General features: G+C 37.4%; 6 protein-coding genes across 8 annotated transcripts; 3 read left to right on the forward strand and 3 right to left on the reverse strand.

The window, feature by feature from the left end:
* The first annotated feature begins 1,433 nt into the window (after positions 1-1,433).
* Positions 1,434-21,709, forward strand: LOC121731621 (carboxypeptidase A1-like). Of its 2 annotated transcripts, none has more exons than XM_042121140.1 (9): positions 1,434-2,224; positions 6,290-6,472; positions 9,305-9,564; positions 9,878-10,087; positions 11,569-11,752; positions 13,313-13,463; positions 14,843-15,032; positions 20,661-20,807; positions 21,133-21,709. In XM_042121140.1, exons 1-9 carry the CDS (start codon positions 1,456-1,458, stop codon positions 21,337-21,339), a joined length of 2,301 nt encoding a protein of 766 aa, XP_041977074.1. In that variant the 5' UTR covers positions 1,434-1,455; the 3' UTR covers positions 21,340-21,709. The 2 variants fall into 2 exon arrangements, with proteins under 2 accessions (XP_041977074.1, XP_041977075.1); XM_042121141.1 differs by having other exon boundaries at positions 1,434-2,212.
* On the forward strand, positions 4,519-25,391 carry LOC121731623. The gene is made up of 6 exons (XM_042121143.1): positions 4,519-4,529; positions 11,987-11,993; positions 23,071-23,194; positions 23,272-23,412; positions 23,488-23,728; positions 24,973-25,391. The coding sequence occupies exons 3-6, from the start codon at positions 23,073-23,075 to the stop codon at positions 25,087-25,089; spliced, it is 621 nt and encodes a 206-aa protein (XP_041977077.1). The 5' UTR covers positions 4,519-4,529; positions 11,987-11,993; positions 23,071-23,072; the 3' UTR covers positions 25,090-25,391.
* Positions 25,392-25,570: 179 nt separating this feature from the next.
* LOC121731619 (nephrin-like) lies at positions 25,571-60,945 on the forward strand. 2 transcript variants are annotated; one of them, XM_042121138.1, is made up of 15 exons: positions 25,571-26,002; positions 36,830-36,947; positions 38,982-39,175; positions 40,823-40,960; positions 41,831-42,034; positions 44,395-44,576; positions 48,058-48,208; positions 52,072-52,217; positions 52,662-52,821; positions 55,012-55,230; positions 56,201-56,379; positions 57,240-57,429; positions 58,314-58,487; positions 59,504-59,808; positions 60,150-60,945. In XM_042121138.1, the coding sequence occupies exons 1-15, from the start codon at positions 25,933-25,935 to the stop codon at positions 60,504-60,506; spliced, it is 2,787 nt and encodes a 928-aa protein (XP_041977072.1). In that variant the 5' UTR covers positions 25,571-25,932; the 3' UTR covers positions 60,507-60,945. The 2 variants fall into 2 exon arrangements, with proteins under 2 accessions (XP_041977072.1, XP_041977073.1); XM_042121139.1 differs by having other exon boundaries at positions 38,985-39,175.
* A 2,467-nt stretch (positions 60,946-63,412) lies between these two features.
* On the reverse strand, positions 63,413-76,517 carry LOC121731618 (nuclear pore complex protein Nup154). Its single transcript, XM_042121137.1, has 25 exons — positions 76,382-76,517; positions 76,081-76,215; positions 75,855-76,011; positions 75,264-75,497; positions 75,000-75,181; positions 74,220-74,491; positions 73,249-73,380; positions 72,988-73,115; positions 72,521-72,712; positions 70,274-70,416; positions 69,873-70,041; positions 69,300-69,655; positions 68,986-69,124; positions 68,495-68,609; positions 68,247-68,403; positions 68,045-68,131; positions 67,786-67,973; positions 67,529-67,676; positions 67,338-67,431; positions 66,948-67,131; positions 66,479-66,704; positions 65,993-66,227; positions 64,988-65,108; positions 64,184-64,364; positions 63,413-63,854 (listed from the first exon to the last, which is right to left on the reverse strand). Exons 2-25 carry the CDS (start codon positions 76,213-76,215, stop codon positions 63,783-63,785), a joined length of 4,047 nt encoding a protein of 1,348 aa, XP_041977071.1. The 5' UTR covers positions 76,382-76,517; the 3' UTR covers positions 63,413-63,782.
* A 2,662-nt stretch (positions 76,518-79,179) lies between these two features.
* On the reverse strand, positions 79,180-87,335 carry LOC121731622 (allantoinase-like). The gene is made up of 11 exons (XM_042121142.1): positions 87,254-87,335; positions 86,875-87,062; positions 85,767-85,918; positions 84,708-84,822; positions 82,815-82,961; positions 82,372-82,420; positions 81,935-82,028; positions 81,306-81,519; positions 80,133-80,262; positions 79,730-79,935; positions 79,180-79,416 (listed from the first exon to the last, which is right to left on the reverse strand). The coding sequence occupies exons 1-11, from the start codon at positions 87,291-87,293 to the stop codon at positions 79,273-79,275; spliced, it is 1,479 nt and encodes a 492-aa protein (XP_041977076.1). The 5' UTR covers positions 87,294-87,335; the 3' UTR covers positions 79,180-79,272.
* A 9,817-nt stretch (positions 87,336-97,152) lies between these two features.
* Positions 97,153-103,887, reverse strand: LOC121731646 (allantoinase-like). The gene is made up of 10 exons (XM_042121192.1): positions 103,714-103,887; positions 102,303-102,454; positions 101,636-101,750; positions 100,807-100,953; positions 100,232-100,292; positions 100,031-100,124; positions 99,000-99,210; positions 98,237-98,366; positions 97,768-97,973; positions 97,153-97,291 (listed from the first exon to the last, which is right to left on the reverse strand). The coding sequence occupies exons 1-10, from the start codon at positions 103,855-103,857 to the stop codon at positions 97,163-97,165; spliced, it is 1,389 nt and encodes a 462-aa protein (XP_041977126.1). The 5' UTR covers positions 103,858-103,887; the 3' UTR covers positions 97,153-97,162.
* Positions 103,888-108,555: the final 4,668 nt, after the last annotated feature.

Consider the following 108,555-nt stretch of genomic DNA (forward strand, 5'->3'; position numbering starts at 1 on the left):
TTTAATTGAATAAGGATTATTGCCGTATTGGTTAAAATCGATTCGAAAATTAGCCATTATTTGAAGTTAAAAGTAGGTAAATGACAAAAAAATGTTATTGTGGGATATTCATAAGAGATAGATACCATCGCGGAGTTTTCTGTAGACCTTTCATAGGTACTTAGTTTTACATTATTTTGATAAATCTCGTAGGGTTCAGCCTGCATTTGCAATGTAAGCGGCAAAAAAAATGTAATTATTTACGACATCACATTAGAAACCCCAAAATTAACAGTATTTTTCCACTATTTAATGAATATTATTAAACTTATAAACCTTCCTCTTTAATCACCTCTATTATAGAATATCAATTAAAGAAAACCGCATAAAAATCCGTTACGTAGTTTTAAAGATTAAAGGGAACAAAAGGACAAGAGGAAAAAAGCGACTTTGTTTTATAATATGTAGTGATGTTTCGTGACTAGGTTTAGACCTAGGTTCATTGATTGCCTAGAACCTAGATTCTAGAATAAATACGAATCTTAATATGCATTTAGTGTGTTCACTGCAAAACTTAACATACCAAAATTCCAAAAAAATTAACACACCAAAAAATATGAACAATTACAATTTAGTATGTAAATATAATGTAATCGTTCATATTTTTGGTATGTAAATATTTTGCAGTGAATCTTTGTACAGGAACCTAGGTAATTACTAATTACTATCTTAAGCTGAATAATAACTCAAATAAGGTAAATATTCTCGTATGGGAAATGATCTTGGTATTATGTTTGTATGAGAATTTCGATGGCACCCGGAATCAGGGTGAAGCCAACGAGCGTAATTTTGTGTCGCAGAATTTCTGCCGCGTAAATATCTTTTCATACAAATCATGACTCACAAAATTACGCTCATGTGAATCAAACAGGACTTTTGTATGAAACTGAATGCAGCAGAATTTCTGCCAGCCGAATTTCTGCGACTCACAACTCACAAATTAGGCTCGTTTGGCTTCACCCTTAATGCGGCGTGTTTTATACGCGCTGTTATAACAAAATATGATTATTATCGAGTATGAAGACGATTAATTCATTTCAAAGCTAAAGATCGGGATAAGCTATTATATAGATATTGAATTAAAGCTGCCTTCGTAGTTACGTACATTTTAGACTCCATAAGGATAATATGCTGTTATGGTTTAACGACGTGTGCTATAACTGGGGGAGTGTGCAAACATTATGAGCAAAAAGGCAATAAAATTATCGGTTTAGTGTGAAAGGGGACACTAATAAGACGTATTGAATATGATCGTTAGATGGAGAGCTGGACTCGGCCGAGCGGTGTGACCTACTGGGGCGGTCGCGTTGAAAGCGACATCGCGTAATGATAGTGGCAGGGAAGGTGGTTGCCGTCTCGCGGCCGGCTGCGTGAGTACAGTGCGCGCGCACCTCGCCATGCGAACACGCTCGCCACATGGCGCGTCGCCTGGCGCTGCTCGCGCTCCTCGTCTGCGCCGCGGCGGCCCTCCGACCGCTGGCCTCCGTCGACTCCGCCGACTCCGACTCCATGGACCCCTTCACGCTGTGGGAGGAGTTCGACGACACCGTCGACTCGGGCCCGCTGTCCCGCCGCGCGCCGGCCAAGCATAAGACCAAAGTGATCCTCAAACCGCCCCCGAAATCGACCTCCACCAGGAGACCTGCGACGGCTCCGCCCAAAGTGAACGCGACGACCGAGCGAGGATCGGTTCGGCGGACGAACTCGACCGGTGACAGTGATAAAAAACGACGAAAGGTAGTGAAGACGACCATCAATATCGCGAGCCACACGAACTTCATAGTGACGGACCGCGTGCCGATCATGTTCCCCGTGTACCACAACTACTCGAGCCCGACGCTCCCGCTAGGTGTGATAAAAATCGAGGACCAAAGTTTGTGGGTGAACAACGTGCTGCAGGGGCCGATGCCGACGGAGTACCTGCAGCAGAGCGACAAGCTGGCGCAGTCGCAGGCGCCGGCCCAGCAGCTGGCGCCGACTACCGCGCGACCGCGGGCGAGCACCAGGCCGCGGCCGGCGACCACGCGCCGAACGACCACGCGCCGGACGACCGCCCGCCCCACGCAGAAAGCTAACAAAAAGAGGAGGCCCTGCACGCAATCGCCAGGATTCCTTGATGATTATTTTAGGGAAAATCGGATACAGAAGGCGCCGAAGAAGGAGGAGAAATCAGGTTGGTTCGTAGGTAGGTTCTTGTGGTTAGGTGTAATTACAAAGACCCCCGCTTCTATTATAAGATTAAGTGAAATATTATGTCTCAGCCCCGTGGTTATAATTTTACGGTGCTCGTAGTGCAAAACAGAAATTATGTTATATTGCGGTTATTACTTACTGGCCGTGTCCGATCAACAACTTTGTAAGCTTTCCCATGTGAAAAATATAGAGGCTTAAGATATGACGTAGTTCTTTGATGTTTTTTTTATTTTATTATAAAATTGGGGCCGTCTATGGACTGTTCGTCCATATCCTTTTTTTGTTATTTTATTATTTAGATTTTTCGCACCAAGGATAATTGAAATAATATAGTTCTTTGATGTTGATGTAGTGGTTGGTCGCTGTTAACATTTGTGTACAAACCCACAAAAATTGTTGAATTATGAATGTAGTCGACTTGTTCTAAAATTTAGAGCAAGACTGCATTATTTAATGATCTAAAGAACATGATCTAAAGAGCATTCATAACTCAATACGTATTTTTTGTGAGGGATGATAACCCAAATGCTTTTAACAGCGTTCGCCGTCCAGTTATAAGTTTGAATAATAATTCGTGAGCACTGCACACTGCACATGCATACCATTTCATAATATTTATTCATATAGAGAGCCTGTAAGCGTAGCTAAGAAGCAGATTAATTAGTCGTTACATTTTAGCAAGTTGCATATTATGTTTATCAATTATCAGTTATCACCTACGTATCTTACACTTAACATCTTTATATCACTAGTAAAACTGAAACATTTCAGACGAATCTTACTTAAAATCTCACCCTGTCTTTTAATCTATATATATAATATGTATGTCATAGGATTATTTGATAAATCGAATTATCTCGAAAATTCTAGGGATTTCGCGAAAACACGGATAATTAGATAATGCTATTTATATTTTTCAATTTTTCTAAAAAAAGTTAGGTTTTTTGGGAAAATGCGAGTTGCCTTAGTAACATTGCACATTCTTAACGCTGATTGGCTTGATTTTTGCTTACTGGACAACTTTTATTCTGATTGGTTACTATATTTTCCTATGTATCTTTGAGGTATTACATCATAGAATTATAAAGGGTAGGAAATGACAATGCCTCTTCATAGGATCTCTACTTTTTATTTAACCTTTTTCTCATCTCAACCATAATCTCAGAATTAGATTCTTTTGAACTTTCAGTACTAATTTCACTTGTATCAGTCATTTTGTATTTACAGACACACTTATCGATAACTTTTCACACTATTTTTCAAGTCTAACTGCAATTTTAAACACATTAAAATATATCAAAAACTGCTAGCTGGTTACAAAAACAACCACAAACAAAACACGCGTGACAATGAATTGACATTTAAAACGTCAAGTCTTCAACCAATCAGAAAAGATGTTGTTGTGGGGCGCATAAACCGACCAATCAGTGATAATTCGATTTATCAAATAATCCTACGACATATATAAAAATGGTTTTTTCAATTGTGTTAGTAACGCTAAAACTCGAAAACAGCTGAACGGATTGGGCTAATTTTAGTCTTAAAATATTCGTAGAAGTCCAGGGAAGATTTTAAAGTGACACGAAGTTCACCGGAACAGCTAGTTAAACATATTAAAATAGTGCAAAATGTCTTATACTTACTCTGAAAATCGAGTACCATAATATAATTCAACTACGTCTTTTTCGTTCAATCTTTCTTTTTTTATTTAATTTTTAAAGTGTTCAAAATTCCACTACAGTTGGTTACGCTCTAAAGAAAAGACTGCATGTAACTTATCGTGGTGTAACAATGATTTGCTACCATTTCGTCTAGGAAGATAATAATCATTGTTTTCCAAACGACGCTTTCTTTGCATGTCCAAGGGTAATTTAAGGAGTCACTTACAACCTAATTACTTCTAACAACTAATGTATTTCTAATTCTGTATCACAGAGCCTCAGAGTATCAGGTATTCCTAAAAGGATATAAATGTCACTGTTACATGAACTGCAAGCACCCATTATTGCTAATATTATTTGGCCTTTTCTGTAGCTATTATTTTGGTCCCTTTAGAAGCATCCGCTAGCAGGGTTGCGGTTGTGTATTCCGCGTATCCCGTGGTTCTGCTTTAAGCAGAAAAGCAGGAACACCGTTGGGGTTTTAGTGGGTATTCCCGGGCGCGGCCCTCCGCCCCTAGGGAGTCTTCACAATGCAAAAAAAGAAAAAAAAAGTTTTACACGGAGTTGAACAAGTTTTTTAAATAAAGGTTTAAAGCAAAATCCTCAATTATAAATAGTAGATCCTCTTTATAAATAGTAGGTCTAGATTTGAAATACAAAGTTTTTTTGTAAAACTTAATTTAAAAAATTGTAAAAATACAAAATAATTAACAAAAATCCCAAAGTGCTAATTCTGAAGATGCTGGTTACTGCTTAAGTATCAAAATCAATGTTGTTACACTTGCTTAGTTGTTAATTATTGCTAGAATATTTGAAGACGTGAGTGGAAGAATCGAACAAGTAACATTTCGTAACATACGGACAATAACTCATTTTTCCCTAATTATTTTTAAAAAATTTGTAACTTATCTACTTCATAACCTAGCTAATATATCTGGCTACGCATGTAATCCATAGTTTTTCTATTTCAAATAATTTTTCCGGTCCTAAAGCCTCCATTAAAACAAAAAAACGTGATTTTTTTTCATGTTACATACCCTATAATTCATCCACTCACGTCTTGATTTATTTTTGAGATAGTGATGTACGCTATAAGTATTAGTAGTAGATCATAGTTTAAATGAAAATGTAAGGTACGTCTTGATGATAATATTGTAATGTGAACTGAAACAGTGTTTTTAGTTCTTGAAAAAATGAATGTCCCTAGCCGAGAATAGAGCCTTTTTTGGGGAAACGCCTTATGCGCTCCTGGAAAATTGGCCACATCGACGGTTTGTTCTCACAAGTGTTGCTTCTCTCCCTGCTTAAGGCAAAGTTGCGGGAGCGATATAACCCACAGCATGACAGCACCAGCCGGGAATCGAACCTATTCAAATCTATTTAATAAACCGTATCTCATCGGCCAAGTGCGAGTCGGACTCGCGCACAAAGGGTTCCGTGTCGTTATAGAGCAAAAGTAGACCAAAAATTGTGTGTTTTAGGGGAGCCCCCCTAAGTTTTTATTTTATTTTAATTTTGTGAAAATTGTAAATATGTACTTACACTTTGCTATTATTGATATACGAGCAAAAAGGCCATAAAAATCACGTCTGTGGTATGGGATAGTACTTGTTGTTATAATATACAAATACTGTCCGTACTTATTTGTTGTTATAGCGACAACAGAATATACATAATCAGTGAACATTTCAGAAGTCTAGCTATGGTGGTTCTTGAGTAATTGTGGATACTGGATTTTAACACGGTAAAGGCTATTTTTATACTGGAAACGTACAGTATTCGCTGATTTCCCTTGGGATGCTTCAATGACCAGATGAGCCGCGGTAGCCATTTCACAGCCACATATACTTTGTATGAAATCGTACTTCGTAGCTACGCAACACGAAACATTTGTATAAAGCTGATCGTAGATTTGTCAGCAACACGACGTACGCGCCGTACGCGTCGAACGCAGTGCCGTAAATAGGGCGGTGTCACCGGTGCCCAGGCAGTAGGCACAGGGCGTAGACTCTGGGGGGCGCAAGAATGGCCAGACCAGGCAGACTTTTATTCTTTCGAATTGCTCCCGATAAGTACTTCCCGCTACGCCCCAGAGATGTTTTTCAATGTAGTAAAAAAATCTCCATACGAACACAATACATAACCTTCTCCTTTTTGGAAGCCAGTTGAAAAACAAGGGTGCAGTTATAAGCTCGCACAGGGCGCAAAAAAGGGTATTTACGGCACTGGTCGAACGCACCGCATCGTAGACGAAACTTGATTATGGTAAGGGTGAATGTGCGAGGTTTAAAATGCGGCTCGTACGGCGCGTACGTTGCTGACAAATCTGCGATCATCTTTAAAGGAACGTAAAGTGTGGCTTCGCTACAAACGTGGTTAAAATACCGAAATTTCAGGATTCCTGTCTGGAATAATCTCGTGGATATCGCCGTGGTTCAGTGGGGGGTGGTTTAGCGACTCCCTGGAGCAGAAGTCCACCTCCACCACCACGACGCCCTACCCCCCCTCCACGTCCACAGAGGGCTGGTTCCAGAATCTCCTCAACTCCGAGGAGAACGAGGAACCCAATAGCGACTCACGTGAGTATTGACCCACAAAATAAATAAATAGACTCAGGGCCAGTATCACCACTTCCTGATAAGAGACGGATAGGCTATCTACAACTTATCTGACGGATAGAGTATGGAATATCTGTCAGATAAGTTGTGAACAACTTATCCGGCAGACCCTAAAGCCTTATAATTAATGGCCTTGATTTTGTCTACGTCTTGTGACTTTCATGTAGTCTGTTAGAAATTTAGGAAACGACAGTCTTTTAACTTTTGCTGTACTTATAAATTAAGAATATAATATATATACTTTGCAGAAATAATCTGTCTTAAGTCTGTTGTCTCAAGTGAGCGAAAACCATTAGCTGTATACTGCATTTAGCCAAGAGGCATTCGTTTTTACGATGATGAAGTTCAAAATCTATGAAAGCGAATTGACAGTCGTCTCGTATTACCGTTCGTTTTAATTAAATCTGGCCATTTAGCCAAGACTATTTCGTTATCGCTTCGTTATAGAATGATCAAAATATATGGAATTGACATAAGCGTTCCTTTATTATGACGTTGACATTCAACTCGTCTTATGTCAATTCCATACATTTTCATTGGCGATTCTATAAAGAAGCAATTAATAAAGAAAAGATCTTGACTCACCCCCCTGATCTGATAGTAAACTACACTGCTGCAAATTTAAGTAATGCTCCCACACCGGTTTCGGTGACGGTGGCCGGTTTAACCAGGCCAGCTACGCAGGAGTACTTTTATAGTGCCCAAGTGTGTGCGCAGTACACAAGAGCACTCTCTATTCAACCCAGTGGGACGGAAGACCGACACGACCGGCGAGAGATCAGGCGCAGGACCGACTTTTTACATGCCCATCCGACGCATGGATCATCTTACTTGTCAGACAATCAGGTGATCAGCCTGCATTGTCCTAACCAAACTTGGAAATAACATGTTTCCAACGCGGGAATCGAACCCACGACCAAGTCCACAACCACAACGAGTCAAGAGCCGCGCAGCCGCGCAACATTTAAGTAATATGCACTCATTAACTATGGAATTGACATATTAAGTCATTTCAACGAAGCATAATATTACGTAGTAAAAATATCTCATTTGCATAACACTTCGTCATCGAAATTAGCGACGGCAACATGGCTAAGTACAAAGAACCTCAATTTAAATAGAAGTCTTTGGCTAAGTAGCCAAAGTTCTGGTTTGCTCAATTAATAAAATTGAGGTCTTTATGCTGTGAGTAGTAAAAATTTATCATAACTTAAATATATCTAATAGTTGTAACTTGTGGTTCTCGTCTATCAACCTATGTATTTTCACGTCATGTCGTAGACGGACCGGAATTTCTAAAACCGCATAAACCTACTTTATCGATGTTTCAAACTAGCGATGAATTATACACCTATACTTTAATTGCATGTATGTCAGTATCGTTTTATTGTTTAGTCGTTAAAACCTACAGGTCAAAATTATGAACTTCTCAAAGGAATTGTTAATGGCTTTCACTGGAATACCGTTATTAGCGCGATATTACATACTAAAATTATAAATTCTGAAGTCTACATCTATCTGCATCTATGTCTATTACCTGCTCTTTTAAATAACAAGGGGTAAATCCCGTAAATGTTTACAAAGTGCAGCAAAAAAAAGACATCAACGCGCACTAGTGTTACCTTTTACTAAACGTCTTATAAGACTATACTAGAGATCGCCCAATGGTCGAAATTCGACCTTACTTGCAACGACATTAGGATTACTACCTATATTTTGTAAAAAATATTTCAATTCTTGTCTCTGAGACTCAGCTGATCTCAGACTGGCCGTTTAACGGCCGTTCCCAATATTTGATCTATCTCTGGTTTTGCCCTACTAGAGATAGGAATAGCTCACATTAGACATTAGAGACATAATATATTTTATGTCAATTGTGAGCTATTCCTATCTCTAGTAGGGCAAAACCAGAGATAGATCAAATATTGGGAATGGCCGTAAGCAGTGTCTAATCTAAAATTAAATTTAAAAAAAACAATAATCCATTTTTAATTTGTCAACTTGTTGTCAACAGACTTCAACCATAAATAAAAGAGTATAATTCGTATGTATAGGCTTGTCACTCAAAAATCTGTCATTTTTCCTAGTAGTAGTGTCGTAGTGTGTGTAACGTTTTATTTGTTAAAAATATATATGATAAAAGCATAATTTTAAAATAATATTAGTTCGATGCACTCCTTCACCATATAAATTACTATAACTGTGCGAAATTTCATGCACCTACGTTTCCCCCTTTTTCGTAAAAAGGGTTACAAAGTTTTTCTCTCACGTATTAATATATAGAAGATAGTAAATAGTTTCTCGATTCTATAATCATAATAAGATAAGATAAGATAAGGTAAATATTTATTTCTCATTACAATACAATATAGAGCTGTTTAACAGTAGATACATTCTTGTCCTTAGTAATTAAGTAAGTACATTCTTATTCCCAAATATTATATTGTACGAGTCTGGTGCCCAAGCTAGGCTGGGCCTGTGTTTCAGGTCACCAGGCTCCTCATCCTCAATTTTTATTACTTATCTGATAACATATACTTTAAATATTATGCAACAATACTAAAACTTTAAATCTTGTTCAGTTCAGCTAGTTTTCTATTAATACAGTATTCTATTTTTACAAATTGGCAAACGATCGTATCTCTCATGCGCGATATGCGTTATAAATTTTTGCAGTACAAAGGTCACGCTCACGCAGACAAATTCAAACAAGACGCGAAGTTGCGTTAATGTTTTTTTAAAATATTAGAATCGAGAAACTCGTATATAATTACAAATTGGAATTTTTTTTAGCAAAGAAACCTAGGAAAAAGTCCCTAAAGAAGAATTACAAAGGTTATCAGCTCTTGCGGACGTATGCTGATGCGCAATGGAAGGTGCGGGCATTACTCGATCTGCAGGAGGATGCGGAGGGATCCGGCGTCATGTGGTGGACTCCGCCCTCCCTCGGCAGTTCCACCGACCTCCTCGTACCTCCTGATCTCCTGGTAGATGTTAAAGAGCAGCTAAAATCTTCGAGTATAGAGTACGACGTCGTCATTTGGGATTTGCAAGTGAGTTACGCCATAATTTAATTAATCAGAATATTATACGCATATATCATAAACTGCCATAATTACTCCTTCGGATTTCACCATAGTTGGTTAATGATTCGAATTAATATCATCTAATAATGACTCAGTGCAGCCTTCTGCAGCGCTAAACGTAATTAAATCAAATCAAGATAATATTGTATGTTTCAAACTAGACAACGAAAGTTGAGGATACTTTTACGTTTTGATTCTTATTGGCTTCTGCAGTTGGCTGTTTTTCATCTAAAAAAACACACACATAAGAAAATAGCATCAAGCAGTCGTTACTCCACAGAAAGCTATAATGTACGAGAACCCCAAGTTGTCGAAGAAGCAGCGTCTCGAGTTAGAGCACGTGCGAGGTCACCCCATGACGTGGCGGCGCTACCACCGTTACGCCGACATTCTGCGGTACCTGGAGTATCTGCAGCACTCTCATACAGACCTCGTCGAGCTCGTGCCATTGGGAAGGTCGTCTGAAGGCCTACCTCTCATCGCTGTCAAGGTATTATTTACTTACGACGACGTAGCTACGTAACCTGGAATACCTGCAGCACCCGCATACAGACCTCGTCGTCGAGGTCGTGCCATTAGGAAGGTCGTTTGAAGGGCTACCACTGGTCGCTATCAAGGTATTATTTACTTACGACGATGTAGAAACGGTACCTGGAGTACCTGCAGCACTCACGCCGACCTCGTGGAGCTGGTGCCATTGGGGAGGTCGTTTGAAGGGCTACCTCTTATCGCTGTCAAGGTATTATTTACTTACCACGACGTAACAACGTTACCAACTCTACGCCGACATCCTCCAGTACCTGGAGTACCTGTAGAGTACGACGTCGTCAGCCTCGGTACCGGACTTGCAGCACTCGCACGTGGACCTCGGCAATCTCGTGCCATTGGGGAGGTCGTCTGAAGGCCTACCTCTGTAGGTAATGTATATTTAACGTTCATTTAAACGTACACTCAATCATCTCTAACAAGAACTTAGAAGGATCGTCGAGAACTCTATATGCCATTGGGAATTATTGTTTGTGAAGTATTAGAGTACCTACATTATGTGTAAGTACTTAATAATATAATAATAATATCTATGGACGCTTCATACTATGTCAGTCTGGCCCTGTGCTAAGTACCTGAAGGACTTGTGTTACAGGTACCAGACAACGGAAATACATTTAATACTTTTATACTATACATATATTTAAGATTTTTATTATATCATACACATATTTAATACGCATCCATGACCCAGGAATATTGAAAAACTTTTTGTTCCGTCGGCGGGATTCGAACCCGCGACCCCTGGCTTGAGTTGCCCCACACTCTAACCATTGAGCCACGGAGGTCGTCAAATGCAGGCACGTATACAACAATAAAATCCTTCTTGACTTGCATACGAGTAGTATCAAATCATAGCATTATTATACTATTTGACCGAGCTTAGCTCGGTATTCGATAAAACACGAATAAAATTACATTTTCTAAAAATGATTCCTAGCTAGATCGATTTATCGCCCCCGAACTACTATATACCCCGTATATACTAAATTTCATGAAAATCGTTGGCGCCGACTCCGAGATTCCAATTATGTACATATATTATATACAAGTATTGCTCGTTTATAGATATAAGATATATAATATAGATGTATTATAATCTTTATCAAGTGAACGAAATTTAACATAATTTGACTAAATCAGCAGCAAATAAATGGATTAAAAACATTTTCATATCGCTTATCGTTAAAATTTCATGCATAATTTATATCGAGAAATAGGTAGTCTATAGTTTTTATACGTCTCTCCAAATTCTAGACTCTTGAAAGTGGAAAATAACAGTAACATTATTGTTATGCCGTATTCTAAACATTCACTTAAATTAAAATTGGCTTATCTTTATGTTCTTTGTGAAATATGTAAGTTATAAAGACTTTAGCAAATTAATGTTAATAAAACTTACAGTTAATAAATAATTCTTTGTAGGTGTCCAAAGGGGTAAATGAAACGAGAAAGAACGGTACCGCTAATCACAAGAAGAAGTACAAGTTGCGGTCGAATATGAAGCCGGCGGTGTGGATAGACGGCGGGACACACGCCTGCGAGTGGATAGCCCCCGCCGTCGCCACCTGGATACTGCACCACCTGGTGGAGGGAGACAAGAGTACTGGTGAGTTCTAGATACTGCCTACATACCTTTTAATGCAGGAGACTGTATCATCATGAGTAAATGTAGGGCAGATAGAGCAGATAATGTATAGAGATAATCGAGCAAATTGACATATAGTGCCACGTTTTTTCTCAGACTAGGTAGGTACTATCAGAGAAGTTGATTCATGGGCAGATGGCAGACCTACGTAGTTCGGTCGAGTAATGTTAAACCCAGCCGACAGACCTCGAATAGCATTGAATTGACATAATCTGACCAAATAACTTAAGTCTGTCTTTGTCAAACGATTATAGTGATTCAAGTCAACCGAGTTTTGTTGATAACAGAAGCCTAAAACGGAACCCTAACCAGCAGATTTTTTGTATATTGGTAGATTAATAGTTATATAATTTTGGAGTAACAGCTTGTCCTACAAATAAAACAATCCATATTTTAGGACCATCAAGTCAAAGTATGAAATCCTTTCTATTTCTCTTAGCTACCACTTTCGAGATTTTTCGAAAATAAAAATGTTGTTCGTCTTATCAAAATGTACACTCACAAAAAATTTAGCTTTTTTTTATTGATTCACTAAACTAGATAATACACATTTACAACTTATTTCTAAATACAAGTTTGAAGTTAGTAAGTATCATTACGTAGTGTACATCTTTTTTGAAGTGAATAAATACTACATGCAAAAGCTTGTCAGTAATCACAAAAAAAATTGTTCTAGGGCTCCCTTATTTATTTAGTGGAAGACAGAAAAATGTCTGACGTTGTCTACACACACTTTATCTAACCACCAGACAACTTTTTATAAATTTTCTGAAAAAGTGAGGCCAAAAGAACTGAGGCTCATTAAATTATTTAACAACCGTAACGAATATAACATGTTTAATATAATATTTTACTACCTACATAATTTTCAAGAGCCAAAATTCAGATACTTATCTTGGCACAGATGCACAAAGATATGTAAATTACTTTCTACCGCGACACACTATATACAATTACAGTTTTGTTTGAAATAAAAATTCTCGAAACGAAGGTTGAAATTAGATTCAACGTCTTTTATCATTAGAAGATTATTTCTGAGCTATTAATATTCATAATTTTTTTAAGAAGATTTGTTAATATCCATGAGATTCTTTACTATGCAACAGATGATACTTTTTTATCTAAAAGAGTTGCTGCTACAGAAGAACTTGCTTACATTCAGAAGCGTTACAATACTGCAAAGTCTCCTAATGCAATAAAATATATTCACCCATGGGCGTATATAAGGGGGGTGTCCTGGGGGTCCGGACCCCCCCCCCATTCATTAGTATGAGTATCCATCTTACTTGTCCAATTTCGACAATAATATATGTACTTCGCCGATTAAAATCGGTGCGGTAAGTACATGTATAAAAAAATATATTTGATTTCCTAAACACGTTGCCTATTTGCTGCTGCGGATCCCTTCATGAGGGACACCCCCCCTTATCAAAGCTATATATATATGCCCGTGTTTATTCACCCATACTTTCTGGACTTTCGCGAGATCGGGCAGTATTATGCAACATATTTTTATTCCAGGTAACGACCAGGATATCCTGAAATTGGCAGACTTCTACATCCTGCCGGTCTTGAATCCCGACGGCTACGAGCACACGCACACACACGACCGCCTCTGGAAGAAGACGCGCTCTCAGAACGGAGACAGATCCGACGATTACTATATTAGTTGGTCAGTGAGCTTGTTAATGGACGCACGTGACACGAAACCACGCCGCGGAACGATGTATCAATTAACGACTTAAGACCCGACTATACGTATCCGATTCATAACGAGCAATTATTACTATGAGCAAAATTGTGGGAGAGTCATGCTTCGGCACGAATGGGCCGGCTCGACCGGATAAATACCACGTTCTCACAGAAAACCGGCGTGAAACAGCGCTTGCGCTGTGTTTCGCCGAGTGAGTGAGTTTACCGGAGGCCCAATCCCCTAACCCCTACCCTATTCCCTTACCTACCCTCAACTATTCCCTTCCCTTCCCTACCCTCCCCTATTACCCTATTCCCTCTTAAAAGGCCGGCAACGCACTTGCAGCTCTTCTGATGCTGCGACTGTTCATGGGCGACGGAAGTTGCTTTCCATCAGGTGACCCGTTTGCTCGTTTGCCCCCTTATTTCATTAAAAAAAAAAAAAAAACTGTCAAGTATGGAGGTATTAGTTAGCGGTACTTAGTTGAGAGTTTAATTAAAATCGTATGAGTGTGTTTTACTCTTTAAAAGTAAAGTTTTAAACATAAACTTCGAGATCATCAAGAAATGTAAGAATTTGACAAACTATGCAAAATAATTGCCGTAGCAACAGAGTATAAAATATTGAAGCTAACTTTTGTAACGCAAAGGGTTAACACGCTCAGTTAAACTACCTTTTTTACGAAACAATACAATAGTTTCTACTGTGAAAGCAAAATATTAGTTCCGATTGTGGTTCGCTAAAGTTACAATAACCTTAATGATTACACTAACCATACAAGAAAATAAATCTGAGTACGTAGAATTCGAAAACATCTTAAAAACTCTTTAGAATGAATCTAGAGCTTAGAATAACTATAATTTAGTCACTGTCTTTGCAAATAAGATAAATACATCCGTGAAAGTACTTATCAGTATGCCCACTTGCCCACTTAGAGCTATCTGACTCTGCAAATATGTAACTCTTCTTTTCCTGTAAGTCACTTTACGAGTAGGTATGTTTAGCACACCCATCAGTTTTAACTAAATATGGCGGGCTTTGACGCTTTATTACAACGGGATTACGTCTTCACATTACAAACATTGATGTTTTGTCTCTTCATTATGAATAATTGCTGCTACGACATTATATAAAACACAAAGTCTATCCTGTGTTCATATTTACCGGTTATAGTAAGCCATTCAAGAAAACCTAGTAAGAATGTCTGCAGACTACTGAGTCTGTCAGCCAACTGTGGCATGACAACGGCAGACGCTGTAATGACATCATCCATTCCGGTCTACAGATATTTTGCCTGGTTTCTACAGACGCATCGTTGTTTCTTTGACAATAGCGGTGAAGATAATAATTCTTCACAGGTTCCCATGGAACTGGGGCCGGACGGAGTGCGTGGGGGTAGACGCCGACAGGAACTGGGACTTCCACTGGGGGGAGAAGGACTCCTCCAGGGACCAGTGCGCGGACAACTACGCGGGACAGCAGCCTTTCAGCGAGCCCGAGACGAGGGCCGTCTCCGAGTTCCTCGCAGATCGGAGAGGGCAAATAAAGGTAGGTATAATATAGATACCGCATAAGTTCTAAAATTTAAAGTTCAATCTTGTTTCTATTGTGGCGGTACCCACAAGCGCCACATTTTTGCATCGCGCTATCGAAGTTTTCTTAGAGCATAATTATTATCACCTCGCTCGGTCGGAAGATCTTCCTTTGCGGCCTCCACGCATGTTCCCACACTAAGTGGGAACGGTTTATACGTGGGAGAGCCATGCTTCGGCACGAATGGGCCGGCTCGACCGGAGAAATACTACGTTCTCACAGAAAACCGGCGTGAAACAGCGCTTGCGCTGTGTTTCGCCGAGTGAGTGAGTTTACCGGAGGCCCAATTCCCTTCCCTATCCTCCCCTATTCCCTTCCCTTCCCATCCCTACCCTCCCCTATTACCCTATTCCCTCTCTCCTCCCTCTCTAAAAGGCCGGCAACGCACCTGCAGCTCTTCTGATGCTGCGAGTGTCCATGGGCGACGGAAGTTGCTTTCCATGAGGTGACCCGTTTGCTCGTTTGCATTTTCTTTCATTAAAAAAAAAATAAGTTTGTGTATTTTTTGATATAAATATTGGTGCTGTTTAAGTCATCTCAATATTTTTTCACGCGCGTACGCTACGCGTAATTTAATATTAAATACCATATAAATACATTATAATGATGAGCATTTGTATTCGACAGCATTCTCATCATTATTATTATTTAATGATAATAACTATTATTGTAAGTTTGTACTTACCAGTTTATGTAATTTATGTAAGTTAAATGTAACAATTAAAACTTGAGTGTTAATTAAACAACAAAAATAGAAGCGATGTTTGAAGACTGAATTAGGTAATTTATAATTATTTAGAAAAACATGTTATAACATTACAACAATTATTCTAGATTAAGGTGATAGCAAACAACTAACTACTACAATACATTACATGATATGAAATAATTACTATACTATTCATCGTCGCGTCGCGTACCGTTACGTCGTGTTTCGGTGGGACCTGACCCTTATTATTATAAATGTAGGCCGCTTCGCATCTGACAGTTCATTAGCAGCAGTGCGCTATGTAATTTACTCGCTTTATGGTGTTGCTGTTTACGATACGCCAGTCTAGAACATAAATTCAACAATCAACATACTACCGAGGGCGACTAACCCCAAAAATTAAACATCGTCCTTCTCTCTTCACACTCACGCCCGTCTTTCATATGCCAGGTGAAAAAGAACGACGCGGATTCATCGCCAAATTAGTTTTTTCTCAATAACTCGATAAATATACAACATTTTAAAAATCCGCTAGGTCGATCTCTCAATGATAGAATTTGTACAATGTGTTAAAATATTAACTTAGTTCAATGCACGGCTATGGCAATAAATGAAAAATTCGTGAAAATGAGATGCATATTTATGTTTTTTTTCTATCGAGAAAATTTTAAGATATCGTGTTTTTGCTACGATCGAATTCTCGGAAATATAATGTAGTATCTAATTTTAGAAAATGAAACAATTCGGGGCTTATTTTCAAGTATAAAAATTAATTATAAAATCGACACTTTAGGGTAAGTCGCCCCCTTAATAATGTCAGTTAAAAAAATCTATACTTAACTAATATTATAAATGCAAAAGTGTGTCCGTCTGCCTTTCCGTCTATCTATATGTCTGTTACCTTTTCACGCTTAAACCGCTAAACCGATTTTGCTGAAATTTAGTATTGAGATACTTTGACTCACGGGAAAGGACATAGAATACTTTTTATCTTTAATAAAAGTACGGTTCCCTAATTTTAATACACTAAACGAGATAGATATAAACTAATTTTGGTGCAACGGAGTTACGGGCATCGTCTAGTACATAATAGTATAATTCCTTGTAGGAAGTACAAAATATGACTCTAGAATCTTAATCCTGACTTAGCTAGAAGATGACGCATGCTAAATTTAAACATATTCAGAGGTTTTTAACCAACATTCAAAATGGTTGAGGCAGTGCCGTAAATAGCCTTTTTTGCGCCGTGTGCGAGCTTATATAACTGCACCCTTGTTTTTTAACTGACTTCCAAAAAGGAGAAGGTTATGAATTATAATATGTTCGGCTGTGGATATTTTTTTTACTACATTGGAAAACATCTTTGGGGCGCAGCGGGAAGTAGGTACTTATCGGGAGCAATTCGAAAAAACAAGAGTCTACCTGGCCATTCTTGCGCCAAGAGTCTACGCCCTGTGCCTGGGCATCGGTGGCACCGCCCTATTTACGGCACTGGGTTGAGGTTATTAAGCGTGTATTCGAAGCCTTACCAACGAGATCTATGGCAAAAGCTACGTATCTACTCGTACGTAGAGTAAGAATGTAGACTAATTGTTTTTGTGTGTCGTTTGTTTTGAGTATGTACGCCGTTTATAGCGTGCACTGCGTATAACCATTAAATTTCACTTAGACTCGTATGTCAACTTCACAAAAAGTTGTTTCATAATAGTTATGAATGCACCACGAAACTCATCTGGAATTTTCGAAAGTAATGAAGTAAAAGGCTATTTTAATAGTAAAAGTACTGACTTAACATAAATTATGATTAAGTATGACAGTTAGTGATAAGCAAAGCAACACCAAGACCAAGACTCGTACAGTCTTGGTCTTGCTTTTTTTGCATGACCATGGTCCATGACCAAGACTGCAAGACCAAGACCAATTTTGCTCATCACTAGGTACAGTGAACAGTCACTAACTACGAATAATAAAAACTAAGGAAACGTAACTCCCATACTTCAATCGTTTTGATTTTGGTTCTGAAGGTTCTTTTCGCACACTAAAATAATATGGCAATAGCTACGATAAACACTACACTAGCTGTTTGACCGAGCTTTGCTCGGTATTCAATAAAACATGAATAAAATGACATTTTCTAAAAAAAAATCCTAGCTAGATCGATTTATCGCCCCGAAACCCCCTATATACTCATGAAAATCGTTGGAGCCGATTCCGAGATTCCAATTATATATAATATATAATATTATACAAGAATTGCTCGTCTAAAGATATAAGATTCAAATTAACAAAATAACTTTGACTTTTTAGCGTGGGAGAGCCATGCTTCGGCACGAATGGGCCGGCTCGACCGGAGAAATACCACGTTCTCACAGAAAACCGGCGTGAAACAGCGCTTGCGCTGTGTTTCGCCGAGTGAGTGAGTTTACCGGAGGCCCAATCCCCTACCCTATTTCCTTCCCTACCCTCCCCTATTCCCTCCCCTTCCCATCCCTACCCTCCCCTATTCCCTCTTAAAAGGCCGGCAACGCACCCGCAGCTCTTCTGATGCTGCGAGTGTCCATGGGCGACGGAAGTTGCTTTCCATCAGGTGACCCGTTTGCTCATTTGCCCCCTTATTTCATAAAAAAAAAAAAAAAGCCGTTGACAATAATTGTCACTTCTATAGTTACACAAAATTCTTGCAGTATTCGGGTCTCTTTTTGCATAAAGTATGTAGGTACATATGTATGTACTATGAACATATGTATTCGGGTCACATTTAGTACAATCGGAACAAATTTTTTGGCACATATACTTTCTTAGTTTTTATTATTCGTAGGTCACTTATCTATTCCTTGTTGCTTGAGGGCTCAAATGAAGATTAGGATCGTTTACAAAACAACTGCCCAATAAATCACCTGCAGAGAAAAACAAGCTCAGAAACGAAAGTGAATGTGTTTTTGTTTGTGGGTGTCACCAAATGAGCGATCGCTCATCACCATTAATAAACACTTAAGACGCACTCGGTAATTGAACTTACCGGAAGTGTATGACTTTGTTTTTTAAGATACTAATAAACATCACAATGAACAACCTATACAATTTTATTTCGTCCTAACACGTTAGAAAATAATTGTGTCTTGATAAACGATAAAGCATTGGATATCTTATTCATTGTGGAACTATTTCTATTGGTAAAAAATAGATCAACGTTGCAGGGAAAACAGAATATTATTATGTTACTACTTACTAGTATGACCACAGTATGACCGTAGCAGTGCTACAGGACGCGTAGAGGTGCTACGCCGTTTATTAAGACAAACAACAATCGATATTAGCTAAGTGTGAAACTGTGACTGCCTCTCTGTCTGTCTGTCAGTCTGTCTCTTTGTCTATTATCTATTGAGGAAAGACCACGAAGAAATCTCTGGTCAATGGTAATGGATGATCACATTTGTTCCATTCAACACAAACCGTTTCTCAAAAAAAAGTATAGATATTATGTAGATTCATACTGTAGGTATAGATATATAGATTGTGATGGAATATAAACTCAAATAAGAATATAAATCTACACAAAGGCAACAGAGGCACATCAAGAGACCTGGTCGTGATGGGAAGAGCCAATTGTTACATCCCAGCATTTAGTTGTGTGGTAAACCGCATCGCGAGAAATTGTGAGCAATATGACGCTTTCGAAAATCACCGTGCTAACATAATTTATACATTCTAATTTTCCAAGCGCTTTAACTTGCGTCGCACGTCCTTCTTTACGATTGTTTGCTTAATTATGAATTTATCTCTTTCAAGAGTGGCATATATATTTTATTTCTACACTACATTACTCTACTAGATGTTGTAGACGAACTACCCTATGTCCGTTCTGACTCAGTAAAAGACAGACATACGATATCGATAAGTTAATCTGTCTCCTAGATTTTTTCCGTCGAGTGACGTTTTGCTACTTAAAATAAAAACGCTCAATGATAAGCCTTAATGTATTCCATAATGTACGATAATATAATGAGGGTTAGGCGTGATCTGGAGTAGACAGTCAATAGGCTACTTGACCTATATTCAATTTCATTGAAAAAAATGCATATTTCTAGTAGAACTTGGCCTAGGAAACATATTATTAACTTTATTTAACTTATCATCAAATAAAAGCTTATATGATATATTGATAAATAAAGTCGATTTGAAAATACGATTTTATATTTTTTTTAATTTGTAATGACGAAAACGCTTTTGCGGTAATTTAATTTCTTTTATTTAACGCGCTCGTTCTGTATAAGTTTATCTGTACATAAACAGTAAGAACAAGCCTAGAAAGATTAGTAAAATATAATATTTTATTTAATAACTGAAATAAAACATCAGTTTTGTTTATTATTAATTTTCCATTTACTGTTGTTGGGAAATGAAATGGCCAAAACTTTTCTCCAAAAGTTTTGAACATTACAAATAATTTCTCGTTTCTTATTTAATTCTTTTCTAATTTTTTGGCACTTTTAGACTCGTACGTTTAGCACATAAAATAAATTTAATAAAGAAAGTATAAAATACAAAAAATATGACGTGACACTATGGCGGACAGTGTTTTCGGTGCCATTTAAAAGGCATAAGTATTTTCAATCACCATTTTTTTTTGGTGAAAATGAATGATTAAGAAGCGATTAACATGAAGAAAAAAAGTAGGTCAAGAGCCTATTTATCCTTCACATGACACAATGAAAAACATTTATAAATTTTCTTTTTTCGCGAAAAACTTTGGAAGCGTATTCTATTACCATGGGCTACTTTTATTCTGAAAAAGTACAGACTCCTTACGGTACTTACTTACGTAGGCTAAACTCGCACTCAAAAACCAGTCTACAAAATGTCTTTTGTTCCAGGTTTTTATATCGCTGCATGCTTACTCCCAATCGTGGCTGCTACCGAGCACCCACGCCAACACACCCTTCTCCGACGACGGCACCATGATGGAGATGGGCAAACTCGCCACCGCCGCACTCGCTGATATGTATGGAACTAAGTACAAGGTAATAAAATCCTAAGAAATTTGTTTGTTCACAGGTTCTAGGACTGACATTTTAGGGTATTTTGGCGCGCGGTCACCTTTGGAAGTAACATCGCCAACTTTTAGTGTCACTTTATAAACATTTTACACATTCATGATGTTGAATACAAAGTTGAGATATTCACGGCTCCATGACAATATCATCAATGTGCCACCAGATTTTTGTAAGACTCTACCACGCTAACTATCTTGTTTATGATGCGTCTTTACAAAATAACTATCTCTATTATTAAGAAAACTTTGAGGAATCAATATTCTTATTAAGGTCCTATAACTTTTTTCCCTAGGTTGGAACCGTCGATGAGCTTCAGCAGCCTGCGTCAGGCATGTCCCACGACTGGGCGAAGGCCAGAGCAGGAATCAAATACTCGTACCACGTTGACCTTCGGGACTCCTTCGGGCCCTACGGCTTTCTCCTACCGGGCTCCCAAATCGTCTCCACCGCGAAAGAAACCTGGCAAGCCGTCAAAACTATAGTAGAAAATTTAGAATAATAATTATTATTACAAAGAATTTAGATGAAAATGCAATTGTAAGTTTCGACAACGAAGTAAGTATTCAAAATGTAGGGAGTTCATAAATCGAATCGCTAGAAAAATGGCACTTGCGAATTGCGATGCATTATGCCAAATCACATCTTTGACTTCTCTATTTCGTTGGCGGAATTATCGAATGCTAGTAGTCTTAAGTACCCTGTACCTATCATGGAAACATTTGGCTCAGTAAATTTGCTCAATACACTTGCTCAATTAGTCTGTAAGTATTTATTTTTAGATTTAAGTAGACAAATGTTAACACACCAAACTTTTTGCTTGATTCCTATGAATTACCTAGATCTTTTAAATATTAATTTATGTCGCGATGTGATTGCCAGTGACTAATATTGCCAAATAGTAGTAATTAGGCAGTGGTAGAATTATCTGTAACATAAATCATAATATTTTGTACTGCAAAAATAATATGTTTTTAAATTATTGCAGTTTATTCAATTTTAATATTGGGAATAAGTACTGATAGACTGCAGGTTGCAGCACTTGGGATTTAAGGGTTTTAGAGGCCATAGTACATTTTTAGGGCTTGGTGAATAAAGCTAATTCATTAATATTATAGTACACTTGCGGCAATGTGTAGTACAAGTGTATATCTACACTTTAGCTCACCTGCAGACTGCAGTTATAGGTAAAGTTTCTAGGGTCTTGGTACTATTGACAAAGTTGCCGCTCGACCAGGCTTGAGTTTGAGAATCAATTACTTACTTAAGAGAATACACCAGGGGCTAGAGAAATGAAAAAAAAGTACGTGTAATATCTATAGCTGTCTCCCTTACCTCAAGCCTATACCGCAGAACGCGGCCATTTTTTTGGGTTTTTGAACGTTCATATCTTATATAATAATTAAATTATGAAAAAAAAAAGAAAACATAGGGACATTGTATTAGTTGCCGTAGATATTCAGGAAAAAAATTATAACTCTACTAGCATTATCCAGGGAGGAAACAGGGGACAACGTTTGTATGGAAAAAAGGGCGGTGTGGACTCCTCTTAATGCAACTTTGTCGATATTACACGCACATTTAGACTTTTCAAATCTGGTGTTTTTATTAAATAATAGACTAGGGCTGCTTTAGGCCTTATGGTGTTATTAATTATTAAAACTTATTCTAACATATTTTAAAACATTGTAATATTATCTGGTAATATTATGTAGCCAAAAGCTACGTGAAATATATTTTGTAAAGAAATTGTAAAATATAAATTAATTTATACCTATTATTTTTTTATTTTATTTACACCACCGCATGCCCCTTACCTAATAATAATATTATTAATATCAAAATATAATTTGCACAAACAAAAAGCTAAGCTAAACAAAAAGTCTACGCCTCAAAGCTTTTGCGTAATCAAAAAAAAAAGCTGTCCCTGATGTCAATTGTGACATTGACATTTGACCATTGATTTTGCAAAACAAACTTCCGAAATCCGAATCTTCAGTCTTGAATTTTTAAAACAAAACAAAAGTACATACATTAATTGGTTGATATATTGTAATAATTTAAAATTAAAATTAGTTTAAGTTACATACATACAAGTCTTCGCTAAAAGCATGTTATAAAGTAGCATTTTTCTACCTCAGATCATTTCAACTTCGAAGCAATATTTGGAGGAGGGAATATTTTATAATTTACTACGACTTTATTTCAACATCCTATTGAAATAAATATTTGGACATGGATGAAAAAGGAAACGCTACTTTTTCTGTAGGTGGTACGATAAATCCCAATGAATTCGATGTTTCCGTCAGTGCATTACTTATTGGGCTAGGTGGAGAAAAATACATTGATATTTTTAGGTAAAAATTAAGAAATTTTTATATTGTTCTTTTTTTTAATTGGTGATCCGAGTATTTACATATTTTTCAAATTCTAGGAAAAATAACATTGGACAGAGTACTCTAATAGAACTTACAAATGAAGATTTGATAAAGTTGGGTATAGATGATGCCGGTATAAGAAAAAAGCTACTAGATGAAGTAAAAAATTTGCCTGTTTATACTGAGATTATAGAGAAGTATGTGACCATCATTATCTGTTAATAATTTACTATGCCTTTAGATAAATTTATTGAAATAATTATAACTTTTAGTATACCTTCTAAGCCAAACTTGGATCTCAAGGAAGTGATCAATGTGCTTGAAGAAAGTTCTCAGCACTTGTACAGAATATATTTAAGCATGATGACCAACACATTAGCACTGAAAAACTCAAAGGCGGTAGATTGTCTAATCGATGATGAACTGTTTGCTTCAAAAGTTGCGCTGTCTTCACTCAGGCAGATGACTGAAACCTTAAATGTCATGGACATAGCCCTACATACACAATTTAAGGTAAATAAAAAAGTTTATTAATTATAATAAAATAAAGTCAAAGGTATAAAATCTTATAAGTAAAAAACTTAAATTGTTACACCTCTAGTCCACCGACGCTGAGAACTCCGAAACAGCGGTGAACCGATTTACTGTCTCATCCCCCGCACGACAATGCATTATATTGCATCTCGCCAGCCCCGGATCTTCAATTTTTTTTAGGCGGGGCAAAAACTGAAAAATGCCGCCCCACGTACCTACTTATGTTTATTTTCACCTTTATCATCCATATAATTTCAGCTATCAATAATATGTATATTTAACAGGGTAGGCAGCGGCGGATTTACCAATAGGCTAAGTAGGCTGGAGCCTATAATAGGGCGGCAGATTTAGAGGGGCGGCAAATTTAGCCCCATTTTTTTATCTTACAGAAATAAAAAATCCCACCAAAAACATTTCTTGTAAAATATTGCCAAGACAACCACATAAGGTTTACCCTGTGAAAAAGATATGAGATCTCATGTAGAGCCAATTAGCTTCTGAATCTACACGGCCTAACTCTACTGACCCTAACTTAAACAAATTCTACATACCAATAAATATGTAAGGTTTCGCCGTTTCGCTACCGCACAGGGTGAAACCTTGTGTGGTCGTCTCAGCAAACATTTTCAAAAAATGTTTTTGGTGGCTGGTGGGATATGATTTTATTGAATTTTAAAGGTCAGTAGAATTTCAAAGGGGCGGCAAAAATTGAATAGCCTACATGCGGCAAATCTGTAAATCCGCCACTGAGGGTAGGGTTTAAAAGCGAGCGAGAGTCGGGCGCGTATTTTGAACTATGCCTACGCGCCTCGCGAATAATAAAGGTGCGTGCAGCACGTCTCACTCCGCGCTCAGGGTATTGGTCAAGTTGATATGGCCATGAATTGCTGTACTTGTGCTATTATTTATTTCGTGGTCAAATTTAAATAAATGATGAGTTGTCCATTGGTCCGTGAAGTGTGGATTTGGCCGCCCCCTGAATTTGCCGCCCGGGGCATAGGCCCCGGCTTGCCCCCCCCTAGATCCGGGGCTGCATCTCGCTCTATTCCTGTTTTGCATTGGCTTCGCAGATATTTCGTAGTTTGCAGCGTCGGTGGACTAGAGACTTTATTTTAGTAGAAATGTTTTAATATAAGTAACATTATTATGATTCCCAATTTGATTTAACTTGATAAGTATGTGAATATTTTCACAAATTTAAAAAAATTAAAATTTTGTTTTAGGCTGCGTCTAAAGAATCAAAACACCGAAGAAGAAAAAAGGTTGTAGTGGGCACTTTAGGTGGTGTTATTATAGCTGTCCTTGGGGTTTGTTTTGTCCGCTCACTCAAAAATCTTTAATTAGATAAAGACGATTGAATTTGATTATCATAACACAAAAACTTCATGAATACTATTCTGCACAAAAGAGTACATTTAAAAAATTACAATCTGTGGCAAAGGTTTTAAGAAGCCAAGTGGGGTATTACAGGTGTGGGAACATGTTATTAGTTTTATGACTACATATCTGTATTTGGGATTCTGAAAGTCTGTTAAACATTATTTTGACTGATTTCTAAATAATGGTGAAACTCAGCAATTCCTCTTACAGTTGTTGATTTGTCCTTTGTATACTACTTAATAATTGTTAATTAACATGAAAAAGTCTAAGATTTATATTTTTATGTTAGAACACTGTTTAATATTTTTTACCAGTATTTTATAACATATTACATACTGCATACTTCCAATATTCTTCTTAGTATGAGTGTTGTATATTACAATAAAAAAAGTTGTTGAAAAAGGGTGTCACTTATTTAGCACCACATCAGATTACCAAACAATAAAATTTATTGGATAATTTTGGTGATATCGCAATTGATGACTGAGTCAACAGGATGCGAGCTCAATAAACAGATCGAATAAAGTAAATCGGTATCAAAACGACCTAATTGTTTCGACCTCACCAATTAAAAAGTGTAAGGTAGGCGCGCGGCGGCGGGCGCCGTGACGTCACGGGCGGGCTCCGGAAGCGGCCGGCAGTGGAGTCCCGGGCTCCCGGCGCGGCGACACCGTTTATCGCGAGTATACGTCAATTGAACAGCGTGTCCGCTGCTCGCTCGCTCGGTGATGCTCGCGCCGGATTATCACATTTTTGCCACTTAATGTGCGCAATTTGTTATACCGAAAAACCATAGTTTTAAAATGATCATCTCTAGTCTTGTAGTTCTAACGGTGTTGTTTAAGTGCTGCGTGGCCGACGATACTGTGATGGGTAAATATAAAAGTTCCTGTTTTGAGCATGAATTATAGGTACAGCAGCTTCAGGTCTTTCCAAATGGAATGTTGGAAACGACCATAGAATGTGAAACGAACGAGGACTTTGAAAGTGTGATAGATATCGGTTATTTAAGGCAAAGAATGGGGAAAGTGAAACATGTCAACGGGCAAATCAGTAGACTTGACCTTCGACCCTTAGGTTAAGACCTACCTAGAGTTTACTCTGAGTAAACTCTAAATTATTCTGATGGTAGTGCGATAGGTAATGAAGCCTGGTATGAAATACAAAGGAATCATCTGACAAATTAGAAAAACAAGTGATCTTGAAAAAAAGTTGGCTCGTGAGTCGTGAGCGTGACCGAAAAGTTCTAACTACTAGCTAGAGTCTAGACTCTAGACGTTACAACTTACACTTAATATGAGACAGTTCTACTAATACACACTGTATCGCCTCGAACGAACTTGAGAACTTGGGAAAGAGCAAAATAGAAATGAGGAAAATGTACAAGTAAAATTAGTATCTTTTATTAGATTAGACGTACCTACTATCTAGCATCTTTTTTCAGTACCTATCTATATATATAAAAGTCAAAGGTGACTGACTGACTGATTGACATAGTGATCTATCAACGCACAGCCCAAACCATTGGACGGATCGGGCTGAAATTTGGCATGCAGGTAGATGTTATGACGTAGGCATCCGCTAAGAAAGAATTTTGAAAAATTCCAACCAGAAGGGGTTCAAATAGGGGATGAAAGTTTGTATATAATAAGTAATACTTCTTAACGCGAGCGAAGCCGCGGGCAAAAGCTCGTTAACATAATAATTAATATCTACCTAAACCTTAAATAGGTAGGTTTACTTGAAAGTATTGCTTAACGATAGCTAAACCTACCAAATGCCATCAAAATCGTTCAGTAGGTACCTATACATTTTAAGTAGAAGAACAAAAAAGGCAAGGGAATGAAGATAATTCCTAATAAAACTAAACTCCTAAAAAGAACGGGAAAGAGGAAAAGTTTGAACCTGCGTAGATAAAAAACAGTCTTAAAGGTGTGATAGTTGAGTTTCTTTAAAAATCGTGCATCGAATAGGCAAAGTTAAAATTGATAATGACGCTTGGCATATTATCGAGATCACAGGTAATAGCTTAAACGTACCGAATTCTAAACATCTAATAATGTAAACGTCCACTTGACATCTCTAATGTAGCGGACTTGCTAAGACGTATAGGCCGGTAGAAATCGACACTAAAAAACCCTAAATTCGCAAAGCATGATGTAGTGCTGCATTTTTGGTATGTTGTTTGGATCAGTTAGGGTGATGTAAATCCCAATTTGCAACTTCGAAAAAGTTGTTCTCGCTGCGCACCACGTGATAAACTGCGAAAAATTTCGACTTTCTTCATTTTTTGCTCTAAAAGTCATAAACTATGCGTTTCCGACAAGTAACATTCACTACATAAATGAAGCTAATTAAATTGCCAACAATTTAAGCCTAACCGCAGCTCTCTAAACCTTATAACAACTAAGCTTTGCAAAAGAAATTTTTAGTTTTGCAAATATTGGCAAAACCGCTCGTTCTATGAGAAGGTCGTAAAATACAGTTGTAGTACATTTAATTTTCTTTCATTAGAGCACAAAACAAAGTCTGTGAGACAAATAATTCACTCACGATCACGCTCACGATATCTGAAAAACAAAAAGAGGGTAGAAATAGCTTTTGAAAGAATTGAAAGAGAAGGCATGAAAAAGTATTATCCTTTTTATGATTTTATAAAAAGGATAATACTTTTTCATTTGCAGGCTAGGTAAATCAACAAAAGTACAAAATTTGGGAAAGTAAAATAAAATTTTATACGCAAATTTAATGTTTAAGAAGCAGTCACTCGGCGTTTTTTTTTTTTGGTTGAGGTTCAATTTCTCCTTCCTCCTCAGGTTTGTCATGTTCCTCTGGTTCGTTAAGCTCGTCACTTTCCTGTTCTTCCTCAGCTTCCTCGGAATCATTATCATCTTCATCTATCAAAATCAAGGCGACGTTATCGCATGACTTTCCTGAGCAGTTTAAGCATAAAGCCAAGCATTTGAGCCCAGCTTTCAGGCAAGTGCATGCCCCCCTGTATCCCTTTTTACATTTGCAGGCTATGATTTTGAGAAGCTGTGGTGGAGCTGGCTCTTTGTGGGTTGTTATTGGAATAAGGCAGCAAGAGCTCATTTCCCAACCCCATTTGATGGGGTCCATCTCTACTCCCAGCCACTTTTGCACTTGGTGGTAGGTGCGGAACGCATGAAAAGAAGAAGCCTCGGTGGTTGGGGGCAGACGTGCAAGATATACTTTTGCAATTGCCGCTGTCTTCACGAACAGCTTGAACCTCAGGTCGTGCAGTCTCTGAGTATCCGGAACACGCTCCACACTCGAGTTAATTAGAGTTTGGATGCCACGTTTTTTTACAATTACCACTGTACTGTCACCTTCCTTGAGTGCCAGCCGACACACAAAGCAGACTCCCTGTGGAACGTGACTTCGTTCGCGTTAATAAGATAATATTTTTTTTGGCTGCTCCCCTGCGTTACCGGATAGGCTACTTCTAAGTACTAATCTTGTGCGAAAATTAAAACCAAAAAATAAGCCCAAAGGCATTTGTTTAGTTAATGGGAGTTTTAGCCAGTTTACACTGTTACCGCCTTCACCGCGTGGAGGTAGGTACTCCCAGCTTATGTTTTGATATATGCAGATTGTGAGTGATTGTGTTGTGCTCTAATAAAAGAAAATTAAATGTACTACAACTTTATTTTACGAAATTCTCATAGAACGAGCGGTTTTGCCAATATTTTGATTCAAACGGGAGCAAAACTAAAAATTTCAAATTTTCGGGAAAAACGGACCATCTTTGAAGGGCCACAGCTTAGTTGTTATAAGGTTTAGAGAGCTGCGGTTAGGCTTAAATTGTTGCCAATTTAATTAGCTTCATTTATGTACTGACTGTTACTTGTCGGAAACGCATAGTTTATGACTTTTATAGCAAAAAGTGAAAAAAGTCGAAAATTTTCGCAGTTTATCACGTGGTGCGCAGCGAGCACAACTTTTTCGAAGTTGCAAATTGAGATTTACATCACCCTAACTGATCCAAACAACATACCAAAAATGCAGCACTACATCATGCTTTGCGAATTTAATGTTAATTTCCACCGGCCAAGTATAGCATAGTCGCTTAATAAGTTTGTGCTTATGTTTTGTCAGTCTATAACCAACCCAAATTATATTTCTCATCTTCACGTGACTCGTTCAAAACAAAAATCGCGTGAATAACTTTAGGCGCCGTGCCGTCATTTATTACAATCAAAATCGTCTATTGTTGTTACTTAGTTTAGTTAAAAAAATCTCAATTACCGACGCTTTAATTGACCACTATGAAGCAAAACATATTTTTTCATAAAACTCAAATATCATTGACACTGTTTTATAATATTAATTTGGCTTTAATTTTATGTCAGCTAGCCGGGCTTTTAATAACGAGAAGGAAAGCTATTAAGTCTATCTCGTCGGCATCATTAATAATTTAGTGTTAGTTAAAAATTTAATGTTACTTAAAAAGTTTATTTACTTATTTATTTATTTATTTATTCACCAACAGAATCACATATAACAAAATACAAAATACAGCACAGTTTTTTATGGATGAAATGTGTTCCAATGAAAGGTGAAATACAACATGCTTTGCGACAATGGGATGAAATGAAATGAAATATTGTGAATGAAATGAGTATTATTAATTAACAATATTATGTTTAAAATATATAGTAGGAGACAAGGAAAAATAAAATTGAAAAAAGAAACAATAACTTCTTATAAACTAAATAAAAACATAGTTTTAACGCTTATTGGAAAATTTTACAATACATAACGTTAATAATATTATTGTGATCGGGGAAACAATATTTGCGGAATTAATTAATCGCATTCACTGTATTACTGTTATCATCAAAATGTTGTTTTAATTTACATTTGAATGCACTTAGTTTGTCGGAAAATATACAAATGTTGGGGCAGTTGGATAAAGCGTTGTAGGATCTACACAATCTTCTGAGTGGTGCGTAATGGCCCAGGTTGGTTCTTGCAAATTTAACATTAAAGGTTTTATAATGGTTTTTTCTGGGTAATCTTGTAGGAACGTTTATACAAATTTTACTTAGTAGTCTATTGTTATCAGTAGCACCATTCAGAAGCTTGTGTAGAAAAACTAATTCAAGATATTTTCGACGCACAAGCAGTGAATCGAGATGGAAATGTTTGAGCCTATTCACGTAGTGAGGTAGTTTGTTAATTAAACGATGCTTGTAGGTTAGGTACCAAAGGAATCGTTTTTGGACAGCTTCGAGGCGGTTCGAGTATATCGCGTAATGTGGATTCCATACAGCGCTACAGTACTCGAGCTTGCTGCGTACTAGGGCGTTGTAGAGTATTATGGAGGTGTGTGGATTCCTAAAGTTAGTGCAGTTCCTTTTAATAAAGCCTAGCATTTTTAATCCGTGAGATACTGTGAGATGATGTGGTCTATATGTTTATTCATTTGTAATTTTGAGTCCAGTATTATTCCAAGGTCTCTGATCTCCTGCACTTGAGATAATTGGTTTTTGTTGATGAAATATGTGGCTGAAGAACATTTAAGTTTCCAGGAGAAGCGCATATAGAAGCATTTATTAACATTTAAAGTCATTTGGTTGTCGTCACACCAGACAGATAATCTATTGAGGTCGTCTTGGAGTTCTAAATGTCCCTTTTTACTGTTTATTAATTTCACTATTTTAAGGTCATCTGCGAATAAATAGAAGTCAGAATATAGAAAACAAGCAGTTACATCGTTAATAAAGATTATAAAGAATAGAGGACCAAACCTAGAACCTTGCGGGACCCCAGATAATGCAGGAAATGGAAGAGAAGAGAAACCATTGACAACAACTTTTGATAATCTATCGGTTAGATAGGACTTTATCCAGGCTAGTAATTAACCTGTAAATCCGAAGGATTCCAGCTTGCTTATAAGTCTAATGTGTGAAACTTTGTCAAAAGCTTTGCTAAAATCGGTGTAGATAACATCCACGGAGTTTTGGTTATCAATTGAATCCATAAGCTCATCTACGAAGGTAATCATGTTGGTAGTAGTAGATCTGGTGTTGACGAATCCGTGTTGATTAACAGATATAAAGGGTTTTATATGCCAGAGTAAAACCGGATAAACTAATTTCTCAAAGATCATAGCAAAGGTGGGTAAAATGGAAATTGGTCTATAATTTTTTATTTTGTGTCTTTCACCGGATTTGTGTAAAGGTATAACTAAAGCTTCCTTCCATACTTTAGGAAAAGAACTAGTGGACAAGGAAGCATTGTAAATGTGATAAAGAGGTAAAGTAAGATTTTTGTAACAAGATTTGATAAACATGGGAGGTATACCGTCGCTTCCTGCGCCTTTGGTAGTGTCCAGGTGTTTTAATTCTGTATAAATTTTTGAATATGATATGCTCACTGAAGTTAAAGAGGTAGAGATGACATTGGAAGGGGTTTTTGGATTGTCCGCAGTGAACGTATTGGCGCAACTGTAAGCATCTGAAAAATTTTTGGCGAAAAGATTACATATGTCAGACCCCAATGAAGCTGTTATATTGTCGAGGCTCATTGATGATGGGATTCCTATAGATGAGTGCTTTTTTGATTTAACATACGACCAGAAGTTTTTTGGATTAAATTGTATATTACTTTCTATTCTGTTTAGATACTTGTTATATTGGGATACTTGTAACTTTTTACAGCTATCTCGAAGAGTTTGGAAGGAAATGTGGTCTAATGGGTTGCCGTACTTTTTGTAGCGAACTCTGTACCTACTTATTTTTTTCTCTTAGAAGTCTAATGAGATCGCGGCCGAACTAATTGGGGTAATTACTACTCGTGCGTTTAGTGTTATTTTTTGGTACGTGAATAGCAATAACTTCTTTCAACTTTTTGTAGAATTCGTCTGTCATGAAATCCCAGTCCACCATGGCAAGCTTATTATTTATTTCTTGATAGTCTGCTTTAAAATAGTTGTATTTGGGTATGTTATTAAAATTTAGATTATTATTAATTTGTATTGATGCAGTAAATTCTAACGGTGGATGAGCTGGATCAATATTAACAAGACTGTTATTGCATTCATTTAAATGTGTGATTGATTTGTTACTGAAAATGAGATCCAAGACGTTTCCTCTATAGTTTAAAATATTATTAAATTGCCTTAGATCATTAAAATTCGCGAAGTCAACTAGATCGTTAGCAAGAGGGTTTCCATTTGTATTAGGGTTCAAGTGTGATGCTTCGTCGTCAAAAGACCACGACACCTTAGGCAGATTAAAGTCACCTACAATTAACGCTTTAACATCATCCTCCAACGCTTTATTTGTATTATTAATGAAATAATCGAGAATGTGAGTAGTTAGAGGTGGAGGTAGGTAAGCAGCACAAAGTAAGAGCCGTGATTTAGAATTATTATTGTTACACCCTATACTTATCCATATATCCTCGCAATCGCTTTCATAATTATATAATCTTACAGAAAATATTTCTTTCTTTACAGCTACAAGAACGCCTCCACCGGATTTACTTTTATTAAATTCTGAGGAACACCGGTCACGTCTATAAACAACATAACGATTATCGAAGAGTTCACTATCGAATACATTTGCATTAAGCCAAGGCTCAGTAATAATAATAACATCGTAATTTTGTAAGGTAACATTATGAAGAAACTCTATTGTTTTAGTGTTAAGGCCACGTACATTTTGGTAAAATATGTTTAGGGCTGATAATGTAAAATATTAAAAAATTTTGATACATGTGTTATTGTAATGGACATGTTGTAGTTTTAATTAATTATTATTGTTATTAACAATATTACTTTTATTACCCGTAGTTAATCTATTTAGTGTTTCCAAATTCTTTACATATACATATTCCGATGTTTCAGTTCTCCTCATAAAGACTTTTCCATTCCGTGTCCAGACAAATCTAAATTTTAATTCCTTCGCCTTGATTCTTGCCGCCGCATACAGTGACTTCAATTCAGGCGTCAAATGTTCTGTTACAAATATTGGTGTTTTCTTGGAACCGCCGTAGCCCAATAGCCCTGAGTGTAGTTTCTCATCAGTGTTATTTCTATTGTATTGAATACAAGCTGTGAGCAAGTTGTCTTTTAAGCGAGGGCTGCTTAGTTTGACAACAATTGAGCGGGGTCTATTACTCTCAGCATTAAATTTGGCAGTTCGCGTATAGAGTAGAATATTGTCTTCCTTTAGAGGGCACTTAACAACGTTACCTAGTTGCTTCACGACAGTTAACAAATTTTCAGATTTTGATTCGGGGAGGCACTGCACTTCGATATTACTGGATCGTGACTGTTGTTCGATTAAGCCAACACGTTGCGTTAAATCGTTGATTTAAAGTTAGTGATGAAGACAGTATATTATGCTCAAAGTTTTTCTTTGCTTTTAAATTAAAGCGGCAAATAAACTCATAGATCACCTATTGGTAAGTAATTGCCCGATAATTGGAATTAACTAAGTAACAATCGCGTTGAGTGCAAAAAACTTAATTCTGAACATTATCTGAAACTCGAAAACGTATTTGAGGTAGGTACCTACTAACCTTCTTAATTGCTTCAAAGAAGTCAAAACCTTTTTAGGGTTCCGTAGTCAACAAGGAAGTCTTATAGTTTCGGTCTGTCCGTCTGTCTGTCCGTCTGTCTGTACGTCAGTCTGCCCGTCTATCTGTCCGTCTGTCTGTCTTTCTGTCCGTCTGTCTGTCCGCGGTTTTGCTCAGAGACTTTACAAAGCTGTAATTCGGCATGAATGCACATAATATATTAATGATGCCGACAACATTATAGCCGACATTCTTAAAAATATGTATATAATTTTTTATGGTACCTCTCCTACACATCAAGCGAGGATTATTTTTTTCGCGTCTACCCCGTGGGCGATGCCGCGCTGCCCGCCCGCCTAGTTAAAATCGTGTCTATATCGTGGAAACGTGTAAATTTTCTGAATAATTACTAAAGCGATGTCATAGACGTGCCATTAAATAATATTTTTCTTTGTAAACCTGACGCGTATAACATTTAAAAATGTAATGGCAATAAATCATAATCACTATAATAATTTTGTGATCATTTGACGTGCTCAAAATTTCATGTCGCGTGCCTTTGGTTCGCCATCCTTGGCATAGGCGGATAATTTGTTGAAAAGCACAACGACTGTTACTTAAAATAATAGCAAGTTTCATTGTCGATAGCAACTGGACTTCACTTGATATGTGGATATGATGGATATGATGGATATGGCACTCTTTGTCGCTTAGTAATCCCTGGCCGTCCAAGTGTCGAAGAAGCTGGCTTTTGATATTAATGGATTCCATTAGTAAGAAAATCTTTCAAAGGTCAATGTATACGTCTATACAATAAAATCCCAGACGACGTCCAAAATCTTTCAATTAATAAATTTAAAAAAGTTGTTAAAGATCGTTTGTGTGCTAAGGCTTATTATAAGGTAACTGATTTTCTCAATGATAGCACACCTTGGGAAATATAAGCTGACTGACCATAGGTCGCTTCTATATTATTAACTAGATGTCCCGCGCGGCTTTGCCCGCGTAAATTAGGAATTTACAGAAACCGTACATTTTCCCATAAAAATATTTCCCCCGTTTTTCCCACATTTTTCTGAGTTTCTTCGGTCGTATTAGTCTTAGCGTGATAATATAATATAGCCTATAGTCTTACTCGATAGATGATCTATCTAACACTTAGATAAGTTTTTAAATCGTACCTGTAGTTCCTGAGATTGACGCGTTCAAGCAAACATACTCTTCAGGTTTATAAAATTAGGTAGGTATAGATTTTTTTAATTATCGCTTGACAAACTCGAGACTCGATCTAAAAGACTATAAAATGATATAATATGATAGTGATGATGATGATGATGATGAATGTAATTTGCATAGTAGCATATGCTTTCTGTTCTTAAAACAACGCCGAAACTCCCAAACTTGTATCTATAAAGAATCAGGAGTTCTCTCAGCACCTTCCGCACCACGGTATACCAGGTATATCTCGGTGCAAAATCTTACTTGTTGGTAGCATATGCTTAGAATACTTCTCACGAAACCAACGTCACCACATGTTTCCCCATAAATTTTGAGGAGTTCCCTCGATTACTTATGGATCCTTCATCAGATCACCACTTTTGTGAATATAATACCAAATTGGGATGATAATATATACTAAATATACTTAAAGAAAAATTTTGAAAATCGGTTAACAAACGGCGGAGTAATCGTTGAACATAAGAAAACGAACATAACACCTCCCCCATTTTGAAAGTCGGTTAAAATTGTAGCCTATGTGTTATTCTGATGTATAAGCTATATTATTGTAAAGTTTCATTAAAATCCGTTTAGTATATTTTGCGTGTTAGAGTAACAAACATCCATACATCCACACATCCATACATCCATACATCCATACATCCAAACAAACTTTCGCCTTTATAATATTAGTAGGATTACTATCCTACTAATATTATGAAAAACTTTACAATAATTTCTACTTCTTACTAATATCCTACTGGATATTAGTAAGAAGTAGAAATTATTGTAAAGTTTCATTAAAATCCGTTCAGTAGTTTTTGCGTGAAAGAGTAACAAACATCCACACATCCATACATCTATAGGTACATCCAAACAAACTTTCGCCTTTATAATATTAGTAGGATGTACCATATTTTTACTTACTTTACTTACATACCTACTTAGCGTAAATTAGTTTAAACTATCATTGTTATTTTCCACCTTTTTGGTAAAAGGTGGCCCCGTGCGAGTTTCTTACGCCGGTTCTTCTCGGCGGGGTAGTTCCCGAACCGGTGGTAGGCCTCATGTAGACACGACGTTCTAAAACTGTTAGCTTTATTAACCTATTTGGAAATAAATATTTTTGATTTTGATTTGATTTTTATCTTCGAGAAGAGAGAGGTTATAGTGATTGGTCTGTATTTAGAAGGATTTGAGCGATCACCTTTTTTGGGGATCGGGTGTCTGTCCGTCTGTCTGTCTGTCTGTCCGCGGTTTTGCTCAGAGACTATAGAACATACAAATCTGTAATTTGGTATGAATGCACATATATATTAATGATGCCGACAAAATTGTACTTACATAAAATCTTTAATTTTTTTTATGGTACCTTCCCTACACATCAAGCGGGAATGAATTTTTTTTTCGCGTCCACACCATCGTTGGATAGGTTTTTTAAAAATATTATGAGTATTCATAGATCATTTTCCGATTTAGGGATACGTTTGTGAAATATTAAGTTTTAACGTGTAAAAATCGTTTAGAGTCTAGTGTCCCCCCCTTCTAACAGCTAAACGGTTGCTTCTGGAAATGTGACAAAAAATCACGGGAGTAAGAGGAAAACTATCACGGCTAAAAAGACTTCATAAGTAATACTCTACGTTACTCAATAGTAATAGTCGATCTACTAATAAAAGTGTATTCGGCGAAGTATAAAGGAACTTTTCGTTCAAATTCCTTTGAAAGTAACTGAGATGATGTTGTTACTTGTTAGTAGCGTAAAACACGTTATAAAATATGTACCTACATTCATTGACCATACAAGAATTAAAAAAAAAACAGCGGTACTACGGAACCCTATATTGCGCGTGGCCCGACACGCACTTGGCCGGTTTTTAATGAAGTCATTAGTTCTAGTAACTAGTACGTCAAAAACTATGTTTTTTCTAGTTGACGCGGTGCTGGGAGAGACTGCCGAGCTACCTTGTAATGTGACGACGGACGTGGAAGATGACAAGCTCACCGTGCTGGCCTGGTACAGGAATAGCTCGGCGACGGCGTTCTATAGGTGATCATTACATACTTTAATTAGCCATCGATTTTTGTTCTCGAATAATGCACTAAATTGATATCCATAGACCATAACTCATAAGTAGCTATAGTAAGTACTTATTACTACCTAACTTATAAATCCATAAGTAGCTGTAGTAGTAAAGTATTATAGATACTGCCTTGCCATTCATTCTTATGCATAATATTGTCTGACAAGTAAGATGATCCACGCGTCGGATCGGCATGTAAAAAGTCGGTCCTGCGCCTGATCTCTCGCCAGTCGTGTCGGTCTTCCATCCCTGCACTAGGTTATGAGAGTAAAGGAATAGAGAGTGCTCTTGTGTACTGCGCACACACTTGGGCACTATAAAAAACTCGAGTACTTATCGACCTCGATCCTCAAAAATTAAAACTTATCTTTCCCAAATGACATAATTTTTGAGGATTGAGGTTCAGTCGAGTGGAGGAAACCTTGAGAAAAGCACTAGGTACGGGTGTTAGTGTTCTCGGAAGTCAGGAGTCTGTAATGAAGTATTTCCAAAACTAATGTCATCTAAATATAATTAACATAAATTAAGTCTGTCTGTGTGTCTGTGTGACTTACAAGACGCACTTTTTCATTTATGACAACACTATACTTAAATAATATCTTCACATTTTAATATGCAGACTCAGACGATGTTAAACAATTGCAAATCGTAGCTATTTATAATTTAGTTAACCAACATTGCTAATTGAAAAATTATTGACCTTAAACGTACCGCGCGGACCCTACCTCTACCTACAAACCCACTGACATTATAATCGCAATGTTCGTCAGTCAATTTATAAGTCTAGCTAGTTAGCTACTCTTCATACTGTCTAACACAGCTAGATTTTGGCGGTATCTATATATATAAAACTCAAAGGTGACTGACTGATTGACATAGTGATCTATCAACGCACAGCCCAAATTATTGGACGGATCGGGCTTAAATTTGGCATGCAGGTAGATGTTATGACGTAGGCATCCGCTAAGAAAGGATTTTGATGAATTCCAACCCCAAGGGGTTCAAATAGGGGTTCAAATAGGGAATGAAAGTTTGTATAAGCTCGTTTTATATAAAATGCTTGTAAAAATGTTAAAAAAACGTTTCATCTACTCATATTAAACTAATAATGTCTGAAAAGCTATAGATACAATATATACATAATATAGTATAGGTAGTTACTAGTTACCAATTTATTATACAACCTAAAGGTACTGAGCTATTAGGTAGGTGTGCTGTAAAATAAATGAGCACTAATTGTACTTATCTATGGTGGCCGGTGGGCTGTGCTAGAGTTACAAGATGTAGCATCGCGTAGTACACAAGGGCTACGAACATTAATAACAAGTAATTAATTATTATTATCCGTGAATGTTTAAATCGGTCCATCTTGATAACTTATTATCCGAAGTCCATCAATGATGGACAAATAGTGAAGGAAAAACATAAATCTCTTCCCAATTTCCTCTACTATTTAGTTTTCTAGTTGCAAGACTCTAAAGCCCCTAAGTTTTATATCTGCGGGACCCTAAAAGACGTGTCTAGGCATAATCATCACTAATCATAGAATATCCGTAACGGGCCAGTCGTTCAACTTTGCCACCTTATTCGCGGCGCATCCGTTTCAATGCCATCATGTCATTAGTCTTCAATTACTTATTTGCCACTTGCATATTATTATATTCGTATTTGTCGGTACATTCACCGGATGACTCATAACCATCATAACTTTATTTGTATAGAAGCTCCAATTTTACCTTATTTAAACTACTATACTTACTTAAAATTATTTCTTTTATATTTGAACTAAAATTTATACTGAAACCGTGAATTTTTCAGTTATCTTATATGGCCTATCCCGTCTCTAAAAGTATCTCCATATCAAAATTTTATCTAAATCGGTTCTGTTGTGTGAAGGGGTAACAAAAAGTCACCTGATGGCAAGCAAGTTCCGTGGCCCATGGACAAAAATCTAGAAAGTACTTGTCTACATTTAAGAGCTAATGTAACTTTTGTACCAGCAGCCACGACTTACGGGGTGGTCACAACGTGATGTCGCCGAGCGGCCGGTACAACTTGGTCTCCTCCGAGGACGAGGGTCTGGAGACGCTCCAGATCTCCAACGTGGCTGCTTCCGATGGTGGACTCTACACGTGCGTGGCGCACTTCGCCACCAGCCGCTCACACAAGACTTTTGTGCAGTTAATGGTTATAGGTAAGGAAGACAGAGCTGCTTACATTTTATAACAGATTATCATATTATCATCGTAAGAAGTATTGTGCCTTAACCTATCAAGCCCCTTAAGGACACCGGTGACCGCGACAAACATAGAATAACAATAGATTTCCAAGAATCCGCGATCGAAGGATTCATTCGCCGTTTAGACTTTAGTTAATTCAGCAGTTTGTTAATAATTCTAATAACCCGATTATTACTTTACCTCAACTGTTAATAAACCTGCCCTGGATACAGCTTTACGCTTATTAGGCACACAGCCAGCAAGGTTCGCGAGGGATCTCGTTTTTGTCTGTTTCTGTTGTCCGTTCAATGGCAAACGTTTACCTTTCTGGTGGAATAGCGCTGGCGCAGATTAATTGGTCCGCTCTTAATGAGGAAACTGACAACGGAACAATTCACTCCATTTAACTTAACGTAAATAGTGCGTCACCGAAAACAGAAATAGTGTGCACTGTTCATGTAGATACTCTAGAGTCTAAATTATTGTTTTGTTTTTGTTAAAACAATATAACATGGAGCTGACATTTTATACGTGGGAGAGCCATGCTTCGGCACGAATGGGCCGGCTTGACCGGGGAAATACCACGTTCTCACAGAAAACCGGCGTGAAACAGCGCTTGCGCTGTGTTTCGCCGAGTGAGTGAGTTTACCGGAGGCCCAATTCCCTTCCCTATCCTCCCCTATTACCTTATTCCCTCTTAAAAGGCCGGCAACGCACCTGCAGCTTTTCTGATGCTGCGAGTGTCCATGGGCGACGGAAGTTGCTTTCCATCAGGTGACCCGTTTGCTCGTTTGCCCCCTTATCACATAAAAAAGAGTTGCTTTCCATCAGGTGACCCGTTTGCTCGTTTGCCCCCTTATTTCATAAAAAAAAACGTTATATAAAACTCATAGCATGTTGTTTATATAATTTTTATGAGTGGCGGTGGTTTGTGAATGAAACCCACGAGATAAAGATTTTTTCTTGTGGGTTTCATCCACACACCAAGAACCTTTGTCTTGTGGGTAACATAATTTTTTTTAAACTTATTGACACCCGCAACTCCGTTGCGCCCAAATTAGTTTATCACGCGAGAGCTGCGTATTTTCTAAGGACGATGAAAACTAACCTAATATGTTGTTTCCCATCTCTCAAAGTATTTCCATACCCATCTAAATCAGTTCAGCTGTTATGCGTGAAGAGGTAACAGACAGACAGGACACTTTCGCACTTGAGGACTAAGGATACGTTACATGAATATTATGAGTCTATCTGATTGTCCCGTACGGAATTAGCATTAAATATCCGGTAATACCAAATCGGGATGTGTACCTACACTGTACAATTATTATAAGGACGTGCGCATACATTTTCATAATGTATTCGACTCTACTTTAATTATCCGGCATCAATGCAGCTTCGATGTGGTTTTAATGATATCTCGATATAATAAAACTACAAAATTCAAACGTTTGATTGCAAATCAGTGATTTCTGGTCACCTCCAACAATCGATAAGTTTTCGTGATGTATTCTCGATTTGAGTATCAAGTACAATTTTACTCGTTGATATGATCCCTAGGGACCAAAGCTGTATTTAAGTTGGATAACATTAGCAGACTATACAGTAGTCTAACCCCACAGAGCCCCCTCAGCGGCTATGGGTGATCTACGAGAACGGTTCCCGGGTGGTGACGGCCAGCGCCGGCTCCAACAACAGCCGTAACATCGGCCCCTACTACATCGCCGACACCGTCAACCTATTCTGTGTGGCTTTTGGAGGTAGGAGTATTAACTATATGACTACGGTTACACGGTGAGTCTGGCATCAGTTCGGTCCATCATTGTGATGACTGAAGCCAGAATTATGGCTGAAAATATGTACTTATATAAAAAAGGGTTCAGTACGTCAATCAACTGGTTAACTGTTAGACGATTATTCTCCCGTCATTTTGACGAAACTAGTAGACTAAACTTATGCTTGACTAGCTGTGTAACCGACTAACCGTAGTCTAATAGGTAAGTAACTGCTACTCTACATACAAGTCTAAGTATATGGGCCGCGCTACACCGGAATGGCAGCGGCGGTCGCGATTTCTCAAGCAATACTATGTATTATAATAATGAAGATAAAGTTTAAAATCACATGACACTGAAAGTGCTCGCCTCGCCGCCGCCATTCCGGTGTGGCGCGGCCCTAATCCTCTAATTACAAGTAGGAAAAAAAACATCGCAAAAATATAGTCACATGAATGAATTAATGTGCCTTTTGCATCTCACTTTATAACAATTTTTGGGATAAACAGTATTGGTGTGCTACTTTATGGCGCAGCGCAGACGACAGACTATCTGTGACGCACTTTTTAGTCCGTGGAAATAGAACCCTATGCAATTATATGCAGTAACGCACACGACGCTCAGCGCAGACGTGTGAAGAAAACTTGTATCGTCACTCCCCAGTCCCCAGTCATGGTGACTCTGCAGAAGTAATCACAAAAAATGTTTGATGTAGCTGTACATGTCATTCACATTTATTTTACCTTCGCCAGGACTCTTATTTCGACGACATAAGGGTCCTGTAAATTTGTATGTGCATGACGCACATAGAAATTTCGATTCAAAAAATTAATTGCCAGTACATTTTTTCCTAAGGTAAGCCTCAGTCGTCTTTAACATGGTGGACGAACCAGCAGCTTTTGAAGAACGCGACCACTCCCCTCTCGGAGCAGAGGATCCGGAGCGACCTGTCCTATGGTCCTCTGACGAGGGAGGACCACGGGAAGGTCCTCACCTGCTTCGCCAGGAACAACGAGAGGACTCCGCCGCTCTCCATCGACGTCACCATAGACATGTACTGTACGTTCTGTGTTTTTTATTAACCGACTTCCAAAAAGGAGGAGGTTATACGTTCGGCTTTTTTTTACTTTAAGTTTACATTATGTTTCAAATCTGATCACCATTATCACGTATCTTGCAAAAGCAAAGCCATAACAATAATTGCGCGATATTTGCTCCAAAACCTAATTTCGGATTAGATTAAGTACCTAGTGAAAAGAGCTATAGAATAATCAATATTAGATCCTTAGTCTTATGAACCCTTTAAAGCAAGCTTGGACCAAAACATTTAAAACCATCCTAAGGTATTCCTAGAGTCAATTCACATGCAACGTGACAATGCACATAGTATGGGCATACATCAATGATATTCTACTTATACAGGTATGTTACGTCCATACTATTTTCCGGCTTAAATCTCTTCCGAACAATTTTCAAATTCAAAATTGCAAACATTGACAAATTTGACAGATAAGTGAAACAAAAGATACGAAAAACCAAGGAAAAACCATAGACTTAATATATATTGTCGTAGGTTTATGCGAAAAACCATGTACATAAAACAGACAGTTCTATTTTTAAACGTCGAATCGTATTGCTGTCTCTTTCTTCGCCTGAGCTATGACGAAAATTCGATTTTTCCAGATTGTTCGAAAAAATAATTGAAAATGTAAATAATCGAGGTATTTATTGCATACAAGACATGTGGTAAGAGATTCCATATTGTGTTTTGTTTACTTTCGAGTCATAATTGGAACATCTTCGAAACACGCACGACGTCATTTTCAATTTATTTAGGTAATGCAAGACGCGGCACGTTCGTGACTGCGCTCGATGCAGACTAAAGAACAGACGGCCCAATTGGGCCGTATTTGAATCTTCACAACGCGCGCGGTGGTAACATATCTGCTTTGAGTTTTTCATCATTGGCATACATGGGCTGATGCTCTTAAGTCTTAACAAAAACTTATTTACCGACACGTGCATGGGCGTACCCAAGTAGGGGGCATCTGCCCTCCCTAGAAGAAGTACTAAAATAAACGTCAAATTTTCCTGGCAAGTGGGAAATAAAAACGTGTTACGGCCTGTTTCACCTCTTCCTGATAAGTTAGTCCCACTTAATTTGACAGATGAAGTATGGAAATCTGTCAAAAAAGCTGTGAATTGCCTATTCGGCACGCCAGAAAGTTGTGAAATAGGCCCTTAATCATTCATTAATAGCTATTCTCCTCTGTCGTTCTTTTTGCGGTTCGAAGTTCGGTGACTGTCAATTTCAAAGTGTGGATAGGTGATGAGGTGAACATAACACTTAGGTACACCATGTATTATGTATTCACCGCGAAAGACCGATTGTTTTCGAGTTTTCACCTGATCCGGGATCAAACGCTCATTACGTGGTGAAAGTGTCAGCTAGTTGACTGCAGGCTATTATTAAAGATGATCTTTTATATTGACTCGGGTATTCAAATGTACTATCAGAGAAGTTGATTAATACGCAGATGGCGGAACTACTTATTTTGGTCGTGTTTTGTCCATAAAGTTATATAATATACCTAGCGGAATAGAGCAACAATCTCGAGCTGTCAAACGAAACCAAAATTGGTTTTCATTGTGAAAAATATGTGTACGTAATGGCGGCTCTCGACATAGGCGAACGCGTTGGCCAACGCGTCTGCAGACGCGTTGGCCCAATGTGTAGAACGGGCGTTCGCGCGTTGGCCGTAGGTATTTAGACGTTGGCCAACGCGCGAACGCCCGTTCTACACATTGGGCCAACGCGTCTGCAGACGCGTTGGCCAACGCGTTCGCCTATGTCGAGAGCCGCCATATTACGTATACACTTACACAACTCACAAGCATGATTGAACATGATTTCTATGATATTAAATTGTCAACATGCGGCACGTGCCGACTGGACGTCAAAAAAGAGAGCTGCTGTCATGTATCACCCGTCTTTTTTTACCACGCAGTGTTACTGATAGTGACATCTCTCTTGCTCAGGCCTTTGTTTCTCTATTCCGCTAGGTGTATTAACTTTATGGTTTTATCGAACCGATCCGACAGAAGACGGTTGACAATATTATTTTTAACAAAAAATAAAACCGACTTCCAAGATAAAGATCAGTTTTATTAGTTTTTAATGAGTCTAAAGCTAAACCAATCTATGACGCCAACAGCCCCGTTGCGCCAAAATTCGTTCGAGGCGTTAATTTTTCCGGAATAGAAAGTAGGTATATGTCCTTCCTGGGACACAAAGTCTCTCCATACCAAATTTCAGCAAAGTCGGTTCAGCGGTTTGGGCGTGAAGAGGTAACAGACAGACACACTTTCACGTTTTTATTAGTACGGATATAGCTTACGCATCGTTTTATTTTCATCAGTACCGCCGCAGCTGGTGTCAGTCCGCGTGACCGGGCCGAAGGGTGACTCCGTGAGCAGCGGCCGAGTTAGGATGGGCGAGGTCCTGACACTTCAGTGCCGGGTGCTCGGCGCGCGCCCCCTGCCAGCCGTGACGTGGCACATGGATGACTCCCAGCTCACTGACTTGGAGCAGAGTAACACTGTAAGTGACTTCTTCCTCCCTTTCCCGGGGCAGGATTTATATTTTTTTATGAGCAAAAGCCTCTTGAATTGCCGCCCCTATGTACGAACTCTGCCGCCATCCTAGGACGCTGTCGCCCCCCGCTGCCGCTCATAGGCCATGGCCTATATTGCCTATACATAAATCCTGAGCTGGCAGCTGCCCTTTCCTATTCCTTTCCGTTCCGTTTCTTCTGTTTTTTTTTTCACGCTCGTAGATGCTCTACGAAACCACAACTTAACTTAGGGTGGGTTGCACCAACTTACTTTAACTATAACTTTAACTCTAACCATAACCAAATGTCAAATGAACTGTCAAATCCCTAGTAAAAGTCCATAATGGACGCCATCTTTGACGATAACCTTAACTATAACTATATCTCTGGTGCAACCTACCCTTAGGAGTTAGGACGTAAAGAAAATGAAGATTAACGAATTAAAGGATGTTGTAAACTATTGTCAAATGCCACTCCCAACAAGTCTACCAGTCAATGCGAGCTTTAGGTATAAACTGTGTAATCTATATCTTAATATATATATTTCTTGTGTGCGTGTGTATGTGACTGAACTCCTCCTAAACGACTGGACCAATTTTGATGAAATTTTTTGTTTGTGTTCGTGGAGATTCGAGAATGGTTTAGATTTACAGTTTGGTCTACTGGAAAATGTTTTTTCAATTAATTTCTTATTTATAAGGAGTTGTTGATTTTGGAATGTTTTACATTAGATCCGGCGGACGGCGCTATCATCGCATTCAATATTATTCTATTTCAATTTTAGTTTGTCCTGACAGATGGTGCTACGATTAATTTGAAAAAAATTTTGTTATTCAATTCATGTGCTGATTAAAATATTAAATAAATAACACATAGGCTACAATTTTAACCGACTTTCAAAATGGGGGAGGTGTTATGTTCGTTTTCTTATATTCAACGATTACTCCGCCGTTTGTTAACCGATTTTCAAAATTTTTCTTTTGGTATATAGGGTATCATCCCAATTTGGTATTATATTCACAAAAGTGGTGATCTGATGAAGGATCCATAACTAATCGAGGGAACTCCTCAAAACTTATAGGGAAACATATGGTGACTTCGGTTTCGTGAGAAGTATTCTAAGCATATGCTACCAACAAGTAAGATTTTGCACCGAGATATACCTGGTATACCGTGGTTCGGAAGGTGCTGAGAGAATTCCTGATTCTTTATAGATACAAGTTTGGGAGTTTCGGCGTTGTTTTAAGAACAGAAAGCATATGCTACTATGCAAATTACATTCTTCATCATCATCATCATCATCATCATCACTACCATATTATACCATTTCATAGTCTTTTAGATCGAGACTCGAGTTTGTCAAGCGATAATTAAAAAAAATCTATATCTACCTAATATTATAAACCTGATGAGTATGTTTGCTTGAACGCGTCAATCTCAGAAACTACAGGTCCGATTTAAAAACTTATCTCAGTGTTAGATAGATCATTTATCGAGTAAGACTCATCATTTATCGAGAAGGTTATATTATATTATTACTCTAAGACTAATACGACAGAAGAAACTCAGGAAAATGTGGGAAAAACGGGGGAAATATTTTTTACGGGAAAATGTACCTACGGATTCTGTAAAATTTCTAATTTACGCGGGCGAAGCCGCGCGGGACATCTAGTAATATATAAAACTCAAAGGTGACTGACTGACATGGTGATCTATCAACGCACAGCCCAAACCACTGGACGGATCGGGCTGAAATTTTGCATGCAGGTAGATGTTATGACGAAGGCATCCGCTAAGAAAGGATTTTGATAAATTCCAACCCCAAGGGGTTAAAATAGGGGATGAAAGTTTGTATATGATAATACTTCTTAACGCGAGCGAAGCCGCGGGAAAAATCTCGTATTATATAAAACTCAAAGGTACTGACATGGTGATCTATCAACGCACAGCCCAAACCACTGGACGGATCGGGTTGAAAATTTGCATGCAGATAGATGTTATGACGAAGGCATCCGCTAAGAAAGGATTTTGATAAATTCCAACCCCAAGGGATTAAAATAGGGGATGAATAATAATACTTCTTAACGCGAGCGAAGCCGCGGGCAACAGCTCGTATACAGACTGAAGCTAAAGGAAGTATTAGGCTCTATTTCTTCGATCAATAAATTTCTTGAAGATAGGTTGTCGAGACGGTGTCGGTTGGTTACTTCATTTCATATCGTTAATATAGTAGACGCAGATGACTTGATTAGCTGTCTCGTCTAGTGTCTATAATCATAATATTACGCCGCCGACACATTACTTACGATAAACTCATCACCTCATGTCATTAAGGAAAATCGAATCACTTAATTTAATCTAGGCTACCTTATAAGTAATTTCTACTTAATAAACGTACTCGTTTATTCTTATTGATTGCAGTAGCCAGTATGGTTGCTGACAGCTCGGATGCTGACAATATGACGTTATGTCTTGGCGAAGTTCATAAATAATACATTGTATCTGTCCTCGGCCAGTAGCGTAGCTACCGCCGTATCAATTATACGAGGCCCCCGGGCCAACGGGGCGCCCTAACGTGAGCAAAATTATTCCTCACCATTTCAAAAGGCAACCACACCTTAGGGCCCCAGTAACCAACGGAGATGCGGACGTCATCTCCGTTGAGTTCAAAAAATCCTTGAAACTTGCTTAAATTATTTTTTTAAAGATTAAAGTCAATAATAAACTGCCTTTGTTTATGATTTATGGACGTTATTTAAATATAAAAAAAAAACATGGGTTTTAGGCACTTATTAAATCGCCCGCAATAAATCATGGGAAGAAGGTTTTTTATAGATAGGTCCACTTTCTCCAACTTTTTGCATGTTTAATGTAAATTGTAATCTACATAGTAATTATATTAATCAATCTGATCAAATAACAGTTAGGTACGCTGAACTCAAGTTGTGAATGTAAATGTAAATTCTAAATAATGAGTAGATATTTAGAAATTTCTTACAATGCTGAGATTACTATGAATAATGTCTAGAAGAATATACTAAGAATTGTTCCCATGTCGTGCACGGTTTAATTAATTTTAGTTATTTGATTTTATGTAAGTAACATAATAATTTGTATTGTGTAATTTGTATAGTATACGGTAAATGGTAATATAGGTACCAGCCCTAGTAGACATGTGGCAAGCAATTATCGTAAACGTTAACCAAATGTATGCGATTTGACATAAGTCATCGCTTCGCTAGCTAATACTAATGTCAAATCCCATACATTTTGTGGCGATGGCGTTAGCGTTTACAATAATCGCTTGCCGCTTGTCTAGGCCCTCAGGTAGATACTATTAGTAGATACCTAATTAAAAAGAAGAAAGAGACTGAGGTCTTGCTTACGATAAAGTTATGATTATATACCTAACTTCTGCAGCTATATCCTTTATTGTCCTTACTGAGCAAAATGTTTCATGGTCCTCAGATGGAGCCGTCCCAGCAGCTGGTGGTGAGCGAGGTTCGTCTGGCGGTGACGTACGAATACGACGAGTCCCAGCTGACTTGCTGTGCGCCTGCGCAGGATCGCGACGTCGACAAGGTGCACTGCGCTGTCAGTCAACCGCTCACTGTGCTGTGTAAGTTACACTCGCCACTACTCGCCACTCTACTCGGTATGTGTAATCAAGCCATAAGGTACTATCAGGGGGAGTTAATTCTAGTCACATGGCGGACCCACGTAATTTGGTCGCGTTATATATACTTTTTTTTTATGAAATAAGGGGGCAAACGAGCAAACGGGTCATCTGATGGAAAGCAACTTCCGTCGCCCATGGACACTCGCAGCATCAGAAGAGCTACAGGAGCGTTGCCGACCTTTTAAAAGGGAATAGGGAAATAGTGGGTGGGGATGGGAAGGGAAGGGAATAGGGAAATAGTGGGTAGGGATGGGAAGGGAAGGGAATAGGGTAGGGGATTGGGCTTCCGGTAAACTCACTCACTCGGCGAAACACAGCGCAAGCGCTGTTTTACGCCGGTTTTCTGTGAGAACGTGGTATTTCTCCGGTCGAGCCGGCCCATTCGTGCCGAACCATGGCATTCCCACGTTTGAAAACCCATATCAAACCCAGCGGATCACGATTAACATTGGATTCACATAACAAGACAACGCGTCAGTCCACCATCTGCCTATGAATCAATTTATTTTACCGTACAAATGTTAGTCTTGTAATAGCTAAATGTTAGTCGAGATGTACTTACTTATATTATGTCAGACAAGTTGATATAGCTACAAACAAGTTATGTGACCTAACCTAGCCTAACAGGAAAATAATTAAAGTATTTCTTCTGGCTTTTTGTGGCTTTAAAATATTGTTGTTGAATTATGCAATCGCTTGAACGAAAAACAATGCAGTGTTGGTAAAAAAATAATGCTGGTAATAAAAATAATAAATAATGTTGGTACTTAGGTAAAAAAAATTGTAAAGTGTAAACCCTATGGGATCTTTCTTGACCACACAAGAAAATGCGAAAGAAATCAAGTAAAGACTGCTTTAGGCTAAAGAAGTTTCGGAACGTCGCGTCACGCAAAGCGTGCGTGCGGAAATGCGAGAATGTGCATTAGTGGAGATAAACGTCGCTTACATGTAGGTAAATGTTATGGTAGCTCTGGGGCCAATAACGAGATGACACACTTAAAAAAATCATCAACCATGTGTCACTTTCAATAGCACTTTCACATTTTAATTAGGTTTCGACTTTAGGTTTAAATTGACTTTAATTAGATACTCATAAAACATAACTTGACCATAAATATATAACATGGAGCATAAAATGATTAATTTCCGGTCCTTTGACAGCTTTAGTAAGCTATAGTTGAGCTAAATCTAATTGTTCTATATGTGTCGCTAAAGGTGGCTACTCATTTGCGATCGATTGTTTCAATCCATCGCAAAAATCAACCTGAGTGTTTAATCAAAGTTGCCTAGTTTCGATAGCAAACCCGATACATTTTTGACATCTTACTTTGTAATCGAAACTAGCGAACACATTTTGAGTAAGCACTCTGTTTTCAAAAACAAATATAAGAAACCCCCAACTGCTAATTTCTATACGATAGATCGTTTCGATGTAACTAGGTACATCAATGTCGCGGCCGCTTTTACCTGTTCCCACTCAAACCACCTGCGGCCTTCAGCCGTACACGGAGGGATGGATACACAGGACTCCCTCTACGAGCGGCCGGTCTTCCTCAAAAGGGACCGGACTTCCACCAATATAAGGGAACGCTTCGGCAAACTGAAGCATTCCCCTCGGCGCCGGGACTAGCTAAGCCGGGCAGGTTCCCATCCTTGCCCGGAGCGACTTCCGTCTAATCCGGGGCGGATCAGACGGAAGTTTGGAGGTTCGCGTAACGATGCCTCCCGCACTCCCGTCCTACGTTGGCGGAGAGGAACGGAGGTTGGATCATCCTCTCTGTTCCGCTCCGCGTCCTCTCGCAGAAAGAGACTGCCGCCTGCCAGGCCTCATCGCTCTCGAGCATGCAGCGAACCATGCTCGAGAGCGAGAGGTCCCGCCCAAGCACCGACATGAGATCATGCAGGCGCTGCACGGCCCAAGCCCTTACCTAATCCCAAATTATGCCCATCAACGCCTGTTAACAGTTAATCGTTTGTCAAAAGCCTTATGTATGCCTTTCTTGCATAATGAAGAGTGAAAGAGAGTGGACCATTATCAGTAACAAGCTATGGTGAAAATGGTACTGTAATTACTCTCTTAACTAGGTTCGTTATTGATTAGATTTCAAGGGATGTGGATATTTAAATATAATCACCATTAAAACAAACTTGGCTTGGTCATCGGTGTAATAAAACAGTCAGATTTCCGGTAGTCCGTTTTACAAGCCACAGATCAATTTTAACTAAGTACTACTATGAAACTTATTTGGTTTCGGCAGCATGGTGGCGCTCACGTTTTGAGGCAAGCCGCAAGCGTAAATTCTAGTAAATCGAACTGAGATTCGTGGTACAAAAATCAGGCCCCAGAGTTAAGTTTTTCTGTCTTCTCATGAAGAAAAATGTAGACATAATAATACGACAACAAGTTAGTTGCACACAGTATGTAAGCAACTATTGATTCATGTAGTAATCGTGCCGAAATTAAATCTTAATTAATCGATATTGCAGAGTAGGTAATGATCGTTGCAAATCAAATATTGACCCACAAGACAGTGATCGAACGTTCCTTCGTTTCTCTTTTTGCCTGACAGGTAGAAAAGCGATAAAAAAGGAGTGTAATAATTTTAAGTATCTACTACTACTCTCATGCACGAAGGGTATTTTTTGCATGACGTAAAATATTAAAAATAGGTAGTAAAAGTTTACGAGTTATACTTTCACTATTACGGTATTCAGCTAATACGGTAGAGAGTAGAGGTATTGTACCGCGGTTGACCTCGCAGTTGACTTCGCCGGTAAACATCGTTTGATGCTGTTTAAGGACAGTCATTTGAATGACGTTTAAGTGCGTGAGAAACTGTGAACTCATATCATTACAATAATATTATATCTTATATATAAAATTCTCGTGTCAAAATGTTTACCGTACTCACTACTCCTCCGAAACCTCCTCCTCCTGTTTGTGCGACGGGATAGCAATGGACGTTGCCATGGTGCCGTACTTAGTCACTTCAATAAAATAATATGGGCGAAATACTTTATATGAGAAAACAACGTTTGCCCCATGTTTGCCCTGACAGCTAGTTATATATATTATACTAGATGACGCTCGCTACTAGATTGCACTAAAATCGTACGGGAACCGTACATTGTCCGGGATAAAGGGTATTCTATGTCTCTTCCCGGAACTCAAAGTATCTCCATACGAAATTTCTGCAAAATCGGTTCAGCGGTTTAAACGTGAAGAGGAACAGACAGACAGACACACTTTCGCATTTATAATATTAGTACGGAATGTGGATTCATAAGAAGTTGAGTATTTCAGTCTTCATTATACGATTATCAATATGCAGTAGTGTTTGTAGAACTCCATGTTGCGGCATTAAAGGTGCCATGGCCATGTTCAGTAATGCGACGACGACTACCCAACCAATCCATATCGAAAAAATGCTACAAAAAATATAATAATAATAAATAATACTTAATAATAAAGCTTTATTTAATTCCATACAAGTTAATACATTTTTGAGATTACAATATAAAGGATTCTTTAGGCTTGTATGGACTACGGACCCCCTTCGGGTAAAAGCCTCCAAAGAATGCCATGTCATCTCTGTTCAAGATGGTTAACAACCGCCATGGTTGTTAACCATCTTGGTCCAGCTGTCGCGACTATCTCATCTGCCCATCTAGCACACGGGCACAAAAAATATACCTAATTCAATTTACTTACAAATACAAAAATCATCTTACATAGAATAAGCATTTGTAAATAAAATAAATAATATTACTTATTAGTATGAATGGATGTGTCACCTTTTCAGACCCACCGGTGTTAAAGATAGTGGCAGCAGTAGCCGAGCAAGAGATAGAGAACGCCACCATCGCCGTGGTGAAGGGCTCTACCGTGGTGCTGAACTGTAGCGTGCAGGCCAACCCGCCTGTCTATCAACTGATATGGTTTCACAAGGTAAGCCAGCCGCCAGGCTCAGTTCAAATTGCAACTTAAAGAGGGGGTGCGATGTATTTTTTAAATAAGCTATAATAATTGGAACAGGCCGCCCAATATCTCAGGCTTGTCAATCCCATGTGTATCTAGTAGGTATCTACTTTAGCATAAAGTTCAGTTTTGAATAACTCATCTAAAAAAAGCATCGCGTCGCATATTGTCTCGTCATGTGTAAATGTTTAATGTGGTCTTTACTCTTTTTTAACACCTATTCGTAAGTACTGTCAAATAAATTGTTTCATAGGCAGATAGCGGATCTAGCCGAGCTGTCAGATCACCACTATTGTCACCACCACTGTCCAATGTCCATTAGCTAGCTATGAATCAATTTTCTGAACGTTCATATAAGAGCACTGAACAAAGCCCAATTGTAATAGCTCTGACTTAATAGTAAATTCTTTCCAGGATGATATGGTAATACAAAGCGCCGACGGTGTAGAGAACTCCATACAACATAGCCTGAAGCTGACCAACGTGACAGAACAAGAGACGGGCGACTATGTATGTGCCGCTACCAACGACGAGGGATCCTCCTACAGCGAGCCTGTTGATTTACAGGTTACCTGTGAGTTATTTTTTTATCTTAAGGGTCTGTTTCACCACTTCCTGATAAGTGACGAACGAATAGGCTATCCGCCAATTAACTTGACAGGTCAAGTATGAATAATCTGTGAAAAAGTTGTGAATAGCCTATTCGGCACTTTATCAGAAAGTGCTGAAACAGGTCCCTAGTGTATTCTGTGCCTTAAGCCTGTTTGCACATCGATGCGACGCCTGTTTTATACGATAATAATAATGATTAGTTATTTTGAATCTCGTTCTATAGCTGTGTTCACTGTGCAAGCGGCGTTAGATAAGCCTAATATTGTCTTACACTTATGATTTTTGATATTGACGTTTTAGATGAACTTTAAAATATTATATGGACCAAGAGCCCGCGAGTGCCAGACCTTCCTTCGTTTCGTTAACCTGAAAGTTTACCTGTTTGTGACCTTTACAGAGGTACAAACTACCAGCAACTATGGAGCTTCAGTCGCAGTCACTTTAGGAGGTATCCAGTTCTGAAGGTCTACGTGACCTTCGAGAATGAGGAAAGCTCAATTTCATAACTAATATTCTTCGCGGTAAGTGGAGGAATCTCGTCTTCCAGTGCCGGACATTTTTGACAGTTGCTTCCCACCCTTAAACTTTCTTAAGAGGAGTCCACACCGCCGTTTTTCCATACAAACGTTGTCCCCTGTTTCCTCCCTGGATAATTCTGGTAGAGTTATGATTTTTTCCTGAATATCTATGGCCACTATTATTAGCATATTCCTGTTTTCCTTTTTTTCATAATTTTATTATTAAAAAAGATAAGACCCAAAAAAATGGCCAGATTTTCCACTATGTTCAAACACCCAGAAAACAAAACTGGCTAAAATATACAAAAAAAATAAAACATAGGAACACAGCTCAAGCCTTGCTTTAATTCTTAATGAAATAACCTCCTCCTTTTTGGAAGTCGGTAAAAAGTACTTAAATCGGTTAAGTTTTGGAGAAGGAATCAGCGGGCAACGAATCGAAGATTTTCTGTTCTTTTATATTAGAACTTTTGTCGTGTTGTCTCTATCGCGCTCTGCGGTGGGAGATAGTGGTGGTTAATATAACGTATCGCTGAAAATAGCGCGCTAGTTCTTCGCAACGAATAGCGCGCGCTATAAATCTCTGCATAAGACGCTACGTTATAACGTACCGCGCGGTCACTGACCTAGCGCGGCGCCGCCCGCGCTGCCGATCGCGCGCGATTTTCGTTCGATCGTTGTCGTGTCGTTTCATTGTGATTTGTGATTTCGGTGAATTCAAAATAATAAGTAAGTATCTAACAAACACGTTATATTATAAGTAACTCACCGCGTTATAATAAATTGTAGACGTTACGCATCATCATATTGTTATACTTAACATAACGAAAGAATTTCAATAACGTCGGTAAACTTTACAACGCGTCCAATCGAGATTTCATTCGTTATAACGTAGCGTCAAAACTAGCGCGCTTAAAAGAAAAGAGATTTCGAGCGCGCGAGTTTTGACGCCACATTATAACGAAGATCGCTATAACGTAGCGTCAAAACAAGCGCGCTTGAAAGAATGGAGATTTCGAGCGCGCGAGTTTTGACGCTACGTTATAACGAACGATCGTTATAACGTAGCGACAAAACTAGCGCGCTTGAATGAATGAAGATTTCGAGCGCGCGAGTTTAGACGCTACGTTATAATGAATGAACTAGCGCGCTTGAAAGAATCGAGATTTCATTCGTAGCGTCAAAACTAGCGCGTTTGAAAAATGTAGCATATTCCATATAGCGTGTTATGAAAATATAGCCGTTAGGAACACCACTGGTGGGAGACTTGAGATTGGTGAGACAGCAATACATTTTCAAATACCTATTTTCAATTTCTCTCGCCCTTGGTATATCCTCTTAAAATATTAGACTTTGAGGGTGTCTAGCAGTGGGAAACAACTGTCAAAAATGTCCGGCACTGGAAGACGAGATTCATCCACTTACCGCGAAGAATATAAGTTATGAAATTGAGCTTTAGATACTCCTTCTCGAAGGTCGGGTAGACTTTCAGTTTTACGAAACGAAGCAAGGTCTGGCCTTCGCGGGATCTTACTCTAACATAATAAACATATAGAACTGAATTAAGGACATTAATCAAGCGTCACGTGAAAAATAAATAATTATCTTATAAAGCTTTGAAAAAATCTTCATAGATCCGCCATATTGCGAGGACGACACGGTTCTAGAATACGGTGTGGGTGAGAACGAGTGCGTCAACCTCACGTGTAGAGTGACCGGCAACCCGGCACCCAGCCTCTACCACTGGATGATCGTCACGCAGGTGGACGGCGCCAAGCTGAAGAACAACCAGTCGGTTACTCTGGAGACTATGGACTCTACCTTAATGTATCAAAGGACTAATGGGAGTTCAGGTAATATATACTAATAATAAATGAGAAAGTGTCTCTGTGACATGGTATGTTGTTGATGAAGCCTAGGCTAGTAACTACTAAGGTTGGGTTGCACCAACTAACTTTAACTATAACTGTAACTTTAATTACTATAACCTTAACTACAATGCAAAATGTCAAATCTTTGGTTAAAGTTAAAAATGGACGCCATCAAGACGCCATATTTAACCATAATCATAGAGCTCGACGCTCGCGAAAAAAGGAACTAAGCTGTCATCATACAAAAACGCCATTTTTGATAGTTCTCCTTAACCAGCAGCGCCCCCGCCCACGTTCATTTATAACCTTGTTGGACCAGCTGTCATCTGTCAATTTCTCGGGTCAAAGTTAAGGTTAAAGTTAAAGTTAGCCTTAACTATAACCATAACTTTAACTTTAACCACGCCTCTGGTGCAACCCAACCTTAACCGTCGTTGCAGTCACTTTTTTATATGCAAATACTTGCTTTCAGTGCTAACAGCATATTATAAAACTGATAGCATGGAAACATAAAAAAATTAAACAGGGAATTTTGCCATTATTGTACCATCGGTGAAATTGATTCATAGGCAGATGATGGGCCTACGTGAATTGGACGGGCTATTTCAATTCAATGTTAGTTGCGATCTGTAGACTCGGTTTGACATAAGTCATAACGCGACCAAATTAAGCTGGTCCGCCATCTGGCTATGAATCAACTTCTCTGATAGTACATAAATAAAAATTGATCGTATCAGACAGGGTCAAAACATTGTATTTGTAGGTATAAAACATCTGCAAAAAAGCGTTTATTTTGATTTTTTTTTTCTTTAATATTTTATAAAGGCCATACACTGCCATTCATCATAAAGATTAAGTCGGCGAAAACAGCCTTTCTTGAAATATTTTTATTAGTATACCTGTACCTAACTAAGTTAATTATAATATAGACATTACAAACTATATATTTCAGCTCTCATATACTGCTGGGGTCTGAATGGCGTTGTCAGCGAGCAGCCGCGGAGGAGGTGCGGGTTCCTGGTGACGGACGAGACCGCGCCGCGCCCGCCCACAGACTGCGTGGCCATCAAGAACGTGGACAAGGAGATCACGGTCACCTGCGAGGAGGGCCACGATGGGGGAATGCCTCAGGTGCAACCATGGGATGTGTGAAAGTTTGAAAGGATGATTATATGTTTGGTACTGTTATTTTCACTTAAGATCACTGTAGGTACGGTTTTTTGAATAACGAGCCTAACGAGGTTAGCTTACAGTGGCCATAATATACAGGGTGTGTACGTGTTCCTTATAGAGAGCTCACTGTGAAAGTAGCAGCGCTGAAAGACCAACATTTTTTTTCACTTATATGGGGAAAGTCGTGACGCTCGGGTCCTTGCCCATACAAAAGTGAAAAAAAAATTTCGTCTTTCAGAGCTGCTACTTTCACAGTTAACTCTCTACCATGAACACGTACACATCCTAAAGTATTATCACTACTTAAAATATTCGCACAGCTATCTATAATTATTGCGACAGCCGGTATTCGTGCCACGGTATCGACACACAAATTAAATTGTATGATTTACGAACGGAAATAAAATGTATTCGTAGTCACGTTTTTTGTGAACCTTAATCTAACTAGTAACTGATTATGTTGTGTGCCGACTAACGACCTCGATAGAGGGATTAGGATGTGAATGGAAACATTTTGTGTACGTAACGTACGTAAAATATTAATGTCTGTAATATTTAAGAATTTAATCATAAATTGATGTACTTAGGTCCTAAGATATGACGCAGTAAGTCCTTAATATTATGCAGAAAAAATGTGCGTCCTTAAATCCTTTAATCTGCGTCCAGCAAAACATTTTCTTTGGACCAAATCATGGTTCAGATTTCTACAACACATCATATAATTTTAGGGAACCGCGAAGACCAAAGAAAGTTTCAGATGACGAACATGACCTTGTATCTTATTGTTCTTAGGAAATCACCATATTTTTTTGTTTCAGAAATTCAAATTTACCGTGAACTCCTTGGACTCAGAAGAACCTGTGATGTCGATAGTGAGCGTGGAAGCCAGATTCATGATCCCCGAACCGAAATTGGACAAGTACAAGTTTGTGATCAGCGCCTTCAACGACAAGGGCAGCAGCCCTAGCGTGGAGATTGATCTGGACAACATCGTTGATGAAGCTCTAGGTCAGTGGTCCCCAACCTTTTTTCATACGGGCTACAAACATGTTTTTGATCTTGGTGTCGCGGGCCGCAACATAATTTTTTTTGGTTTAAAAATAACAGTTTCAAAGTAAAAAAAAAAATGCGACTTTCACAGCGACCTTACATACATTCATTTGCTGGTAGGCGTGAATATCAAAATGTTTAACGTCACGCGGGCCACAGGTAAAGTACCGGCGCGGCGGACCGCATGTGGCGCCGCAGGTTGGGGATAGCTGCTCTAGATATTACTTAGTAGTTCTAGTATTTTGCATCTTATAGATTGTATAAGTTTTTTAGTACACAAAGTACATATACATTAAAGACGTATTACGAATAGTCGCAAAAATGTAACTGACCTGAGACTAGAACTCTGAGTTGACCCACCTCTAGTCAAAACGAGTTTTACTTTATAAATGACCATCGTTGACTAACAATAATTGACATGATATTTTAGCCTAGCGTGTCTATCTAATACTAGATTCCAATTCGATAAATCATCATTTCTCTATCATATTCAATTATAATCATACCTACCTAAGTTCTATGTGTAACTGCATAATTATTTTAAATTTAGCGGCAATATGGGAAATTGATTTAGTCGCGTTTAACTGTTGTCTAGAATTTCAATGAATTGAAACTGAGTGCCTAAGAAAGGTACATACATTTATTTATATGATCTATAGTCTGTCAAAAAAGTGAAGAAATTAAAAAGTGGCAACATCGTAGTGTCATCCCTTTCAAATTAATCTAAGAAAAAAGGGATGCACTACGATGTTGCCACTTTTTGATTTCTTAACTTTTTTGACAGACTATAACATATCTGAATTAAATATATTTTTTATATTTTAATATTACAATTACCGCAGGTCAGCTGGACAGCACGATCAGCGCGGTAACAAACATCACGACGCTGGCGCTGGCGCTGTGCGGGGGCGTGGCGTTGCTGGCGCTGGCGGCGTGCGGGCTCGTGTTGTGCGCGCACGACCGAGCGTCCGACGCGCCCCGCCCCGACCCGCCTCTCTGTGCGTACACCACCGACGGTACGCAAACATGTTATTCTTTCGGTATCTTTTCAAAATTCCTTTCTAATAATGTTACACAATGGTAACGCTATGTAATGTTTTGTCTTCGTCTATCACGCGCATTTTCGAATGTAACAGACAAGGACAAAATAAAGTATGATAGCTTATACATTGATGTATGATATATACGTACAGGCAACATTGCTTCATTGCGTTGCGAATTGCGATACGTCGGACAGCCCCTGTAGACAAGTGGCAAAACGCTAACGCTAACGCTAGCGCTAGCGCTACAAAATGTATGGATTTGACATTAGTATTCGCTAGCGAAGCAATGACTTATGTCAAATCGCATACATTTTATAGCGCTAGCGTTAGCGTCAGCGTTAGCGCTTTGCCACTTGTCTACAGGCCCAGGAGATAAAGTAGGAGAGGAACGACACGCCGCGCTATCCACTTCTTGTATTGTGTTGTTTGCGTCGTAATGCCGCAGATTTGGTCTACTTATTCTATAATCTATACTCTATACTTATTATAAAACAAAGTCGCTTTTTTCCCTCATGTCCCTTTGTTACCTTTAATCTTTAAAACTACGCAACTGATTTTGATGATTCTTTCAGTGTTAGATAGCCCATTTATTTAGGAAGGCTATAGGCTATATTTTATCACGCTAAGAGTAATAGGAGAATGCGGAAAAAAACGGGGGAAATTATTTGAAAGGGCTTATCTCGCGAACTACTGGAGCAATTTTTATGTTATTTGGCACAGATAAGAAGTAGACCACGTGAAGGATCATAGGCTATCGATTTTAATCATTTTTTTCAGTTCAGGCTATATATTTTATACCCGTGCGACGCCGGGGCGGGTCGCTAGTAAATTATAATGCACCGCTGGTCAACGACGATAAATTCCGGCGACGCACCGCACCGTAACGGTTCTCCGTGCTTTTGAGCGAGCGACACTTCTGTGTCGCTCGCTCAAAAGCTACAGTTATTTTACTGCTTGTGTCTCGATTTAAATTTCTTTGGTACTTTCAGAGTCCAACTGTGACACGTGCAACGACAGCGACGACGCCAGCGAGTGCAACGTGCGGCGCACCGACTCCTTCCGCCGGGCCATGGCCAAGTACCCGTCTAGAAACTTCGACGTCCGACGAACCGGGTCGTTCCACTCGACGCGCTACCTGCATGAGGACGAGCCCAAATGTCGGGAGATCCGACACAATACCGCGTGTAGGGTCCACTCGCTCCAGAACATTAGCCGGAAGCGCGACATGGATACACTGTGCGACCACCTCGTGATGCATCTACCCCCTGACACCGGCTACTCTGTGCCGCGACCGGTGAGATAATATATCTTGAATGAATTATGAACTAAATAATTATAAACTTTTAATTGTGTTGAATATTTATAATACGTAATGTAGTATACATTATGTATTATATTATTATTGTGTGCAATGACAAAAATCGTCACGTTGATACATGAATAGTTTTAACTTGTTTATGTAAACTCTTCGAAACAGATTTTAATTGCCAAGTCTCTGAATTATCACAAATTGTTCTTTTAATCCCGAAATAATACAACACGAACGGTACCAATGTATTTGTTTATAAGAAAAACGTGATGAGTTTGCAGCATAAAATGGGTTTCCGTAATTTAGGTAATGCTATCACATTCCAGATGAACACGTTCTACACGATGCCGCGGAAAATGCGTCACAAGTCGAAGGCCGAAGGAATATCCGACGAGGTGTCAGAGATAACGTCCGACGGGTTCTCCCTGCCGCCGCCGCCCGACGAGTTCAACACCTACAGAGCGGCCTCCAAAATACGAGACGTGCCCGCCAAGGCCACACCCACCTACACGACCATCAGAAAAAATATAACGCCCAAAGACCCCGCAAAATATACCGCCCTGGCCTCCATGACCACGGTTGGCCTCCCGACGGTCCCGACCATAAGTGGAGCCCAGAATAGCCTCTACTCGTACCCCGACGACGACAAGGTAACCACCAACCCTTTCGACGAACACCAGTGACATTTTGACCCGCAAATTTTAACCCATTGTAAACATGTCAACGAAACTCCGACCTATGTAAATCACTCGAAAGCTAATTAATTTTCATAATGGTTAATGTATGCGTAATTTCGCGGTTTTTTCACAAATATTTTTGTCACCTATTCATGAGTTTCGAGTAAAGGTCATACTTTCGATTTTCGCGACCGCCGCGAGTGTTTATTTAAATTCGTAATTTACTTAATAAATTTTCTTTATTGACTTTCTCTTTAGGTTGAATTTTTATGAGTAGCCCGTAGGTCGAAGAAAGTGGCGATTTTTCATTATACGTAAGTTTCTAAGAGTACCAATAAATATAAATAAATCGATCTTTGGACTTACTCGCAAGTTTATAATAGGTAAATTATACGAGATTTGAGTCACGTTAAGTATCTTGAGTTTTTATCACAGACGTAGATCAAGATAGATACCGCATTTGTATGTACTAGTGACCGACCGAACTTTCGGTTTCGGCCAGTTTCGGCCAAAAAATCTAGTTTCGGCCTTAGTTTCGGTTTCGGCCAAAATATAGCCGAAACTTTCGGCCCTGCCGAAACTCATGCGTCGTTCGCTAAACTTTACAGTTAACTAGACGTGCTTGCTTGCCAGCGAGGACCCGGCTCAGTTCGCCACCATCTATTCATTTAGTTTTTAGATTATATTGTGTTCCAGATTAGTCCCAAATCAGAAATTAACACTTCGTTTTATTTTCATTAAATTGTCTAATGTCTAAACTTATTTTTATCGAAATTATATTATTTAATTTTATTTCTAAGACAAACGCAGGCTTATCTATATATGTAAAATGGATTTTCAATTGTGGTAGTAACGCTAAAACTCGAAAACGGCTGAACGAATTGAATGGATTGGGATCTATTTAGTCTTAAAATATTCGTAGAAGTCCAAGGAAGATTTTAAAGTGACACGATGTTCACCGGGGCAGCTAGTTTAATATAAATATCTATTAGCAAATTACGTGCTACATAATATAATGATATAACAATATAACAATGTTTCCCAAATAAGCGATTTAGTAAATGCTATGAAAAATTGATTATAATATTGTGTGTGAACTTTATTTACTTAAGAATTTTGTTTGACTGTCAGATTATAGGATATATTAGGATATATCTTGTGAGATTTATTAGTCAATCATCACGCCTCACTCTTTTCCTTTTCCACGCGTTATATTTAATTTTTTAAAATTAGCTTTTAACTATGGACACGCAATCTCTTAGACCGTTCCTACCCTGCTAGAATCTTATCTAGCCCACTTCCCCCTAAGCTTCACTCTTGCGGCCCTCAGTATATTTTTCAGGTTTAGTGGCAAAACGCCTTCTGGAGAAAAAAAATGTGACTTCAACTGCAAGTTTGCTCAGTAATTTCATTTTAAACTTCGACCGTGGTCGTGTCCATGTTACCCATAAAAATAATATACTGCAATTGATTGTGTTTTCAGTAGTACGTCGTTAATGTCTAAGGGAGGATTTCACCAATCACACATCTTCGTTTTATAAAACTTAGTTCTCATTAAATGCGTTCCTATGGGGATGTAAATCTCGTTTTTTTTTCAAATTGTTTTTATAATATTCTCATAATTGTCTGTATAAACGTGTTTAAATACGTTTAGAACTAGTTTAGTGTGCGCTAAGTGCGTTCAATTTCTTTGGTGAAATCGCACCTACTTGTAATCGTATAAAAACGGATTTTAGTAGATAAAGGAACGGATTATAGTACAAAAAAGTTTTTAGGGAACATAGGTATTCGAGTCTAAGATTATTAATTTTTTTTTTATTTTAAGGAATGTCGCAAAAAGTAAAAAATTCAATGTGGTAATTTTTCTTTAGTATAAAAAGTTGTAATTTATGTTAAAAATCAATAAATTTCAGTAAATAATCGTAATTTTGAATGTTTTACCCAGTTTCGGTTTCGGCTGAAACTGAGAGTTAGGCCGAAAGTTCGGTTTCGGTTTCGGCTGAAAAATAAGTTTCGGTCGGACACTAGTATGTACCATCGAGGAAGTTGATTCCTATGCAATTGACAGACCAACGTTATTTGGTCGAGTATGTCAATTCAATGTTAATTGTCATCTGTCAGCTGGGTTTGACGTAACGCAACCAAACTACTTAGGTCCCCGATTTACATAGGAATCAACTTCTCTGATAGTACTTCGCGTGCCATATTGCGTTCCCAAACGACGAGCAATGCTCCTCTTTCGAAAGTATTTTCTTTAGTCTGCTATCGGAATCGGACGTCAGTCGAAATTTAAAAAATGCCTAAAAGTGCCGTATTGAGCTGTAGAAATTCAAATAGAAACTTTGGCCTTGATAATGGACACGTTTCTTATCATCGGTACGTCACAGTAGGTAGTAAAAAAGTGGCATGCTCGTTTTCATACAAATGGAGCGACATGCGGTATCTATCTTGATCTATGTCTGTGGTTTATATAGTGCAGTCTGTCAAGAAAGTGAAGAAATTAAAAAGTGGCAACATCGTAGTGTCATCCTTTTTTTTCTTAGATTGATTTGATAGGGATGACACTACGATGTTGCCACTTTATAATTTCTTCACTTTCTTGAGACTGTAAATCAAGAAAACGTATTATTTGTCAATCAGTATTTTCGTAATATTAAATATAATCAAAACTTTTACCACCAAAGCAATAAGCTACTTATTACTTAATTTATCATAAACAAAGTTTTACTTTGTAGATAGAAAATGTTTCTTTATTTTTATTTGAAACATGTGCAATAATGTTAAATACATAATATTTCATCTCTTGTTTCAAAGGTCTCTTCGGCAAATGGGTATTTACAACTTTTATACACTTACATTTAGCTTTATTGACTGCTTTGTATATTGTAGGAGCTTGTAGAAAAAGATAGTCATTAATTTAAGAATTTTATTTACAAAAATAGAAACCACATCTGAGGTACAGAATCACAATTTCTATATTTTCGTATATTCATGCACATAATTAGAATGTAATAGCAAATTGTTTAATGTATATAAAACAAGTTAGTTAATGTTTACGTCACTGCCAATGTATAACTGTAAATTATTAGGATAAGTATTTTTGAATTAAAAATTTAAAAAATGTCTATCTAATGTAATTTACATAAATTAAATAATTTATGGATGTCCTGTTTCAATTTTCCAATTTATGAATTAACCTGATTGAATGTCTTTTAGTTGGCCTCCAAGGGCATAGAAAAATAAATGGCTTTTTACCTATTTCATAATCTGTACAGTGACAGATCAATCCATACGATCCAAGTATGACTGGGCAACTGTTAATTTGTCTATAAGTTGTTGTGTGTTCGGACGACTCTGAAAAGAAAAAAACGTTGTTAAAATCGTCACACTTAATCCTTACAGAAAAAGCGAGCATTTTATTTGGTTAATCTAGTGAAGTGTTAGATTTGATGAAACTTATGCAAGTAACATAATTTACAAAAAGAAATGCCCGGTTTGTGGTTTGATTCGCGCAAAGTAAGTATCACATTCCTTTTCTAATGATATTTCTTTCTGAAATGTAAAAAATACGGCTGACATTATACTTAATTAGGCTTAATTTAGATCTCGCGTTAACTCTTTAAGTTTACGGCGTCTGTGAAAACCACGTTTTTATACAAAATACGTTATCACTTATCACATACCTGTAGTGCGGAGAGCGCGGCTTCGTGCAGGTCCTTGCACCTAGCGCGCGCGCGGCGCCGGGCGGCGGGCGCGAGGGGCGGGAGCAACGTGCGCGCCGCCTGCAGCACGCACACCGCGGCGCCGCACACGTGCGACTCGTCGCCGCAACCCAGCCACACGCGCTCGTTCACGCTCACCAGTCTAAACGATTTTTTTTTATGATAAAAAATAATTCGTCTTTTACAGAGTAGTTACGTGCACGGCGTTATCGACAATAATAATCTTATATCTTTAAACGAGCAATTCTTGAGCTTTGCTCGGTATTCGATAAAACACGAATAAAATGACATTTTCGCCTTCGATTCGATTTATCGCCCCCGAAACCCCCCCCGGGCGATAAATCGATCTAGCTAGGAATCATTTTTAAAAAATGTCATTTTATTCGTGTTTTATCGAATACCGAGCAAAGCTCGGTCAAATAGCTAGTAATAATTAAATACTATCAAAAATTTGGTATAATTTTTTTTATTTAACTTTTTTGATTTTACCATTTATCATTATTATTTTTAGCAAAATTACAGAGCGTGTTATGCGTCCAGTAATGAATTTGCTTACAATATACAGTTATTTTACTGGGATATTGCCTTTTGCAGAATAACCACTGATTATATCATTATTAATTACCAAATGTTCTGATGCTAACATTCAATGGTAATTTTACAAGAAGTAATGTTAATGATAACCAGAGCCACAGCCGTGTATCAATTATACATTATTGAAAGTTGGATTTTACTACTACGAATGTGAGAAAAATTAATACTCACTTTATATAAATGTCTAAAACTTGTTCAAACGAAACTCCAATATTCAGAATCGCCTTGAACACCAAACTTTTATCTGCCTGCAGCTTACAGCTCATTATTTCTAATTGACGGACTATAAAATCTGCAACAAAAAAATCACACAATATTGTATGGTATAATCGCTCCATCGATATAATGTATGAAAATTAAAAAAAAAATAAACCAGAAAACAAGCAAATGTTTAAGTAAGCTTATACTACATTCTACAAGATTATAAAAGAGAAACTAGGTGTATATAAAGGGCCCCCGAGACGATCAAACGGTTTAATTCAAACCTTACGTGTTTGATGCAACCGTTTGATGTCGGTTTGAACGGTTTGTCAAACGACACTGCGCAGTTTGGTTCAATACGCGCTGTCGAGTACACGTCTTGTGGCGAATAAATAGTATTTTTTAAAAGATAAAAGCGACTTTAAAATTGTATGAAATTGAGAATTAAAATTCCCTATCTCAAAAACTACTAAACCTATTTTGATGAAACTTGCAGAAGTCTCCCAAGTTAAACAATACCTAGTACAACAAAAATATATTTAAATCGGACTTATAGTTCCGGAAATATGCGAACACAAACATAAAAACATACATACACTTTTGAAATTTTGCACATTTATTCAGATGCTGATATAGACTAACATATACGAAAACTTGGCAGTTCTGGAAATATTACATACATATGCGTCGAATTGATAACCTCCTCTTTTTTAGTCGGTTAAAAATAATGTACTCCAAAGAATGGTACAAAGTTTGTTCAAACGTATCAGAACACGATCAAACGGCGCGTCAAACACAACAAAAATATGAAATTTCATCAAACGAACTTCAAACACGTAAATGTTTGACAAACTGTTTAAACTAGCTTTGTAAACGATCAAAATGGTTTGAGTCAAACCAAAATCAACGTGTTTGAGTCAAACCGTTTGACCGTCTCGGGGGCCCTTAACAGAACGAGGACAGAAATATACTCACAAAGTGGGAAACAGTGGCCAGTGTTGACGTATTCTCTGCCTAATGTAGTCAGTTTGCTGAGCACGGACGCCAGCCGCTCGTCAGGCGTGGGGAGATTGCGGGCGTTCGCCTCTGCCTCGGCCAGGATGTTGCTCCATATGTTCTCCACTAGCAGAGCGTCGTTGTGGCCCGAACACTGGACTATGGCGAGCTTACACTCCCACAGATTGTAGCGGTCCGCATACTCTTCGTACAGCTATGAGAAGCGATTATTTATTCGTTTACAACGTGATTACTTTCAGGAGATAGCATATTAGCAATCAAATATATGTACCTTTTACCTTATACGGTTTGTATTATGGTGAATATTAAGAGATTTGTATCCTTTACGAATTTACATATTATTTGTAATTATATCACAAGTTTTCATCTCTTTTTCATATGGCTGCTGTTTTAGTCCTTGGCGCTAATATAAAACTCCACTTTCACCTTCAACACTCGTATTACCTGGGTAATATCCAGCAGCTCATCATCCAACCGCTGCAGCTGATGTGGCGGGGGCGCGCAAGGGGCACTGCGCAGCGCCGCTCGTACAGCCGCCTGTACTCGCGCCACCTCCGCCGCCTCCTCCAGCCGCCGCACTAGCTCCGCCCCGCCCGCCGCGCCCCGCCCCCGCACGCACACCACGCCCGCACACACCCACGACATACGCTGCGCGAGCGTCGCACCCGTACTAATAATAAACACGGTTTTAATTAAATGGCAAAGGTCAATAATTAATCTTAAGTTAAAATCGACAGAATGTAAACGTGAGTAGTCACATTAAAAATAAAATAAAAATTCATTGATAAGATTTTGAAATACTAATAATCTCATGAAAAGAAATTTAAATCTTATATGCAGCATCAACGTTAAAATACTTGAAGCATCTTTTTGCTTTAGTAGACGAAATAAAACGAAAACAATAAAAATTCACCCAGGTTTGGTAGCGAGTCCCTCGAGCACATGAGCGGCGGCGAGGTGGTCTCCTGCTCTCTCCAGAACCTTCCACAGCAAATCCAACAGCTGTAGCGCGGCCGGTGCTGGCGCCGCACGCGCTGCCGCCGCCAAGTACGTACGCAGCGTCGGCGGTGGTGCACCCGACGTACCCGATATCAGCTCTGCATTTGATTTTATTTTATTCTTTATTCACGTTCTAATTATCCACAAGGTTCATAGAATAATATCCAAAGGATGTGTCCAAACATAATCAATCAAGCGTAACCGAAAAACGAACATTTTGCAGACTACTTCAAATTGTACTAGTCTGCAAAATGTTCGTAATATAGGAACTGTAGTTGTAGTATGTGTTATAGAAAATACTAACCCGAACCCAAATTCTTCGATATGAGCCACTCGTAAACAGCCACGTGCAGCAATTCATCGTTCCTAGATAGACAATCCCAAACTAGTTTCTTGCCCTGAAAGAAAATAGTTTTATAATTTAAATTTAAATAATGTCTTAAAATATGTTTTAATAAGTATTGTAGATGCTTATATTTAAAAAAAAGGCAATACCTGATATTGCGCATCAGCGGGCGAGAGCGTATGCAGTGCGTCGCAGTTTGCGGGCGCGCGCGCTCGTGCGGGCGAGCCATCGCTGGCCTCCGCACTGCGCTCGTACAGCCGCTCTAAAGCGCCGCAAACTTCGCGATATATCTCCATTCTAAAATAATTTTAATACTAGATTAATTTACGATATGTATTACAGGCACGTTTCTGTCAATAAGGTTACTTATAGGTATGATATTGTTCCTTTTAGAATAAGTGCTAACCGTCTGTAATACGCCAGCTGTCCCTCTCTATCTTGCGCCGGCTGATCGCTCTTGTAGTAGTACAACGCCTTGTCTTGCGGGTCCAGTTTACTGGCACAGGTGACACACAGCTCTACCACACCAGAGTAATACCCCGCTGACAAAAGCTTGGAGCAGACTAGAGGAAGATTGACGTTTGGCGCTACATCCTAGAAACGATGAAACGTTTAGCACACACATCAAAAGAGCAAGTGAGCACAATAGTTAAAAGTATAATTACCTTGCAAAGTTTTAAGGCTTGACTAAGCATTTCCTCTCTTTCAGCTGGATTTTTTTGTTGTTTTGCAAAAATCAGTAGTTCATTTGCCTGCAACATATAACAGAAAAGATTGATGTAATGTACAAAAGTAAAAAATGGCAAATCAGTCGAATATATGTAAATATATAAAGAAAAAAGTAGACTGAGAGTTGACTGGATTTACTTTTGAGCATGTAGCATCTTCTTGTCTATAAAGCGTGGGACAGAGCTGTCTAAGTTTTTGAGAAATGCCATCGACTGACGCATTGTCTTTCAAGTAGCCAGCTACTAGAGAACCGAGAAGCAAACAAGCAACCTCCTGACCACCCAAGAACAGCTCCCTGAAAAAGAAAACAAAAACATTATAAAAAAAGATTTTAAAATTTACTTATATTATGTTTCTTTATTTTAAGTCTAGTAACATAGTTATACCTAAAGCTAGCAGCTTGCAATGCACTCTGTTGTTCGGGTGGTAAACTTGCCGCTATAACATGGAACTGGTGTTCGCAAAGGACTTTCCACAAGCTTAGCATCTCAATTGCCATATCTGTAAAAAAACGTTATTTTTATTGACAAAGAATATCAAATACCGTTGTAATGTTTACACTGTTTTACGTAAATACACGAAACCTCTTTAGTAATGAAATGTTTACACAGCTAAAAGCAATAAAAGGTATGATAGATGAAAAATTCACATGACATACTGATACTGCGGACCTTGCATAGTAATCCGCTGTAGCGGTCACTAAAGCGAAGCAGAGCTTAGCGGTGCCCGAATTGACCAATCGTGCTATTGCGGAATGACAGCGAAGATTTCGAGCATGGTGATTGGTCAATTCGACACCGCTAAGCTCCGTTCCGCTTCAATGGAAACGCAGCCTTAGAAAGCGGGTAAGCAAACAGCACAATATAAAATGACTTACTTATGTAAAGTTTTAGCGCATGTATCGAGGCGTTCTCCTCGGAGTGCGGTGGAGCGGCGACTCTCTGCAGGAAGTTAGCTACACGCTGTAACTTCTTCACGATGTATGCACAATCTTCACCAGTCACTTTGCTTGTCATCTAAAATATAATTTTAGAAAGAACTCAACATTGTTTATTGTCTCTTTCTCTCCAGGCTTACACTTTTCAAACGTATCAAATAAATAATGCAACATGAATAAGAGTAACCTTGAAATAATAATAGAATTTAAGCTTGCCTATTACTAATGACTTGTTTATTAAAAAAGTAACTTACAAACTCCTTGTTATCCGGCGTCTGCGATTTCGATACACACTTCAAGTTCCATATCGGAGCCAGAATCTTGCCCACGTATATATACATGCCGTTGTGTTTGGCGCTGTATTCTGCCTGCACGGGGAATCCGTTTTGAGGCTGTTGAGTGACATTCCCCACAAACGACGACTGGTTGAATATCCCTGGACTCATCATATTCTGATAGGGTGACTGAGGTACAGAGTTGGGACTGGCCAGGCCGACGGACTGGTTCATTTGAGTTTGATTGAAAGATTGGTTCATCTGTGCCTGCCGCATTTGATCCTGCGGTCTCGTCATCGGAGTTGACATCTGACGCGGCGAGAATTTTGGTGAGGCTGAAATTATTTTAAGTGAGTTACATATCGCAACAATAAATCTGGATTAATAGGAACGCAATTTAAAACCCCAAATTTTAGAAATAGAACTACTGCACAAAAAGGCACAAACACAAAGATTTGAAAATCGAATATGTAGCTTAAATTGTAAGATTTTACATTTTAACAGTAATGTCAAGTGTGTTTTTATTTTTTATATTAAATATACAGTTAATACCAATCGCGGACGGCATCTGCGAGGGCGGGTACACGGGCGCGGGCGCGACCTGGCTGCCGTACAGGAAGAACGCGCGCGCCGCCCACTCGCCGATTGACGGCTCCCCGCTGGTGGGCTCCTCGCACGCCAGGTACAACGCGCACGCGCACGCCTGCTCCACGCCTTGCAACTGGGATTGTCAAAGGTCAAAGATTAGGAAAGTCAAGAAGTTTTTTCTTAGATAACTTATGCAATTTTATAACACCTTTTAGTATGAAACCATTTTCATAAACGCAATATTTAACATAGCTATCGAACAAAATTCTCTCGCGATGCATACCTACGAAAGGGTAGTGACGTCATAGACCTTTCTTTGGTGACCAATGACTATGCTAAGCCTGCTGGTAGGCTTCTAGTAATACCTGGAACATATCCTTGACCGGCTGCGCCTCAGGTCCGCGGCAGTCGCGCAGCAGCGAGCGCAGCAGGTCCGGCGCCGCGCCTGCTGACAGCAGCGCCGCGCCCCACGCGCTCACCACCGCCCACCGCCCGCACGACCACACCTCTGATGACGTATTATACTCATTATAGTTTGTGCGTTTTAAGATGATATGGGTGACAGTTTTCATATTCCTTACTACAGGTTTTTTTTGCAAGGAAAACAAAAAAATCAAAATTAATAAATTATATTCCATCTACAAAAACAAATGTTTCCTATAATTGTAAATGAATAAAAATGAAAAGTTGCTAAATGCTAACTTATTAATATAAAATTATAAGTATTAACTATGAAATAGGAGTATAAAATTATTGTTACGAAAACATTTGAAAAAAGTTAGATGCATGAAACGGAACTTATGTCAATAGAGATTGACTCTGTGTCTGAAATCAAATCGATAAAAAAGGGCGGCCATCTTAAATCGCCGGCACCACTGACAGAGTAGACAGAATGATAGAGTATGTCGACTTAGAACTGATGTTGAAATTTTTAAATTTGACGTATTATGACGAAAATCGTCGCTAGGGTTGTTAACTTGTTACCTACGAATTAAAAACTATGACATATTCGCTGGACGTGTTCCTCTTTGGTCGTATTGTTGTTTGTGTTTTGGCACATGCGATTAAAATTGTCAGAATCCAATTTTGAAATCTTTATTTTAAATATTTAAAAATAAATTATATTAGCTTGCGCGAGGCACATTTCGTTCATAATCCTAGTGAAACCCGACGAATTTGACAGATATTGAAACCTGTCCGTTTCTTTGCACTGGTAGTTATGTCTATTGTGCCACTGAAATGTCAGTACGAAATCGATAATTTCGATTGCAATTCCTTTACGAAGTGATTCGATATTTTTAAATTATCTATTAATTTTTGTTAGGTAACTTCCCTACTATTGTCAATTATAATGTGTCACGCATATCATCATAAAACGCACAAACTATAGTCATTATACAAAAGGAATAAGGAAGACCTCGTTACACTAAATCTTAATGACAATATTGCCAACGATAGAAGCGAAAACTACAATTAAAGAAGTAATAAAATAATTATAATTGCAAATAATAAAAGCAAACTTTAATATATATTTACATAAAAGTGCCATAAATCTAGTCCTTACTAGGGTTGCCATCACCCAAATTCCCTTCGCCGTTCAGGCGCGAAAAAATTCCCGGACATTTGGCCGAAATGTGGTTATTTTCCTGGACACCAAGACGTTATCCTAAACAGTATTTAGGATAACGTCTTGCCAATTTTTGCTTTTCCAACACGAATTTGTAAAAATCTGACTAACTCAAGTCCGTGCTAGAAACCGTTTTTATCTTTCGTTTATTGCTGCATGACTTAAAAGTTAAAATCAAAAGTGCCTGGATTTCAACCGGACACTTTTCAAAAACCCGGCCGGACGCACCCCGGACGCCCTTCAAACTAGGACAAATCCGGACAGATGGCAACCCTACAGCTTGAAATACAACCCTACACCCTTACAGATGGAATTGAAAACACAAAATATGAAATAACACAAGATATGGCCAATGACAATAAATCAGAGCCATTATAGTTCAGAGCAGATTTTGAGGTTTTTAAAAGGTTTTTTTTAATGTATTCAACAGTTTTGTTGATTTGTTAATATTTTGACGTGTGCCCTTCAACAGCATTAGTGAATAGATAAACTCTAGTCAAAAATCCTTAGAATCCCATGTTTCTATGTATAATTCTAATTTCTGGGCAGTATAAATTGTAGTTAAAGGTTAAGGTAAGAATGTTAAAAGGAAGAAATTGCATTAAAGTAATAAGGCCGCCTTTTTTTTTTTTAATGAGATGAGGGGGCAAACGAGCAAAGAGCTGCAGGTGCGTTGCCGGCCTTTTAAGAGGGAATAGGGAAGGGTAGGGAAGGGAAGGGAATAGGGTAGGGGATTGGGCCTCCGGTAAACTCACTCACTCGGCGAAACACAGCGCAAGCGCTGTTTCATGCCGGTTTCCTGTGAGAACGTGGTATTTCTCCGGTCGAGCCGGCCCATTCGTGCCGAAGCATGGCTCTCCCACGTATAATGTACACGCCTTTGTGTACATTATGTCTGATTTATCAATAATTATTATTGTTTATATTTAAGTTTTATTGTAATTTTTGTGCACAATAAAGTATATTTGTTTGTTTAGTTATTTACCTCTCTTCGCCAACAGCGCCGGGGACAGGTGCGAGGAGTGTTTCGGCGGCAGTGCTGTAAGCGCCCACGCGGGTCCGTCCAGCGCCAGTACCGTGTGCGCCTCGCTGAAGCCCGCGCCCGGCAGCACGCGCGATAAACACCACAGAGCCTCCGCGTCGCCGCCGCCGGCAGAACACACCATCACTAAAGAGCCTAAAATAATAAAAAAATATATGATATTTGTAAAGAAAGTGACCAAAACCACTGCAGTCGTGGTAGAATAACGTATTTAAACGTGTGTAATTAAGTGTGCGTGGGCGAAATTCAACGACGCTGTTGAGAGATTTTCTACTTGTTAGCTGGTATTGCGCCAACATCGTAGACTGTACAATTTCTATACACTTTATCAGCAAGTAAGAAGCCTTCCTTAGTATCATCATTAACATACATAAGTTTTTACATTTATAGTTTGCAACAATAGCACATACCGTTTTCATATGCAGCGCTGTGTACTTGTTTGGGTTTGAGAACAGAGGAGTTGGGTGTGAAGCCAGGTGGGAGGCGCACATGTAGAAGTGTGAGGTACTGGGGCCGCTGTGGTCCACCCTGATTTACACTGTAAGAAAAAAAGAAAACTGTAACTCCTATTTTTTTGTATTGTTAATGTAATTATTGTAAGTAATAAAACGCAATTTATAATTTTCATTGCATAGTAAATTTTTATAACAATTTTGTAGAAAAGAACTTACTCTACACTTCCAGCACTGAAATACAGTCTAGCGCCTGTCTGTGTAACTGCTACTAAATTTAAATGATCCGATTCTGCTTCGTCCACTGCCGATATTGCTATGACTGGTCTGAAGTTAGTGGGTTCCAAAGTTCTGTAATCACAAAGAAAAAATATAACACAGAATAAAAAGAAATTATAACTAGATAACTTGTGAACTTTGTATCACTTTACTCTTAACATAAATCTTCCCGACTTTAATGAATATTTCAAGGCTAAAACTAGCTAAATCGGTTTAGCCGTTCTCGAGTTTTAACAAAACAAAAAAAATCATCTTTATTTATCTATATAAATAAATGACCTCCATTTATACAAGTACGCTGGACTTACGATACCCTTTGTAATTACTGCTGGTTTTTGTGCCTTTTTCAAGTGGAACCAGTGCCCCCAATGCGGGGGAAGAGAACTAAATTTGACGTTAAAATAACGTTTAAAGGCGCCATATTGGCGCTGATATATAGCAGTAGTGAGAGTACTTGGAACTAATACTAGTTTCTACAACCAATAGAGATTAACCGGCCATGTTGACGTCCCTACTATGTATATTATCTAGTACTTTTATGTATAAAAATTAAAAATTAAGAAAACGATTTGTTTGCAATACAATATTTTTACAACTAAAAGTTATTAATCTTTTATTCTTTATAAACACCTAGCTTATGAAAAATCTGATTTACCCCCCCCCTACCCCAGAACCTGGGTAATTGCCCCCCCCCCCCCTGGCACCAGAACCTGGGTAATTTGCCCCCCCTTGGCCCAGAACCTGGGTACACCCATGTACGTCACATTTAGTTCTCTTCCCCAGCATTGGGAGCGCTGATTCGGCTTCAAATAGGCAGAAAATCAGGTGGGTATCATAAGTCCACCTCACTTGCATAAATAGAGGTCAGTGATATAAATAGAATGAGAATTACTATACAAATAAAAACTTACTTTACAATGTCTACTGCTAGTGACACAATTTTTCCTTGTGTAAGTCTCACAACTTTACTCAAACCTTCTCCGTCACTGCCTAAATCAAAAACTTCAATGCATCCCTTTTCACTCAAAGTGTACAGAATGTGACGTGTGTTGTCTACTTCTATTTTCACTATGGGATCTTCGTCATACAGGGCAGCATTCAGAAAGGAAGGCACCAGAAATGATAAAGCACTGTTTGAGTGGTTAATTTTCTTACAATGTTTGCCAAACCACCCTAGTTGAGCCTGCAATTAAGAAATAAATATTATCAGCATCAGCAACTTTTTATAATAATTAGGTAATTTATTTGGACTCTAAAAACCGATTAAACATTCGGTTGGCCTGGAGGAAACGGGGCACTATGGGGAAGAGACTGAAAATTTTTGTCAAAAAAATGCAACCCCCTATGACCACCCCTTTTAATATACCAATCGATAGAGGGCGCCAAGGGGAGCACAAAAGCTCAGATAAACTTTTCTCAAAAAACAACCCCTCCTCCAGTAGAAGGAGATTGGCCATCTTGGCGTTCATTGAGAGATGCCTATGTCCAGCATCGGACGATGCTGGACATAGGCATCTCAGTGGACGAATATAGGCTGATTCAATTAATTGATTGAAAAACTTATGTATGACAAGCCTAATCTATTTAGTCAAGTCAATGTTAGTTGTGTTCTGTAGGCTGGGTTGATATAACCTGACCAAATTATATAGGTCTGTTATTTTTCTATGAATTTCTTGAATACTCAATAGTACCTGGTATGTTATTTCATAAAGACATCCATCTTTGCCGCCCATGAATATTCTGCCCTTGCTTGTGGATTTCACACATAACATTGACACACCATCTGTGGGCAGAACAAACACTGGCTCCGGCACAAGATGAATTTCTTCCATTTCTTCTGAACTATCCTGCTTACTGTTTGAGAATGTGACACCTAGAATATTTACACAAAATTTTGTATTAAGTAATTGTAGTTTTGGCATCTAATAAAAGGGAAAAAAAGGTTTAACACTTACCTAAAACTACAATTTCTACAGTAGTAGTAAGTACTAAGAGGTATTTTACAAAGTTTTGGAATACGCCAGTCTTGGGTTTCACTAGTCCGACGCTAACAATTGTTTCACCCAAACCATCAAAATAAGCAACATCAGTTCCATGTTCAAACGCCCACACATAAATGTTGCTGTCGATTGCTAGCCATACTCTGCTTATTTCTGGGAAAACTCCCATCAAGCAGTGACATTGTACATCTGTGATAATTTTATTTAAGAAAAATGTTGAAAGTCAAAACAATATACCTACATAACAACACAACTTACACATAAGTCCTTTATTAAAAAGAAAATATATTTGTATGTCTGTAAATTACATGACATGTATAAACTGTTCTAAAGTATTAATCTACAAAATATTATTTATCCCTTGGGCAATCTCTAGTTGATTGCATTTTTTTTAAAACTATAATATACAATAAAGGTTGTCTGGCAGAAACTGCTGCTAGCAGTAAGACCGCCTGTTTGTACTTAGTTTTCCTATATTGTGTTTTTTAAGTTTAATTAATTATTAAAGAATTTTCTATTCTATTCTACTTATTTGAAAAAGGATACGAGCAAAATGCTCCATGATTTCTGGTGGAAGCGGCACTTTGTTTAGTATTTTTAACTGCGACAAGGACGGGTGATTTAATAGAGCAGCTAAGTTTTTGTAGTCGCCGGCGTTTAGACCACTGCATGTTGCAGTCCCTTGGGCAGCTATACCGGTTATCTAAACATAAAGTTCAGAATAAATCTTTGTTACTGATTATCATAAAATCAGGTACGCAAACAAACAAACCTCCAAAAACGATGGGCGGGAATTGTCCGAGTTTATGTATCGGTCCAGGGTGCACCCGGCGAGTTCTAGGCAATCTAACTGCATCTTTGTAGCATCAGGCTGTAGCGCCCTTTCAGAATTCACAATACTTGACATCTACGAAGTAACTTCGGAATAAATATTTTGTAATTATTGTACATTAATTCACACAAATTTGTAGGTTATGTTTTTCTATTGTCAGTAAGCACTTCTGACATAAAATTTATCAGTTCGTTACCAAACTCCACAAAACAACACAACTTTATGTAATACTTCTTGTCACCTTAAAATCATTGCAAATTAATTAAATTACGAGACTCTACAACCTATATTAAAATTTAGGTCGCAGTCTGCAGAATAACTACGGTAGTTTTTGAATAAACGGCCCTTCGCGGCCGGCGTAAGTTTTTTTTAAATTTTTTTACAAACTCATCTGACGGCACGGGTGACAACCAAGACCAACTACCAAGTGAAAAGTGACAACTGACATCTTTTTTTTTCTTATTATGGCACTTCGGCTATATAACAAATCAAATCAAATCAAAAATATTTTTATTCGGAGTAATTTTTTTACAAAAACTTTACCGAACGTCGATACTACGGTGCCTACCACCGGTTCGGGAACTAACCCGGCGAGAAGAACCGGCGTAAGAAACTCGCACGGGGCCATCTTTTACTAAAAAGATGGAAAATTACAATTTAAAACATATACAGTACAACACGGTCACATTAACCTGACGCACCAGCGGCACCACTGGAATCAAATCAAATCAAAATCAAAAATATTTTTATTCGGAGTAATTTTTTTTACAAAAACTTTACCGAACGTCGATACTACGGTGCCTACCACCGGTTCGGGAACTAACCCGGCGAGAAGAACCGGCGTAAGAAACTCGCACGGGGCCATCTTTTACTAAAAAGATGGAAAATTACAATTTAAAACATATAACAGTACAACACGGTCACATTAACCTGACGCACCACTGGAATGTATATGCAAGCTTCGTAATGACGTCATCACCATGCGTCTAGTTAATTTGACTGTGTTATATAACAATATTATCAGTGATATCACTAAGAGCTATTTACAATAGGAATTATAAAAAATATTTTAGTAGCCTGTAAGAACCACCCTATTCCCAAGGTGTGTTGTCGTCGATGAAATCATTGATTTTATAATAAGCTTTAGTACACAAACGTTCTTTTACTACATTTTTAAATTTACCCATGGCCAGTGTCGAGTTTAATAACCATGGCCAGTGTCGAGTTTAATATTATGGCGGAAAAGCAATATTCTAGTCATAGACTTATTTATATACTGTCGATTCTAGTCTACGAATAATAAAAACTAAGGAAACGTAAAGCCCGATCCCCACTCGCGCGCGAACCGCGCGCGACGCCACGAAATTTCCGCGAAACGCGAAACTTCGCTCGCGTAAATTATTAGGAATTTTACGGAAATCTAGCTTATCTCTCTTCACGTAGTCTACTCTATATCTGTGCCAAATAACATACAAAATTGCTTTAGTAGTTCGTGAGATAAACCCTCGTAATAATTTTACGTTTTAACGGTTAACCATATTTCCTCTGTTTCTTCGGTCCTATTAGTTTGCGTAATAAAATAGCCTATAGCCTTCTTTGATAAATGAGCTATCTAACACTAAAATATTTTTTTATCGGACTAATAGTTACTATGATTAACGTGTTCAATCAAAGACATAAATATTTTTTAAATCGCTTGACAAAATCGAATCTTGATCTAAATGACTATGAAAAGTACCAACGGGTCATAATAGGCTCATAATCATGGGATGCATATAACTTTATAAGGTATAATATGGTAGTGATGATGAATGTAATTTGCATAGTAGTATATGACTCGTATAACGAGCCACAAATCGCTGATGCCGAGAATATTATCGTTGACAGGTGCGACCGCCTCTGGGTACTGGACAACGGAACCAACCCGACACTTATCACCTATAACTTTAAAATTCTGAGAAGGTTTACGATTCCTGCCGACCAAGTATACGCGTACCTCAACGTTATGGCCGTAGAAGATGCAGACTGTGAGAATACATTTGCCTACATCGTTGATAAGTACGAGTCCAACCAAATGGTTGTGTACTCCTGGGTGAAGAACGATTCCTGGCTAATTGTCTTGGATAAGAGCATAGAAGCGCTCGTGGTGGCACCGAAGAACTCTCTCTACATCATCACGAAGTGGTCTTACGAACTCTTCTCCATTTCCACAGAATTTTTCAGAAATGAGTCCTTCGCCAAACAGAGTATGAACGCTTTCTAGTTCCTAGGATCATTGGGATCGGAGACACGGCTGGGAACTATGGTTTTCGATTCACAAACTGGTGTGCTCTTCTTCCTTGCGGGCAATGGGTCTAATGTTGAACATGGTCAATACGAATTAGCCTGCTGGAATACGATGAAGGAGCATAACGTGAGTACCAGAGGAAGTATAAACGCCAAAGATTATACCACGTTTCCATTGAACGATATCAAAGTTGATGATCGAAATCTCTGTATTTTGTCACTTAGGGTACCGTGGTCGTGGAAAAATCAGACAGATGTGAACTTCAGATTGTTTTCAGCTCCGGTTCTGGAAGCTATTAATAATACTGTTTGTGATATTCCAGACATGACGATAAGTAGTACAATCACAACAACTACACTATTGTAGTTGTTGTGATTGTACTACTTATCGTCATGTCTTATTTATTAAAAAAAATCTGTTTTTTTCACGTATCGCTGCTTTTCTGTGCTATACAGAAAAGCAGCGATACGTGAAAAAAACAGATTTTTTTTAATAAATATCATTGTTCGTAAAAAAATTAAAAATATTTCGGTCTTATCACAAAATATTAAATATCTGTTATCTGTTGAACAGTTGTTTTGAGACCATTTTGTACTGAATTTTCTCTAATCAATTGTTCAACGGGTGTTTAAATCGTTTGTAGTAAGACCGTTCATATTTAAACTTTATTGTAAAATTAATAAATAAACAGAACCTTAAAAATGTATTAATTTATAACATTAATAAATTATCTACATGTAGGTAGGGATCATAAGAAAGTAGGTACAAAGTTATGCCACTAATACCGGCTTACACTTTTGCTGGTTACTATGGCTTTATTCAATTAACACTAATTTTAGAACTTCCTAAAATCCAAATAATACTGTTTCGTTGACTAGTAGCTTTCCAGCTGGTTGCTCTACCAATTCTCCGTTTGAGTATATCAGCTGCCCCCTCAGGTACGTGTGAATGACTTTACCTGTTAAAACCCTGTTCATGTATGGGCTTAACTGAAACAATAAGTTTTATATTTAAAAATAAGAATAAGATTAATTCTTGACTTGATCCTAAAATAACACGACAAATACAGGTAGAAACAGCTAAATCATCCTAGGATTGTGAATATTTTTTTACTAACACCATACTGGACCAATCCTTAAGTGATCAACCTTCAGTTAATTGAACACAGATTTCAAAGAATATAATATTTTTTTAATAACTCTATAACTGCAAAGTTTTTCAATACATGGCGTATAAAATACCAGTCGTACCTACTGTGTACAAGACAAGTACCGACAAAAAATAAGAATCAGCAGCATTTACCTTGTTTTTGTACACGATGATTTCAGGCGTGACAATAAATGAAGCATTCGGATCAAAGTAAATGAGATCGGCGTCAAGGCCGGGTTTTATAGCTCCCTTCTTGTCTTGCAAGCCGGCGAGGTGTGCCGGACCCGATGATAGGAAGTGGCTGACTGTGCTCAGATTGTAGCCCCTAGCCCGCGCTTCGGTCCAGAATAGAGACAACCCTAGAAAAATAGGAACCTGCTTAGTGGTATCCTTACATAATATATTTTTATCTATTTGGCATCTTTATATTTTCTGCACGTTCTCTTCATCTTCGGTAAACACCGAAGATGAACTAATAAAGATTAGTTCTCGCCATCAGCTGATTAGCCTGGAGATTTTTAGGACATACTATAGGAAAACGTTTACTATAACTTACCAAATTGTACTGAAGAAACACCGCCCCAGGCAGTGAGGAAGTTCGGTGTCTTGTTTTCTACCACAGTCGGTGAGTGGTCAGATGCTATGAGGTCTATCCTTCTTTCCTTTATGTACTGCCAGAGTTTATTCTGTAATTAAAAAAAAAACACAATAGTTAATAATGGTCTTACCACAAAAGATTTAAACATCTGTTGAACAGTTGTTTTGAGACCATTATGTACTGATTTTTTTTCTAATCAACTGTTCAACAGGTGTTTAAATCTTTTGTAGTAAAACCGTAATTCTTTAAAAAGATCGACTTTAGTTGCCCAATATTTTGTCTTTGTCTTAACTCTTACAAAATACATTACAAAATTAGCGTGACAAATAGGGCAGTCCTCGGGCGTATAGCTTTGATATTGTCCCTAACGTACAAAAGCGGCCAAGTGCGAGTTGGAATCGCCCATGAAGGGTTCCGCAGCAGCAAATCGGCAACGTGTTTAGGAAATCAAAAATATTTTTTATACATGTACCGCACCGATTTTAATCGGCGAGGTACATATAATAATGTCGAAATTGGACAAGTAAGATGGATAGTAATGGGGGGGGGGGGGGTCCGGACCCCCAGGACACCCCCTTATATACGCCCATGGGACAGTCATTTAACTAAATCATTTGACGCATCTTAAGAGGATACACCAGGGGCGAGTAAAATTGAAAATATGTATTTGAAAATGTATTGCTGTCTCACCAATCTCAAGTCTCCCACCGCAGAGCGCGATAGAGACAACACGAAAAAAGTTCTAATAAAAGAACAGAAAATCTTCGATTCGTTGTCCGCTGATTCCTTCTCCAAAACTTAACCGATTTAAGTACTTTTTTCATTAAGAATTAAAACGAGGCTTGAGCTGTGTTCCTATGTTTTATTTTTTTGTATATTCTAGCCAGTTTTGTTTTCCGGGTGTTTGAACACAGAGGAAAATCTTGCCATTTTTTTGGGTTTTTGGACGTTCATATCTTTTCAAATCTTATTAATAAAATTATGAAAAAAAGAAAACATAGGGACATGCTAATAGTGGCCATAGATATTCAGGAAAAAAATCATAACTCTACCGGCTATCTATCTAGGGAGGAAACAGGGGACAGCGTTTGTATGGAAAGACGGCGGTGTGGACTCCTCTTAACGGTATACCTTGTTAGTGATGTTCCTAATCGGTGGAGCGCATTTGTACTCTGTGTGTCCAGGCGGGATCTGCTCCGAGCTCAGCGAGAGGTAGTGGTGGCAGGTCTCCGCGGTGACGCCGCCTCGCCAGCGCTTGGAGTTGGCTGCGATCCGCTTAGCCCGAGCTGCTTCGAGAATAGGAATGACGCCCTCAGCGGACACGTGCACTATGTGGACGTGGACACTATAATGTTGCAAATACGCGTAAGTTATAGTTAATTATTAAAGTAAGTCATGATGGACAATCACAGATTGTCCCATTATTGCCACCACTGTCAACATCAATCAATCGAAGCCGGCATGGGTACTCATGTCCTTCTACAGTCATGGCCTGATGTACAATGTACTTAAAGATTCAAGTAAGATTGGAGTATAAGAGCATCCTTAGATCTTAGAAACTATGGATATCTTGCTAAGAAAATTTACGACTTTATTCAAAATGCCCCACATCAAGAGGATATTGATAAGATAAAAAGATCTATAATATCATCAACACATAATATCATCACATAAACAAGATAATATTTTAACAAATTATCTTTTATTGTATTTGTAAGTATATCTTTTGACGGTCAAACTTGCGAGATATTGTATCTTACTCGTAGTACGGGATATAGCTGGCCACTAGCGAGACCGCATCCAACTCCATTTCCGGGGGATGAGTGTCCAGGTATGTGCTGTACAGAGTTGGGTCTGCAACAGTACAATATTGACAGTAGAAAGGATCATGTTTATTTACTTTATAGGTGATAATTTATTCCTTTTTGAATATTTTCTTAATTAAATTATGCTATTCTATATATATATATATATATATATATATATATATATATATATATATATATATATATATATATATATATATATATATATATATAATTATATATAGCATAGCACACAATTAACTCCAGAATATTTAAACCAACTTTTTGTAACATTGCATAAAAAAATATTCTTTAAAATATTTTAATGAATACTACAGAAAAAAATTACTTATATCTAAATTTGATTTAAGTACCATAATTTATCCACTAACCTTTGCAACTACAGGATTCGGAATTGTTCAAGGCTTTCTCAGCATGAAACTGGAAAAGATAAGTACAAACAATGGAACAGTTAATCTAAAATTATAATGGCTTTTGACCCTATTGTATAAGATTTACTAAGTGACTATAATTATTATACTTAAGTTAAGTTTTTTTGCGGTAAAGGTATCGAAAGAATCATACTTGATGATAAAGCAATTATTAAGGTTTCTTAATTAAGAAGCAGACCCTTGTTTACTATATTTTATTAAGATAGGTACTATTATTTGTATTAGTATTTGTATGTACATATATTTATATTTAACATGAACCTTATTCGAGCGGCTCGAAATTCGAACAAAAGAAATGAAATATTCTTCTATGTAGTCATTAAAAGTTAATTTTCACTCCTCCTTAGATCATCCCAATAGTCAAGAAAATAAGTTCAACTCACCGCTAAAACAGTGTCGGTACCGTTCAATACGTTGAACACCTTCTCCAATTCATCTGGCATCACGTTGGGGAACTCGGAAACTCCGCTGTCGATCAGAAACCCTTTGAAGCCGACCACTCCCGCCTCCATTAGCTGCTGCAGCTCAGGCTGTGGGTGAAAAGAAAAAGAACTACATAAGTATTTCTAGCTCATGAATTAAAGAAACAATCTTCATGATTCATGAAAAGATTTTAAAACATAACATACATCGTGACGACCTCTGTGGCTCAGTGGTGAGCGCGTTGGTAGCTCAAGCCGAGGGTTGCAGGTTCGAATCCCGCCGACAGAACAAAAAGTTTTCAAAGTTCCTAGGTCATGTCTGTGTATTAAATATGTGTATCATATAATAAAAATCTTAAATATATGTATAGTATAAAAGTATTAAATATAATTATTTCCGTTGTCTGGTACCCGTAACACAAGTCCATCAGGTACTTACCACGGGGCCAGACTGACGTGGTGTGAAGCGTCCATATATATTATTATTATCGTCCATTCATCTTGTGCATTTATTTCCTCATTAGATGACGTCGGTAACTCAGTTGCGCCAAAATTCTACATAACCGTACATATTTCTGGGATGAATAGTATCGTATGTTCTTTACCGGGACTCAAAGTATATCCATACAAAATTTCAGCGAGATCGGTTTGGACGTGAAGCGGACGGACAGACAGATAAATAGACACATTTTCACATTTATAATATTAGTAAATATGGTTATGGAAAATATAAAGAATGATTGTCTATCGTTCATGATCGTCCATTCAACTTGTGCGTTTATTTCCTTATGTCTCAAAATGCTTTGGCTTTTGTAAGAAAATATGAGAACATAAAATTTTTTATCGCATAATTTTGTCATGCAAATCAGCACAGAATATTGTATGCTAGGAGCGTACAACATTCTTTGCTGATTCAATATGGTAAATAAATTTTTTGTGACATTGTCTGGTTTATTTTAAGCGCTCGTTATACTAACTAGACTAGTATATTTTATTTTAATATTTACGAGACCAAAACAATGTCATTTGATGATAACGATTCGATGTCAATGAATTCAAACAAAGATAATAATGCTAAAGGAGGGAGTTAAAACATAGGTAGTTAATACCTACAACAATAAAGAATTATTGTTGTATGCTGAAACTTCAGAATAGATTGTAATACACATTATAACGAATATAATAATTAAGGGTAGAAACCCTTAATTATTATATTCGTTATATAATAATTAAGGGTAGAAACCCTTAATTATTATATTCGTTATAATGTGTATTACAATCTATTCTGAAGTTTCAGCATAATACAAAGAAAGAGTTTCGGTTCATGATAATATCTGATTTTCATTTTTTAAATAAAAGACTCGACGATATTTCCTTCTTTCTTCCTAAAAACCTTAGGAAGAAGACTGCTTAGTGTTTATCTCAAAGGTTAATAATAATGTGTTTACAAACATATGGACCATGAGATAAGAAGTCTATTAGTAATAATTAATTTTCTTTCCATTCATAGACAAAAATTCATAAAATGTATAATTATTTTTTCTAAGTACAAGTTCGTGTTTGCGAGGGTCTACGCGTGCGTAGCATCCCTACGCGGTGCTACGAAAGGGCCTACGGGAGTCGATATTATGCAAATCTTAACCCTTAACATATTTTAAGGATTTCGTGTTATTATAAGACCTTCAAAATTATTTGTCGTTTAGTAAGTCTATCTGTTCTTATTTCTGTATTTATAAAATAATAACTATCTATAAAGTTAAGCGCTTTTTTAAGAAATTTAAAAATATTATATTGCCTTCTACAATTCAAAATTTAATTGGGTTTCATTAATTCTTTAGATAAAAAATATTTTACCTCATTGTCAGGAATAACACCGCCCCAGAAGGCGACATCTACATACACCTCCTCTCTGGCAGCAAATGCCTTGGTCCTAAAGTTCTTCAGCGTCGTTGTTGGCGGTATAGAGTTCCTGGAGAAAATAAATTAATATAAATTTAATTATTGTTAGGCATCCATTTCACGATCATATAAGCGACAGTCAATTCCATCAATCATGAATTATGTTTGACTGATGGTGACTGATGGACTGACGAATGGTATTAGACGGTCACTCAATTCTCTTCAGTTTTATGTCAGTCAAAGTCAAAATTTTCAAAGGTATACGATTCTATTTTTTTACTATTTAGTCAGATGTGACAACACTCACTCAAAATTCGTGACTGATGGTTGCATGAAGCAAAAATCAACATATCCAGATTTTCGTCAATCGACTTCATGCAACCGTCTGTCACGCTCTTACACGGTAGTTTATCCATCAGTTACAGCCATGACTGTGGTAAAACTGACAACAAAACCTACCGTGTAATGTATGCCTAAGTTAAGAAACTGTATTTAAATTCTAATGACCAGTTATGTAAAAGTTATGCAATAAACTCTTCGGATACATTAATTATCTTTTTAAATACTTCGTGTGAAAATGAGTTTTTAATCTTCTTCTAACAATGACCATATTTACTGCTGTTTCTACTTTGTATAGAATCTTAAAATTGTTTTTATTGCTACAGCGCATCTAATGAAAGATCACGGTTCATTATTTGGTCATTTTAAATCTTACTTCCTTGTCATTCGACGTAATGTAGCGGTTGCCCAAAAATAAGCCCGTTTCTACTAGTCGTTGGCCACTGCATAGGCGCGAATTCTGCCTTGAGAATGTTGTGTTATATTATTATACTTTACGAATTCAAATTTCAAACGCCGATATATTTAGAAGCTCCAGTGTTACCATAAATGTCCATGGGCGACGATGTTTATAATAGTTAGTAATAGTTTAATAAATATAATGACGTTTTACGTAAAAAGAGCATGATGCACCGTCTAGTTAAAATAAAATAGGATAACACGATGCGTTCTCACAGTGGCATATCGACGATGGTGGTGAACCCGCCGACCGCCGCTGCCCTGGTGGCGGTGACGTATCCCTCCCATGAGGTGCGGCCCGGCTCGTTGACGTGCACGTGCGAGTCTATCGCGCCAGCCATCAGAGCTAGGTCTCCACCATCGATAATCTGAACAAAGTTATGGTCATCCAAAAGTATACGCGTTGACATCGGCTGGATTTATAATATGCGCCCGCCCGAACGCACTGTTTAGGCGCTCCACCGCGAGATCAGAAGCAAAATTAATGTATTAGGTATTTATTTAAGTAGCGGCGCATATGAATCCAACCATAAAAACCTCCTAACGTTTTTTCGCCAGATAAAAATTATTAAAATTGGTTTTAGGCTAGGTTTTCATTATACCTGTCGGTGTAACTATGTACGTTACTAATTGATATAACACAGTATTTTGTTTTACTAAGCTGCGTTTTTTTTCTTAGTTGTGAATAATATTATGTTCTTTTTTTGCTAAAAACTAAATATAGTATTATTTAATTTTTTTTATTGTTGAACCAGTTCATAAGTAGCTATTATAGTATATTTCTGTAGTATATTTTATAAAATTAACATAAAATTCAACGTTTCCTTACCCTTCAAATATATTAGATTTTATATAAATTACCTAGTACTATTAGGAACCTTCTTGGAAACTTTTAATGACGTATAATTCTCTAGTTTACTTGATTCAAGTTTTTGTGAACTGAGTGACCTTCATAGACACGTTTGAGGAAATAATTAATTCTTTAAGCTATATATAAACTTTTCCTTTTTGGCACTAGTTTTGGAAGCTTCATCAAAATCCAAATTAAATATTAAATGTTGTTTTTGAACGGTTTCAGTACCTTCCTTTTCTACTCACCAAGTATCTGAATTAAGAATTTATCGAAATATTTGTATGTCCTATCTGAGAAGTTCATTCATAGGTTGATTGAGGACCAACGTAATTTGTTTGTCTTATGTCAAACCCAGCGGATAAATTACAAATAACATTGAAATAACATATTCCTACCAAATGCCGAAGGTCTGCCATCTGCCTATAAATTGATTTCTTCGATGGTACTTCACAAAATGAAAATAACATATACCTCCAGCGAATGTTCTTCACTCAGTACATCATCAATGATGGCCCTGGACAGGACACCCTCTATGACACCCTCGGCGTCCACCAACACTCCTCCATCGAACTCCGTGGTCTCAGTGACCACATGACGACTGAGGAACAGCCGCCTCTTCCTGTCTTTCTTCAGTAACCCTCTACATGTTATTGCAGCTGCTACATGACAAAATAAAGTAGCATGTTGAAATGTTTTTCGTTTATTTATTTTCTGAGTTTTTTTATACAGAAGTTTATTCATTTGATAGCGTAATGCGTCACTAATTGAGAGAGCTATTAGTAGATAAACTCTAGTAAAAAAAAACTCAAAAACCAGGTTGCGAAAAACTTAGTAAAAATTGTTTAGTTACCCAAAATTAATATTATTCCTAATATACAGAGCCGTCTCATTATACAACGTTGTTCACTTCAGGCACACCGTTTTCGAATGAGTGCTCTCAAAACGGTGTGATAGGTAACCGAAACAGATTATAATATTAGCCGAGGCCGTATTATCTATACCAGGGGTTCCCAAACTGTGCGCCGCGGCGCCCTGGATGGTGTGCCGTGGAAAGGCAAGAGGGGCGCCGTGGCCCGTGAGTCGATACACTATCATTATTACCTGCTTTGTAGCAGGCAGATAATTAAACATTTGTTTATTATTATTTACTTGCTTAACCTAACTATAATCGTTAAAAGTGTTTATTTATGTATCTTTTTGTAATAGCTAGGTAGAAAAGGGCGCCGCACTGTGGTCCCAAATTCGACGCTCCATACTCATAGAACTCAATTGTTGAAAATCGTTGTTTTTTTTTGGCCAGGAATATTGTAGGGCATTGTTCTATTATAAATATTAGGATATAAAACTCCCTCGTTAATTTGTTTGCGTAATATAAGCGATTTAATTTTTTTTTTGTATGGGAGAAAACACTCAAATCCATTTTTTTTCGGACTGTCAACAACTGTAAAGTGGAGATTGACCAGGGGTTGTTGTCCTACATGAGACGCATCCTACAAGCAATAACACTTCTGCCCGTTCTCGCCCGTTTGGAAATAATTTACAGAAATAAAAAAAATTCTATGGCCGAAATCATTCAAATCCATTTTATTCCGGACTGACAGAAACTGACAACTTGGGATTCACAGGGTTTGTTGTCCTACCTGAGACGATTTTTACAAGCTATAACACTTATGCCCGTATTCGCCCGTTTAGAGAAAATTTACATAAATGTGAATTTTTCTATGGCCGAAATCATTCAAATTCACTTTATTCAATACTGATTACATCTGACACCTTGAGATTCACAGGGATTGTTGTACTACCTGAGACGATTCCTACAAGCTATAACACTTGTACCCATACTTGCCCATTTAGACGTGAGTACATAAATATATATTTATTTATTATGAAAGAAACTATTCGAATCTATTTTGTTTAGAACTGATTACAACTGACACTTTGGTATTAACAGCGATTCTTCTCCTACCTGAGACGATTCCTACAAACTATAACACTTGTACCCGTACTTGCCCGTTTAGACGTGAGTACATAAATATGTATTTTTTTTTTCTATGAAAGAAATCATTCGAATCCATTTTGTTTAAAACTAATTACAACTGACACATTGGTATTCACAGCGATTGTTGTCCTACCTGAGACGATTCCTACGAACTATAATACTTGTACCCGTAGTTGCCCGTTTAGACGTGAGTACATAAATATATATTAATTTTTATGAAATCAAAATCAAAATCAAAATTGTTTTATTTCTGAATTAATTTAAAATAAATTGTTTCAGAAAGTCCTACATGATGCCTACCACCGGTTCGGGAACTAACCCGGCGAGAAGAACCGGCGTAAGAAACTCGCACGGGGCCCACTTTTTTACCAAAAAAAGTGAGAAAAAAATTAATCTTTTAAAATAATGTTTACAATTTTGTAACTAAATATTATATACAATATCCACATACATAATTGTAAGTCCCATAATAATGAAGAAGTAGCCTTGCAAGAAGCCATCCTACTCCCAAGGTGTGCCATCGTTTATGAAATCATTGACCTTATAATAGGCTTTGGCACACAAACGTTCTTTAACTACTTTTTTAAATTTATTAATGGAAAGATTTTGAACGTTTTCTGGGATTTTGTTGTAAAGGCGTATACCTTTAAAAGATTTACTGACTTTACTAAGTCTGATCACCGGCATATCTAGCTTGTGCTTATTTCTAGTATTCCTAGAGTGAATGTCACTTTTAACTTTAAATTTACTTATATTTTTTCTAACATATATTACATTATCCAAAATGTATTGAGAAGCAACAGTACCAATTTCTTTAAATTTATCTCTCAGAGATTCTAAAGCAGACATTTTATAAATAGAACGTATGGCTCGCTTCTGCAGCACAAATATTGTATTAATGTCGGCAGCGTTTCCCCATAAAAGGATTCCATATGACATCCTACTATGAAAATAACTAAAATATACTAATCGTGCCGTATCTTCGTCAGAAATTTCCCTAATTTTTCTGACTGCATATGCTGCAGAACTGAGCCTACCTGCAAGATTAACAATGTGAGGACCCCACTGTAATTTACTATCAAGTGTAATACCTAAGAATACAGTGTTGTCTACCAAATTCATCTTCTCATCATTTAATACTACATTAGTTTGGACTTGCCTAACATTGGGCAAAGTAAACTTTATACATTTTGTTTTACTAGAATTTAAAAGTAAGTTATTAACATTAAACCAATGTACTATTTTTGAGAGAGCACTGTTTACCTCGTCGTAGTTCGACTGTTGTCGCTTCACTTTAAAAATAAGTGAAGTGTCATCAGCAAAAAGCACTATCTCATTATTATTATCCTTAACTAGATAAGGTAAGTCATTTATATAGATGAGAAAAAGAAATGGGCCTAATATAGATCCCTGTGGGACACCTAATTCTATTTTGGTTCCTTTGGACCTTTTACTATTAACCTCAACCCTTTGAGTCCTATTTTTAAGGTAAGAAGTCAAAAGGCTGAGAGCAGAGTCTTTAATTCCGTAGTGGCGCAATTTCCTGATCAATGTAGCATGCTCAACACAATCGAAGGCTTTGGAGAGATCGCAAAACACACCTAAGGCATCCTGCGACTCCTCCCAAGCCTCAAAAAGACTGCAAAGGAGTCCTATACCAGCATCCGTTGTGGATCGACCCTTAGTAAATCCGTATTGATTATCATGTAACAAATTATTAGAATTAAAATGTACTAGTAATTGTTTTAAAATAATTTTTTCAAATATTTTACTAAAGGTCGGTAGACAATTCTACCGACCTTTATCCGATCCCACGAATTTCAGGCCTATATCAATATATAGGCCTGAAATTCGTGGGATCCGATTTAGTTCCGGCTTTGAATAAAGGAACAATCTTGCTATGCTTCATTAAGTCAGGAAAAACACAATTTTTTATACAGTCATTGAAAATCATTGCTAAATGAGGAGCTACGATGTCAATTATTGATTTAATAATTTTTGTGGACATGCCCCAGAGATCAGCAGTATTTTTGATACTCAACAATTTAAAGGTATCAATAATATCTCTGGGGTTAATTTCTCTAAACTTAAAATTGACATCACATTCCTTTACATTGTCTCTGAGTAGCTTTTCGGCAGCTTCAGACGAAGAATTTAAATTTTTTGTCGTTGAGACCGGAATGTCAGCAAAAAACTTTTCAAAGACCGTCGCAACTTCTTGATCATTAGTAATCTTTTTATTTTCAAAGTATAGTTCAAAATCAGAGCTACGACAGGTGACATTTCCAGTCTCACCCGCTATTACCTGCCATGTTGTTTTGATTTTATTTTTAGAGTTTTTAATTTTATTTTTTATATATAGGGCTTTAGCAGCTTTACAAACTTTTCTGAATGTTTTTGAGTAGTTTTTAACATATGCTTTAAATACTTCACTATTGTTAATACACCTTTCATCATATAAGTCATATAATCTTTTCCTACTTATTTTTATTCCTTTTGTTGCCCAATTAATAAATTTAGTTTTTTTATTACTGTTTCTAACCGTTTTAGAAGTAAATATTGAATTAAATTGAGTTCTTATCACCTTAAATAATTTATTAAAAGCTTCATCAGAGCTATGTGAGCTGTCCAATAAATGGATATTTGAATTTAATTTACTTCTAAATTGCTCAATACGTTTTGTGGTCACAGGAATAAACACAAGATTTTTCTTCGCATCACTGTCACATTTGATATTAAAAGAGGCTATTTGTCCACAGTGATCAGAACTTAGCTTATTAATTATTTCTTTTTTGTCTGGAATAAGATTAGTAAATATATTGTCAATACAAGTGGCTGTAGTCTCACAGACCCTTGTTGGTTCCTGAAACAAACTGTAAAGGTTATACGATTGAAATAAAGATGTGAATCTAACAGTAGTTGAGGTTTTTGTTAGATGCACATATTTTTGACAAAATTTGTTCCATAGTTACTTCAAAAGATTCGTATAACCCTGATGGAGGCCTGTATACGCTTACAATTATTAGATGGTTCAGCTCTATGCAGGCCACTTCTATTATTCGTTCAGTAGAGAGACTCACAATATCCTTACGTTCCTTAAATTTAAAATTGTTTCTGATTAAAATTAAAGAGCCGCCTCTAATGGCATTTTCTCTACTGAACGTACTTGCTATCTGGTGATCATTGCAGTTGAAAATGAGTTCATGTGATCTAAACCAATGTTCAGATATACACATAATATCAATGTTAAATTCCTTCAAAAATAACTCAATTTCAAGTTCTTTACCTACCATACCTTGTAAATTCTGATGCACCAGATTAATTAAATTACAATTATTTTCACTTACTATATTTGAATCTATTAAATTGGTAGGATTTTGACTATTTAAAGGTAATTTATTTCTGCAAGAGATTTCCTCCATTGTCTTATTATCTAATTTAAAGAAATATTTGGAACATATTCCAATTCGTTCAAAATATGAAAGAAACTATTCGAATCTATTTTGTTTGAAACTGATTATAAATGACACCTTGGTATTCACAGCGATTGTTGTAATATTTTAGACGATTCCTACAAGCTATAATACTTGTACCCGACAAGTACGGGCCCACTACACGTCCAAACGGGCAAGCCGTTTGGACGTGGGCACATAAATATTATTTGTTTTCTAAACTATTCGAATCTATTTTGTTTGAAACTTATTACAACTGACACCTTGGTATTCACAGGGATTGTTGTCCCACCTGAGGGTGAGATGAATCTTACTTACTTCTAAAATAATACACCGTTGAAATAATAATATTGTGTTTTCATTATTTTTTTGTCCAAACATATTTAAAACTTATAAGAGTAAAAATTGTATACTTTAAGAAACTAATGACATCTATGTAAATATATTCAATTAGTTTGTTAGTTAAAAAATAAGCTTAAAATTATGTTAAAAATGTTAGTAATATACACAAACAAGGTACAAACTATAATAAAAATATCCTTACTGTTTTAAAGACCTAGACTAAAATTAAAATTACTAAAACTAAAAGAAAGCAGACATAAAACTTTACCACAATACCATTTTTTACTCGTCATCAGACTCGTCATTCAATGGAACATCATCAACATTAATAAATTCTATTTCTTCAGTGTCAAGTTCATTGAGGCTGGAACTAATCTCTAAAAGATATTTTAAATCATCATTTGCGTCTGCTTTTTTATGCCTTAAAATCGGTCGAACACTCGACAAGTGGGGATCTGAAGATATAATCAAACCATGAAATATGTCTTCATTTGTCTTTTTTCGATCCATTTTGCGGAAATGATTTTCTCGTAACTTTCGAAAGTCTTTGTTCCTAGCTTCAGAGGCTTCTTCCTAAAGACGTCCGATAGGAATAAATTTTAAATGTGCAATGATATCTGCACCATGTATCAATAATTTATGGACACTTGAAGGCATGTAGTGTAATAAGTTTCGAACAAAATAGATTCGACTATTCGAATTGCCCGTTTGGACGTGAGTACATAAATATTATTTGTTTTCTAAACTATTTTAGAAAACAAATAATATTTATGTACTCACGTCCAAACGGGCAAGTGCGGGTACAAGTATTATAGCTTGTAGGAATCGTCTAAAATAGTACGAAAATCGCTGTGAATACCAAGGTGTCATTTGTAATCAGTTTCAAACAAAATAGATTCGAATGGTTTCTTTCATAAAAAATAATTAATATATATTTATGTACTCACGTCTAAACGGGCAACTACGGGTACAAGTATTATAGTTCGTAGGAATCGTCTCAGGTAGGACAACAATCGCTGTGAATACCAAAGTGTCAGTTGTAATCAGTTCTAAACAAAATAGATTCGAATAGTTTCTTTCATAATAAATAAATATATATTTATGTACTCACGTCTAAACGGGCAAGTATGGGTACAAGTGTTATGGCTTGTAGGAATTGTCTCAGGTAGTACAACAATCTCTGTGAATCTCAAGGTGTCAGATGTAATCAGTATTGAATAAAGTGAATTTGAATGATTTCGGCCATAGAAAAATTCATATTTATGTAAATTTTGTCTAAACGGGCGAATACGGGCATAAGTGTTATAGCTTGTAAAAATCGTCTCAGGTAGGACAACAAACCCTGTGAATCCCAAGTGGTCAGTTGCTGTCAGTCCGGAATAAAATGGATTTGAATGATTTCGGCCATAGAATTTTTTTTATTTCTGTAAATTATTTCCAAACGGGCGAAAACGGGCAGAAGTGTTATTGCTTGTAGGATGCGTCTCATGTTTGACAATAACCCCTGGTTAATCTCCACTTTACAGTTGTTGACAGTCCGAAAAAAAATGGATTTGAGTGTTTTCTCCCATACAAAAAAAAATAAATCGCTTATATTTATATAAGCAAACAAATTAACGAGGGAGTTTTATATCCTAATATTTATAATAGAACAATGCCCTACAATGTTCCTTGCCAAAAAAAACAACGATTTTCAACAATCGATTTCTATGAGTATGGAGCGTCGAATTTGGGACCACAGTGCGCCGTGACGAAATATTGACTAGTAAGTGCGCCGTAGGCTGAAAAAGATTGGGAACCCCTGATCTGTACCAATAAAAGTGTACAAAGAAAGACCGTGAATATGATGTTAGCTTGTTTTGCATGTTCTTGGTATTAGTAGAGACTTTACTTAATAGATATGTTTTTCTTCACACTATTTCATACTAACTTTGCTTCAGGCTTCACTTGTATTAATTGCATATTTATATTAATCTATATATATAAAAATCAATTGCTGTTCGTTAGTCTCGCTAAAACTCGAGAACGGCTGAACGGATTTATCTTATCTTGGTCTTGAATTATTCGTGGAGGTCTAGGGAAGGTTTAAAAGGTGAGAAAAATTCGAATAATTGCCGGGAAAATCCTCAAAACAGCATTTTTCTATTTCCCATACAAACGTTTTCTAAATAAAATGGAGAGTCAATTTGTAATTTATTACCGCTGCATAAAGTTCAAATTCGCGTGCGCGTTGGAGGACCTAATATCGCGTTCTGAAACTCAACAAAAGTGAAAGTGAATCGCGAACGCGACAAAATTGCATAGTCTCAAAATACATAGTACATAAATAAACACAATTTTAGCTAACTTCAGTTGTTACTCTGTCCGATTATTTTTTTATTTTAGCTAACTTAAGTTGTTACTCTGTCCGATTATTTTTTTAATAAGACTATATAGAAATCGAAAGATAAATCTATATATATATAAAAATCAATTGCTGTTCGTTAGTCTCGCTAAAACTCGAGAACGGCTGAACGGATTTATCTTATCTTGGCCAATTTTGATGAAATTTTTTGTGTGTGTTCGTGGAGATTCGAGAATGGTTTAGATTTACAGTTTGGTCTACTGGAAAATGTTTTTTCAATTAATTTCTTATTTATAAGGAGTTGTTGATTTTGGAATGTTTTACATTAGATCCGGCGGACGGCGCTATCATCGCATTCAATATTATTCTATTTCAATTTTAGTTTGTCCTGACAGATGGTGCTACGATTAATTTGAAAAAAATTTTGTTATTAAATTCATGTGCTGATTAAAATATTAAATAAATAACACATAGGCTACAATTTTAACCGACTTTCAAAATGGGGGAGGTGTTATGTTCGTTTTCTTATATTCAACGATTACTCCGCCGTTGGTTAACCGATTTTCAAAATTTTTCTTTTGGTATATAGGGTATCATCCCAATTTGGTATTATATTCAGAAAAGTGATGATCTGATGAAGGATCCATAAGTAATCGAGGGAACTCCTCAAAACTTATAGGGAAACATATGGTGACTTCGGTTTCGTGAGAAGTATTCTAAGCATATGCTACCAACAAGTAAGATTTTGCACCGAGATATACCTGGTATACTGTGGTTCGGAAGGTGCTGAGAGAATTCCTGATTCTTTATAGATACAAGTTTGGGAGTTTCGGCGTTGTTTTAAGAACAGAAAGCATATGCTACTATGCAAATTACATTCTTCATCATCATCATCATCATCATCACTACCATATCATAGTCTTTTAGATCGAGACTCGAGTTTGTCAAGCGATAATTTAAAAAAATCTATATCTACCTAATATTATAAACCTGAAGAGTATGTTTGCTTGAACGCGTCAATCTCAGAAACTACAGGTCCGATTTAAAAACTTATCTCAGTGTTAGATAGATCATTTATCGAGTAAGACTCATCATTTATCGAGAAGGTTATATTATATTATTACTCTAAGACTAATACGACAGAAGAAACTCAGGAAAATGTGGGAAAAACGGGGGAAATATTTTTTATGGGAAAATGTACCTACGGATTCTGTAAAATTTCTAATTTACGCGGGCGACGCCGCGCGGGACATCTAGTCATTAATATTAATTTTACATTGAATAAATTTTGAAAGTATTGAAGTAAGATTTGTCGCAAAGGAAAGTAAAGCAGTGAAGCTTGAGCACTTAGTCTAATTTTTGTTGCTGCAAATACAGTTCTCTCGGTATTTTTAAAGTTCCGTACCCAAAGGGTAAAAAACGAGACCCTATTACTAAGACTTCGTTGTCTGTCCGTCTGTCTGTCTGTCTGCCTGTATCCAGGCTGTAACTCAAGAACGGTAATAGAGAAGAAATTTTCACAGATTATGTATATATATATATCTGTTGCCGCTATAACAACAATACTAAAATCAAAATAAAATAAAAGTTTAAGGGGGGCTTCCATACAAAAAATACAATTTCGGCCTAATATTGCTCTATAATGGTACGGAACCCTTCGTGCGCGAGTCCTACTCGCACTTGGCCGATTTTTATTATTTATAAACTAAGAATGGAGATCACGTTAAATGATTATTAGGTATATATCAGCTCTATTTTTGTATTTCCACAACTAATAATTTACATGTTTAAAAATTAAATATTTTGCGGGTTGCTTGCACGGAGCCACATACATGCCTATTTATATTGACAGTCGACTATTGACTATTATATAGGTATAATATCCATTATAGGTAATGGATATTATACCTATATTGGCAAACTGAGCTTAATAATTAAATATTATATAAACAGGAAGATTTAATATTATGTTTTTGCGATAGATAATGCCTGGATTAGTATTTTTCCTTGCTTTAATCTGTTTGAGAAGACATCACTAATTAAATATGCATTGGATTATATTTTGTCATCATAATTTAACTAAATCGTTTTACATGTTTGCTCGACTAAGCAATGGTATAATTATTGTTCTCTTATAATCCACGTCGAATTTTACTTTCATCCTTAATAATTACTAAAAACGTAATTTTATTTAATAACCGATTCATTTATAATAACGCATATTTCCGCTTGCACCTAAGCTGATTACGTCGTCGTCAGTTTGTTAAATAGCCAAATATAATAAAATCCAACCAAATGCAGTTTAGTCTACTGATTTGCAAGCTACACAATAATGCACTAATTTTAATCCTCTTTTTTTGAATAAAACTTCTGCAAATTGTTTATTGTAACTATAAGTACTTAATCAAATGCTAGCATAGGTACCTACAGTAATAATTAATTAAGCATTATTATTAGTTCTAGTTTACTTAAAATCCTTACTAAGACTATCTTAGTAAGATACAAACAGGTATGCGAAATTTTGTCTGTCTGTCATCACGCACAAGAAAAAACATTTGCGTCATGGTTATTTTAATAAAACATCGCTTTTTAACTAACTTTAATAAGTTTAATCGAGTCACATCATATTGCTTTTAATAGCAGATCTCCTTTCGGGCTATCCAAGACCTCTCCATCTTGATATATCAACTGTCCACGAAGGTAAGTCTTCTTAACAACCCCTTTCAAAGCTCTTCCAATGTATGGTGTTAACTGAAAAAATAAGCCATCAACCGGATTAAAACGTATACAGTATTGAAAAGCTTACTAAAGTATAGGTCTACTAGAATCTGATGGCAAAAAGTGAGAAAATTAATTGACCCTAGCAATACCGGGGATAATTGGAATATAACATTTTGATTTTTGATCCTTTTTTTTTATAGCGGTATGAAACATGCAAATATAAAAAAAATCCAATGATATTTTTTTAAAATCTGCTGTCAAAAATTGCAATCAGATTCTGATAGACCTATTAGACTTTACAATTTATCTTGGCTGAACAAAATGATGTAAACAAATAGAAACAAACTGTTATTTAACTCAGTGAGACTATTCCCAGCTAGAGAATTTTACATATAAAATTGTAAATTTAGTTTTTTTTAACGAGGTTTACCCTACTAATTATAGTAGCACTTTTTTTGAGAATTCGTTTTAAATAAATATTTTTTCCTGTATATTAATGATATTACCTTATTCTTATGTCTAATGATATCAGCTGTGACAGTGAACGTGTCCTCTGGGTCGAAGAACACAAGGTCTGCGTCTAGGCCGGGTTTGATGGCGCCCTTGCGGTGCTGCAGGCCGCAGAGTGTAGCGGGAGCTGTACTCAGGTACTTTGTGATTGCTGTCAGGTCCAACCCACGGGCACTCGCCTGCGTCCAGAATAGGGATAACCCTGCAGAGGATTAAAAAAGTTAATCACTGCGGCTGCATTTTGAAGTAGGTAACTGCTGCTGCTAAGTAAGTATAAAGATGACTTTATTTATTTTGATACACACGTGTGACGTGACTGTTACTTACTACACTTACCTTACCTAAAACTTACTTACTTCACTTAACTTAAAAGTTAGATTGTTACAATAACCGGTTAAGACATATTTTGTGGCATTATATTTCTGCAGCCTTACAATAACGATTTTTTTCATACAAAAAACATACCAAATTGTACCGAAGAGATGCCACCCCAGGCTTCTAAGTTGTTACTGCACTTCAAGTTGGGCGTACACGGCGAATGGTCTGACACCACCATGTCTAATTTGTCTTCCAGTAAGTAATTCCAAAGTTTTTCCTGTAAACATACAATCATCGTCATCATTATCATCATCAGCCTATTGTCGTCCACTACTGAACGTAGCCGAACTGCTGGTGGGTAGCAAAACAATGTTCCAGTGCATCGTCGTGGAGTGTGGAATGTGGTGTTTCCACGAGTGGAGCCCAAAGAGGCAGAGGTGGTGGGGCTGCGGTTGTGTATTACGCGTTTCCCGTAGTCCCACATTCAGGAGCAGGAACACCGTTGGGGTTTTAGTGGGTAGTTCCGGGTGCGGACATTACGTCCGCCCCGGGGAGTCCCACATACCTCGGTGGTCCTCCCCAAGCCCCGGGGATTCGTAAATGCATTCCCCCAACGGAAAAAAAGAAAAAAAAAGGGTTGGAATACAATATTCGCTATTAATTTCAAATGATAAGAAATCCCGCTGGATCCGCATATTTTGCTGCGTTAGAAAGCATAAATATACCTTGATTTTCGTCTAAATTAATATATCTGTACTATCAGAATTCGTTTAGTAGGTAATTAGGGTATGTTAAACCTAACCTAACTACATAACGATGTATAAATATACATCCTTACTTTTCGATGTTAAAATAATTGGGGTACTAAAGTAAAAACGTCAATCACTAAAAGCCATAGCAAACATCATACCCTGTTGTCGGTATCTCTAATAGGCGGTGCGCATTTGTACTCGCTGCGTCCTCGTGGGATCTCCTCGGCGGTGAGGGTCAGGTAGTGGTGGCAGGTCTCCGCGGTGACGCCACCGCGCCACGCCCGGCTACTGGCGAGGCGGGCCTGACGCGCCTTCTCCAGCAGCGGGACCACGGAGGCCGACGAGACGTGGACGATGTGGACGCGGACGCTGGAAGAACATATTTAGACGAGTTACTTTGGGATAATTGCTCAAAAGATTGGATGTTATAGCTTGTTAGTCAATTTTTACGACGTGACACGATATAGATACGTGAAAATCTAAGCTTGAGTATGTAGTAGATATTTAGGAAATTATATTGTGTGCATTTAAACATCACAATTCACAACATTTTTATGTATGAAAAATTTGGCTTCATATTGAACTGAACTTTCAGCACAACTGAACTTTCTTTGTTGGTACCTAGATATTATCAAGGCGAGCGAGCCCTAATATATCTCACCGGCGCGGCGTGAAACAGCGCTTGCGCTGTGTTTCGCCGAGTGAGTGAGTTTACCGGAGGCCCAATTCCCTACCCTTCCCTTCCCTATTCCCTTCCTTACCTCCCCTACCCTGTAATCCTATTCCCTCTTAAAAGGCTGGCAACGCACCTGTAGCAGCTCTTCTGATGTTGCGTGTGTCAATGGGCGACGGAAGTTGCTTTCCAACAGGTGACCCGTTTGCTCGTTTGCCCCCCTATTTCATAAAAAAAAAACTGAACATTTTGTGGTAACACTTTACGGAAAAACTAACACGCCTATTGGTTTGTGCTTTAACATAATATTTTTTATTTATATGTAAGTAGATGTGTTATCATCAGTCAGCCAAGGTGTGACGACGCGAGCCCTCACATGGTTCGGCTTTTAGCTAGTTATTAGCATTAATCTAACTATAATACCGACATAACAATTATTGTTTTCATAACACCATTAGTAGAGTTTATCAAGATAGTAATGCCTGTTTATTTCGAATAGCAACAAATTCAACCTACCTGGTTTTGGGAAGGCAATTTGTAATGAGCGATATTGCATTGAATTCCATTTTAGGAGGACGAGACTCCAGATATGTGTTGTACTCTTCGGGGTCTGAAACAGAATATTTTTATTAAATGCAAATGAATTTATCAATAATCTTGCATTTCTGTAGCCCAGAAACTGCGTTAAAAAGTAAAACATTTTTTAAAAATACTTACCTCTTTTCTGTATTTTGTTTTCACAAGAAGCTGCATCCTCATCTTCTAATTCAGCATGAAACTAAAGAATAACACGTGAAGTAGGTATATTATCAAATAAAATAAATAGTTCAACATTGCCCTGTACCAGCCTCAAAACATTGTTGTAAAATTTAAAATGGCAAAAATGGTTTATAGATATAGCTATCATTACTATATTTTTTTTTATGAAATAAGGGGGCAAACGAGCAAACGGGTCACCTGATGGAAAACAACTTCCGTCGCCCATGGACACTCGCAGCATCAGGAAAGCTGTAGGTGCGTTGCCGGCCTTTTAAGAGGGAATAGGGTAAAAGCGGAGGGTTAGGATGGGGAGTGAAGGGAATAGGGGAGGGTAGGGAAGGGAATAGGGTAGGGGATTGGACCTCCGGTAAACTCACTCGGCGAAACACACCGCTAGCTGTTTCACGCCGGTTTTCTGTGAGAACGTGGTATTTCTCCGGTCGAGCCGGCCCATTCGTGCCGAAGCATTAACGTAATTAGCACGTATTTTTTTAAGAATACTAATTTATAACAATGATTGTTTTATATCATACCGCTAGTACTGACTCCGTCCCTTCCAAAGCGTCAAATGCGAGTTCTAAATCTTTACGTCCAACATTAGGGAACTCGTCCACGCCGCTGGGACACAGGAAACATTTGAATCCCACCACACCGGCATCCACTAAATCCCTCAAACAATCCTGCAAAGGCATTTCAAGTACATTATACTACATTCTTTAGAACTAAAAACATCTTTACAATAATAACAGTAAATATTTTAATCACATTTTTAAAAAATATATGTACTTATCTAGAAACTTTAACTTAAATATTTACGATACAGCTGAGTATTTTGTACATACCTACAGCTTATACACGCACCAGGCATTTACCGTATCGGATTGTCAATATAATATTATACAACCTATCGATAACAAATACATATATTGCCCACCTGGTGTTATATGGTTATTAGGCCTAATAAGACAGTAGCAACAACCCAATTTGGCGGCTGATTATTGCTTGTTGTGGTTTTAGCTAACATACATTTTTTGTCTGCCTTTAGCAACGAATAACAATAAATTGATCCGATATATAGTCTCACGTCTACATAACATTGTATCTAAATATTAAAGTACTATAAAGCCTCTCCATTTTCAGCCATGATCGACCAATAGTCGAACTCGTTACTCGAGATTTCGAACATAATATAGAGAGCTACACGTCCGAAATCTCCTGTATTGGCGTATTCGTCTTTAGTTGCCCATGATAGTCGTCGATTGTGCAATGTGTATACTATAGACATTAGACAACCTCACAACCATGGCAGCAAACATTGTTTATTCATAATGGATCTAATTTACGTGAATTTGGGATTCTTACCTGATTCCCAACAATGACGCCACCCCAAAACCCAACGTCAACATACACATTTCCTTTGGCTGATTCTGCTTTTATTTTAAGATTTTCTACGGTGGTCGTCGGTGGGATTGAATTTCTGTAAAAATAATTGCAATTATCATAGCACATAAGTATAGGTATTCAAAGTTACACTAAAATACAATCGGGAAACTCGACTCGACGATAAGAACATGCGTAAAAATAATGTGCAGGTCGTGACTGAAAGGAAATTAATTCCACCAGGGTTCCAATTCTGGTACCTCTTATCTGGCTTCGGTAGTTAATATGCACATTTTTGCGCTCGTAACTTACGAGTCGTATAAGTCTCCCAGTATTTCGGGTTGTGAGTTTTGACTGTCTTCATATGGGCCTAGTAACTGCTTGCGCATTGTCCGTTGTCGTTGCTGAACTAGTTGTCGTTCATATGGGCCTAGTAACTGCTTGCGCATTGTCCGTTGTCGTTGCTGAACTAGTAGCCAAGACATTCCCTTAATCGCTTCTTTTTAGAATCACCGATCAATTTGTATGGAATTGACATTTGACGAGTCGAACGTCAACGTCATATTAACGAACGCTTATGGTCTTGGCTAAAGGGACTGATTTCTCTCTCTCTCTCTCTCTCATAAGAAATCTAACGAAGCACACTCACAGAGGCATGTCTACGATGGTGGTAATGCCCCCGGCGGCCGCAGCGGCGGTGGCGGTGCGGAACCCCTCCCACGCGGTGCGGCCCGGCTCGTTGACGTGCACGTGTGAGTCCACCACCCCCGCCAGCAGGGCCAAGTCCCCGCCATCTATTACCTGGAAATGTTGAAGTTGCTTAGACATAGGTTACACGGTTATCTCTGGCATGAGGCATCAGTTCATTCCATCAGTCTAAACCAGACTGACGGGAGAATGATCGTGTAAACGTTTGATTGACGGACTGATCATTTTTAACTACCACCAACTTTCAGGTCATCGTTCTGGCGTCAGTCTCAGATTGACCGTGTAACCGTACTCTAAGAGAGCATTCATAGTTACTGCGTACATCAGCCACACCCTAAAAATCATCGCGTGTTATTTCGTAATTTATGGATGCCTCCTTCGCATATCATAATTTAATATAATTTTTATGTTGCCGGCAATTTTAGCTATTCGTAAGCTATTATGTTGAGGCGCGGATGGAAGAAATATTTTCGTTTTTATGTTAAATAGTCTTTGTTTAATGCTTATAATTAATATTATATTACCTACATGATGTAGACATTTTGCAAGTTTTTTTTTGTAATCTTTTTGTTTTACATTTGCTTAGTCGATTTTGTTAAATATCAGGAAGCAATAAATTTTATTGCTAATAAATGTAGGGTCAGCTCTAATTGTTTTTTTCTAATTGCTTTCAACGAAATTGAAAACGAACGACCCCATTATTATTTTATATAAGTATTTATAGTTAGGGCTGCTTTAATTTTTTAAATTAAATGCCACATCATTCAAACCCAATTACATTACATCGCGACACTGGGCAATCATACGATGAGAATTGAGATAAACTGACTCATCTGCATGTATGGCTCACAATAATCACATCGATAACAGCCACTATTTATAGCAGCAATGTCGAGTTTTGCTGCACTGTATTTTCGTTTGAGTAAAAACACAAAATCTGCTTTTGAAGTGATACTATTGATCCTAAGTACCTACCTACCAAAATAGTTTTGTGGTCAGTAGAAATGACAGAACAAGATCCAAGGCATTTAATATAACGCATTTGTTACCTAATTCCAATAATTATTTCAAATCATAAAACAAGTTTATTAGCATTTTACGACTTAAAATATGTAGCTTCAGAAATTCAAAGTTCCTTGAACTTCAAACGTGCGGGAGATAATTTTTAAAAACGTTTATATCGCTAAATAAAACAAAACCTATATAGGTATCAGTAAAACGTGTTTGTTTAAAAGGGACCATTCCAGGTCGCATACGAACTCGAAATATAAAACTAAAAAGTCTAACGCCCTTAGCCATGCCTCAAGGTTGTTGAGAAACATCAAGATATGAGTTAAATAAATAGGTCTTACGTCTACATTGGGTTCGTTAGCTATACTTTTGGCGTCGTCTCTCGATATTATTTTGTCTATGACTCCGCTGTCGTTGACGAGTACTCCGCCGTCGACGATTCCATCTTCTGTTACTAGGCGCCGGCTTAGGAATAGTTTCGTCATAACGGTTAGCGCGACCGACGACCGCTCTAACTCGAGTAGCATAAACAACTAAAGATAACAGCGCTATGCACTGATATTCACAAGTTTTGGGGTTCAGTCTACGCTTTTTAATATGGTTATTGGTTTTACTTTCTAAATTAAGCCCAATTCCCTTCCCTACCCTCCCCTATTACCCTATTCCCTCTTAAAAGGCCGGCAACGCACCTGCATCTCTTCTGATGCTGCGAGTTTCCATGGGTGACGGAAGTTGCTTTCCATCAGGTCACCCGTTTGATCGTTTGCCCCCTTATTTCATAAAAAAATACCACCAAATTACTAACAAGAAGTTGTTAGTACGTATAGTTTCTTGTAAAGGTCCTACTAGAATTAAAAAAAAATATAATAATAAACTGGGAGATGGATAAAGCTAGTCATATAGTTGAGGCTGTTAACTGTGTTTGAATGTTTTCAATGTGATACTTTTAAAGCTCTATAAATCGATCTAAAGTTTTTCTTTTTGTTACAAATAACAATACAGAACCATGCAACTGAGTTGCCTGAGTATAAATAAACAATTTTTACTTAAATATTGCTTTTGTACCAATGATAAACAATAAACATATTGTTTTATATTAAATAATAACTAATAAGATAAGAAAAAATTATTCATAAGACTACATGCGCCCGGACCACTCTTCATAGATCAATAATTTTTCTGTTTCTCAAATATTGCTGCCAGACAACTAGCAGGGTATTAAAATATATATAGCGTGATTTATTTTTAAGTAAATTAGCAACAGAGTTTGGTATATTTTGCTATTTTGCGTTACATGAGCACTTTATCACGTATAATTTGATTATAGTGAATATACTTGGTGGTAGATTTTTCCAAAATCTACTGTTCATAAATTTTACGTAAACGAAGAAACATCTGTATAAATAATAATTTATTAACGTATACTTAGAATCAATACATTGTACGTTATAAATTATGTATTTTTAAAATGGCTCCCGTCGTTTTATATATAACACCATGTTATTCGTGCGTTTACTTACCTGTTTTGATTAAGATAAACTGATTGATGTTAAAACATTAAAATTACTATTAGCCTATAATATTAATAACTAGTACCTATGGGCTAAGGCCTCTAAGTTCTAAAACTAAATAATATACTTATTTATTACCCAGCAGCGGCGTTAGGGGGAGAAAATAATCAGCCAAGTGCGAGTCGGACTCGCGCACGAAGGGTTATGTACTGTTATATAGCAAAAATAGGCCAAAAATTGTGTTTTTGTAAGGGAGCACCCTTATTTTTTTATTTTATTGAAATATTATTATTAATTATTAAAGTACACATATATTAAGGCCTTTGTGAAAATTTCAAGTGCCTACCTGTTGTCATCATTGATATCGAGCAAAAAACAATTATCAGTTATATTGTTATGTATGTTAGTATTTTATTGAATATTAAAATATTAAGGGTAAATATATAATAAGCACATTAACTAAGATCAAAAAATGATTATAAAATCACGATTGTTGTATGGGGGCCCCCCTTAAATATTTAATTTATTTTGTTTTTAGTATTTGTTGTTATAGCGGCAACAGAAATACATCATCTGTGAAAATTTCAACTCTCTAGTCTCTAGCTATTACCGTTCTTGAGTTACAGCCTGGAGACAGACGGACAGACATCGAAGTCTCAGTAATAGGGTCCCAAACCCTTTGGGTACGGAACCCTAAAAAGGGGTGCTAAAGGCGAACAAAAGGGGCGCCAATTATTTCAGCACTACCAGCATCGTGGTCGCCGAAGAACTCTCACCCAGGGCGCTAGTACTGATAAAAGTTAAAACCAGCCCTGCTATTACCAGTGAAATTGATTCATAGGACGGACCTACGTGACTTTGTTATGTTTAATCAACATTAGACGTGATCTGTCCACAGTGCTTGAAATAACTCGACCACCTGCGGATAATTTTCTCTTATAGTACAATAACTTAAAATATCGTACATATCGATAATTATCTACTTGTCTAATTTAATTATTAAATGATAGAAAAACATGTGCATAGTAGTTATATTCCTCTCTTATTAGGTTTTAAATAATCTGTAATTTGATTAATTAAGACATAATTTTAATAATAAAAAATGAAATAATTAAGGAAGTAATTAATCTTTTATTTAAGTGTCGTTAAGTTAATTAATATTGTGTAAACATACACATAATTAAAAAATATTAATACACCCAGTGTAACTGATAAAGACAAAAGGCTGTAGACAGAAATAATATAATATTTTAAAAAATGTTAAGGTTGAACCAGCCTTACTAATTTTGGAAAAAGTGGCCGGTGTTTTACTGATACAGTTTTAGTAAAATGAACAGTATCAAATAAAAAACATCAAGCTGTATTCAACTGTATTCAGCGCATAATCGGTTTATTTGAACTTATTGACTATTGTAAGTTTTCAAAAATTAGTAACAATAAAAAAAGCATAAGTTACTATGCTGACTACATTAATCATCATTATCATCACTACACCATGCATCATCACGTCATTATGACCTTATTATTAGTACTTTTCATAGTCTTATAGATCGAGACTGATGTTTTTGATCATTATTCCGGTAGTTTGTCTATTGATTTTAATATTATTTGGTTTTTTTAAGTATACTATTATTCGAATTTGATGTTATGGCTACCAAGGTAGAAATTTGATCACGGCCCGGGGTTCATGAGGTATGTAGTGACAATGATGTTGATAAAGTAAAAAACGCAAAAACTGTGTAGAAAACCTTTATAATAACTAAAAAGAATAAAATTATTATTTTGGAACAAAAAATTAAAACCGACTTCCGAGGTAAAAACAATAGTAATTTTCTACAATGAACTAAAAAATATTAAATAATTCTTAATCTCTACTCAATATTTCTGTTCTCAATCTTCATAATTTTGAAGTCGGTACCAGTCCTATAAGTTGCAGTTAAATTTTGACATAGACCTGGCGATTAGGTTAGCTGGTGCCTGGTCCTGACTTCAAAATATTTTTTTGTTTAATAATAATAAGGTTCTGATATATTAAGTAAATTGCATTTCAAAAGTATCATCTATATATATAAAAATGGATTTTCTAATGTGTTAGTCGCGCTAAAACTCGAAAACGGCTGGACGGATTGGGCTGATTTTAGTCTTAAAATATTTGTAGAAGTCCAGGGAAGGTTTTAAAGTGACACGAAGTTCATTGGGACAGCTAGTTATCAATATTTATTATATTATTATGTCCTGCTGAAATGTCATATTGCGCACGATTATATATTTATATGTAGTACAGTTATTCGGAACAAGATCACAGTCGACGGGCGCGGGCAAGGCTGACGTATCGCCCAATAAATGCCAACGTCTCACCTTGAACTTGACTTTCAGATGCTCCCGAGCCGATGATCTCCACTGTAAATATGAGCCCTACCTTCGATATTAATAGGGCTAGCTAACACTAAAATGGGAGGCCGCGCAGCTCTGTTACAGCTAGGAGCCTTATAAAGTTATTACTTAAGTACCTACTACATTAATTCAAACATTATACTAATCACAAATAAGTTATTTCAGTACGCTCTATTATATACTATTTACAACTACTGTGATAATGTGATGCATACGTTTTATATTTAAATGCATTTTTTGCAGTCCGCTACGTATAGCGCCCCGCTGCAGTTCTGTCTAGTACCGATATGCGTTTCAGTGTGACATGGCCCCAAATCACTACATATACTAAAATCAATGAACTTTTAATCCAATATAATTATTATGCAATACAAAATTCTCTAGTCTCTTCATCCAATAGAATATACTTGACCAATGTTAAAAGCGTCAGCGCAGCAGGCAGAAAGGAGAGCAGCAAGATGTTTATTTTAGTCACTTCACTCGTATCTTTGTCTCCTCGTCTGTCTGCGCTGACCCTAAAGTTCTACATCCCTAGATCCAACCCTACCTGGGACCTAGATCAAGTACAGACCGGTTGGTAAAGGACGAATAATGAACTAAATACTAATTTCAGGGTCTCTACAAGACCTTGTAGTAGTGTGAGTACTCTACAATGATGCTATCTCGATGTACACTGTACTTACGATATTATCCTGTCTTTGGATCTTTTAGTTTATCAATCATTCAACGTCAGTAATACTAGAATTATAAGTCTTCTGTTTTTTATTTAGGGCAAAGTGGGGAACCGATGCCGGTCCTAATAATTTCAGTTTTTTTTTTAAAATACTGTCAATGCCATTTGGTTTTTTTTGTAGTATGTTGGTCATAAGCAAGGAAAACTAGCCCATTAAATTAGGTGTTGTACGTAAATTTATTTAGCTTAGAGTATATTCATCAAAATATTTACGAGATAAGTCTAAATATTATTAGAATTGTGCGGTGAAATACCGTTATCTCATAAATATCAATCTAAATATCTTAATAGGCACTGCTTCTAATCTATCATCACTTCAAGGGCAACTTACAAGTTTTGAACGTTGAAATTCCATTTTAATGGAATGAATAATATGCTAAGTTCAATAAACTGTGTATAAATAGAGTTTTAAGCTATTAGGACTTGTTCAACATAAGTTTTTCATAAGTTTTATTTCTTCCTAATAATAAATAAATTTAATTCCTAATACCATAAATAGGAAAATGTATATGTCTATGTGATTGTTAAAATAACGCTCAATTCGA

This window comes from Aricia agestis, chromosome 11, assembly GCF_905147365.1.
Source record: "Aricia agestis chromosome 11, ilAriAges1.1, whole genome shotgun sequence".
In the NCBI taxonomy this organism is placed as follows: Eukaryota; Metazoa; Arthropoda; class Insecta; order Lepidoptera; family Lycaenidae; genus Aricia; species Aricia agestis.

Excerpts from the sequence above, each read along its gene's own strand:
- LOC121731621 (XM_042121140.1), top strand. The coding sequence starts at position 1,456 with ATGGCGCGTCGCCTGGCGCTGCTCGCGCTCCTCGTCTGCGCCGCGGCG. Across the intron at positions 6,473-9,304 it reads GGAACCCAATAGCGACTCAC|CAAAGAAACCTAGGAAAAAG; the intron begins GTGAGTATTGAC and ends AATTTTTTTTAG. Across the intron at positions 11,753-13,312 it reads GGAGGGAGACAAGAGTACTG|GTAACGACCAGGATATCCTG; the intron begins GTGAGTTCTAGA and ends TTTTTATTCCAG.
- LOC121731619 (XM_042121138.1), top strand. The coding sequence starts at position 25,933 with ATGATCATCTCTAGTCTTGTAGTTCTAACGGTGTTGTTTAAGTGCTGC. Across the intron at positions 55,231-56,200 it reads AAGGACTAATGGGAGTTCAG|CTCTCATATACTGCTGGGGT; the intron begins GTAATATATACT and ends TATATATTTCAG. Across the intron at positions 57,430-58,313 it reads CATCGTTGATGAAGCTCTAG|GTCAGCTGGACAGCACGATC; the intron begins GTCAGTGGTCCC and ends CAATTACCGCAG.
- LOC121731623 (XM_042121143.1), top strand. The coding sequence starts at position 23,073 with ATGGATGAAAAAGGAAACGCTACTTTTTCTGTAGGTGGTACGATAAAT. Across the intron at positions 23,195-23,271 it reads AAATACATTGATATTTTTAG|GAAAAATAACATTGGACAGA; the intron begins GTAAAAATTAAG and ends TTCAAATTCTAG. Across the intron at positions 23,413-23,487 it reads TATACTGAGATTATAGAGAA|TATACCTTCTAAGCCAAACT; the intron begins GTATGTGACCAT and ends TATAACTTTTAG.
- LOC121731646 (XM_042121192.1), bottom strand. The coding sequence starts at position 103,857 with ATGACGAAACTATTCCTAAGCCGGCGCCTAGTAACAGAAGATGGAATC. Across the intron at positions 102,455-103,713 it reads CTAACGAACCCAATGTAGAC|GTAATAGATGGCGGGGACTT; the intron begins GTAAGACCTATT and ends CAACATTTCCAG. Across the intron at positions 100,954-101,635 it reads GCGTCATTGTTGGGAATCAG|GATTGTTTGAGGGATTTAGT; the intron begins GTAAGAATCCCA and ends ATGCCTTTGCAG.
- LOC121731622 (XM_042121142.1), bottom strand. The coding sequence starts at position 87,293 with ATGAGACGGCTCTGTATATTAGGAATAATATTAATTTTGG. Across the intron at positions 85,919-86,874 it reads GTGAAGAACATTCGCTGGAG|ATTATCGATGGTGGAGACCT; the intron begins GTATATGTTATT and ends AACTTTGTTCAG. Across the intron at positions 79,417-79,729 it reads TCATCGTGTACAAAAACAAG|TTAAGCCCATACATGAACAG; the intron begins GTAAATGCTGCT and ends TTATTGTTTCAG.
- LOC121731618 (XM_042121137.1), bottom strand. The coding sequence starts at position 76,215 with ATGTCAAGTATTGTGAATTCTGAAAGGGCGCTACAGCCTGATGCTACA. Across the intron at positions 75,498-75,854 it reads AATCATGGAGCATTTTGCTC|ATGTACAATGTCACTGCTTG; the intron begins GTATCCTTTTTC and ends AAATTATCACAG. Across the intron at positions 72,713-72,987 it reads CAGCGCTGCATATGAAAACG|GCTCTTTAGTGATGGTGTGT; the intron begins GTATGTGCTATT and ends TTATTATTTTAG.